This window comes from Oncorhynchus keta, chromosome 7 (assembly GCF_023373465.1).
Source record: "Oncorhynchus keta strain PuntledgeMale-10-30-2019 chromosome 7, Oket_V2, whole genome shotgun sequence".
Classification (NCBI taxonomy): Eukaryota; Metazoa; Chordata; class Actinopteri; order Salmoniformes; family Salmonidae; genus Oncorhynchus; species Oncorhynchus keta.
Window position 1 is genome coordinate 29226077 of NC_068427.1, and position 133332 is coordinate 29359408.

At 42.2% G+C, this 133332-nt stretch overlaps 2 protein-coding genes across 8 annotated transcripts in view; one reads left to right on the forward strand and one right to left on the reverse strand.

Annotated features, from left to right (window-relative positions):
• Positions 1-24847: 24847 nt before the first annotated feature.
• Positions 24848-121428, forward strand: LOC118386273 (TSC22 domain family protein 1-like). 5 transcript variants are annotated; one of them, XR_004826178.2, is made up of 4 exons: positions 24848-28225; positions 108962-109020; positions 118444-118495; positions 119803-119824. XR_004826178.2 is itself a non-coding variant. In XM_035773889.2 (3 exons), the coding sequence occupies exons 1-3, from the start codon at positions 25584-25586 to the stop codon at positions 120076-120078; spliced, it is 2970 nt and encodes a 989-aa protein (XP_035629782.1). In that variant the 5' UTR covers positions 24860-25583; the 3' UTR covers positions 120079-121428. The 5 variants fall into 5 exon arrangements, 3 of the variants coding, with proteins under 3 accessions (XP_035629782.1, XP_035629784.1, XP_035629785.1); XR_004826177.2 differs by having other exon boundaries at positions 108966-109020; positions 119803-119818; XM_035773889.2 differs by lacking the exon at positions 108962-109020 and having other exon boundaries at positions 24860-28225; positions 119803-121428.
• A 6583-nt stretch (positions 121429-128011) lies between these two features.
• serp2 (stress-associated endoplasmic reticulum protein family member 2) overlaps positions 128012-133332 on the reverse strand; it is a 9489-nt gene continuing 4168 nt past the window's right edge. For all 3 annotated transcript variants that reach the window (XM_035774227.2, XM_035774228.2, XM_035774229.2), the window contains exons 2-3: positions 128685-128757; positions 128012-128481 (exon numbers count right to left, since the gene is read on the reverse strand). In XM_035774227.2, coding sequence (XP_035630120.1) covers positions 128361-128481; positions 128685-128757 — 194 coding nt within the window. In that variant the 3' untranslated portion in view covers positions 128012-128360. The remainder of the gene's footprint in view (positions 128482-128684; positions 128758-133332) is intronic.

A 133332-nucleotide genomic window follows, 5' to 3' on the forward strand; every position in this document is an offset into this window, starting at 1 on the left:
TCTCTACTGTGGTAGCTCGGGACATTACATCTCCGCTTGTCCACAGCGCCCGTTAAACTGCCCGGCTCGCTAGTTTTGGGAGGAATTTTAGCGAGCCAGTTTCAACCTCTCAAGGATCCTGTCAGACCCTGTTTTCCTGCGACCCTTATGAATAAGGATCAGAGCTTAGAGATGAACGCTTTTATCGATTCAGGTGCCGATGGCAGCTTTATTGATGCCGACTTGGTGGAACAGCTGGGGCTTTCCAAGGAGCAATTGCCGGAAGCCATTGAAGCAACCACTCTGAACGGCAGTAGTCTGGCACGGATCACTATGAGGACTGAACCAGTTAAGATGTTGTCGGGGAATCATTCAGAGTTTATCTCCTTCTTCATTCTGTCCTCGCCCCATGTTCCTCTGGTTCTTGGTTACCCCTGGCTGAAGGAACACAATCCCTCGTTTGATTGGGTGACGGGTAAGGTAACTAGTTGGAGCATTGATTGTCATGCTAACTGCCTTAGGACTGCCTGTTCTCCTGCCGTTTCCAGTCAGGTCAGTGACTCTGCTCCTCCTGATTTGTCCCTGGTTCCAGAAACATATCACGAGTTGGGTGAAGTATTCATTAAACAGAAGGCTCTGTCCCTTCCTCCCCACCGACCTTATGACTGTGCAATTAATCTGTTTCCTGGAGCTGCCTTTCCCAAGGGACGGTTATACAGTATCTCTCGACCTGAACGTGAGGCCTGGGAGACCTACATCAAGGAGTCTCTAGTTGCAGGTCTCATTCGGCCCTCGTCATCACCTCTGGGAGCAGGATTTTTTTTGTGAGCAAAAAGGATGGCTCTCTTCGACCGTGTATTGATTATCGGGGTTTGAATGATATTACGGTCAAGAACAAGTATCCCCTGCCCTTGATGAGCTCGGCTTTCAATTCTTTACAGGGTGCTACGGTTTTTACGAAGCTTGATTTACGTAATGCTTATCATTTGGTTCGGATCAAAGAGGGGGACGAGTGGTTGACTGGGTTCAATACTCCGATGGGACATTTCGAGTACCAGGTGATGCCGTTTGGACTGACCAACGCTCCTGCTGTGTTCCAAAGTATGGTGAATGACGTTCTGAGAGATATGATTGGTATTTTTGTGTTTGTTTACCTGGATGATATCCTCATCTTCTCGAAGGAGCTTTCGAGCCACGTTCAGCATGTCATGCAGGTCCTGCAGTGGTTATTCGTGAAGGCTGAGAAGTGTGATTTTCACGCCCACACGACGTCCTTCCTCGGGTACATCATCTCCAGGGGAGAGATCAAGATGGACCAAGAGAAGGTTCAGGCGGTTCGGGATTGGGTCCAGCCCGGTACGAGATTGCAGCTCCAGAGATTCCTGGGGTTTGCAAATTTTTATCAGAGGTTTATCCGTGATTACAGCCGGGTGGCCGCCCCTTTAACTGTACTGACGTCTTGCACCAGAAAGTTCTGTTGGTCTCCTGAGGCAGACCGAGCATTTCTAGATTTGAAGAGCCGATTTACCAACGCCCCGATTCTCTCTCAACCTGACACTTCCCGTCAGTTCGTTGTGGAGGTGGATGCGTCTGATGTGGGGGTGGGCGCCATCCTGTCCCAGCGTAGCTCCACTGACGGTAAACTCCATCCCTGCGCCTTCTACTCTTGTTGTCTTTCTCCAGCTGAAAGAAACTACGATGTGGGTAACCGGGAGCTTCTCGCTGTGAAGCTTGCCTTGGAGGAGTGGCGTCACTGGTTGGAGGGAGCGGAGCAACCGTTTGTGGTCTGGACTGACCACAAGAATCTGGCTTACGTGCAATCGGCTAAACGTCTCAACTCCGGTGGGCTTTGTTTTTTGGACGCTTCAATTTTTCCCTGACGTTCCGACCTGGGTCGAAGAATGGGAAGGCGGACGCCCTGTCCCGGATGTTCTCCAAGACGGAGGAGAGTGGGGCCAAGACTGAGACGATTCTTCCCCAGAACGTTGTCGTGGGAGCCGTTACATGAAGGATTGAGGAGGAGGTGATGGCGGCTCTTCGGACACAGCCCGGGCCCGGTAACGGTCCACCCGGTCGGTTGTTCATGCCTGAGTCGGTTCGTTCTGCTGTCCTTCAGTGGTCCCACGCCAGCAAGATAGCTTGTCACCCTGGTGTTGCTCGGACTATGGCGATACTGCGCAGACGATGTGCAGACGGGTTCGATTTTGAAAGAACGTGACAGAAGGCCTGATTCATGCAGTCGCCTCTGAACAGTTGATGTTGAGATGTGTCTGTTACTTGAACTCTCTGAAGCATTTATTTGGTCTGCAATTTCTTAGGCTGGTAACTCTAATGAACTTATCCCCTGCAGCAGAGGTAACTCTGGGTCTTCCTTTCTAGTGGCGGTTCTCATGAGAGCCAGTTTCATCATAGCGCTTGATGGTTTCTGCGACTGCACTTGATGAAACTTATAAATTTCTCGAACTTTTCCAAATTGACTGTCATTCATGTCTTAAAGTAATGATGGACTGTCGTTTCTCTTTGCTTATTTGAACTGTTCTTGCCATAATATGGACTTGGTCTTTTACCAAATAGGGCTATCTTCTGTATACCACCCATACCTTGTCACAACACAACTGATTTGGCTCAAGCGCATTAACACTTGTTAATTGAAATGCATTCCAGGTGACTACCTCATGAGGCTGGTTGAGAGAATGCCAAGAGTGTGCAAAGCTGTCATCAAGGAAATAGGTGGCTACTAAGAATCTCAAATATAAAATACATGTTTAATTGTTTAACACTTTATTTTGGTCACTACATGATTCCATATGTGTTATTTTATAGTTTTGATGTCTTTAATGTTATTCTACAATGTAAAAAAAAAAAAAAAAAAAAAAAACCTTGAATGAGTAGGTGTGTCCAAACTTTTGACTGGTACTGTAGTTTCACTCCTGACCAATTTCCTTTCAGGAGGGTTAAGAGAGAGAGAGAGAGAGCAGGAGGATTGACAGCGAAAAAGAGAGAGAGCATGGGGGTTGGCAGAGAATTAGAGGGAGAAGGAGAGAGCAGGAGGGATGAGGGAGAGAAATTAATGGCTTTCTAACAGTACAGTACAGCTGAGCCTATTCACTGCTTCTGTAGCGAAGCGTGTTGCTAAGCAACCACTTAATCAATACCTTCTGCCTGCCAGATTTGGGCACTAGGCACATTTCTTTTTTACCACTTACACATGATATTACATGAACCAACTACTACTGATATTCCGTGCATGGCATCTGTAGGAATGACATCATTAACAGACACAATTAGTGCTCTGTGTGTGTGTGCGATGATATATATGCGCCTGTGGATGTTCCTATTCTTTCTGAGAATCATTCAACAGATCATTAAAATACATGTACAGTATGTGGGTGCGTGTAGTTGTACATGTGGGTGCATGTGCTGACACTATGTACGCACATGAGAAGGCGTTAAGTGTTACAGTAGGCTGTTTTAAAGTTGGGATGAAATGTTTAAATACAATTAAAAAATTGTGATAAAATAAAATCTGTGTGTTAGAGTAATCGTAATAACAAGGCAAAATCAGGAGAGTTTAAAATAGGCTTTTAAAAAAAACATTTCAGCTACAGACAAGTAAAATGAAATAAGCCAAATGAGTCTTGGTTATAAACCTCTCCACTTCTCCATGACATGTCAAAGAGACTGCTTGAGCAGGACACCCAAATCTAATCTGATTCATCTCAAGGAGTTTCATTTCTTGATTATTTATGAAGCAACATATTGCGTTAACTCAAATGAACCATACCACCATGTTGTTTTACCAGTATTAGAGCAGGGCAGTTGACTGTTACCTGCAGAGCTTTCAGTGAACACAGCCAGAGTCTTTCCCCCTACACTGTGCATGGTCATTGGATGGTCCCGTGGGGCTCGTACCGACGCTGCCTTCTCCCCAAATGCAGACAGGCTGGTCAGGTCCTCATTCAGTGTGAATGACACCTGGGGGCACACCACAGACCCATGAATCAGCTAACATCCCAGCATAGGTGCAGGCTTTTGTTCCAACCAAGCAGTAACACGTCTGATTCAACTAATAATATTCTATGAATATATAAACATGGCATCCAATATTTCAATTCATATCCAATAATACAGCTACTGTTTTCTAGAATACTTCCAAAAGTTGGAGGTATTAGAGGATGAGGAACAGTGTATGGGTTTACAGTGACACCATGTGGCGACAAGTACCAGACTTACATCTGATTTTCCTTGATTCCTGTAGGACAAAATACAAAAAGGAAACTACAAGATACACTACACACATTGTCTCACTAGACAACTGACTCCTGAAAAAAACATGTTACAGAATTTAGGACAATGATAACTGACTAAACACCATGGTGAAGGAAGTTCTGATGAACTCCACCAGAAAAGTCCTTCACCATGGAGTTGAGATTAGTCAGCTAAAACATTAAGTCCTATTTACATGCAACATCACCAACTACCCAAATGAGCATGATGTCCACTGCAGAATTCAACATTTCTCTTTTTGGCATTGTTGGAGCCCTCTGAAAATACATAATCTTTTCTGTAAAGAACAAATGTGGAGTTGTAGCCAAAAGCCAGTTCTTACTTTCCAACCTGTCCTTTTCCTGACGCGTTGGCGCACTGCTGGGCTCGGTACTGGAAACCTGATCAGATAAAACAAAAGTGAAAAAGAGACCGGGGCAGAGGTGGTAATGTAGTTTAGCTTGCTAAATGCTAGGCTGGGTCTTCAAGAAAACTGACAAGTGTGACCAATATGTTTATGGATATGACTTATCGTTCAAATACATTTTAGGCAACAAACCTTTACTAGCCATACGCCAATGTTTTTCTTAGCTCCGGTTAAATCAACCTCGGTTTTTTCCGTCATAGCAGCAAATCCTTTGATTTATGTTCTTCACGTGCAGTTGATAACAGTTGGGATCACGTGCAGTTGATAACAGTTGGGACACAAACAGTTGACGAGCTTAAGTTAAGGGAAAAAAACACAGAAATTTGATCAATGACTCTACTGCAGCGACATTAAGTTACCACCCATCGGTGGTCGACAGTAAAAACAATATATATATATATATTTTATAATTATACTTCAAATTGTTCAAACATATACGACACTTGAATAATACATTGAACATAACCAAGCACACACGTGTGTGTGTGTGTGTGTGTGTGTATATATATATATATACACACACACACACACACACACACACACATACATACATATATATATATATATATATATATATATATATATATATATATATATATATATATATATATATGTCAGAGGTCTTATACTGTACATTCAATTATACATATCATATCAGCTTGTATAGAACAAAGGCAGCACTGCGTTTCGGGACTTGTTTGTTTTTAACAAATCTTAATGATTGCACAAAAATATCAGGCTAACTTTAAAAAATCAATAATAAGGGGGTAGTCTTCAAAAATCTACATTTGTGTACAAATAAGTTGTCTAAAACAATTATATTATTGACCAGGAAATTGAAATCGTTATCATCTTGGAATAAACCAAATTTTATGTCATTGTATGTGAACTTGTCAATTTTAATATTCTTTGAAGTTAATTAGTAATTTAGCTCCACCCAGAATGTGGTAATATGATTGCAATAAAATATGTTAAGTAGTTTCAATGTCATTCCCACAAAATGTACAGTCATTAAGCTTTACATTTTAAATGATTCACTTTGGCCTTGGTTGGTAAAGTAAAGATACATATTTTGTTCTTATTTTCTTCATTACAGATACAAAAAAAAATTGACAGATATAAAAATAAATGATAACTGTTTTTGGAAATAACTTGTCTACCATGTTTATTGTTACACTTCTTATCCCACAAACAACAGCCATCTATGTACAAAGAGAGTAGGCAAGGAGACACATCTGAACATAACATCACCTTTCACCAGCAGTACAAGACTAGAAGAAATAACATTCATGACTGTACAGTATTGCTTAGGGCAACAAGGAAAGTCATGTTTTATCATAAAATCATTGTAGCGGAGGATATTACCACTTTCATCTGAAAGAGCTGTAACAGACCAAATATTTTTGTAAATCCATTCTTCAAAGTAATTGGTCTTGTTATGGTACAGAATACACCTGTTATTCCACATTGGTGTGTTATGTGAAGTAAAGTTGTGTTTTATATGCCAATTTCTAATATAATAACACATTGGTGAAATGCAAAAAGTTTCACAGGTAATGTGTTAATATTGAAGATACATCTAAGCAAGAAATCTATTCCTCCAATATTTTTTAAAAAGAACGTGGGGACACTGAACCACAGGCCATCCATATCACAGAGAAAAGACTGTAACCACATTAGTTTAACATACCATTCATACATTCAAAATCAATAACATTCAAGCTCCAATCCTTGTATGGTCTTAAAACATCACCCTTTCCTATATGCAATGAAATTAATGGATGGTCATGTATGGCCATAAGCTCAAATGTATAAAAATTGTGAAATTGGGCAGCTTTGTCGAATTACACGATTAATGTTGAATCATGGAGAGGTATAAAAACAAAGAGAGTCACACACTCCACATGTATAACCTCCCAGTAATGTATTGTGTAAATAAACACCAATGTTTCAGCATCACTGTGCCGCCTTCGGGGTGATGTCATGCTTGAACCAGGTTATGTAGAAAAACAGTGCAAGTATTACAACCAATGACAATAGTGAGGGGTGTGTCTTAATTGCTAGGTTGATCAGAATTAATTGAGCAACACTGTTAAAAGACAATAGCTCACAGCATATTGAATATATTATGCCATTGCTCTCATTGAGGTAATATGGACATATAGGTAGAGTTATTAAAGTGACAATGCATAGATGATGACAACAACAGAGAGTAGCAGCGGTGTAAAAGGGGGGGGGCAATGCAAATAGTCTGCGTAGCCATTTGATTAGATGTTCAGGAGTCTTATGGCCTGGGGGTAGAAGCTGTTTAGAAGCCTCTTGGACCTAGACTTGGTGCTCCGGTACCGCTTGCCGTACGGTAGCAGAAAGAACAGTCTATGACTAGGGTGGCTGGAGTCTTTGATAATTTAGGGCCTTCCTTTGACACCGCCTGGTATAGAGGTCCTGGATAACAGGAAGCTTGGCCCCAGTGACGTACTGGGCCGTCTGCACTACCCTCTGTAGTGCCTTGCGGTCGGAGGCCAAGCAGTTGCCATACCAGAAAGTGATGCTACCTGTCAGGATGCTCTCGATGGTGCAACTGTAGAACCTTTTGAGGATCTAAGGACCCATGCCAAATCTTTTCAGTCTCCTGAGGGGGAATACGTTTTGTCATGCCCGAATGTCTTGGTGTGCTTGGACCATGATAGTTTGTTGGTGATGTGGATACCAAGGATCTGAAGCTCAGCCTCTCAATACTCTTTATATTATATTGAAGGAATATGGCTTTTAATTTTTTTTTTTTATCATCGCAGTTATTGGGGGAGTAGGATGAGGAATATAAATGTACAGTTGAAGTCGGAAGTTTACATACACTTAGGTTGGAATCATTAAAACTAGTTTTTCAACCTCTCCACAAATGTCTTGTTCACAAACTATAGTTTTGGCAAGTCATTTAAGACATCTACTGTGTGCATGACACAAGTAATTTTTCCAACAATTGTTTACAAACAGATTATTTCACTTGTAACTCACTGTATCACAATTCCAGTGGGTCAGAAGTTTACATACATTAAATTGACTGTGCCTTTAAACAGCTTGGAAAATTCCAGAAAATGATGTCATGACTTTAGAAGCTTCTGACAGGCTAATTGACATCATTTGAGTCAATTGGAGGTGTACGTGGATGTATTTCAAGGCCTACCTTCAAACTCAGTGCCTCATTGCTTGACATCATGGGGAAATCAAAAGAAATCAGTCAAGACCTCAGAAAAAAATTGGAGACCTCCAAAAGTGTGGTCTTGGGAGCAATTTCCAAACGCCTGAAGGTGCCATGTTCATCTGTACAAACAATAGTACGCAAGTATAAACACCATGGGACCATGCAGCCGTCACACCGCTCAGGAAGGAGACATGTTCTGTCTCCTAGTGATGAAGGTACTTTGGTGCGAAAAGTGAAAATCAATCCCAGAACAACAGCAAAGGACCTTGTGAAGATGCTGGAGGAAACAGGTACAATGGTATCTATATCCACAGTAAAACGAGTCCTATATCGACATAACCTGAAAGGCCGCTCAGCAAGGAAGAAACCACTGCTCCAATACCGCCATAAAAAAGCCAGACTACGGTTGGCAACTGCACATGGGGACAAAGATCGTATGTTTTGGGCCAAAATTCACCCAACTTATTGTGGGAAGCTTGTGGAAGGCTACCCAAAACGTTAAACAATGTAAAGGCAATTCTGCCAAATACTAATTGAGTGTATGTAAAATTCTGACCCACTGGGAATGTGATGAAAGAAATAAAAGCGGAAATTAATCATTCTCTCTACTATTATTCTGACATTTATTCTTAAAATAAAGTGTTGATCCTAACTGACCTAAGACAGGAAATTTGTACTTGGACTAAATGTCAGGATTTGTTAAAAACTGAGTTTAAATGTATTTTTCCAAGGTCTATGTAAACTTCCGACTTCAACTGTATAAATATATATTATTTCTGTAGCAATCAACTTTGGTTCTGACCTTTTATATTAACATACTATACATTTATAATGTTCCTTTCCTCAAGTCTGCTAAAGTAAGTGTTTTCTTTTCTCTTTTCCACTTTGCCTTTGATCTGTTGGCCTTCTTTATGTTATCATCATCCAATTTGGATTTTAAATATGTATCTTATTTTTGTCATCAACAGACAAATCTGACTTGTTACAAAGTATATTGATTTTGTTAACCAAATCAAACTGTCTTTTACACTGAAAAACCTTTTTACTAAAAGAAAATTCACATATCTTAAATTTGAGATATTCCCAACTACTTCTGTACGCACATACAGTTGGGCAAAAAAGTATTTAGTCAGCCACCAATTGTGCAAGTTCTCCCACTTAAAAAAATGAGAGTGGCCTGTAATTTTCATCATAGGTACACTTCAACTATGACAGACAAAATGAGGAATAAAAATCCAGAAAATCACATTGTAGGATTTTTTATGAATTTATTTATAAATTATGGTGGAAAATAAGTTTTTGGTCACCTTCAAACAAGCAAGATTTCTGGCTCTCACAGACCTGTAACTTCTTCTTTAAGAGGCTCCTCTGTCCTCCACTCGTTACCTGTATTAATGGCACCTGTTTGAACTTGTTATCAGTATAAAAGACACCTGTCCACAACCTCAAACAGTCACACTCCAAACTCCACTATGGCCAAGACCAAAGAGCTGTCAAAGGACACCAGAAACAAAATTGTAGACCTGCACCAGGCTGGGAAGACTGAATCTTCCCAGTAGGGAATAGGTAAGCAGCTTGGTTTGAAGAAATCAACTGTGGGAGCAATTATTAGGAAATGGAAGACATACAAGACCACTGATAACCTCACTCGATCTGGGGCTTCACGCAAAATCTCACACCGTGGGGTCAAAATGATCACAAGAACGGTGAGCAAAAATCCCAGAACCACACGGGGGGACCTAGTGAATGACCTGCAGAGAGCTGGGACCAAAGTAACAAAGCCTACCATCAGTAACACACTACGCCGCCAGGGACTCAAATCCTGCAGTGCCAGACGTGTCCCCCTGCTTAAGCCAGTACATGTCCAGGCCCGTCTGAAGTTTGCTAGAGAGCATTTGGATGATCCAAAAGAAGATTTGGAGAATGTCATATGGTCAGATGAAACCAAAATATAACTTTTTGGTAAAAACTCAACTCGTTGTTTTTGGAGGACAAAGAATGCTGAGTTGCATCCAAAGAACACCATACCTACTGTGAAGCATGGGGGTGGAAACATCATGCTTTGGGGCTGTTTTTCTGCAAAGGGACCAGGACGACTAATCCGTGTAAAGGAAAGAATGAATGGGGCCATGTATCGTGAGATTTTGAGTGAAAACCTCCTTCCATCAGCAAGGGCATTGAAGATGAAACGTGGCTGGGTCTTTCAGCATGACAATTATCCCAAACACACCGCCCGGGCAACGAAGGAGTGGCTTCGTAAGAAGCATTTCAAGGTTCTGGAGTGGCCTAGCCAGTCTCCAGATCTCAACCCCATAGAAAATCTTTGGAGGGAGTTGAAAGTCCGTGTTGCCCAGCAACAGCCCCAAAACATCACTGCTCTAGGAGATATGCATGGAGGAATGGGCCAAAATACCAGCAACAGTGTGTGAAAACCTTATATAGACTTACAGAAAACGTTTGACCTCTGTCATTGCCAGCAAAGGGTATATAACAAAGTATTGAGATAAACTTTTGTTATTGACCAAATACTTATTTTTTCCACCATCATTTGCAAATAAATTCATTTAAAATCCTACAATGTGATTTTCTGGATTTTTTCTTCTTCATTTTGTCTGTCATAGTTGAAGTGTACCTATGATGAAAATTACAGGCCTCTCTCATATTTTTAAGTGGGAGAACTTGCACAATTGGTGGCTGACTAAATACTTTTTTGCCCCACTGTAACTCTCATCCTTAAGAAAATCAGCGTTAAATGTCCAGATTTATGGATTGTAGGTTTTAAATCTAGAGATATGACACAATGACCAGTGAGAATAGAAGCTGAAACAGAAGTGTTACAGACATAGGTGGCTAAATTATTTGAAATAAGTCAATAATCAATTCTTGATTTTCTGGGACCATTGGGTTTGAACCATGAACATTGCTTAATAGCTGGTTTCTGAACTATGCATAAGAGTCACAAAAGTTGGAGATAAGACTATTTTAATGCACATAATATCTGGGGGGGATATCTATTAGTTGACTCATCTGGGGCCATGTTGAAATCACCCCCAACAATTATATTCTCTGTAGGAGAATAACCCTTTTAATTCTGAGATAAGATCTTTCAGCTTGTTAAGTGGGATTACGTTTTGGTTGTTTTTATTATAGCCATACACATTATAGTAAAAAAAAGTCCCTTCAACATTCAGTAAAACAGCTAACCAGTGACCATTTTCCATCAACTTTATTTGTCAACATGTCACGCCAGGGTAAGCCAACACGAAACACAGACCTTATATATGAAGTACAGTAGTTCTAAAATCCCAGACGTAAAAATAAATGGTGAAAAAACTATTGGAAGTATTACCGGTTTTTACCGCTAGGTTTTATGGGTATTATGATGCTTCCACTGTGCCAAACTATTGTGCAATTGTGATAAGCTTTCATGTTGAATTTGGTCCATTTTATTTTTTTAAATATATTTTAAAGAGCACACTAGCTCTTAGCGTATTGATAAAGTTGTAACTATATATGGACCAGGTATTTGGTTACAGTAAATGCAGAGTTTAATTCTAGATGGGATGAGATCGGTTCACTCAATTATTTATTGATATGACTAATTTATCACTAAATAGAGCTTTTCCACATGACTAGATCAAGGGAACAACTTCATCCACAATTGGGGTAATTAGGCAGATACAGCATGTAGGCCTAGTCTACATGTAGGCTATTTATGTGGATAACCTGAACATTTTAAATTCTCAAATATAAAAAATGTTTGAGGTCAGACCACCAGGTCAAAACACTGTCCCCTGTTGCTTGTGTTTTTGACTAGACACATATCCTGTTTTCCTCAGCGATCTCATCACATTGTGACCCAGCAGCACCATGTCCTGGTCCACACAGACCTCTGACTCCTACACGACGGTTCTCAGAGCCTATCAGCCTGACTACCGTTCATCACCTTCACATTTACCTCAGAACCCTTCACCACATCAGGGCACTTCACCCACAGACTTCCTTCAGCCTGGCAAGACTTATCTTCCTTATGGGAAAGTGTCGAAAGGCTATTAACAAGGACAGAGTTAGAGGCCAGCAGATCATGCGGTTACTGTACAGTAGTATCCAATAGGCACTCACTCAAGCTCGAGCACACACACATTAGTGTAAGAACGCACACACGCATGCACAATCTCAATACACATGCTTTCAAGACCAGTCGGGTCGATGCATCGGCAAGTGATTAGCAGTATGGAGAATCCCTGGTGTACTCTAAGTTCCTTCCTATTTAGTAGATTCCCCACACACTTTTCTCAGGGCTCAGATTTCACTCTGACTGTGTCACAGTGGCTTTTCCTTAAACCTGAGAGAAGTGTTGACAGGCCTCTTGCATAACGTCAGAAACAGCTGAAAGATCCTCTATCCCATTTTTCATCATGAACAATGAACACTGCCATGGCTATGACATAGGGCTTTGATTCTCCTGTCAAGGTCAACATTATTTTGAGGTTTACATTTATGTAATTGTTTATTTCACTTGCTTTGGCAATGTAAACACGTTTCCCATGCCAATAAAGCCCCCAAATTGAATTGATGGATAGAAGGAAAAAGAACAGATCATTTACCACTATTGTTGCTTTGATCATAAACTCTCTCTGTCCGATCACTCACTGCCCAGCACCCAGTAGAAGGATGGAGCATTCATAAATATTATTAGATTCAGTTAGCTAGGCAGCGTAGCAATACATCCCAGTCTCATAAATCTACAGAGAAGGGGCCACATTGAATCATGCTATGGCCACTTAACTTACTGTTAAAAGGAGAGCAGTGTTGTTTAACACAACTAAATATTTGTTTAGTACGCTGTTTGGTACTGTTAACTGTAATAGTCTTGTTATTTTAAAAACTATCAGTCAGATATAGTTTATTTTTCGTTGCTCCAATTCATTGACTGACATACAGTGGGCTGTGCGTGACAAGTCAGTGATATGTGAAATGTATAAGTGCTGCTCTGTTAGCTGTAAGAGATGTGTGCTTATGAAGTGGCACCATAGAGGAGCTTTAAAAGGTTGTTTCATGTGTGTTCAACGTACCTCTGTTCATGGATCATCTAACAAAGATGTAATATCTCCCTGTCTCTGTCACTCAGATAAGTTCCTTCCTTCCTCTGGGCTAGAGAGACAGGACCAATGGGCAAGAGTAGAGCAGTTGTCAAACCCTGATCGGTTTCACATGTCTTGTGCTTGTCTCCACCCCCCACCAGGTGTCTCCCATTTTCCCCATTATCCCCTGTGTATTTATACCTGCGTTTTCTGTTTGTCTGTTGCCAGTTTGTCTTGTATTGTCTGGTCGTCCCAGCGTGTTTCCTGGTTTTCATTGCTTTCTAGCATTTCCAGTTCTGACTTTTCTCCCTGCCCAGACCCTGCCTGCCATTCTGTATCTGCCTGATTCTAACATGGTTTATGAACTTCTGCCTGACCTGAGCCTGTCTGCAAACTGAACCAGGTTTTCCTGTAGGATTTTGCCTGAGCTTATCTCTATTCCGTTTAGCTTTATCCTAAAAAAACTCACTAATCCTTGCTGATGACAAGCATATCCATAAAATGATGCAGCCACCACAATCCTTGAAAATATGAAGTTGAACTCAATGATGTGTTGTATTGGATTTTCCCAAAATATATAGTGCATTCGGAAAGTATTCAGAGCCCTTGACTTTTTCCACATTTTGTTATGTTGCAGCCTTATTCTAAAGTGGATTAAATAAAGAAATATCCTCATCAAGCTACACACAATACCCCATAATGACAAAGTGAAAACACGTTTTTAGAACTGTTTGCACATTTATTAAAACAAAAACAGAAATACCTTATTTACGGGGAAAGTATTCAGAGCCCTTGACTTTTAACACATTTTGAAACATTACAACCTTATTCTAAAATCCAAATCAAATCACATTTTATGTGTCACATGCGACGAATACAACAGGTGTAGTATACCTTACAGTGAAATGCTTACTTACAAGCCCTTAACCAAGTTAAGAAAAAAATTCAAATAAGTGTTAAGTAGAAGTGTTAAATAGAAAATAAAAGTTACAAATAATTCATAACAAGCAAGGCTATATACAGGGGGTACCGGTACAGAGTCAATGTGTGGGGGCACCGGTTAGTTGAGGTAATTGAGATAAAAATGTAAATTTAGTTATTAAAGTGACTAAGCATAGATTATAAACAGAGTAGCAACAGCGTAAATGAGGGGTCTCGGTAGCCAGGTGATTAGCTGTTCAGGAGTCTTATGGCTTAGGGGTAGAAGCTGTTAAGAAGCCATTTGGACCTAGATTTGGCGCTCCAGTACCGCTTGCCATGCGGAATCAAAGAGAACAGTCTATGACTAGGGTGGCTGGAGACTTTTTTTTTTAGGGCCTTCCTCTGACACCGCCTGATATAGAGGTCCTGGAAGGCAGGAAGCTTGGTTCCTGTGATGTACTGGGCCGTACGCACTACCCACTACAGCTGCATCGATGAGAATGGTGGCGTGCTCGGTCCTCCTTTTCCTGTAGTCCACAATCATCTCTTTTGTCTTGATCACGTTGAGGGAGGGGTTGTTGTTCTGGCACCACAAGGTCAGGTCTCTGACCTCCTCCCTGTAGGCTGTTTCGTCGTTGTCCTACCACTGTTGTGTCATCGGCAAGTGAACAGGGAGTACAGGAGGGGACTGAGCACGCACCCTTGAGGGACCCCTGTGTTGAGGATCAGCGTGGCGGATGTATTACCTACCCTTACCACCTGGGGGCGGCCAGTCAGGAAGTCCAGGATCCAGTTGCAGTTGCATCCTATGTTTAGTCCCAGGGTCCTTAGCTTAGTGATGAGCTTTGAGGGCACTATGGTGTTGAACGCTGAGCTGTAGTCCAGGTGGGAAAGGGCAGTGTTGAGTGCAATAGAGATTGCATCATCTGTGGATCTGTTGGGGCGGTATGCAAATTGGAGTGGGTCTAGGGTTTTTTGGATAATGGTGTTGATGTGAGCCACGACCAGCATTTCAAAGCACTTCGTGACTACAGATGTGCGTGCTATGGGTCGATAGTAATTTAGGCAGGTTACTTTAGTGTTCTTGGGCACAGGGAATATGGTGGTCTGTTTGAAACATGTTGGTATTACAGTCTCAGTCAGGGACAGGTTGAAAATGTCAGTGAAGACACTTGCCAGTTGGTCAGCGCATGCTCGGAGTACACATCCTGGTAATCCGTCTGGCCCTGCGGCCTTGTGATTTTTTTTTTTGTGTGTGTGAATTATACCTCTTTTTCTCCCCAATTTCATGGTATCCAATTGTTTTAGTAACTACTATCTTGTCTCATCGCTACAACTCCCGTACGGGCTCGGGAGAGACGAAGGTTGAAAGTCATGAGTCCTCCGATACACAACCCAACCAAGCCGCACTGCTTCTTAACACAGTGCGCATCCAACCCGGAAGCCAGCCACACCAATGTGTCGGAGGAAACACTGTACACCTGGCAACCTTGGTTAGCGCGCACTGCGCCCGGCCTGCCATAGGAGTCGCTGGTGCGCAATGAGACAAGGATATCCCTACCGGCCAAACTCTCCCTAACCCGGACGACGCTAGGCCAATTGTGCGTTGCCCCACGGACCTCCCGGTCGCGGCTGGTTAAGACAGAGCCTGGGCGCGAACCCAGAGTCTCTGGTGGCACAGCAGTACATGTCCTTGACCCATTGCGCTCTAGTGACTCCTTTTGTGGGCCGGGTGCATGCATGCTGACACGGTTGCCAATTGTATGGTGTTTCCTCCGACACATTGGCTGGCTTTGCAGCGATGGGACAAGACTGTAACTACCAATTAGATATCATGAAAAATTGGGGAGAAAAAGTACAAAAGTTTAATATGACCCGACTTTGGATACGGGAGACTCTCACGAATACGATTGTATTCTCCATTTTGCTCCACGACCACACCCACAACTCTCATTGGACTTGTCTGAAGGTAACCTGGTACCGGTTTAGAAATAATGAATGGAAGTATAGAGGTAGTTTTTGTGCCAACAGAAAAAAGGGGTTAAATACAGTGACTTCAGAAAGTATTCACACCCCTTGACTTTTTTCACATTTTGTTGTGTTACACCCTGAATTTCAAATGGATTGAATTGAGATTTTTGTCACTGGCCTACACACAAACACCCCATAATGTCAAAGTGGAATTGTGTTTTTCAAAATGTTTACAAATTAATAAAAAATGAAAAGCTGAAATGTCTTGAGTCAATACGTATTCAACCCCTTTGTTATGGAAAGCTGAAATAAGTTCAGGAGTAAAACTTTGCTTAACAAGTCACATAAAATAGTATGTTATGGGTATCCTTGTAATCGTTAAGGACTGGGGAGTTTTTCAGGATAAAAAAGAAATGGAATTGCTAAGCATGGCTGAGCTAAGCACAGGTGAAATCCTAGAGGGAAACCTGATTCAGTCTTCTTTCCACCAGACACTGGGCGATGAATTCACCTTTCAGCAGGACAATAACCTTAAACACAAGGTCAAATCTACACTGAAGTTGCTTATCAAGAAGACAGTGAATGTTCCTGAGTGGCCGAGTTACAATTTTTACTTAAATCTATGTCAAGATCTGAAAATGGTTGTCTAGCAATGATCTGCAACCAATTTGATAGAGCTTAAAAAGAACAATGGGAAAATATTGTACAATCCAGGTGTGGGAAGCTCTTAGAGACTCATAGCAGTAATCGCTGCCAAAGGTGCTTACAAAGTATTGACTCAGGGGTGTGAATACTTATGTGAATTAGATATTTCTTTCCTTCTCAATACATTTGCAAAATATTCTATAAACATGTTTTCACATTGCCATTATGGGGTATTGTGTGTAGATGGGTGAGAAAAATAATTAGTTCATTCATTTTCAATTCCTTATCATTTTCTTTGGGACTGTCTGTTTTTAATTTATGAATGTGTTTCTATGGGCTATAGTAGTAAATAAATATACATTATACCTACATTGGTCCTAAAATTCCAAATCAAATAGCTTAATGATCCATGGTATGACCATCTTTAAACAATTCCATATGTTAGCTTAGTAGAAACCCCCCTCCACACTACGATGTTGGAATAATACTGTGCAATGATTTGATATTGAGATAAAAACCGATGCATTGGGCTTTTAAAGCACTATGTATTACTCATGATTTGGGTCTGGTAACACCAGGTGTAAAAGTTGGTGATACCAGTGGAAAATGTTAGTCTGGAGCCTTGTAATAGTGATTAACACTCATGGAAGGTGTTGATTCAGGGGAACATATATGACAGGCACCCTCTCTGAGTTGGGCATCTCCGGCGCGGCCCACGCTTGGATTGCGTCCTACCTGACAGGTCGCTCCTACCAGGTGGCGTGGCGAGAATCTGTCTCCTCACCACACACTCTCACCACTGGTGTCCCCCAGGGCTCTGTTCTAGGCCCTCTCCTATTCTCGCTATACACCAAGTCACTTGGCTCTGTCATAACCTCACATGGTCTCTCCTATAATTGCTATGCAGACGACACACAATTAATCTTCTCCTTTCCCCCTTCTGATGACCAGGTGGTGAATCGCATCTCTGCATGTCTGGCAGACATATCAGTGTGGATGACGGATCACCACCTCAAGCTGAACCTCGGCAAGACGGAGCTGCTCTTCCTCCCGGGAAGGACTGCCCGTTCCATGATCTCGCCATCACGGTTGACAACTCCATTGTGTCCTCCTCCCAGAGCGCTAAGAACCTTGGCGTGATCCTGGACAACACCCTGTCGTTCTCAACTAACATCAAGGCGGTGGCCCGTTCCTGTAGGTTCATGCTCTACAACACATATGTCAGAGTCAAGGCCCGCGGGCCACATCCGGCCCGCGAGAAGGTTTTTACGGCCCCTGGGATGATCTTGATTTATTATTAGAACCGGCCCGCAGACCGCAGCAAGCCGGCAGCCCGCAGATCTTTTACACGCACCAATACTACATTTCCCACAATGCAACGGTGACGCACCGAGCAGTAGGCTGCTTCATTTCAATATTTATTGGCACAGCAGTTGTCAGCATCACAGTAAAATTAACTTTCAGATACCCATCAAAAATGGCAAAACGGAAGGTGGACACTGAGAACCGGGGTTTCAAACAAGGTGGGAGTCGGAGTATTTGTTCACGGAGGTAGCTGGAAAACCTGTGTGTCTTCTGTGTGGAGAAAGTGTGGCGGTACTGAAAGAGTATAATCTGAGACGACATTATGAAACGAAACACGCGGACAAAAACAAGAATATGGACATGGAACAAAGGCTACAAAAGGCAGAGGAATTAAAACGAGGCCTCAAATCTCGACAGGCTCTGTTCAAAAAAGCCAAATCACAAGGCCAGGCTGCTGTCAAGGCCAGTTTTATTTTGGCAGAAGAGATCGCTAAATCAGCCCGGCCATTTACGGAGGGGATTTCATCAAAAACTGCATGATTAAAGTTTGTGACGAAGTTTGCCCAGAAAAAGGCAACTCTTTTTAAATGTGAGTCTGAGCAGAAACACCATTGCCGAGAGAGTAGACCAGTTGTCCATCAATCTAAAAGAGCAGCTTGTGAAAAAGGGAAAAGATTTCATTGCATATTCCTTGGCTGTGGATGAGAGCACCGACATTTCTGACATTGCCCAGTTGTCAATTTTCATCCGCGGAGTGGACTCCAGCCTAAGCGTGACAGAGGAGTTTTTGGCTTTACGTCCTATGCATGGCACAACTACGGGGCATGATTTGTATGAAGAGGTGTCAAGATGTGTAAATGAGATGGAGCTGCCTTGGGAAAAACTCGTGGGTTTGACAACCGACGGAGCACCTGCGATGTGTGGACACAGGAGCGGACTGGTGGCGAAGATACGGGAAAAGATGCAAGAGGAAAACGCGACAGGTGAGCTGACAGCTTATCATTGTATCATACACCAGGAAGCGTTGTGCGGTAAAGCCTTGAAAATGGAGCATGTAATGAGCATCATCACGCGCACAGTTAACTTTATCAGAGCCAAAGGTTTGAATCACCGCCAGTTCAAGGCATTTCTGACGGAGTTAGAAACGGAGCATGGTGATTTGCCTTATCACACAGAGGTGCGATGGCTAAGCCAGGGAAAGGTGCTTCAAAGATGTTTCGAGCTTCGTGAGGAGATTTGTCTGTTCTTGGACAGCAAAGGGAAAGACACAACACAACTCCGAGACGAAATGTTTCTGTGTGAAATGGCTTTTCTGTGTGACATTACGAGTCATCTGAATGCAATGAACTTGCAGCTGCAGGGTCGGGATCGTGTCATCTCTGATATGTACAGTACAGTGAAGGCATTTAAAACCAAACTGACTCTGTGGGAGACGCAGATGCGGAAAGAAAATTTGAGCCACTTTCCCAGCTGCCAGACCATGAAAGAGAAGCTCTCTACCAGTGCGTTCCCGAGCGCACAGTTGGCTGATAAAATAGGTATGCTTGCCGCTGACTTTCGACGCCGATTTGCTGACTTTGAAGCACAAAAAGCAGGTTGGAACTGCTCGGTAACCCATTTGCTGTTGACGTGGAAAGCTCACCACCAAACCTCCAAATGGAGTTGATTGACCTCCAATGCAATGATGCACTGAGGGCAAAATATGCGGCAGTGGGTGCTGCGGAGTTCGCCCGTTTCCTCCCCGACACAATGCCCCAGCTGCGCATCCAGGCTGCTCAAACGTTGTCTATGTTTGGCAGCACATACCTGTGTGAACAACTGTTTTCTTTGATGAACTTGAACAAAACATCACACAGAAGTCGACTTACTGCTGAACACCTCCACTCAATTCTGAGGATTTCCTCAGCTCAGAGCCTTACCCCGAACATTGATGAACTTGTGGAAAAGATGGGACACCACCAAGTATCACCCTCAACCTCAAACAAGTGAACATTACTGTGCAATCACATATTTAGAGTTTTTACTCAGTTCAAGTTTAAAAGTTAAAGTTTAATATTTGTTTTCACTGCATGTTACTTCTCCTTAAACAAAGTGTTGTTTTTGATTAATAGATTTTTGCACTTTATTTTATTGTATTTCAATCCAATTATATTTTAAAAATATTTCAGTTGAGTGGATGATAGAAAATTGCTATTATTGTTTTTTTCTTTGAAGTAAATTTAGCCCACTTTTGCTAAAATAGAAAATATAGGCTACTGATGGTGCCTTGAATACCGGTTTCTTTCATTTAATGTTCATGTTATGGGGATTTTTATATAAAGGAAATTTGTCTTTTGTGTCTGTTGAAAATTAAAGATTACTGACAGAGCCATAAGAAAATATTGCTTTATTTATCTGATCATATTGGAATATATTTGTTAGGTTTTCAGTAGGTTCAATTAGGTTCACTAGACTATATGCGTCATTTAAAAATTTTTCAATGAACATTCGAACAGTCCGGCCCTCGGCTTGTAGCTAAATTTTTTATTTGGCCCTCCGTCCATTTGACTTTGACACCCCTGCTCTACAACATCCGCAGAGTACGACCCTGCCTCACACAGGAAGCGGCGCAGGTCCTAATCCAGGCACTTGTCATCTCCCGTCTGGATTACTGCAACTCGCTGTTGGCTGGGCTCCCTGCCTGTGCCATTAAACCCCTACAACTCATCCAGAACGCCGCAGCCCGTCTGGTGTTCAACCTTCCCAAGTTCTCTCACGTCACCCCGCTCCTCCGCTCTCTCCACTGGCTTCCAGTTGAAGCTCGCATCCGCTTCAAAACCATGGTGCTTGCCTAAGGAGCTGTGAGGGGAACGGCACCTCAGTACCTCCAGGCTCTGATCAGGCCCTACACCCAAACAAGGGCACTGCGTTCATCCACCTCTGGCCTGCTCGCCTCCCTACCACTGAGGAAGTACAGTTCCCGCTCAGCCCAGTCAAAACTGTTCGCTGCTCTGGCCCCCAATGGTGGAACAAACTCCTCACGACGCCAGGACAGCGGAGTCAATCACCACCTTCCGGAGACACCTGAAACCCCACCTCTTTAAGGAATACCTAGGATAGGATAAAGTAATCCTTCTCACCCCCCTTAAAAGATTTAGATGCACTATTGTAAAGTGGCTGTTCCACTGGATGTCATAAGGTGAATGCACCAATTTGTAAGTCGCTCTGGATAAGAGCGTCTGCTAAATGACTTAAATGTAAATGTAAATGTAAGCACGAATTTGCAATATAGCCAAAGTTATTAGCTTGACGTTGATAGAGTCTTTTAATTTTACCTTTATTTAATTAGGCAAGTCAGTTAAGAACAAATCCTTATTTTCAATGACGGCCTAGGAACAGTGGGTTAACTGCCTGTTCAGGGGCAGAATGACAGATTTGTACCTTGTCAGCTCGGGAGTTTGAACTTGCAACCTTCCGGTTACTAGTCCAACTCTGTAACCACTAGGCTTAAGCAGACAGGCAGAGAACAAGAAGAGGTATATAGTGATAGCAGAGAATATGCTGAGACAGACAGCACAACAGGGAGGCAGACAAACTGTCTAGAGCAGAGGATCAGTTATAGTGGTGAGCTGTATCTCCAGTGGTGTTTTTACATATTGTATTCGTTTTAAACATGAGCTAGATAAAAAAGTGGAGGTCCCTCTCACCAGTCACTTATAAAGAAATGGTTGAGAAACACCTTGCAGTAATTTTAAGTGGCAGAACTACTGCCTGTGTCTAAAGGCGTATAGGGTCAGGGTGTATTTGTGTTTGGCTGGTGGCCCACCGGGGGTATGGTGGTGATATGAGTTGACGGTGCACACAGTGATATGGGATGGTGTAGATAAAATGCAGATTTTTTTGTCCCAGTCCGCCCCTGTGCTATTCAACTAAAGAAAAGATACCAAATATTTTAGTATATTCTGTAGCACTCTATATACTACACCAGCCAGGGCTATAGCCTACGTGAGAAGAAAAAGTAACGAATGAATATGCAGGGCCATAGGGTATTTAAAGTACTGAGTACAACAGACATATTTTCTGGTAGGCAGACTGTCCAACAAATAAGCCATTGGTTCCCATTCTCTCTCTCTCTCTCACACACACACACACACACACACACACACACACACACACACACACACACACACACACACACACACACACACACACACACACACACACACACACACACACACACACACACACACACATAAACGGGAGGTTGAGTGGACACAAGGTCCAGACAGAGGGACTGGGACCGGCACTCTAGACCGTATCACTGGGCATTGCCCGCTCTTCTCCCAACCCTAAGCCCCTGTTGTTTCAGAAATTCCTCTTCTGTTCACCATTATGCTGAACTGAACTACATCCACAACAGCCTCCCTAATATCAAGAGCTGTGAAATGCAGTATAGCCTATTGGTTTGCCTTTGAACACATTGAGGTGTTATTTATTGTGTCCAGCAACGTGTTGATTGACTGACTGTCCTGTGAAGGTTAAAAACCTGGGTTACAGAGGTGCCCAATTTACAGTAGACCTACTGTTGTGTTGCATGTTGAGTAATACATCAGAGAGAGATCATACATGTATAGTACAGGAACACCTTTGTCATTCCTATCAGAGAAATTAGTGTTTACAAAATGAAAGTCGTGCCAGGTGTATACATTGATCATTATTGTTAGGGCAGGACAATAGTGCTCAGTGTGTTTTGTTGTGAAGTGCCAGTGTGATTTAAAGCTGCTGACTGCACCAGACGCTTACATTGCACTCGCCTCTCACTGGCTCTCTCTCTCCCTCCGTCATTTGTATGGATGGACACAGTCTGTCTGCACGGTTTGGTCATAGCCTGCTGTTGTCTGCCTGCCTGCCTGCCAGTCACCCACAATGGGCACATGATCTCTCTCTTTGTCTCTGTCTCACTATCTCCCCCATATCGCATTTCTCTGATTCTCTCATTATTTCATTCACTCACTTAAATCTTCCTCTCTCTTCTCCCCCCTCCAAACACATACAGTATCTCTCTCTCGACAACTCTCTCATATACTCCATAAAGCATCTCACAGTGTAACAATCCGAAAGGCCTTCTGGTGTTTTAATTAACTAGTTGGTGGCTGTGACTGAGTCAAGGAGTTAGGGATAGGAGGAGGAAAGAGAATAGGAGGAGGAGAGGAGAGGGAATAGGAGGAGAGGAGAATGTCTTGACGAAACAATAGTCAGAGGGGTTGGCCAAACAAAGCACATCCAGATGGGATCAGACTATCTGCTGTTATTCACGAAGACATTCACAACAACAGGTGGGTCTGTTCTGATAAATCAGAAAGCACAGGAACGCAGGGAGGTTGAGGCACACACACACACACGCACAAATACACACACAACCAGAACACACTTCCTGGAAATGGGAGGGTTTGTTGACCTGGAGTACCAACACAATACACACAATACCTCAGCCTGGTCTCATAGACTAGACGTAACATAGTAAATCCGAGATGGTCAAATTAGAATATGTTATGTTTGGTTTTGTTATATAAGCTCCCACTGGGCTCCCGAGTGGCGTAGCAGTCTAAGGCACTGCATCTCAGTGCAAGAGGCATCACTACAGTCCCTGGTTCGAATCCAAGCTGTATCACATCCGGCCGTGGTTGGGAGTCCCATTCGGCGGCGCACAATTGGCCCAGCATTGGCCAGGGAAGGCTGTCATTGTAAATAAGAATTCATTCTTAACTGACTTGCCTAGTTAAATAAAGGTTACATTTAAAAAAAAAATATATATATATATATATAAGAAAACAAGAGATGGTTACAAGTGTGAGTCTCATCACGGACAAATTTAGCATTTTAGCTAATTAGCAACTTTTCTATTACTTATTACTTTTTTGCGACGTTGCAACTACATGTTAGCGAACCTTAACCCTTTTAGCTAACCCTTCCCCTAACCTTAACCCTTTAACCCAGGGGTGGGGAATTCCAGTCCTTGAGGGCCTGATTGGTGTCACAGTTTTGCCCCAGCCCCAGCTAACACACCGGACTCCAATAATCACCTAATCATCTTCAGTTTAGAATGCAATTTGATTAATCAGCTGTGTTTGCTAGGGATGGAGAAAAAGTGTGACACCAATCAGGCCCCCGAGGACTGGAGTTGCCCACCTCTGCTTTAACCTATCTCCTAAACTTAACTCTAACCTTAAACCTCACCCCTAGCCTAGCTAACGTTAGCAATCTAGCTAGAATTCGTAACATATGATACGTTTTCAAAATTTGTAACATAGTACTTTTGCAAATTTGTAATATATTATACGTAATGTGTGATGGACATCCACAAATTAATACATACAATACAAAACGTAACAGATCATACTAAATAGTATTTCACGGATTTAGGTACAGAATAATACGAAATGCTCTGAGACCAGGTTGCAGCCCTGCATGTAGAATAATCCTCAATGCAGTGAACACATGTGTCTGGTAGCTCCATTTTGTCTGCAGAATAGTCCAGTACCTCTCTGCATGCCTTTTGTTTCACAGTAAAAACACAACTGATCTTGTTGTTTGTTGTTCAGACCAAAACATTTCCTTTTGGTCAGACATTAAAGGGAAAACAGAAGTCTGTGGCCCTACGATAACTGCATAACTATACATGGCTGATGGAACACATATATACTTTGAGTGAGTGCTCACCTCATGTTGACTCTTGTCTACTGTTCATGAAAATAATGTGATTGGCATGATGACACGGATAATAACACATTTCCCTATCCATCTCTTAAGCCTATTTGAAACTATGTTAACCACATAAAATGTATGCAGTAAAGTTGCCCAAGGATAATGGGAATATTCTGCAAGAGTCATTTAGTTCCATCGTCTGTGTCCATCGGTATTTTCCGGAACATGATCTCCTCTAGGTCTTCTGAAGCTAGTTTTTGCGAGTTGCCTGTCTGTCTCCCCCCTGTTCGCCCCCCACCCTCTTATCCCCAGACTGCTTTATGTCTGGCTAGTCTGGGCGTCATTGAGCATGCGCGGTCGCCATGTTAGCAAGTTCTCTCCTCCCCCTCCGGTCTCGTCACACTCCGACAGCTCGAGTCACAGTGCAAGAAGGCGGACTGGCTGTAGATGGCTCTTGGAACAGGGAGTGATACAGCAAACATTGGACTATAACAAAGACTTGTCTGAATGGATTAAACTGTTTTGCGAGACATTTAAGTGGATATATTCTCCTAAGGATAACCTTGTATCGGTGAAGGATTGCTTGTTTATTTATTTTTTGCTTCTGAGAAATTAAATAATGCGACTCTCCACAGTGTGTGGATAGTGATGGAGCGAGCTAACGTTACACTTCTATCTCAGCTCTCGCTTTGGATGTGTACTGCATACTCTCTTTGTGTTGTTATAGCTATTTATTTTAGATAGCTACCTATTGAGATAAGATATTAAACGACGAAATGCTGGCTTGTGTGTGAGAATATACGCGTATGTGACTGGATAACAAGCCCATCAGCTGACGTTAGCCAACTAGCTTGTTAGCATTTCTGCCAATCGACTGTCAAACGCGAGCATTCTCCGTCACGAGAGGGGACTTTTATATACCCATAAAAGCTAAATAATCGAACCTTGTATTTAATACGGATTTATTTATTGTCAGATGATATTATATTGTTAAATATCAGTCTTTTGACCTAATCTTTGTCAAAACGGCGGCCCCAAAACATTGTAACTTTAGACGAGACTATCAGAGTCTAGCCTCTACCCCCTGGAATCTTTCAAAATGCACCATCCTGATTCTGCAGGAGACTCTGGCAGCGTCAGAAAGATGGCGCACCCGGCGAATTTTCCTAGAAGGGTTAGTAACATTAACACTGGCGCCGGGAGTGGCCCCATGTCAACACCAGCTAGTTCGGCTGTTAGTAACAGCCACGTCCCCGCTGAAGACTACCAATCCCCCCTCCTGATGCAGTCTCAACCCCTTGTTGGATCATCCTCCCCCGGGCCTCCGCACCCTCCCCACAGCCTGAACCTGCACTCCCAGCCACAGTCCCAGGCTCTGTCCTCTGGGTCACAGGTGAAGAAGAAAAGTGGCTTCCAGATCACTAGCGTGACCCCAGCCCAGATCTCTGTGAGCACCAACAACAGCATAGCAGAAGACACCGAGAGCTATGATGATCTGGATGAGTCTCATACGGAGGATCTTTCCTCTTCAGAGATCCTGGATGTCTCCCTCTCTAAGGCCAACGACATGGCTGGAGGTGAGAGGAGTTCCTCGGAGGAGACACTGAATAACTTCCATGAGGCGGTCACACCCGGGGCAGTCTCCCCCAACCAGCCCCCCCACTCCTTAATCCAGGGACCCCAGCACGGCGGGATGGTTAACGGGAATGTGCACCACCACCATCATCATCACCACTACCACCATCAGCAGGGGCAACATAATCATCCTCACCAGGCCCTGGCTCAGCCTCCTTCCTCAGCCCCCCACTCAACCCCCATGTCTGGAGGAGTTGGTGGTGGCTCAAAGATGCCTTCTGCCATGGGGGTCCTTCTGGAAAATGTTTCAGTGGGTTCTGCCAGTGTTGCTGCTCAGCCTGTAGCAGTTGTCCCTCTCCCTAGAATGCATGGCTCTACTGCTGGTGCTACCATTAGCATAGCTAATCCCCTGACCAGCAATATTAGTATTGTGGATATGTACATCTCTTCCAATGTGCCTGTGATGGGGGGTGTTAGCACCAGCGCTAGCAGCAGTGGTGGTGGCTTCCCCCCCAGTGTGATGAGTAGCAGTGGTGGGGTTGGAGGTTTGATGGGGAGTGGCTTTGGCAACACCAACCCCAATATCAATTTGATACAAAATCAAAGCTCTGGAACTGTGAACTCGAGCATCACTATGAATTCTGCTGCTGCCACTGCCTCTGTGGTGTTGGGGCCCTCCAGTGGCACCCAGGGTGGAGGAGCTGCCATGCCCCAGCCAGGAAAGAGCTCTGGCATGGCTTCGGCCTCAGTTCCCTCCTCCCAGCCAGCCCCAACCCTAGCTCCTGCCACCACCAGCTCCCGTTTCAGAGTGGTCAAGCTTGACTCCAGCTCGGAGCCTTTTAAAAAGGGCAGATGGACATGTACTGAGTACTATGACAAGGAGACCCCAGGTTCAGCCCCTGCCCCCTCTTACTCTGAAGTTTCTCTTCCTAGTGGATGGGGTGTGGAGAGCATGCGACCGTGCGGGCCTGAGATTGTGACAGGGGGGTCGGAGAGAGAGGGCATCAGTGGGAGTTCAGTCAACAGCATAGTCAGCACACTGAGTCACTACACAGACAACGTTGGCAGTGGAGAGGCCGGAGGCACCCCATTACTCCAGTCTCAGTCTCACTACCAGGACTACTCCAACCCCCCTAAGGCCTTCCAGACCTCCCACCCCAGCCTCCCCATGGGGGTGTCCCAGCCTCACCTGCTGACCACTGTGGCTCCCTCAGTCCCCGCCAGTGCTCATCAGCCTGCCACAATCAACATGGCTGGCCTCAAGACCACCCTAGGCCACCCTACCACTCCCATGCCCCAACAGCCGCTCACCTACGCCCAGGCAGCCTCTATCCCAGCCTCAGCGCAGGGACTAGTGGGGGTGCATCAGCAGCAGATGAGCTATGCTCTTCCCCAGCAGCCTTCTGTCCCTTCCCATGCAGCCCCAGTGCACAGGCTGAGCCAGGTTGGAGGTATGCATCCAGACTACCCTCATCCCCAGGCAGGCCTACCCCAACCTGTTCTCCCACAGGCCCTGCCTGGACCCGGGCAGATGGGAGTCCCGCAGCAGCAGGTGGTTGGCTCCATGCTCCAACCCCAGGGTCTTCTCCAACAGCAGCCCCAGCAGACCTCTCTCCAGGCCTCTGCGGCAGGAACGGGGCTAATGCCTCAGATGGGCCCAGGAGTGCCCGGGTTTGGGCAGCAGCCACAAGGACACTCTCTCCCCCTGGACCACCAACATCAACAACAGCAGCAATCACTCCCGGGCCAAGCCCAAGGACTTGCCACCCAGCTTCCTGTCCCCCCTAACCAGGGCTGCCGAGCCTCCATTGTGCCTCATTCTAACCCCCAGAACGACCCCCAGCCCCAGAACAGCAGTGGACTGGCCCAATCTCAACTCCAGTCCCAGCCACCCAGGGTCAGCATGCCCCAGGCTGTGGCTGCCCAGGCCAGCACCCTGTATGCCAGCCTGCCCTCCTTCACCACCACCCAGCTGGAGGATGCCCAGCGCCTGCTCTTCCAGCACCAGTCTGCCTTGCTGGCACAGGCCCTGCCCAAGCTGGCTGGGGAGGGTGGCTCTGAGATAGGCACAGGGCTGGGGACTGAAAGTAACCCTGCCGCCACCGCGGTCAGTGCCTTAACCGCTTCTGCCGGACTCTTCAAAGCTGTGGACGGAGACGATGATGGGTGAGTCCCAAATCTAAGCCATTATAGGTTTTTGATCAATTGATTGCTTGATTTGATTTTGGGGTATAGAACAATATTTCTTAAACATATCCACTAATCCACTACAGTAGTAGGCCTGCTGATACAGACAATATAACTAAAGAGATGGTCCCATGTTTTCTCATTTATCCGCAGCAAACAGTTTGTTCCCTAATGTTGTTTCTGATGTGCTGAATGGCATTCAGACCATGAAATGTTTAGTCAGTGTTGGCCTTAAAACACAGTGTTCTGAACATGACGTTGCATTGTAGCAGTGAATGCACTTTTTAGGGAGGAATCGGGGGAACCATGGTACTACAAATTATGTATATATACACTAGATGACTGATCGGGGGCGCTGTGTTGAAGCCACGTGCCTCCATTTTGGCACTCCCCTGCCGTTTGTAAAAAAAACATATAAAAAAAAGACAAATGCGCAATTGTCTACTTTAGTTTTTGCCACATGTATTCTATTTCAGACACCTTAATACATTCTTTAAAATGATATAATGTGAGCCAAACATCAAATAAAACACACAGAAATATACAATATAATTTTCCTTAAAGGTTTTTTTTTGTTACTGTCCCCAATACAACAACAAATACTTAAATACATGTAATTTTGTCCTTTAAATGTTGAACTGAAATACTGTAGAATTCCATTCATTCCTACTGGGGAGTGTCAATATGGCTGACCGGTGGTTTCAAAGCCTCTCAATGGCATTGACAATCCAGGGTTAAAATACAGTACTTTCGGAAAGTATTCAGACCCCTTGACTTTTCCCATTTTTTTTTTTTACGTTACAGCCTTATTCTAAAATTGATTAAATTAATCAAATGAAAATGATATTACATTTACATAAGTATTCAGAGCCTTTACTTAATACTTTGAAGCACCTTTGGAAGCGATTACAGCCTCGACTTCTTGGTAATGATGCTACAAGCTTGGCACACCTGTATTTGGGGAGTTTCTCCCATTCCTCTCTGCAGATCTTCCTAAGCTCTGTCAGGTTGGATGGGGAGTGTTGCTGCACAGCTATTTTCAGGTCTCTGGCTGGGCCATTCAAGGACATTGAGACTTGTCCCGAAGCCCCTCCTGTGTTGTCTTGGCTGTGTGCTTAGGGTTGTTGTCCTGTTGAAGGTTAACCTTCACCCAGTCTGAGATCCTGAGTGCTCTGGAGAAGGTTTTCATCAAGGATCTCTGTACTTTGCGCCGCTCATCTTTCCCTCGATCCGGACGAGTCTCCCAGTCCCTGCCACTGAAAAACATCCCCACAGCCTGATGCTGCCACCACCACAATGCTTCACCATAGGGATGGTGCCAGATTTTCTCCAGGTGTGATGTTTGGCATTGTCTTGGTTTCATCAGTCCAGAGAATCTTGTCCATTGGGTGCCTTTTGGCAAACTCCAAGCGGGCTGTCATATGCCTTTTTACTGAGAAATGGCTTCTGTCTGGCCGGTCTACCATAATGGCCTGAATGGTGGAGTGCTGCAGAGATGGTTGGCGGCCAGCTCTAGGAAAAGTCTTGGTGGTTCCAAACTTCTTCCATTTAAGAACGATGGATGCTACTGTGTTCTTGGGGACCTTCAATGCTGCAGACACTTTTTTTGGTACCCTTCCCCAGATCCGTGCCTGGACACAATCCTGTCTTGGAGCTCTGAGGACAATTCCTTTCGACTCCATGCCTTGGTTTTTGCTCTGACATGCACTGTCAACTGGGGGACCTTATATAAACTGCTGTGTGCCTTTCCAAATAATGTCCAATCAATTTAATTTACCAAAGGTGGACTCCAAGTTGTAGAAACATCTCAAGGAAGATCAATGGAAACGGGATGCACCTGAGCTCAATTTTGATTCTCAGCAAAGGGTCTGAATACTTATGTAAAGTTATTTGTTTTTTTATCTTTAATAAATGTGCCAACTTTTCTTAACCTGTTTTCGCTTTCTCATTATGGGGTATTGTGTGTAGTTTGAGGGAAAAAAATGTTTTTAATACATTTCAGAATAAGGCTGTAACATAACAAAGTGGAATAAGTCAAGGGGTCTGAATACTTTCTGAATGCACTTTACATCATTGGGTACTTCCTAATGGAATGGCGCAACCTGCTGATTGTCTGGTTGCTGGGACTTGTGCTGTGGTGGTTGAGCTAGTTTGGATTGGGGGAATCCAGGTCGCCACGGCAGCACCATGTGTGGGTGAATGGGATGCCAGACTGCTGGTGAGATGGTAGACAAAACAGTGTGTGTGCGCACCCACTGTCTGAGAGAGCTGTATGCTAATCTGCCCCTCCTCCACCTTAGACACTAGACAGTGCAGTGCTCAGCTGGAGGTGACATTTTGACTACTTCAGACTGCAGTGACTGCATTTAGTGTGTGATATATATATTTACGCACACACACACACACACACACACTCAGTGCCCCAGTTGTCAGCTTTTGACAGATGTCGCACAGATCCATCCTTGTCTGCTGCACAGACCACTTTCTGCTACCACAATATTGTTTTCACCCTTTCCAATCAGTGCAGATGAGAGGAAACAAGGAGAGGCTGGATTGCCATACACACTCAGCACTTTGATGTCTTACTGCAGGGAAAAGGTGGTTTAGGGTTCATGAACATTTAATTGTAAATTATTTTTTTAAATTGGACCTTTATTTAACTAGGCAAGTCAGTTAAAACCTCTTGGACCTACCTATCCCGGATCCTGGAGAATTGTCATCAACTACACTAATTAGCATAGCGCAACGGTCAAAAAATATTACTAGAAAATATTCATATTCATGAAGCCACCAGTGAAATATAGTGAAACACAGCTTAGCCATTTGTTAATCACCCTGTCATCTCAGATTTTGAAATTATGCTTTACAGCCAAAGCAAGAAGAGCGTTTTGTGTAAGTTTATCGATAGCCTAGCATAGCATGTCCAGCTAGCAGCAGGAAGCTTGGTCACGAAAATCAGAAAAGCAATCAAATTAATAATTTACCTTTGAGCTTCGGATGTTTTCACTCACGAGACTCCCAGTTAGACAGCAAATGTTCCTTTTGTTCCATAAAGATTATTTTTATACCCAAAATACCTCAGTTTTTTGGTCACATTATGTTGAGAAATCCACCGGAAATAGCGGTCACGACAACGCCGAAAATGTTTCCAAATTGTATCCATAATATCGACAGAAACATGACAAATGTTTTTTATAATCAGTCCTCAAGGTGTTTTTCAAATATCTATTCGATAATATATCAACCGGGACAATTGGCTTTTCATTAGGAGCAAGAGGAAAAATGACTACCTGTCTTTTACGCAAAAATCACACTGAGAGCCCTCAGCTGGCCACTTACGCAATGTAGTCGTTTACGCTCATTCTTCAACATAAAGGTGTGAAACTACGTCAAAATGCTGTAGACACCTTAGGGAATACGTAGAAAAGGGAATCTGGTTGATATCCCTTTCAATGGCCAATAGGGGTGCATAGGAACACAATGGTTTCAAAACATGAGTCACTTCCTGATTGGATTTTTCTTAGGCTTTCGCCTGCAATATCAGTTCTGTTATACTCACAGACAATATTTTTACAGTTTTGGAAACTTTAGTGATTTCTATCCTAAGCTGTCAATTATATGCATATTCTAGCATCTGGTCCTGAGAAATAAGCCGTTTACTTTTGGAACATTATTTTTACAAAAATAAAAATAGTGCCCCCTAGCTTCAAGAGGTTTTAAGAACAAATTCTTATTTTCAATGACTGCCTAGGAACAGTGGGTTAACTGCCTGTTCAGGGGCAGAACGACAGATGTGTACCTTGTCAGCTCTGGGGTTTGTACTTGCAAGCTTCCGGTTACTTGTCCAACGCTCTAACCACTAGGCTACCCTGCCGCCCCAAAATGATCTGATACAAGCCATTTACTGATCTGATAGAGGTAGGATAATGCAGGTGGATGCAATACTGGGCGGAAACTTGCTACTTATGTTGTGTTAAATAATGTAATGTTAACTTGTTGATTTGAATGTAAAGCTTTACACACTAGCAGACAATCTTTCGTGCTTTATCTAGAAGACCATTGAATTGAATTTAACTGACCATTGGTCAGTGGCAGCGCTATGAGTGAGGGAAAGTAAATGGAATTTCACTCTTTAATACGTTTAGAAGTCCGTGTTTGAGATTAGTGCAGAATAATTTTTTTATGTGCTTTGCAGCTGAAATTTAACAGCTTTTAGGTTACCAACTTTCTTAAACTTTTTTTACTTTGTCTAGAGCCGGAGTTTAGGTGAAGGTTCTGGAATATGGTACCGCTGATCAGTTTAGAGCACACCAACTTTGTAGAGAAGTGTAGTGAACCAGGGTTTTGGACCAACAACAACTTTGTCTTAATCGTTTTGAGTATTCTACAGCCAGCTAGACGTGGTCATATGGAGGTCTTTGCTACTGTTAGAAACCCCTGGGCTGCTGCTCACCTTCCCAGCCGTAGCTATATTGGACCTGAGGGATGGCTACTCCTGTCACATGATGGTGTACTCTGAGGAATGTGTAATCTAGGAGGATAATGTGGATTATAGTCTTTAATAAACGCAGCATTTGAGCTCGCAGCCGAAATCCCTTTTCACAAATGAGCAGATTGTCTTGGTGAATTAGCCTCGTAACCAGCTGTTTACCTTCTTTAAATAATTAATAACTTTACATTAACTTGTATTGAGTTTAGCCTTAGTCACCTCAGGATAATCAAGGAGTTTTTGACAATAAATACAATTACATTTTCTGCAAATGGGGGTAGTATGGTCATTGATGTTGGTTAGATGTATAGGCCTAGTTTTTTTTCAGTACTTGACAGCTTGCTGTAACAGATGTCAGTAGGATGATGTTTGATAATGATGACTGGCTGTGTCAGTGACACGCCTAAACAGCCCAGGCAGCTCCACTGTCAGAGTTAATCAGCACAACCAACCAGCGCAGGCAGCGGGAAGGAATGAATGCTCACTCAGTGTAGGGTTGGGCCATGTCAAACTTTGTCCTATTGTGATTTAAGTACCCATAAAACATTCATATATGAAGGTATCGCCCTATATTGGCCAATATTTGTTTGGTTAAAAACGAAACAGAAAAAGACGTCTTAAAAGGACCGCTAGCACAAGCTCGCATGCTAAGGGCGGGACTAGAGAAATCATGACAAAATATATTTTGGAGCCAAATCTTTTTTATTTGCCTTCCTTCTTTTGGAGCTGTGGCACGAAAGAGGTGTGTGTCTGTGTGTGCCGACCTGCAAGTGACAGTCAAGAAGCCTAGCTGGCTGTGTGATGGGTTGTAAATCATCAAGGTCCCGGCTGCAGGCAAACAACTCTGATTTCCCCAGAACTGGATCATTTTTCATTGATTTGCATTTTTGCCTAATCTTCCTCTCTTATCAGGCCTTATTACCTAATTCTATATGTGGTAGGTAGGTTGTAGCCTATATTACTAATAGTAGGCTATGGAAATAGGCTGTGTAGAGTAGGCCTTTAATCAAATACTTTTTTTTGTCACATGCTTCGTAAAAAACGGGTGTAGACTAACAGTGAAATGCTTACTTAAGAGTTGAAAGTAAAGATTTTAAAAATAATAATTGAAATAGTGACACAAGGAATAAATACATAGTGAATAATGAATAGCAGAGTCGATATGCAGGAGTACGAGAATTGAGGTACCTATGCCTTCAGAAAGTATTCACACGCCTTTTTGCAAATGTATAAACATTGTTTTTGTCAAAATGGCATTGATGAGGATATAAAAAAAAAATCAATAACGTAATACCCCATAATGACTAATGTTTTTTAAATACATTTGCAAAAATGTATAAAAAAAGCAAAGACAGGTTCATTATGGGGTATTGTGTGTAGATTGCCGAGGCAATAATTTTCTTAAATCCATTTTAGAACAAGGCTGTAACGTAAAATGTGGAAAACGTCAAGGCTTCTGACCGCTTTACTTTTTCCACATTTTGTTTTTCTCAGAAATATATCCACAATACCCCATAATGACAACATGTTTTTAGATAATAAAAAAAACAACAAATAAGTATTCAGACCCTTTGCTATGAGACTCGAAATGTAACTCTGGTGCGTCCTGTTTCCATTGATCCTGTTTCCATTGATCATCTTTGAGATGTTTCTACAACTTAATTGGAGTCCACCTGTGGTAAGTTCAATTGATTGGACATTATTTGGAAAGGCACACACCTGTCTATATAAGGTTACACAGTTGAGGTTGACCGATTTATGATTTTTCAACACCGATACCGATTATTGGAGGACCAAAAAAGCCAATACTGATTTAAATCGTTCGATTTAAAAATAAATACAAAAAAATAATATATATATATTAATAATAATAAAAATATATATATATATATTTTTACATTTGTAATAATGACAATTACAACAATACTGAATTAACACTTATATTAACTTAATACATCAATAAAATCAATTTAGCCTCAAATAATGAAACAATTTGGTTTAAAAATGCAAAAACAAAGTGTTGGGGAAAAAAGTAAAAGTGTGCCATGTAAGAAAGCTAACGTTTAAGTTCCTTTTTCAAAACATGAGAACATATGAAAGCTGGTGGTTCCTTTTAACATGAGTCTTCAATATTCCCAGGTAAGAAGTTTTAGGTTGTAGTTATTCTAGGAATTATAGGACTATTTTCCTCTATACCATTTGTATTTAATTAACCTTTGACTATTGGATGTTCTTAAATGCACTTTAGTATTGCCAGTGTAACAGTATAGCTTCCGTCCCTATCCTCGCTCCTCCCTGGGCTCGAACCAGGAACACATCGACAACAGCCACCCTCAAAGCAGCGTTACCCATGCAGAGCAGAGGGAACAACCACTCCAAGTCTCGGAGCGAGTGACGTTTGAAACACCATTAGCTAGCCATTTCACTTCGGTTACACTAGCCTCATCACAGGGGTTTGATAGGCTTGAAGTCATAAACAGCGCAATGCTTGACGCACAACGAAGAGCTGCTGGCAAAACGCAAAGAAAGTGCTGGTTGAATGAATGTTTACGTGCCTGCTTCTGCCTACCACCGCTCAGTCAGATACTTAGATACTTGTATGCTTGTATGCTCAGTCAGATTATATGCAACGCAAGACACACTAGATAATATCTAGTAATATCATCAACCATGTGTAGTTAACTAGTGATTATGATTGATTGTTTTTATAAGATAAGTTTAATGCTAGCTAGCAACTTACCTTGGCTTTCTGCATTCGCGTAATAGGCAGTCTCCTTGTGGAGTGCAACGAGAGGGGGGCAGGTCATTATAGCGTTGGACTAGTTAACTGTAAGGTTGCAAGATTGGCTCCCCCGAGCTGACAAGGTGAAAATCTGTCGTTCTACCCCTGAACGAGACAGTTAACCCACTGTTCTTAGGCCGTCATTGAAAATAAGAATGTGTTTTTAACTGACTTGCCAAGTTAAATAAAGGTGTTAAAAAAACACGTAAAAAATGGCCAAATCGGTGCCCAAAAATACAGATTTCCGATTGTTATGAAAACTTGAAATCGGCCCTAACTAATCGGCCATTCCGATTAATCGGTCCACCTTTATTACACAGTTGGCAGTGCAGCATTGAAGATCCCTAAGAACAGTGGCCTTGATCATTCTTAAATGGAAGAAGTTTAGAACCACCAAGACTCTTCCTAGAGTTGGCCGCCCGGCCGAACTGTGCTATCTGGGGAGAAGGGCCTTGGTCAGGAAGGTGACCAAGAACCCGATGATCATTCTGACAGAGGTCCTCAGTAGAGATGGGAGACCCTTCCAGAAGGACAACCATCTCTGCAGCACTCCACAAATCAGGCATTTATGGTACGACAGCCCGTTTTGGAGTTTGTCAAAAGACACCTAAAGACTCTGACCATGAGGAACAAGATTCTCTGGTCTGATGAAACCGAGATTGAACTCTTTGGCCCGAATGCCAAGCGTCATGTCTGGAGGCAACCTGGCACCATCCCTACGGTGAAGCATGGTGGTGGCAGCATCATGCTGTGGGGATGTTTTTCAGCGGCAGGGACTGGGAGGCTAGTCCGGATCGAGGTAAAGATGACCGGAGCAAAGTACAGAGAAATCCTTGATGAATACCTGCTCCAGAGTGGACCTCAGACTGGGGTGAAGGTTCACCTTCCAACAGGACAATGACCCTAAGCACACAGCCAAGACAATGCAGGAGTGGCTTCGGAACAAGTATCTGAATGTTCTTGAGTGGCGCAGCCAGAGCCCGAAATTAAACCCGATCTAACATGTCAAATGTGCTTCATCAAAGTACTGAGCAAAGGGTCTGAATACCTATGTGAATGTGATATTTAACTTTTTTGTGACTTTTGTTAATACATTTGCAAAAATGTGTAAACGTGTTTTTGCTTCGTCATTATGGGGTATTGTGTGTAAATTGATGAGGGGGAAATAAAAAATAAAAGTAATTTCAGAGTAAGGCTGTAATGTTATAAAATGTGGAATAAGTCAAGGTCTGAACTTTCCGAATACACCATAGATAATAGAAAATAGAAGCAGCGTATGTGGTGAATGTGTGTGTGGCGTCAGTATGCATGTGTGCGCATGTTATGTGTTTCAATGCAGGTATTCCAGATAGCCATTTGATGAGCTATTTAGCGGTCTTGTTTAGCAGTCTAATGGCTTGGGGGTTAGAAGCTGTTCAGGGTTCTGTTGATTCCAGACTTGGTACATTAGTACCACTTGCCGTGCAGTAGCAGAGAGAAGTGTATGGCATGGGTGGCTGGAGTCTAGGGCTGGGCAATATATTCAATTAATTTGCACGGCACACCTTCCCACTCACACACAGACACCAAGCCCCTTACTCTGTCCACGATGAAAGATCACTACTTCCTTTCTGACCACATGCAGTTTAAACTCTCTATTTACATTTGAGGTTTGTTCCAACATAATGTATCATATGGACACTGAAACAGAGATACTATTTTACTGTAATAGAGAAGTTAACATTTCTAATGATACTCTTTTTATGTAGAGCAGACCATACCAAAACGAGAGTGAATGAACATGATTGTGGAAAATGTACGCTCAGTCTTTGTTGCTCGTGGTATTGCGGTACCACGTACCACTAGCAGCATTTTTGCAACAGACTTATGTGCTAGCTGTTTAGTCTGTTTTTTATAAATGTGCAATGAGCAATAAAATACAAATTTATATCAGGAATTGGCAATCTGTTGTAATTCTGAGAAATAAGCATCTTCTTATCCAGGTAGGCCACTTGGTTTCAACAATCTAAACAAAGTGAACATGTTATGTGGTTCGAACAGTTGGAGACCGACAGGAGGATGTAAGCCTATTCATAACAGTTCAACTGTTCTACTTTGTTAGCAAGCGAATATATCAAAGTTGGCTTGGCTTTATATATACAGATTGGCTAGCCCATCACTAGCATGTTAACTTGTGCTTGAGAGATTGTTTGAGACCTGTGTTCATTTTCTATGCCTGCTACAAGACGTTGGTCACCATTAGTGGATGTGCATGGCTCTGGTTAAATTTGTAACAGAAATTGTCCTTTTCATAGACTTAAGATCAGTGATTATTGCAAAAAAGCAGGTTAAGCTATTTTGATAAAATCATTAAATGATTAGTGCGTCTTATAGTTGAAGGGTTATATTTAGCCTAGTTATAAAAGCCCTGAATTCATTACATTATTCCTGACTGTTTGAAATGCAGTGTAACCTTTTAATTGTGCAACAAAGCTTATTTGGAGTGAACGTTGAAAAATCTAGATCCAGAAAGTATTCATGACCCTTGTCTTATTCCACATTTTGTTGATACAGCCTGAATTTAAAATGGATACAATTATTTTGCTCAGCCATCTAAACACAATACCACATAAGGACAAAGTGAAAACATATATTTTTTTTAAATGTTTGAAAATGAAATAAAGAAATCTAATTTACATAAGTATTCACACCCCTGAATTAATACATGTTAGAATCACCTTTGGCAGCGACTACAGCTGTGACTACAGCTGTGACTCTTTCTGGCTAATTGTCTTAAGAGCTTTCCACACCTGGATTGTACAATATTTGCCCATTTATTATTTTCAAGCTCTATCTCTCAGGAAGATTCACTGTCTTCTTGGCAAGCAACTACAGTTTAGATTTGGCCTTGTGTTTTAGGTTATTGTCCTGCTGAAAGGTGAATTCATCTCCCAGTGTCTGGTTGAAGGCAGACTGAACCAGGTTAACCACTAGGATTTTGCTTGTACTTAGCTCCATTCTGTTACTTTTTTTATCCTGAAACTCCCCTGTCGTTAACGATTGCAAGCATACCCATGTCATAATGCAGCCACCACTATGCTTGACAATGTGGAGAGAGGTACTGACCCCAAACGTAACACTTTGCATTCAGGACAAAAACGTAATTGATTTTACCACATTTTGGCAGTATTACTTTAGTGCCTGTTTTGGAATATATGTATTCTGTACAGGCCTCCTTTTCACTCTGTCAATTAGGTTAATATTGTGGAGTAACTACAATGTTGTTGATCTGTCCTCAGTTTTTTATCACAGCCATTAAACTCTAACTGTTTTAAAGTCACGATTGGCCTCATGGTGAAATCAATGTGCGGTTTCCTTCCTCTCCGGCAAATAAGTTAGGAAGAACGTGTCTTTGTAGTAACTGGGTATATTGATACACCATATAAAGTGTAATTAATCACGTCACTATGCTCAAAGGGATCTATTTTAATCCATTTTAAATTCGGGCTGTAACACAACAAAATGTGGAACATTTCAGGGGTGTGAATACTTTCGGAAGGCACTGTATATATATTGTGAATTACTTGTAAATTGGAGAAAAAAAATTGATATGATTTTCAGGCCATATCTACTGGAGTCTTTGACAATCTCTGACATCGCCTGGTATAGAGGTCCTGGATGGCAGGGAGCTCGGCCCCAGTGATCTACTGGGCCATACTCACCACCCTCTGTAGCGCCTTGCGGGCGTGTGCCTTGCAGTTGCCGTGGTGATTCAGCAAGTCAAGATGCTCCCAATAATGCAGCTGTAGAAGTGTGGATGATCTGAGGGTCCATACCAAATCTTTCCAGCCTCCTGTGGGGGAGAGGCGCTGTTGTGCCCTCTTCACAACTTTGTAGGTGTGTTTGGACTAGAGGTTGGCCGATTTAATTAGGTGTGATTTTCAATGACGGCCTAGGAACAGTGGGTTAACTGCCTCGATCAGCGGCAGAATGACAGATTTTCACCCTGTCAGCTCGGGGGATCCAATCTTGCAACCATACAGTTAACTAGTCCAACGCAATAACGACCTGCCTTTCTCTCGTTGCACACCACAAGGAGACTGCATGTTACGCGAATGCAGTAAGCCAAGGTAAGTTGCTAGCTAGCATTAAACTTATCTTATAAAGAAACAATCAATCATAATCACTAGTTAACTACACATGGTTGTTGATATTACTAGATATTATCTAGCATGTCCTGCATTTGCATATAATCTGACTGAGCATTCAAGTATCTAAGTATCTGTGTGAGCAGTGGTAGGCAGAAGCAGGCGAGTAAACATTCATTCAAAAAGCACTTTCTTTGCGTTTTACCAGCAGCTCTTCGTTGTGCGTCAAGCATTGCTATGTTTATGACTTCAAACCTATCAACTCCCGAGATGAGGCTGTTGTAACCGAAGTGAAATGGCTAGCTAGTTAGCGCGCGCTAATATTGTTTCAAACGTCACTCGCTCTGAGCCTTCTAGTAGTTGTTTCCCTTGCTCTGCATGGGTAACGCTGCTTCGAGGGTGGCTGTTGTCGTTGTGTTGCTGGTTCGAGCCCAGGGAGGAGCGAGGAGAGGAACGGAAGCTATACTGTTACACTGGCAATACTAAAGTGCCTATAAGAACATCCAATAGTCAAAGGTTAATGAAATACAAATGGTATAGAGGGAAATAGTCCTATAATTCCTATAATAACTACAACCTAAAACTTCTTACCTGGGAATATTGAAGACTCATGTTAAAAGGAACCACCAGCTTTCATGTTCTCATGTTCTGAGCAAGGAACTTAAATGTTAGCTTTCTTACATAGCACATATTGCACTTTTACTTTCTTCTCCAACACTATGGTTTTGCATTATTTAAACCAAATTGAACATGTTTCATTATTTACTTGAGGCTAAATTGATTTTATTGATGTATTATATTAAGTTAAAATAAGTGTTCATTCAGTATTGTTGTAATTGTCATTATTACAAATAAATAAATAAAATCGTCTGATTTAATCGGTATCAGCTTTTTTGGTCCTCCAATTATCGGTGTCGACATTGAAAAATCATAATCGGTCGACCTCTAGTTTGGACCTTAGTGATGTGGACGCTTGATGCTCTCCGGCTCCACTACAGCCCGATCGATGTGGATGGATGTGTGCTCGTCGCCCCTCCGTTTCCTATAGTCCACGATCAGCTCCTTTGTCTAGCTGACATTGAGGGAAAGGTTGTTGTCCTGGCACAACTCTGCTAGGTCTCTGACCACTTTTTTTTATAGGCTGCCTCGTCGTCGGTGAACAGTCCTACCACCGTCGCGTCGTCAGCAAACTTGATGATGACGTTGGAGTCCTGTGTTGTCATGCTGAACAGGGAGTACAGGAAGGGACTAAGCAAGTGATGAACTTGGAGGGGACTATGGTGTTGAATGCTGAGCAGCGTTCTTGCATAGGTATTCCTTTTTTCCAGGTGGGTGAACGCATGTGGAATGAATGAGTCGTCTGTGGCTCTATTGGGGCGGTATGGGAATTGGAGTGGGTTCAGGGTGTCCAGGATGATGGTGTTGTGAGCCATGACCAGCCTTTCAAAGAATTTCATGGCAAAACATGTGATTGCTATGGGGTGATAGTCATTAGGCAGGTTACCTTGATGTTCTTGGTCACAGGGACTATGGTGGTCTGCTTTGAACAAGTTGGTATTACAGACCGGGTCAAGGATAGTTTGTCAGTGAAGACACTTGCAAGCTTGTCAGCACATGCTTCAAGTACTCATCCTGGTATTCCGTATAGCCCGCGGCCTTGCAAATGTTAAGATTTTTTTTCTTCCCCTCTCTCAATGTCTGATCTGGGCCATATAGCCAAAACCTATTACTTTTTTTATTTTTATAGTGGACACTCCAGAGTCTATTTTAAATGCCTAGTTTTGTCATTTTTATTATAGTCTAAGCTTTGCTTCATAAGCTTTGCTCAGCTTTTACTTGTCCATATATTTTTCCATCTTGATATTTTTTTGCTTAATTTTACATCTTGTTGCATGTGATATTTGTCATTCAAAATAAACCTGTGATAGAGAATTGCCTATAGACTCTGACTTACACAATTGTTCCCATTTGAAAGCTGCAACATTAAGACACTAAACACTATTAGAATAGCCTATTTGGGAAATAGCTTTACCTTGTCCTAATGCTTTTGATAAGCTATTTTAATTAGTATGGCTTTTGGCCATTTGGTTTGCAACGACAAGTAAGAGGGATGCATGCATCATTTCTTGTATGGTAGACTATGCTTTGCTCAACTAAGGTTTGTTCAAACTACTCATTTGATTTTTCTATCTTTCTGGTGTTTGTTCTACTTCTCTCATTATTATGGGGAAGGGGATACCTAGTCAGTTGTACAACTGAATTCCTTCTACTTGAATGTGTCTTCCGCATTTAACCCAACCCCTCTGAATCAGAGATGTGTGGTTGGCTGCCTTAATCGACACCCATGTCTTCAGTGCCCTGGGAACAGTGCCTTGCTCAGGGGCAGAACAACAGATTTTTACCTTGTCAGCTCCGGGATTCGTTCCAGAAAACCTTTGGTTACTGGCCCAACGCTCTAACCACTAGGCTAGCTGCCTATTATGTGTTTAGGTTATTCAAAAGAGACTTAACTTTCTGAGAGCGCTTAGCTCGCCGTTAGATTAATGTATTGTTTGATCATGAAGTATCACGGCTGGAGAAAGTCGGGATGCATAAGAACTGAAGTCCTATTCATATCCAGTGGAGATAAAATACAAAATTTGACTTTAAAAATAAGTAGACACTTGAGCGTCCACAAAACAAACACAAAAAGGGTTCCAACTATATGGCCCAGGACATTTGACATTGAGAGAAAAAACGGAACACATTTTCTGACTGGAAATTTTGCGCTGCTTTGGTAAATCTTAGTACATTGTTCTGTTGCATTCTGCTCTTTACTGCTTGGTGCCAGTCAAGTTGAAATAGGCTGTTCATCGTCTGTCACATCACAATGTCGTCACCATCGATGATTGCTGTCAATCATTTTTGATATCTGAAACTACCATAATATTGTTTAACCCTAGCTCAGTGGTAACCTCATTTACATTTGCTGCACACTCAACCAGGGTGTCAGTGTTAGGAGAGAGAGAGAAAATGACTGCCTACTAGGACTGTTCTGCCTCTATTGTATTAGATGACTGTTCTGAATGACTGTTCTGCCTCGTTTGTACTAGGCTAATTGACAACATGCCTTCCACCGTTTTCCCTCTCGTCCTCGTAATGTTCATAGTGACCTGATTTTTACCATTGTCAAATGCAAGGCATATGGAGTCATATTGCTGATGTTTTTTTCTGTTTAGTTGGATCCCATTCATAACGCAAGGTTTCATCGCGTTATCCTTTTGGTTGCAAACCCTGCAAGTACCCACAGCACTTGTCCTTAGCCAATAATAGACACATTGGATTGTTCTTATGCCGGCAGATTTCTAAATTTCACTGATATGCATCACTTTATTAGGACCAGGAGTTTTTTCACAACATTCACAGTCCTAATTCTGTTGTTTGACATAATGATGATAACCTCTCACAGTGAATTGCGGTGTTGTTAGGTTGGGCTATTTTGTAGTTTCTTCTAGTTTCCCATGACTGATACAAGTGGCAGTCCTTGTTATGTACATGGCACTCCTCTTCCATGTCGACCAGGGCTGCCCAACCCTCTTCCTGGAGATCTTCTGTCCTGTGGGTTTTCAGTTCAACCCTCATTTAACACACCTGATTCTACTAATTAGCTGCTCAACAAGATCTTAACTAGCTGAATCAGGTGTGTTAAATTAGGGTTGGACTGAACCTACAGGACAGTAGATCTCCAGGAAGAAGTTTGGGCAGTCATGATGTAGGCTAATGGTGCTGTGAAAACCAATTAAGGCATAAGAAGAAAAGGTCACCTGAAGAAGAACTCTGTGATGCAAGTTTTTCTCCATGTAGACTATAAATGACTGTCGTAGAGCAGCCAGCAACACTGTGTCATAGGCCAGGACTCCTCTTTGTTCTAATGAGCAGAGCCAGGCCATTCGGTCTTTGTCCGGTCCAACAGATTAATGATTGCTAGACAGCCAGGCAGGACAGGGCAGGCAGCTTGTAATGTTTGTTTTAATGGCCTGCTCTAACCTCACTGTAGCTCATATATAGTCCACTGTCAGTGTCTTGTCTTCATGGGGGGGAGGGATCATCTCCTCTCGTGCTCTCTCTCTCTTCCGGGAGACAGCAGGAAACATGCCATCCTCTGAGCCACTATGTAGATTTGTGAGTGTTGCATGATGTGTGTGACTCTTAATACTACAATAAGAGGTGGTTAATGGAAGATGTTGTAGACTGAAAGTGGTATGTAAACTCAGCAAAAAAAGAAACGTCCTCACTGTCAACTGCGTTTATTTTCAGCAAACTTAACGTGTAAATATTTGTATGAACAACTGAGACATAAACTGAACAGGTCCCACAGACATGTGACAAACAAATGTTAATAATGTGTCCCTGAACAGGGGGGTCAAAATCAAAAGTAACAGTCAGTATCTGGTGTGGCCACCAGCTGCATTAAGTACTGCAGTGCATCTCCTCCTCATAGACTGCATCAGATTTGCTAGTTCTTGCTGTGAGATGTTACCCCACTCTTCCACCAAGGCACCTGCAAGTTCCCGGAAATTTCTGGGGGGAATGGCCCTAGCCCTCATCCAACAGGTCCCAGACGTACTCAATGGAATTGAGATCCAGGCTCTTCGCTGGCCATGGCAGAACACTGACATTCCTGTCTTGCAAGAAATCACGCACAGAATGGGCAGTAATGGCTGGTGGCATTGTCATGCTGGAGGGTCATGTAATTACACTTAATCATGGAATTACACTTAAAAATCTTAATGTATTCGTTTTCTTCCAGACCCCCTCCCAAAATAAATAAATGTAAGCGTTGACTTGAAATCAGAAAATTTCACTATGAACAATTGTAATTTTAAGAGTAAAAAACAAAATCTAAAACCATATATAATTTCCCAAAACATGTTCAGTAAAAATGTATGTTTTTTTTGGGCGATATTGCCAAAATATATGGATTTTTTTTAATTTGATGGTATTTTATGTTTTTGATTAATAAAAGTTCTACATTTGTTTTATGAATAGTGCGTGACCCTAGGGTGGCAACACATATATTCTAAATGATTTCAATGGGTCTTTCTCCATTCCGATTGTTTTATACTGTTCAATTCAACTTCAACCTTAAATAATTTCCTGCATTTCCAACAATTTCTGCATTTCCTGCACTCATTTGAGATAATTTCCACACTGCCACAATATGGGCAAAAACACTAGGTCTTATTTTTAACCAAATTTGCAATTGCGATTTAGATCAAACACTTGGGTGAACTTTTGGAGTCATAGAAATAGAATGTTTATCTTAATTCTATAGTTAGAATATACATAATAGTGGGCACTTTTAATACAGTGTTTGACATGAGAACAAATAAAAATGCCATGGATGAGTTATTGTGACAGGGTAGGAACCAAAGTTCAGTGTTTCCTAGGACCCTATAGTCTTTGGCTACATTACATTTTTATTCATGCTATACCTATTCGTCTTTGATTTAGAAGATACCGTTTCACAAACAACCTGCTGATTTTAGGCCTCCACCAGTACTGCTGTCAGGCTGTATTGGCTAGCTACGTTTGCTCTGACTCAGTACTTTTATTAGCTAGCCAGCTAACTAGCGATTAGCATTAGTGGCTAACACGATTTGGCTTAACTTGCTAAGAAAATACCATCTAGCTGTTTGCAGATGTAAGAAACACAAACTAATATTGTAATTATAGAACGCTTATCGCGTTATATTAAGATCAAAGTAGAAACCGATGCTTCTGTACTGTTTCCCGGTCTATAGCAGAGTGAACAGTCTATGGCTTGGGTGGCTGGAGTCTTTAGAAATGTTCTGACATTGCCTGGTATATTGGTCCTGGATGCCAGGGAGCTCAGTCCCAGTGATGTACTGGGCTGTCCGCACCCCTCTGTAATGCTTTGCGGTCAGGGGCAGTGAATTTGCCATACGAAGCGGTGATGCAGCCAGTCAAGATGCTCTCGATGGTGCAGCTGTAGAAGCTTTTGAGGATTCGAGGGCCCATGCCAAATCTTTTCACCCTACTGGGGAGGAAGAGGTGATGCCGTGCCTTCTTCGTGACTGGACCATGCTAAGTTCTTAGCGATGTGGACACTAAGTAACTTGAAGCTCTCTACCTTCTCCACAACATCCCAGTTGATGTAGATGGTTGCGTGCTCTAACCTCTTTCTCCTATAGTCCACGATCAGCTCCTTGGTCTTAATGACGTTGAGGGAGAGGTTGTTGTCCTGGCACCACACTGCTAAGTCTCTGACCTCCTCCCTGTAGGCTTATTCATCGTTGTCAGCACACAGTCCTGGGTGAACAGGGAGTATAGCAGGTGACTAAGCACACACCCCTGAGGGGACCCTGTATTAAGGGTCAGCATGGCAGAGTTGTTGTTACCTACTCTTACCACCTGTGTCCGACCTGCCAGGAAGTACAGGATCCAGTGTCAGATAAAGGGGTTCAGTCCCAGGGTCCCTAGCTTTGTGACGAATTTGGAGGGGACTATGGTGTTGAATAGGGAGATGCTTATCTGTGTTGTCTCTGTTGTGAATGTGATGTGGCAGTAGGGCAGGGAGCCATAGGAGTGAGTCTGTGTGAGGCTGTCATTGTGTGGAGATCATCTAGATTAGCTCCCAAATTAACACCAGGGACAGAGAGAAAGTGGCTCGGGTCAGCCCAGTTTGGACCAATTTAGACCAGTACTGAGAACTTGGAACAGACTGGAGTGAAGTGGGGAGCATGTCATCAGATGGTCACTAACTGAAATATGAAAAGCACTCAGACATCCAATGATTCTTTATGCAGGTCCTTGAGAATGTTTAAGTTATGACTTGGAGAAAACATGTTGGAGCATGTCACCGGTCACTGTCTGGCCATGCTACTATTAGCCTACTAGTTGGTGGGTGTTGCCATGAAGCTTTGCGTCTTCACCTAGCTCTGAATCACTTCCACTCTGTCATTCAACAGATAAGAATAGATGATCTGATCGATAACGCACCAGTAATTGTCTGACTGAGGCCACAGCCTCATCTGTTTGCCTTTTAGAATGCTGATCCATCAAAAGAAAATGTATTTGTCATGTTCTTTGTAAACAAGTGTAGACTAACAGTGATGGAGGAAAAAAATAATAACACAAGGAATAAATTCAGAGTAAGAAAAACATGTATACAAGAGGTAGCAGTAATGAGTTGCTGTACGGGGTAATTGAGGTAGATATACAGTTAGTCAGAGGTTTACATACACTTAGGTTGGAGTTATTAAAACTAGTTTTTTTCAATCACTCCACAAATTTCTTGTTAACAAACGAGACATTTTGGACATATTCTTTGTGCATGACACAAGTAATGTTTCCAACAATTGTTTAAAGACAGATTATTTTACTTATAATTCACTGTATCCCAATTCCAGTGGGTCAGAAGTTTATATTCACTAAATTGACTGTGCCTTTAAACAGCTTGGAAAATTCCAGAAAATTATGTCATGGCTTTAGAAGCTTCTGATAGGCTAATTGACATAATTTGAGTCAATTGGAGGTGTACCTGTGGATGTATTTCAAGGCCTACCTTCAAACTCTGTGTCTCTTTGCTTGACATAACGGGGAAAATCAAAAGAAATCAGCCAAGACCACAAATCTGGTTCATCCTTGGGAGCAATTTCCAAATGCCTCAAGGTACCACGTTCATCTGTACAAACAATAGTACACAAGTATAAACACCATGGGACCACGCAGCCGTCATACCGCTCAGAAAGGAGACATGTTCTGTCTCCAAGAGATGAACATACTTTGGTGCGAAAAGTGCAAATCAATCCCAGAACAGCAAAAGACCTTGTGAAGATGCTGGAGGAAACGGGTACAAAAGTATATCCACAGTAGAACGAGACCTATATCGACAACCTAAAAGGCCACTCAACAAGGAAGCAGCCACTGCTCCAATACCGCCATAAAAAGCCAGTCTACGGTTGACAACTGCACATGGGGACAAAGATCATACTTTTTTTTAGAAATGTACTCTGGTTTGATGAAACAAAATACAAATGTTTAGCCATAATGACCATCTTTGTTTGGAGGGAAAAGGGGGAGGCTTGCAAGCTGAAGAACATCATCCCAGCCGTGAATGACTTGGTGGCAGCAGCATGTTGTGGGGTGCTTTGCTGCAGGAGGGACTGGTGCTCTTCACAAAATAGATGGCATCATGAGGGAAGAAAATTGATGTTGATATATTGAAGCAACATCTCAAGACATCAGTCAAATAGGTCTTCCAAAGAGACAATGACCCAAAGCATACCTCCAAATTTGTGGCAAAATGGCTTAAGGACAACAAAGTAAAGGTATTTGAGTGGCCATCACAAAGCCCTGACCTCAATCCTATTGAAGGTTTTGGGTAGAACTGAAAAAGCGTTTGCGAGCAAGGAGGCCTACAAACCTGACTGTTACACCAGCTCTGTCAGGAGGAGTGGGCCAAAATTCATCCAACTTATTGTGGGAATCTTGTGGAAGACTCCCTGAAACGTTTGACCCAAGTTAAACAATTTAAAGGCAATGCTACCAATATACTTGCATACTATTGTTAGTACAGATGAACGTGGTACCTTCAGGAATTTGGTAATTGCTCCCAAGGATGAACCAGTACTGTGGAGGTCAACAAAAAAAATGTCTGAGGTCTTGGCTGATTTCTTTTGATTTTCCCATGATGTCAAGCAAAAAGGCACTGAGTTTGAAGGTAGGCCTTGAAATACATCCACAGGTACCCCTACAATTGACTCAAATGCTGTAAATTAGCCTATCAGACTCTTCTAAAGTCATGACTATTTTTTTTTTTTAATGTTCCAAGCTGTTTAAAGGCAGTCAACTTAGTGAATGTAAACTTCTGGCCTACTGGATTTGGGATACAGTTGATTATAAGTGAAATAATCTGTCTGAAAACAATTGTTTGAAAAATGACTTGTTTGCACAAATTCGATGTCCTGAACGGCTTGCCAAAACTAGAGTTTTGTTAACAAGATATTTCTGGAGTGGTTGAAACACTTAGGTTGGAGTCAATTTAAACTAGTTTATGTAAACTTCCGACTTCAACTGTACGTACGGTCACTGTGGGTCGAGGCACAGATGACTGATTTGCGAGCAAGGAGGCCTACAAACCTGACTGTTACACCAGCTCTGTCTGAAGCTATTAAAGTACCTCAGAAGTAGTACACTATAGAGAATAGGGTGCCATTTGAAACGCAGATTATAACAGATGAATCCCTGTACATATTCCAGTCTGCTTGCGAAACAGTCCTGTAGCTTAACATCTGCTTCATCGGACCACTTCCGTATTGATCGCGTCACTGGTTCTTATTGTTAGATTTTTTTTGCTTGTAAGCAGGAATCAGGTGGATAGCTGTATGGCCAATTTGCAAAATGGAGGGCTAGGGAGAGCTTTGTATGCATTTCTGTGTGTGTATTAAAGGTGATCTAGAGTATTGTTCGACTCTTTGCACAGGTGACATGCTGGTAAAAGCGAGGTACGACAAGTTTCAGTTTCCCTGTCTTACGGATACAGGTATCCTGTGGGGTATTTGTATTTCTCCTCTGTCCTAGTAACAGCTGGCAATCATCAGTCACATCAATCTGAAGACACCTTCTCCTGTTTCTCTTACCCAATCACATCCCCTTTCCTTTGGTTTAAAAACCCAGGCAGTTGTTTTCCCCAGAGTCTCTCGCTCTCTCGCTCTTTGGATTTGCTGAAGACCACATTCTTTCATACCCCACAGTTTAGTTTGTGCGGATACGTGGTGCTGTGGTGTATTATTGTTGGTTTGTTGGTGGGAAAAGGAGATAACCAGCCAAGTCACACTTGGGCATACATTACCCGTAGGAAAACTTTGTCTAAATACCCTAGTTAGAACTGGGTGGACCACCCCCTGTATTTTATTGGTTAGTTAGCTAGCTGTTCTTTACCCAGTAAGACTAGCTTAGGGTTTTTTGGATATTTATTATTTCTTTCCTTGGGTCCAGCTCAGCCCCTTTTTCCCACACCCCATTACTGTTTGTTTGACAATAAACCTAAAGTGTTTGACGGTAGATTTGTATTTTTTCTGTGGATTTCTTTTAGCTCTCACAGTTTCTTTTCATTATTGTGATTTGCATGAGATATGTTACGGGTCTCGTTTCCCTCCCCCCAGACTGCTGGGAAAAGGGGGTTCGTAACACCCTGCATTAAAATCACCGGCCACCAGGAGCAGTGGCTCTGGATGTGCTTTTTCTTGTTTGCTTACGGCCGTATACAACTCGCTGAGTGCAGTCTAAGTACCAGCCTCTGTTTGGTGGTAAATAGACGGCTTTGAAAAATGTATCTCTCTGTAAATGTTATGGTCTGCAGTTTATCGTGACGTATTCTAATTCAGGCGAGCAAAACTGTGAGACCTTTAATTTTAGAGATTGCGCACCAGCTTTTGTTAACGAAATACACACCTTACCCGAAGCTGCCGTTCAGTCCTGACGAGACATAGAAAACCAGCTAGATGTGTATTATCCATTTCCATGTTCAGCCACGACTCTGAGGAACATTGGATATTACAGTTCCTTCAGGTCCCGTTAATAGGATAGTCTTGAACGGAGCTCGTCAAGTTTGTTCTCTAGTGATTGTATGTTCGCCAGTAGTACAGACGGAGGCAATATTTTTACTCAAAGTAGTCTCGTCAGTGAGCCCGCTTGTTTGCCTCTCTCGCTCCATCTCTTTCGAGTCCTTTCAGGTCCTAGGGATTAGGGCCTGGTCCAGGATGAGCAGTACATCCACAACTCCCGAATCGTTGAAGTAGAAACCAAATCGAGGTTAGCCATCGCCGATGTCCAGAAGCTGTTTTTGGTCATAGAAAATTATAGTGGAAATATTATGTACAAAAAAGTTGTTCAGCGTAAAAAACACAAAATAGCAGAATTGGTTAGGAAGCCCGTAGCTAACCATCTCTGCAGCGGCATCTTTTTTTTTTTTCAGTCAGTGGGAATGTCTTTTACATTTACACTTAAGTCATTTATTCACATTTGTTTCACTCAGAGGGGGTTGAAGTCATCTCCCAATGATGCAAATGTGACTGTGTGTGTGTCTGAATGTGTGTCCATGTTGATGTCATCTCCGCTACAGAGAAACTCTCCCGTGGGATCTGTGATCTCTCTGGGTCTGAAAAGAGCTTCCTGTCCATGCTCTCCCAGGAGCCTTTGCTTTTCAATGATGTCATTGGGATTAGGTCTATCTCTTCCTGGTGTCTTTTGTTCCCGCTCCTCTGAGGTGTGTGTTCATGCGCTCCATTAGCTTTCAGAAATCAACATTTTCAAAATGCAGACCATCAGAAAAACATTTCACTTGCATTTCATATTGAAAGTCAAGTGTTTTTTGTTGCTTTAATAGAGTGATAAGACGTATGCAACTAGTTTTTCTAATACATAAGATGACAACAGAAGTGCATTGCTATTTGGCGTTCTTTGCAAAAACAGTGCATGGCAATCATATTTCATAGAAAGAATGTAGCCAGCTCCATGTCCTAATGTTTCCTTGAAGTTAATCTAGCATTTTATCTTGCTACCGGAGAAAACTAGCCTACACAGTCTGAGCGCTGTCTCGTGATCCAATGATGAGAGAAAATATATTTCATCTGAGTGGAAATGTGCAACTGAAGCACAAAATTTGGAGACTGAAGCAGAGTAGAATTTACAATAAGAAGCATTTTAGATCTGCGTTTATCAAACGCAGCAAGATCTTTTTTTCCTGCGATTTATCTTTCCCTTTCAGCTTGGAAACACAGAATCCTGAGTTAGGCTAACACAACCCATGGTCTGTGTCTGGCTGTGTGTCTTTGTTCCTGGAGCGCTCTAAGACAAACGACTGCTTTATCAGGACTGAAACATGATCTGGGACCCAAAATGGCATCAGCAGTCTCTTGCTGTCACCTGTCCTGACTGTCTTGTCCCAGCTGTGTGTGGACTATTGGATTTTATAAACTGATTTATGTGTTTACCGCTTGTGTTTAGATCCCTGGCTTTATGCTAATTATTTCCTCTGCTTTATTGGATGCTAAAAAACTTGTCATGGTCTGCAAACATTGATTATAGGCCTCCTACTAGACTACCATAGCAGCATGCACATTGTGCTTGGTAATACAGGGTGGAGTGGAGAGAGACTCTATAATGCTATATATATGGTCCTAGTTGGGAAATAGTTTTGGATTATTTATCTTCATGCAGCGTACGTGTTACTCTCTGTGTAAGTATACTACCAGTTTCCGTTTGAGTTTATTTTGTATTTTTACAGGGACAGTGCACATGAATCAACGTTTCAGTAAAAGTGCCGGTTTTAGCCAGCCGGCTAATTTTCAACCGCAGTCCCTGGGCAGGTTATTAAAAGCAATTACAATATAGAACAAGCAAAACATAGCAACATAGGACAAGCAAGACATGGCATACAGACAGAGCAACATAGGACAAGCAAGACGTAGCATACAGACAGAGCAACATAGAACAAAAAGCAGCAAGACACAATTCATAAAAGCAATAGTGTTTCCACACCTCACAAGCTACAGACAACAGACAACATGGAAAGCAGCAATACACAGCTAGGGACCATGTTCACAAATCTGATTGACCTTTAGCCATGTCTTCAAGCATTTTGTGAAAGTGTGATATGTGGTGCAGTTATGTGTGTCTGATGGCAGTGTATTCCAGACATGGGAAGCTCTCACAGAGAATGCAGATTTACTAAAGGTGCTTTTCCTTAGGGGAACTATACAGTCACCTCTCATGGCAGACCTTGTGGATCTACTGCCATATGCCTGGGTTTTCTGTTTAACAAAAATATTGAGTGGAGGGGGAGCCAGGCCATTAAGGATCTTGAATACAAGACATGCGTCGGTGTATTGCACAAGATTTTCCCAACTCAAGAGCTCATGCTTTCTAAGGATGTGACAATGATGATGGCTATTGGGCTTCCTATCAAGCACTTTGAGAGCCTGTTTGTTGACAGACTGAATAGGTTTTAATGTTGTACAGCAAGCTTGGGCCCAACTAGTCAAGCAGTATGTTAAGTGGGGGAGTATCATAGAGTTGAAGTACCAGTTTTGCTACCTCTGTAGTCAAACAATTTCGTATAAATCGGAAATTACCTAGGTTGAATTGAGTTATTTGAATTACCTTTTTCACATGCTTTTTAAAAGAGAGGTTGGAATCAAGTATGATGCCAAGGTACTTAAAATCGGATACCACCTGGAGATTCTCCCCTGACACATAGAGATCTGGCTCAGTAGCATCTGTTGCCCTCTTTGTGAAGAACATGCAAACAGTTTTTTCACATTGAGATGCAAACACGAGTCACTGAGCCACTTTGTAACGTGGACCATTACAGTAGTGAGTTCTTGTGCAGCTTGTTGTTTGCTCTTTGCATGCACATATATCACTGTATCATCTGCATACATTTGAACTTCAGACCCAGTACAGACAGAAGGCAGATCATTAATGTACAGGCTGAACAGGAGGGGCCCCAGTATTGATCCTTGGGGCACGCCCACATCATAGCTACGAGTGGGCGACAGCTCATTGCTCACTCTGACACACTGAGTTCTGCCTTCAAGGTATGATTTCATCCATCTCAAGGCATCAGGGGAAAAGTTGAACTTGGACAATTTTGTGATGAGAATCTCATGGTTAACAGTATCAAAAGCCTTCCTTAGGTCCAGAAACACAGCCCCAACAGCACCCCCTTTGTCCATCTTGGACTTCACAGTTTGCCAGTAATAGCCGGCTTTTGGCCTATTAAAAAAATTGAATAGCCAACAAATTAAATTGCCGCCGGCCAATTGTCCGGGAGAAGAAAAAAATCCCATTGCAAAATAATGCTTTTTTTGCCTATTAATTGATGGAAACACCAGTCGATGTAAATACATTTGATTGGTCATGCTTATCAGTCTATAGGTTAATTAGCATAATTTAGTGGAGTTAAATTGGTGTGTGTGTAGGCAACAGTGTATCTTACTTCACACCCGTACAGCAAACAGAGCCTTTGAATGGAAAATGTGTCAGACAGTGGGAGAGCTGCTGCAGCATCTCAAATGACAGCAGAAGGCAGTCTTCATCAATGCGTCACACACCACTGTGCAATGAGCTGGTGGCAGTAGGCTATGCATTTTGAAAAAGTAGACTTACTTGCTTGAATCCTGCATGTTTTCATACATTATGTGGCATGTCTAACCTTGCTTCAAAGTAGCCTATTATTAGATATCCTCTCTTTCTACCCCCTCACCACACAGGTTATTCAATCATTGCATCCAAACTGCTTGCGTTTGTCAATGAGCATCTGCGTAGCCAGGCTCTAAAATGGTACTTGGTTATATTTTTGACGCTGCAAGTCCCGCCTCTCCCATCTCCTCATTGATTTTTAGGAGCATATACCCATGTGGCTGATTCTGAAAGTTGAACTGAGGTTCACACACCAGTCCAGTTGTTGGTGGTAATGCACCTTGAAGTTGGTTGCCCACCGCCATATAAAGTCCAAAGAAGAAGATTTGAAGGAGGAGAGATTACTAGAAACTAACTAGGTTTACTAGAAACTAACTAAGTTTACCATTTTATCTGTGGATTAATTGTCGGAGTAGAGGACCATGTGCATTTCAGGTAAAATAATGACCCAATGTTTATAGCAACAGCAAGCTAGATAAATTGCCATGAATGTTTCATGCGTTTTGACCTGTCCCCAAATTAATATAGTTGGTTCAGAGTTCGTTTTGATATTTCAATCTGCGTGTCCTGATTGCATCTGGTGTGGGTGGACAAAACAACATGTGTGCGATGGCGCATGCGGACAGGCGCATGCCCGGTCTACACAGCATGTCAGCTCGTCTGGGCATGGACTCTACAGGGTGAAAGTGTTCCACAAGGATTCTGGCCCATGTTGACGCCAATGCTTCCCACAGATGTATCAAGTTAGTGGGATGTCTTTTGGTTGGTGGACCATTCTTATTATTATAAGAGTGCGCAAAGCTGTCAAGGTAAAGGGTGGCTGCTTTGAAGAAATATTTTAATTTGTTTAACACTTGTTTGGATAGTACATGTATCCATCCATATTTGTTATTTCATAGTTTTGATGTCTTCACTATTATTCTACAATGTAGAAAATAGTAAAAATAAAGAAAATCCGTTGAATGAGTAGGTGTGTCCAAACCTTTGACTGGTACTGTATTTGTTTACATCCCTGTTAGTGAGCATTTCTCCTTTGCCAAGATAATTCATCCACCTGACACATGTGGCATATCAAGAAGCCGATTAAACAGCACAATAATTACATAGGTGCACCTTGTGCTGGGGACAATAAAAGGCCACTCTAAAATGTGTAGTTTTGTCACACAACACAATGCCACAGATGTCAAGTTTTGAGGGAGCGTGCAATTGACATGCTAACTGCAGGAATGTCCACCAGAGCTGTTGCCAGAGAATTTAATGTTAATTTCTCTACCATAAGCTGGTTTTCATTTTTAAGGTATCTGTGACCAACATGCATATCTGTATTCAATGTAATAAAAAAATCCATAGATTAGGGCCTAATAAATGTATTTCAATTGACATATTTCCTTATCTACTTTGACTTTCAACGATTTTACTATGTGTTTCGTCGTGTCAGAGTAAATTCATAATTATTTCATTTATTACTTCCGGCGCCGACAGAGATGGCCGCCTCGCTTCGCGTTCCTAGGAAACTATGCAGTTTTTTGTTTTTTTACGTGTTATTTCTTACATTAGTACCCCAGGTCATCTTAGGTTTCATTACATACAGTCGAGAAGAACTACTAAATATAAGATCAGCGTCAACTCACCATCAGTACGACCAAGAATATGTTTTCCGCGACGCGGATCCTGTGTTCTGCCTTACAAACAGGTCAACGGAATTGATTCCATGCAGCGACCCCAAAAAACGACTTTGTAAAAGAGGGAAACGTAACGGTCTTCTGGTCAGACTCAGGACACGGGCACATCGCGCACCACTCCCTAGCATTCTTCTTGCCAATGTCCAGTCTCTTGACAACAAGGTTGATGAAATCCGAGCAAGGGTAGCATTCCAGAGGGTCATCAGAGACTGTAACGTCCTCTGCTTCACGGAAACATGGCTCACTGGGAAGACGCTATCCGGGGCGGTGCAGCCAACGGGTTTCTCCACGCATCGCGCCGACAGAAACAAACATCTTTCTGGTAAGAAGAGTGGCGGCGGCGTATGCCTCATGACTAACGAGACATGGTGTGATGAAAGAAACATACAGGAACTCAAACCCTTCTGTTCACCTGATTTAGAATTCCTCACAATCAAATGTAGACCGCATTATCTACCAAGAGAATTCTCTTTGATTATAATCACAGCCGTATATATCCCCCCCCCCCAAGCAGACACATCGATGGCTCTGAACAAACTTTATTTAACTCTTTGCAAACTGGAAACCATTTATCCGGAGGCTGCATTCATTGTAGCTGGGGATTTTAACAAAGCTAATCTGAAAACAAGACTCCCTAAAATTTATCAGCATATCGATTGCGCAACCAGGGGTGGTAAAACCTTGGATCATTGTTACTCTAACTTCCGCAACGCATATAAGGCCCTGCCCCGCCCCCCTTTCGGAAAAGCTGACCACGACTCCATTTTGTTGATCCCTGCCTACAGACAGAAACTAAAACAAGAGGCTCCCACGCTGAGGTCTGTCCAACGCTGGTCCGACCAAGCTGACTCCACACTCCAAGACTGCTTCCATCACGTGGACTGGGACATGTTTCGTATTGCGTCAGATAAAAATATTGACGAATACACTGATTCGGTGTGCGAGTTCATTAGAACGTGCGTTGAAGATGTCGTTCCCATAGCAACGATAATAACATTCCCTAACCAGAAACCGTGGATTGATGGCAGCATTCGCGTGAAACTGAAAGCGCGAACCACTGCTTTTAATCAGGGCAAGGTGTCTGGTAACATGACCGAATATAAACAATGCAGCTATTCCCTCCGCAAGGCTATTAAACAAGCTAAGCGTCAGTACAGAGACAAAGTGGAATCTCAATTCAATGGCTCAGACACAAGAGGCATGTGGCAGGGTCTACAGTCAATCACGGACTACAAGAAGAAACCCAGCCCAGTCACGGACCAGGATGTCTTGCTCCCACGCAGACTAAATAGCTTTTTTGCCGGCTTTGAGGACAATACAATGCCACTGACACGGCCTGCAACGAAAACATGTGGTCTCTCCTTCACTGCAGCCGTGGTGAGTAAGACATTTAAACGTGTTAACCCTCGCAAGGCTGCAGGCCCAGACGGCATCCCCAGCCGCGCCCTCAGAGCATGCGCAGACCAGCTGGCCGGTGTGTTTACGGACATATTCAATCAATCCCTATACCAGTCTGCTGTTCCCACATGCTTCAAGAGGGCCACCATTGTTCCTGTTCCCAAGAAAGCTAAGGTAACTGAGCTAAACGACTACCGCCCCGTAGCACTCACTTCCGTCATCATGAAGTGCTTTGAGAGACTAGTCAAGGACCATATCACCTCCACCCTACCTGACACCCTAGACCCACTCCAATTTGCTTACCGCCCAAATAGGTCCACAGACGACGCAATCTCAACCACACTGCACACTGCCCTAACCCACCTGGACAAGAGGAATACCTATGTGAGAATGCTGTTCCATCGACTACAGCTCGGCATTCAACACCATAGTACCCTCCAAGCTCGTCATCAAGCTCGAGACCCCGGGTCTCGACCCCGCCCTGTGCAACTGGGTACTGGACTTCCTGACGGGCCGCCCCCAGGTGGTGAGGGTAGGCAACAACATCTCCCCGCTGATCCTCAACACGGGGGCCCCACAAGGGTGCGTTCTGAGCCCTCTCCTGTACTCCCTGTTCACCCACGACTGCGTGGCCACGCACGCTCCAACTCAATCATCAAGTTTGCGTACGACACAACAGTGGTAGGCTTGATTACCAACAACGACGAGACGGCCTACAGGGAGGAGGTGAGGGCCCTCAGAGTGTGGTGTCAGGAAAATAACCTCACACTCAACGTCAACAAAACTAAGGAGATGATTGTGGACTTCAGGAAACAGCAGAAGGAACACCCCCCTATCCACATCGATGGAAAAGTAGTGGAGAGGGTAGCAAGTTTTAAGTTCCTCGGCATACACATCACAGACAAACTGAATTGGTCCACTCACACTGACAGCGTCATGAAGAAGGCGCAGCAGCGCCTCTTCAACCTCAGGAGGCTGAAGAAATTCGGCTTGTCACCAAAAGCACTCACAAACTTCTACAGATGCACAATCGAGAGCATCCTGGCGGGCTGTATCACCGCCTGGTACGGCAACTGCTCCGCCCTCAACCGTAAGGCTCTCCAGAGGGTAGTGAGGTCTGCACAACGCATCACCGGGGGCAAACTACCTGCCCTCCAGGACACCTACACCACCCGATGTTACAGGAAGGCCATACAGATCATCAAGGACATCAACCACCCGAGCCACTGCCTGTTCACCCCGCTATCATCCAGAAGGCGAGGTCAGTACAGGTGCATCAAAGCTGGGACCGAGAGACTGAAAAACAGCTTCTATCTCAAGGCCATCAGACTGTTAAACAGCCACCACTAACATTGAGTGGCTGCTGCCAACACACTGTCATTGACACTGACCCAACTCCAGCCACTTTAATAATGGGAATTGATGGGAAATTATGTAAATATATCACTAGCCACTTTAAACAATGCTACCTTATATAATGTTACTTACCCTACATTATTCATCTCATATGCATACGTATATACTGTACTCTATATCATCGACTGCATCCTTATGTAATACATGTATCACTAGCCACTTTAACTATGCCACTTTGTTTACTTTGTCTACATACTCATCTCATATGTATATACTGTACTCGATACCTTCTACTGTATGCTGCCCTGTACCATCACTCATTCATATATCGTTATGTACATATTCTTTATCCCCTTACACTGTGTTTAAGACAGTAGTTTTGGAATTGTTAGTTAGATTACTTGTTGGTTATCACAGCATTGTCGGAACTAGAAGCACAAGCATTTCGCTACATTCGCATTAACATCTGATAACCATGTGTATGTGACAAATAAAATTTGATTTGATTTACTGGAATTAATTTGGCCAAGTGCATCTGCGCTCTCTGTCCAGTGCTCTCTCTGCTTAGCAGCCGTCTCTGCTCAGTTTGGCAGTTGCGGGAGTGGGAGATGTGCTTCGCGAAGATCACGCCGCAACACATACCATGCAGCGCTGTCATTCAGCAGCAGATGATGCGCTGTCAGCCACTGACATATCATTCCCACTCACCATCACTCACCGCTGTCATCAAATGGACTCATGCTAGCCACATGTTCTGACTGAGCTCAATTGTCATGAACCGCAAATACAGCGATGAGTTTCTCTCTTTCATACAAACTTATTACGAGGAGCGTCCACAATGTGTTTTGTGCGGGGAAGTGCTTAGTAGTGCTTCGACAGTGGAAAAGTAAGTCAGCTAGCAAGGCTTTGTCATTTTAACAGGTGATGATAAGCAGAAATAAGGGAGTATTAACTCTCATAGTAGTTGATGTGAGTTCTTTCAAACAATCCCCTGGCCTTGTACACAGCTAATAGCTAACATTAGCCAAAGCAAGCTAGCTACTGTGCAACCCTTAGTAACAGTACAGATGAAAAATTATCAAGCCTACTGTAGATGTTTCTGTAGAAATTATTATTGTTAAGCTAGTCTAGGTTGGAACTGTTGCTGTTAAAATATTGTTAAAATAAAAAGTAACTTTGATTCTTAACTGGAATAAACTGATTGAAGCGAGATGCTTTTTGAGGCAAACCCACTCGCACAGTTCTGGGTTTGCTCATCTACAGCAGGAAGCGGTCTCCTGACTGAGAAAGCAGTAGATGTTCTGATCCAGTTTGGCACCACATACCTATGCGAGTCAGTGTTGCACTGTCAAAAACAGAACTCAGAATAGATATGCTTGTTGAACTTAAACCAGCCACACACCTCTCATTAGGACTGTGTCATGTGTGTCTGGTCTACATCTGTGTGATGTGATCTTTCAGTTTATTCCAGTTCAGAATAGAAAATGTGTTGTATTTTAACAGCAACAGTTCCAACCTAGACTTTCTTTCAACAATCATTTTTACAGTAAGCTGTACAGTATGCCTGATCATTTTTCACCTGTACTGTTACTTCGGTTTGCACTGTCAAAAAGCCTGTGTGTGGTGCTGTTATTCATCTGTGTGATGTGATCTTTCAGTTTATTCCAGTTCAGAACAAAAATGATGTATTGTATTTTAACAGCAACAGTTCCAACCTAGACAGATGTGTTAGTGTTTTTACATGAACATGAATAGATATTTATATGGATATTTAATTTCATTGTTATTTGTTTTTGTCTATATTGCATACATTTTAGGCAGAAGTGCAATATGAAGGAAAAGGGAAACCACACACTGTTCTTGATAGTATCACTGATCTTTAATAAGTTTACGTATCTGCCTCACAGCCTTCGTCAGAGCTTTTGTGAGTAAACATTTTTTTTTGCACCCTTATGTAGACCTAGCCCCACCCACATCCGTTCCATGCATTGAAAGAGGTTGGAGGCGAAGGAAAAGCTACCAAATATAACAATATGCATTTCAGAAATATTCAAATAGTGTGTAAATAAGATGTATTAAACACGTTTGTAAAACCACAATGAGGACATATCAAGTTTTCATTAATCATTGGGTACATTGTACGAAAAACAAGAGTAATCTTAAATAGGGACATAATTTATGTTCAAATTCACAACATAACATACATAGACATTTCACCATTAAGACCTTTAGGAAATCATCTCCTGAGGGCGAAAATCCACAAATAGTCTCTTTTACTCAGAGTATTATTGATATCACCTCCCCTGTCTGATATTTTAACTTTCTCTACGCCACAAAATCTATAGGTAGACATTTCATGCTCTAGGTCATTAAAATGTACTGCGACTGGATAATCCCTGTCGTTTCTCCTGATTTGAACTTTTATGTTCACTGATTCTCTGTTGTGGAACCCATCAATGTTCCATTCGTTTGGAGGTAGTTTTCATCATCAAACCTGAAAAAGTGATGTCAAAACATATTCAGCTCTAGAATAGTTTGTTGGTGGATATTCATAAGTATCTCTGTCTTCCAAATAGTAAGCTGCCAGCCACCCCACATGGGGAATGCTGGTGTATAGACTCTCGACATCTAATGTGACCAAAATACAGTCTTCTGTTAAACCCGTTATTGGTGAGATCTTGTCTATGGAGTCTTTCACATATGATGGCAATGCTTGCACATGAGTTTTAATAAAATAGTCTACAAAGATCAAGGGCTCTAGCATTGAGCCTATTCCTGCAACCACTGGTCTGCCTGGAAAATTGCCTTGTGTTTTAGGTTTGTATAATTTCGGTAAAATGTACAGGCATGAACATATGGCAGATTTGCAGCAAAGATATTCATGTTCAGGTTTTGAGAAGGTTGTTTTAATAGGGCTCTAGATTACAGCAGATTTCCCTTTGGAACACCTGTGTGGGATCAACACTCAGTTTTCTATAGAAACGTTCATTGCTGAGTTGTCTCTGAATTTCTTTATTTTCATAGTCTAAAACAAATACCGCACGCACCCCCCTTATCTGCAGGTTTAATAACCAAAGCTGAATCTTTTAACGAATTAAGTACCTGTTCTTCTGTTCTAGTGAGATTCTTCTGAATGTGGTTTGTTTTTCTCGTATTGTCTTGCGAAATAATTTCAACCATACGAAAGTAAATCTGCTTATCTGTACATATCTGTATGTAGGTAGAAAAGAGAGGCCCTTAGATAAGACTGAGACTTGTGCCTCAGTAAGGTATTTTTTTGGAGAGGTTAATTACCGTGTCCTGCTGTAGCTCCGTGTCCACGGCCTGTATTCCTGGTCCCCTCTTCGACTGGTTACCTCTCCTACATCGTTTCTTTCCTTTCGTGGAGCCTTGTGTTGCTTCCGGGCTAAAAAGATTTGTGTGCAACGGTAGCTGGAGTCGCTGTCTTTAGGGAATTTGCTTTTAGTGGATGCCTCTGTGTCCAAGTTTCCTTGTCCTCCTGCTTCTTCGTCCCCCGATCAGTGGTGAGTCATTAAGTCGGCCTCTCTGTGCTCCTGTCTTTGGGCCTTCCCATGCGTACACCTGGTTGAGCTGGTTGTCCTCTGTCTCGCTGTCATTTCTTGATCTTTGTTTGTAGAAAGTATCTGTATTTCCCAATGGACTGATTGATCTTGTCGTCTATGGCTGTGAAAGTTTTACCAAGAATCTCCATTATAACCTCATGTTCGCTAATCTTAACTCAACGATTAATAGCATTAAATCTATAGAACATTTGAGGATTTCACCCCATTTCTGAACAAAAGTTTTGTATTTTTTCCCTATTGTAGGTTCTTTCTGTATTCTCAGTCCTCTTGGAATGTGCTTGTTGCGCCAATACTCGCCAAGAGTGGTGCCATGCAGGAACAAACAAGTTAATTTTTTTCAGGGTCTCTGGAGTTGGATTTGAAGTTGAACAGTCGAGTGCGGAACTGGGTAGTCCATGTTGGAGGTAGGGAAAATAATCTTGTTGGCGTCTTGTGTGAATGAAAGGGTACTCGCACAATGCGTGTTAAGTGAGTTGATCTCTCGTAGTGGATCCATTGTATACTTGGTACTACTTTTTCTTTTTACGTTTACTTACAAGATTTCAGAGTGAAAAACAGTAATTCAAACGGCACTTGCACATCTGAGCAATCTTCTTTGCAGGTGCATGGTAACATACGCTAACCCCATTATGTACAAATGTGCGTAACCGCGACATTCAAACGAGGTTGCAAAGAAAACAACTAATGGGACTAGCAATTGTGTTGACATCAAAATCTGGGGTGTGAACTACGTTTCTATTCAAGCGTTGATTGACATGGTAATGGCTCCATATAGTATTTGAGAAAAGTTTAAAAAACGGACCCCTCTGACGCTGTACGTTACATCGTGACCTGTCATGGCGTAACGTACAGCACGCATAAAGCAACTAATTCTGTCTTACAGCCTCTCTCCACCAGGTGTAACACTTCTCTCACCGTTTAAAAACAAGAAAGCGACAGGGTAAGCGGGTTACCGAGTAATTCTTTGTGTCGTCACTGCAAGTGATCATGACTCAAAAGACAATGTTTACTTCTGAAGATCACTTTATCACTGCCCTAAAAACCAGACTCAAATTTGACACACACCTTCAAATAGGTATGTAATGACACATTATATAAACTCTTTATAGTGTATTATTTACATTTTAGAGGCGATAAGGTGATAAGTTGGACAGATCGAGTGATAAAAGCCGCTGCCCCACACGACATCTCTCCTTCTCACTATCATGCAATAAGTTTCGCTTCCCCACCCGCCATGTAAAAAATAAAAAAAGACCCGACGGAGCTCATTGCCTTGAATCATGCAGAGATGGGCATCATGAAGGCCTTGTCATTGATTTTGTTGGAAAGGGGAGAAATTGTGTTTTACAATGGTATTAATATTACAGTTGATCTGGAAGTATTACGTTTTTTAGTAAGGTAAATTGCATGGACCAGCGCGATGTAAAAAGGTGAAGGAAAAACAAATCAGTGCTAAGGCCGATACGTATGCTTATTAAAGATCAGTGATACTATTAAGAGCAGTGTGCGGTTTCCTTTCGCCTTCATCTTGTTCAACTGTTACCATGCACCTGCAAAAATGATTGCTCAGATGTGCGAGTGCCTTTTCAATTTAGGCGTAAGTGCAATGAAATGTACTGGTATTTATGTATAGTTGCTTATTTTCCTAAGCTTGGGTCCCAGGAAAACACTGAATTTCTAATTTGGATCCCAGGCTGAATTAGTTTAAGAACCCCTGCACTAACTTGCTGGCTACGTGGCTCGATGTCAAGCTTCTTGATTACAGCAGAGAAATTAAATCAGAGAGATCCTATTAAATTAGTATTCTAATTCTTACTTCTATGCATTCGCCACCTTCTACACATCACCACCTGGATCGAAATCCCTGTTGCCTAAATAGTTTTGTGCGTCTCCACAAAAAATAGTAATGGTGCCTCTTGTCTGCACATTCGGTAAAACCGTATACCCCGGTATGGTACAGAAACGGTATGAAAATGTGCATACCTCCCAAACCTACTAAGTTCTCTCGGCCAGGAAACGCCATTGGTGTGTCTGAGCCCTAAGTCCTGTTCTAATACTCCACTGTCTGTGCTGCTGCAGGGCTCTGTTAATAGATTCAGACTTCGCCAGCCTCTCTCTTTGGAAAGCGCTTCAATGTAAACAACATTTATTATGCTGAAGCCTCTCTCTCTCTTGTCGTCTCTCTCCCTCTTCTCCGATACAACACAGCCCAGAGAACACAGCAGAGCAGCAATGTGTGTGACTGTGTTGCATAGTATTAGTGGACAATTAATACCACTATTTGATCCAGGTGCAGATGTGCCTTTGCTTTCTGATGTTTTCTCTCTCTTTTGATGATTTCTATTTTTATTCTAGCCATTAAGGGGATCAATTGGTGTGCGTGTGTGTAGGCCTTGTTAATGCTAATGGCTTATAATGGACAATAATGGCCTGTGTTTGTAGTTGACCTTTCATCTCAGAGGCCTTAGAGCTTTAGATAGCATAACACCCTCCTTCACCAATGGATAGGAGTAGGAGGAACCACCTTTATATCAAGTCGATGTGGGACACCATTTAGAGTCAAGCTTTTCAACAGGCACCACTCCTCCTTTTAGGCCTAGCCTTTTACCTTCTTGACGGGGTTTGATCACATTGTATTGGAGCTCTTCTAATTTGAGCAGCGTTTCATTTAAACTTCAGTTATTGTGAATAAAGCTCATGTGTGAGTAATTCGCTCTGTCCCCTCTCTCGTGTCTGTCTCACTCTGTCTCGGTCTCTCCTTCTGTTGCGCTCTGGTTCTGTCTCGTTCTATCGTGCTCTCGTTCTGTCTGGTTGTTGAGCTCTCACTCTGTCGTGGTTGCGCTCTGTCATCGTGTCTGTGGTGGTCCACTCTGTCTTGTGGTTGCGCACTCCTTCTGTCTCAGAGACCAAATTAACCTCCTAAATGAGCTGCTCTGTCTCGCTCTCTCTGTTTCGCACTCTCTGCGCTCTCTGTCTCTTGCTCTCTGTCTCCCATGCCCTCTGTCTTGCTGTCTGTCGCTCTTTCTCTCCTTATATTAGTATTGAGAGGTGTTGATGGACTCTACCAGTCTGTCAGCTTTCCGAACATGCTGTAATGTGCTGAATCATGCCTGAAATTCCTGTGACCAATACGCTGTCAAGTCAGGACCAGGAATGTACGCACACAGGCACACACACCTGCGATTAATGACTTTGCACATCACACACTGTCTCGATCTGCCTGAACCCCCCCTCTCTGTGGATGTGTTGCAGCCTTAAATGAGTGCTCATGTGGCTCTGCTGCTCTAGTGAGCAGGCACAATTACATTTCTCCTCCTTGTGTCACTGGCTGGACAGGCCCTGTCTAACCAAGCCAGGGAGCCCTCCTTAACGGCCTGCCCGGCCCAGCCCGCCCCAGCCATGTGAAATTAGGTCACTGGGCGACAATGGCTTGGTCTGGCACAAAATGATTTTATCCCCCTCTTTCTTTCTTCCTCTCCCACTCTTGTCTCTCATTGCCTAAAATAGGCCAAGAAAGTTCTTCTGAATTTGCAAACTCTCATTTTCCCTCCTAAATGAGCTGCCTCAAATCGGTAGTATATAGTCACACATTCTTGAAGACCTGTTTGGGTTTTTAGCTGCCATTTAGATATTAGCTACCACGTCATCAAGCAACAGATTTCAGCAAAGCACGCAACAGAACAGTGTACTGTCTACACTCGGTTTGTTGTTTTTATGAAATAGTTTTAATTTAATGGTTTTGAATCATAGCTGAAGTTTGTATTGCTACTGGTTCTGCGACGTGAACCGCCTTTACAGCTGGGAACGCAGGTTTGTGTCCGGGATTCCTGTTAAGTAGCAGTTAGTGTTAGCCATCATGAAAATGGAGCAGGCTAACAGCTCTCTGTCCTGTTTTTATCCACGGCTGGGCATAAATGCTTCAGGTGTGAGATGATTTCCACACAATCACAAGATGCAGATAAGGTGGAAGTGGAAAATGGACAGGGATGTGTCTGCCCTAAATGCACCACCATCAAACATCTTAGGGAGAGGTCATCCGGCTGTTAGCTCGGCTGAGAGAAAAGGAAACCCTGCTTTCTTAAGTACACCGACCTTGCTGTAACCCAGGCAAACCCAATCTGTTAAATTCCTCCTATAGCAAAGATTTTGAGTCTGTCCCAATCAAACGCTCAGATGTTAAGCCATGGGAGACTGGACACTCGCAAACCTTTGTTTTAGGCGATCTGAGTCAGGACTACAAACATTTTTTAACGACCCTCGCTAGCACAAGGAATCATTTTTTCCTGGCCCCCTCTCGTGCTACCGGAGAGGTTTGGAACGCCTTAGCTGACTCTTTGCCTTAAACGAGTACCTAAAGAAACTTTGGAATGACAGGAACGTCTCTCTTTGTGTCAACTTTGATTTGCTGTGGGAGCAACCAGCACTTTTTTAAGACTGGATTCATCCTAACCACATGGATTGCAGGATTATCATCCTCTATTTTTACTAGTGCTCTCTGCTTTAAGGGCTTTTCATTTGGCGACTTTGGATCTTTTGAGCATCTTGCTTTACTGTTTAAATATCAGCCACCATTGCTGACCATAACCTTGTATAGGCCACCAAAGCACTACCCACTTTCTTTATTGATTTCTGAGAACTATGATGAAATCATTGTTGGGCGATTTTTATTTTTTTATTTTAAATATTCATGTTGTCAAAGAGACTTGACTGCAAGGCCATTGGATTTATGCATCTTTTGAGCTCTGGACTTTATCCAACATGTTACTGGGCCCACCCATAACCGCAGCCATAATCTGGATGTGGTTATTACCAAGGGGCTTTCTACTGACATATCCTCTATTGTTGATGTTGCTTTATCTGATCACCACTGTGTTTTTTACTGGCTTGTAGCCCATAGCACAGGGTATTACTGAACACATTATTAAGAAACGCTATCTTACCACTGAAGGTACTACAGATTTTGAGTGTATGAACAATACTCCATGACCTATTCTGCCTTCCTCTTGTGATAATTTAGTTAACTTTAATAGGAATTAAAGGCAACTGTTGATACCATAGTTCCAGTAAAGTTGAAAAAGGACACATCCAAACGGAGACCCCTTGGATAAGTGAGGAAACTAATCAATTAAAGAGAAATTATAGAAAAGCAGAGTGGAAGTGGAGAAAGTCAGAACCAGGTACATTATGATATTCTGAGAAAGCAACTTGGCACATACAGTACCAGTCGAAAGTTTGGACACACCGACTTCTACATTGTAGAATAATAGTGAAGACGTCAAACAATGAAATAACACACATGGAATCATGTACTAACCAAACAAGGGTTAAATACATTCGATTTTAGATTCTTCAAAGTAGCCACCCTTTGCCTTGATGAACGCTTCGCACACTCTTGGCATTCTCTCAACCAGCTTCACCTGGAATGCTTTTCCAACATTCTTGAAGGAGTTCCCACATATGCTGAGCACTTGTTGACTGCTTTTCCTTCACTCTGCGGTCCAACTCATCCCAAACCATCTCAATTTGGTTGAGGTCACTCAATCACTGGCCTTCTTGGTCAAATAGCCCTTACACAGCCTGGAGGTGTGTTGGGTCATTGTCCTGTTGTAAAACAAATGATAGTCACGCTAAGCGCAAACCAGATAAGGCGTATCTCTGCAGAATGCTGTGGAATCTAAATAAATCAGACAGTCTCACCAGCAAATCACCATCACACCTCCTCCATGCTTCCCGGCTGGAACCACACATGCAGAGATCAACCGTTCACCTACTCGCCATTTTACAAAAACACGGCGGTTGGAACCAAAAATCTAAAATTTGGACTCAGGCCAAAGGACAAATTTCCATTGGTCTAATGTCCATTGCTCTCGTTTCTTGGCCAAATCAAGTCTCTTCTGCTTATTGGTGTCCTTTTAGTAGTGGTTTCTTTGCAGCAATTTGACCATGGCCTGATTCACGCAATCTCCACTGAACAGTTGATGTGTCGGTTACTTGAACTCAATAAATGAACGCATTTATTTGGGCTGAGATTTCTGAGGCTGGTAACTCAAATGAACTTATCCTCTGCAGCAGAGGTAACTCTGGGTCTTCCTTTCATGTGGCGGTCCTCATGAGAGCCAGTTTCATCATAGAGCTTGATGGTTTTTGCAACTGCACTTGAAGAAACTTTCAAAGTTCTTGAAATGTTTTGTATTGACTGACCTTCATGTCTTAAAGTAGTGGACTGTCGTTTCTCTTTGCTTATTTGAGCTGTTATTGCCATAATATGGACTTGGTCTTTTACCAAATAGGGCTATCTTCTGTATAACCCCCTTACCTTGTTCACAACTCAACTGATTGGCTCAAATGAAAATGACTTCCAGGTGACTACCCCATGAAGCTGGTTGAGAGAATGTCAAGCTGTCAAGGCAATGGGTGTCTACTTTGAAGAATATGAAATATATTTTCTAACACTTTTTTTGATTACTCCATGATTGCATATGTGATATTTCATAGTTTTGATGTCTTCACTATTATTATACAATGTAAAAAATAAAGAAAAATCCTGGAATGAGTAGGTATGTCCATACTTATGAATGGTACTGTATAACAAGGCAATTAGAAATGCCAGACGGGCTCATTTTTCACTCATACTCTAAATAATTAGTGCTCTTCTCGACCATTGATGTCCTGATAAGTCCTTCCCCCGCAAACCTATGTGAACTTTCCTCCACATCTAAATGTAATGATTTTGCGGCATATTTCAGAGATAAGATGACAAACATTTGGCTGGGTATCAGTCAACCAAGACCTGCCCAAGCCTACCACGCAAAGGCACTATGTATTTACAGTGCCTTGCGAAAGTATTCGGCCCCCTTGAACTTTGCGACCTTTTGCCACATTTCAGGCTTCAAACATAAAGATATAAAACTGCATTATTTTGTGAAGAATCAACAAGTGGGACACAATCATGAAGTGGAATGACATTTATTGGATATTTCAAACTTTTTTAACAAATCAAAAACTGAAAAATTGGGCGTGCAAAATTATTCAGCCCCCTTAAGTTAATACTTTGTAGCGCCACCTTTTGCTGCGATTACAGCTGTAAGTCGCTTGGGGTATGTCTCTATCAGTTTTGCACATCGAGAGCCTGACATTTTTTCCCCATTCTTCCTTGAAAAACAGCTCGAGCTCAGTGAGGTTGGATGGAGAGCATTTGTGAACAGCAGTTTTCAGTTCTTTCCACAGATTCTCGATTGGATTCAGGTCTGGACTTTGACTTGGCCATTCTAACACCTGGATATGTTTATTTTTGAACCATTCCATTGTAGATTTTGCTTTATGTTTTGGATCATTGTCTTGTTGGAAGACAAATCTCCGTCCCAGTCTCAGGTCTTTTGCAGACTCCATCAGGTTTTCTTCCAGAATGGTCCTGTATATGGCTCCATCCATCTTCCCATCCATTTTAACCATCTTCCCTGTCCCTGCTGAAGAAAAGCAGGCCCAAACCATGATGCTGCCACCACCATGTTTGACAGTGGGGATGGTGTGTTGAGGGTGATGAGCTGTGTTGCTTTTACGCCAAACATAACATTTTGCATTGTTTCCAAAAAGTTCAATTTTGGTTTCATCTGACCAGAGCACCTTCTTCCACATGTTTGGTGTGTCTCCCAGGTGGCTTGTGGCAAACTTTAAACGACACATTTTATGGATATCTTTAAGAAATGGCTTTCTTCTTGCCACTCTTCCATAAAGGCCAGATTTGTGCAATATACGACTGATTGTTGTCCTATGGACAGAGTCTCCCACCTCAGCTGTAGATCTCTGCAGTTCATCCAGAGTGATCATGGGCCTCTTGGCTGCATCTCTGATCAGTCTTCTCCTTGTATGAGCTGAACGTTTAGAGGGACGGCCAGGTCTTGGTAGATTTGCAGTGGTCTGATACTCCTTCCATTTCAATATTATCGCTTGCACGGTGCTCCTTGGGATGTTTAAAGCTTGGGAAATCTTTTTTGTATCCAAATCCGGCTTTAAACTTCTTCACAAGAGTATCTCGGACCTGCCTGGTGTGTTCCTTGTTCTTCATGATGCTCTCTGCGCTTTTAACGGACCTCTGAGACTATCACAGTGCAGGTGCATTTATACGGAGACTTGATTACACACAGGTGGATTGTACTTATCATTAGTCATTTAGGTCAACATTGGATCATTCAGAGATCCTCACTGAACTTCTGGAGAGAGTTTGCTGCACTGAAAGTAAAGGGGCTGAATAATTTTGCACGCCCAATTTTTCAGTTTTTGATTTGTTAAAAAAGTTGTAAATATCCAATAAATGTCATTCCACTTCATGATTGTGTCCCACTTGTTATTGATTCTTCACAAAAAAAATAGTTTTATATCTTTATGTTTGAAGCCTGAAATGTGGCAAAAGGTCGCAAAGTTCAAGGGGGCCGAATACTTTCGCAAGGCACTGTATTTTCCCTGGTTGACACAGAAATGCCCAGCAAGGTGATATCACAAATGAAGCATTCTACCTGCCTTTTTTGATTCTATCCCCTTCACCCACTTTAACAGTTTTTAATTGCATATCTGAAGAAGTGCAACTACCGTTAATCACTCCCTTTTCACAGGCACGTTCCCCACTGCACTAAAAACGTCTCAGGTGTGTAACGTCGTTCTTCGTTTGTCGAAAGAGAGTCGGACCGAAATGCAGCGTGGTGGTTACTCATGTCTTTAATGAAGAAAGCGATACATGAAATAACTATTACAAATACAAAACAACAAACGGAACGTGAAACCTATTACAGCCTATCTGGTGAACACTACACAGAGACAGGAACAATCACCCACGAAATACACAGCGAAACCCCGGCTACCTAAATACGGTTCCCAATCAGAGACAACGAGAATCACCTGACTCTGATTGAGAACCGCCTCAGGCAGCCAAGCCTATACAACACCCCTACTCAACCGCAATCCCAATAATACAAAACCCCAATACGACATACAACAACATAAACCCATGTCACACCCTGGCCTGACCAAATAATAACGAAAACACAAAATACAATGACCAAGGCGTGACACGGTGAAACCCCTTCCTGAAGAAAAGTAATCTAGATTATTCAGATCTTAAACACAGAGGCCTAACAGCTCTCTGTCCTTGTGCTCTTGGATTTAAGTGCTGCATTCAACACTGTTGATCATGTCCTTCTGGACAGACTGGCGAGGTGGGTTGGGCCTTCTGGTCCAGTTCTAAATTGGTTTTGGACCTATAATTTTCCTGTCACCCTTGGTGAACATTACTCAGAGAAAATAAAAATCACGTGGTGTTCCACAAGGTTTGATTTTGGGTCCAGTATGTTTCAGTTTATATGTTACCCTTTGCCTCCGTTATCAGAAAGCACAGCATTGATTTTCACTGCTACGCAGACGATACACAACTTTGCATATCTGTGTCACCAGAGGATTTTAGCACCATGTATACATTTTTAGACTGTATTAGTGATTTAAATACTTGGATGGCTCACAACTTCCTCTAAATCAAAACCAGACGAGGTACTTACTGTTGGAGCCAAAGCACAGAGAGAGAGAATCTGGCCATACATTTTAATTCACGGGTAATAAAGACACAACACCAGGTAAAAAACCTAGTCGTTATTTTAGATTCTGAACTCCATTTCGAATCCCACATTAGGAATATATTTTTACCACCTGAGAAACCTTGCCATGGTGCAGCCGTTTCTCTGGTCTTTTAACTATCCCAAAGCCTAGGACAAGGAGGCATGGCGAGGCATCCTTTAGTTACTGTGCCCCCAGCCTCTGGAATAGGCTGCTAGAGAACCTGAAGGGGGCCAAAACTGGACATATTTAAAATCTCTTAAAACACGTATTTTTAGCATGTCAGCATTATCATACAGCGCAACCTACATTAGCCTTTAGCTTACCCCTCTGCAGCATGCTCATCCCTTGTTCTTGCTTTCAGCACTGAGTAGCCCTTGTTCTAGCCCTTAGCTTAGCATTCAGTCATTGTTTTAGTATCAGTGCTGTGCATTGCCAGGTCCTCACCCTTCACCACACCACTGACTACCCCCTCTCTCTCCCTGGCTGGCCAGCACTTCTCCATACCCCTTTGTCTGTGTCTCCAATGACACCCTATTTGACATATAGTGCACTACTTTTGACCAGAGCCATTTAGGGCAAAACATTTTGTGCACTATATGAGGGACAGCTAGTCATTATGAGTTTTCAGCCTGTCTGAATGAGGTAAGATGGCAGTGGGACAGACCGTCTGTCTGACTGACTGGCTGGCCTAAAGCCCCGAGCACAGCCATTCTCCAGCCAAGAGTGACTGCATCACCCTCAACAAGCCTCTATACACACACAGGCAGCAGCACCACCTCTCAATGTCCCAATCACGCTTCATGCAGAATGGAAAATCTCCTGGATTATGTTTATGCATAGTGTATAGACGGGTGGGTTGTTTAGCAACAAAACCGATGCGTGCACAACAGTGGAGAAAAACAGGCGCGGTTGGCTTAGAATGAAAGGACTGTTGACAACATGTCAACTATTTCCTCTATAAATCATCTGTATTGAAAGCATAAATACATTTGCATAATGATCACTTGTTGTCTCAAATACATTGTTACAGAGAGGGGGAGTGAAGAGAGGTGTTTCAGGGATTTGTTGGCTGCTTGTTCTCATAAGAAGGCAGGGAAACTTGTGTGTTCTGCCATGGCATGTTCAAAGTTTAAAAGTGCGGCAGCTTCTATTCTTTTACAGTTTATCTTCAATCGCCTGGGGATCGCCTGGGGCTTCAGTCAGCCATCTGACCCCCATCTAAACTCCAACCCTTCAGAAGCCTGTTCAGTGAGTCAGCAGGTTTACCCAGCCTCTGATGATGATGATGATGATGATGATGACAGGGCTGTTCTGTCTATGCCGGCATAGGTCTCTCTGACAGGTGCCATTTACTGTCGCGTTGCCCCGGGTACATCTTACCGTACCTGCTTATCTGGGCTCTCTGCCGAGTTTGTTTCTCCCATACTTCCTCACATCCTGTAATTCCCTTTTTATTTGTTCTTTCACTCTGGTGCTTTCCACCACTGCAACCGCAACAGCTTTGTTATTATCTAAATTAAGAGGGTGGTGACCGCTTCTGAATAACAGAAGGCATGACAGTCATTCTGATCTTTGCACTGCAAGGGGGGTGTGCGCGCGCTCTAGGTCATAAATTGAGATGGGAACTTTTCAATCAATTGTCATCGTTTCTGGTTCCATAGCAGGTGTTGTCTGGCTGTACCCAGGTCCCGGAGCTCTTCATATTTATAATGTATAAAACCACATGTTAGTTCTGTTAATTTACTATCAGTTTATTGTTATGATGGCTAGTTTTCATGGTACCCAGTCGCTTGTACCACATCGTACACATACATACGCAGACACACTGACATTCAGAGCTCCAGTGCCGGTATCATGCAGTATTGATGGGGGGGGTGAAGATATCAACAGAAATAAAATATACATCACCTCAACTCAGGGCTGCTCTTTCACAACTGTTTAGTGTTGCATCAGATACACATGACTACGAACAGGGTGTATGTAGGCTATGTCCTGCAATAACCACAATACAGGTTTTCTTAAAGCTACTGTTTAGTCTTAACCACACACTGACGTCATTGGCAGTGAGTCGTGCTGACCTCAGTCAGAGCTCGTTAAAGTCCTAATATTACACAGATCCATTGTCAAAAATCATATGTCCCAACCTGGTTCATTCTTAGTGGTGTGAGTGAAAATGGGTTTTGTTTGTACATGTCTTTTCAGCTGACAGAACACACCCACAGGCATAGAGCACACTGAAGGTGCTGGGTTCTTTTCTAAAGCTGCATGGATTGGACACACACCCACCTAGCTACACCCACACAGCCCTGTGGTAATAGAGAGGTGTATGTAGTAGAGGAGCAGGATTCCCCCTCATGTCTTGGATTCCACCTCATGTCTTGGATTCCACCTCATGTCTTGGATGGATGTGTTGTGTTCAGAACAAGGAGACGTTTTAACATTAGACTTTTTAGGGCCGGGACGGTACCAGCAATCGCGGAACATTAACGTCATCCATTTATTTATTTTCCAAGCTGTATCACACACTATTTTACATAAAGCAGGTTTTTAAAGAGCAAAAGATTTGCTTTGTGTTTTCATTTTTGCCATGGAAACAATATTGTGACACTGGTATTGTCACAGCCTTATTACTTTTATTTTTGTTTTGGGAACCAGCTAGTTCAGGTTACATTACATCATCCTGTACTTACTCATACTCACATGAATAGTCAGGGAAATTATAGTTCTTCAAAACATTCATGCATCACCTACACTGAGTACACAAAACATTAAGAACACCTGCTCTTTCCATGACATTGACTGACCAGGTGAATCCAGGTCAAAGCTATGATCCCTTATTGATGTAATTTGTTAAATCCACTTCAATCAGTATAGATGAAGGGGATGAGACAGGTTAAAGAAGGATTTTTAATCTTTGAGACCTTTAAACATGGATTGTGTGTGCCGTTCAGAGGGTGAATGGGCAAGACAAAATATATAGTTTCCCGTGTTTATCAAGAATGGTCCACCACCCAAAGGACATCCAGCCAACTTGACACAACTGTGGGAAGCAGTGGAGTCAACATGGGTCAGAATCCCTGTGGAATGCTTTTTACACCTTGTGAAGTCCATGCCCTGACGAATTGAGGCTGTTCTGAGGGCAAAACGGGGGGTGCAACTCAATATTAGGAAGGTGTTCCTAATGTTTTGTACACTAAGTGTAAATGCACAACAACTCTAATGAACTATTTAGTGAGTTTTATAAAGGCACTGTGATGCATTACCTTGCCGACTCTTGCGAGGTCTCTGTTACTATAACTCTTTTCACTCATTACATATGCTACTGCTTATCTATCTTGCTGCGTAGTCACTTTACCCCTACCTATATGTACACTACCGTTCAAAAGTCACTTAGAAATGTCAGTTTTTTTAATGAAAAGCATGTTTTTTTGTCCATTAAAATAACATAAATTTGATCAGAAATAATGTTGTAAATGACTATTTATTGTAGCTGGAAACTGCAGAATTTTAATGGAATATCTACATAGGCGTACAGAGGCCCATTATCAGCAACCATCCGTCCTGTGTTCTAATGGCACGTTGTTAGCTAATCCAACTTTATCATTTTAAAAGGCTAATTGATCGTTAGAAAACACTTTTTTGCAATTGTTAGCACAACTGAGAACTTGTTCTCATTAAAGAAGAAATACAATTGTCCTTCTTTAGACTAGTTGAGTATCTGGAGCATCAACATTTGTGGGTTCAATTACAGGCTCAAAATTCCCAGAAACAAAACTTTCTTCTGAAATTCATCCAGTCTATTATTGTTCTGAGAAATGAAGGCTATTCCATGTGAGAAATTGCCAAGAAACTGAAGATCTCATACAATGCTGTGTACTACTCCCTACCAGAACAGCACAAACTGTCTCTAACCAGAATAGAAAGAGGAGTGGGAGGCCCCGGTGCACAACTGAGCAAGAGGACAGGTACATTGTTTCTCAAACTAGACACTAGACACCTCACATTGGCAGCTTCATTAAATAGTACCCGCAAAACACCAGTCTCAACGTCAACAGTGAAGCAGCGACTCCAGGATGCTGGCCTTCTAGGCAGAGTTGCAAAGAAAAAGCCATATATCAGACTGGCCAATAAAAATAAAAGATCAAGATGGGTGAAATAACACAGACACTGGACAGAGGAACTCTGCCTTGAAGGCCAGCGTCCCGGAGTCGCCTCTTCACTGGTGTTTTGCGGGTACTATTTAATGAAGCTGCCATTTGAGGCCTCTGCACTCGGTGCTGAAACCCCTTGTATATTACCAAGTTCTCGTTACTCATTGTGTATTTCTTCCACATTTTATTATTTTTTAATTTTTACACTGAACTAAAATATAAACGCAACATGTAAAGTGTTGGTCCATTGTTTGATGAGCTGAAATAAGATCCCAGAAATTGTGCACAAATTTGTTTACATCCCTGTTAGTGAGCCTTTCTTCTTTGCCAATATAATCCATCCAACTGACATGTGGCATATCAAGAAGCTGATTAAACAGCACGATCATTACACAGGTGCACCTTGTGCTTGGGACAAAGGCCACTCTAAAATGTGCAGTTTTGTCACAACACAATGCCACAGATGTCTCAAGTTTTGAGGGAGCGTGCAATTGGCATGTTGACTGTTGCCAGAGAATTTAATGTTCATTTCTCTACCATAAGCCGTCTCCATCGTCGATTTTTGTCAGTACGTCCAACCCCCTTCACAACCGCAGACCACATGTATGGCGTTGTGTGAGCCAGCGGTTTGTTGATGTCAACGTTGTGAACAGAATGCCCCATGGTGCCGGTGGGATTATGCTATGGGCAGGCAAAATCTATGGATAACAAACAATTGCATTTTATCGATGGCAGTTTGAATGCGCAGAGATACCGTGATAAGATTCTGAGGCCCATTTTTTTAAAGGTATCTGTGACCAACAGATGCATATCTGTATTCCCAGTCACATGAAATCTATAGATTACAACCTAATGAATTTATTTCAATTGACTGATTTCCCAATATGAACTGTACAGTGGCTTGCGAAAGTATTCACCCCCCGTGGCATTTTTCCTATATTTTGTTGCCTTACAACCTGGAATTAGAATATATTTTTTGGGGGGTTGTATCATTTGATTTACACAACATGCCTAACACTTTGAAGATGAAAAATATTTTTTCTTGTAATACAAAAAAATAAGACTTGAGCGTGCATAACCACCTTTTGCAGCAATTACAGCTGCAAGTCTCTTGGGTTATGTCTCTAAGCTTGGCACATCTAGCCACTGTGATTTTTGCCCATTCTTCAAGGCAAAACTGCTCCAGCTCCTTCAAGTTGGATGCGTTCCGCTGGTGTACAGCAGTCTTTAAGTCATACCATTCTCGATTCTCAATTGGATTGAGGTCTGGGCTTTGACTAGGCCATTCCAAGACATTTAATTGTTTACCTTTAAACCACTCGATTGTTTCTTTAGCAGTATGCTTAGGGTCATTGTCCTGCTGGAAGGTGAACCTCTGTCCCAGTCTCAAATCTCTTGAAGACTGAAACTGGTTTCCCCTCAAGAATGTCCCTGTATTTAGCGCCACCCATCATTCCTTTAATTCTGACCAGTTTCCCAGTCCCTGCCGATGAAAAAACATCCCCACAGCGTGATGGTGTGATGAGGTGTTGTCTTTGCACCAGACATAGCGTTTTCCTTGATGGCCAAAAAGCTCAATTTTAGTCTCATGTAACCAGAGTACCTTCTTCCATATGTTTGAGGAGTCTCCCACATTACTTTTGGCGAACACCAAACATGTTTGCTTATTTTTTTCAATAATCAATGGCTTTTTTCTGGTCATTCTTCCATAAACCCCAGCTCTGTGGAGTTTACGGTTTAAAGTGATCCTATCGACAGATACTCCAATCTCCGCTGTGGAGCTTTGCAGCTCCTTCAGGGTTAGCTTTGGTCTCTTTGTTGCCTCTCTGATTAATGCCCTCCTTGCCTGGTCTGTGAGTTTTGGTGGGCTGCCCTCTCTTGGCAGGTTTGTTGTGGTGCCATATTCTTTCCATTTTTTAATAATGCATTTAATGGTGCTCTGTGGGATGTTCAAAGTTTTTTTTTTTTTTTTTTTTTTTTTTACGCAACCCTGGTCTGTACTTCTCCACAATTTTGTCTCTGACCTGTTTGGAGGGCTCCTTGGTCTTCATGGTGCCGCTTGCTTGGTGGCACCCCTTGCTTAGTAGTGTTGCAGACTGGGGCCTTTCAGAACAAGTGTATATATATATATATACTGAGATCATGTGATACGTAGATTGCACGCAGGTGGACTTTATTTAACTAATTATGTGACTTCTGAAGGTAATTGGTTGCACCACATCTTATTTAGGGGCTTCATAGGGAAGGGGGTGAATACATATGCACGCACCACTTTTCTTTTTTTAAATTCTTTGTAACAAGTTATTTTTTTCATTTCCCTTCACCAATTTGGACTATTTTTCTGTATGTCCATTACATGAAATCTAAATGAAAATCAATTTAAATTACAGGTTGTAATGCAACAAAATAGGAAAAATGCCAAGGGGGGTGAATACTTTTGCAAGGCACTGTAACTATGCAAAGTCTTTGAAATTGTTGCATGTTGTGTTCATATTTTTGTTCAATGTATATATATTTCTCTGCACTGTTGGGAAGGACCTATGTAAGTGAACATTTCACTTTTAGTCTACACCTGTTTAAAAAGCATGTGACATTGATTTGATAAAGGTTGGGTAAAATGTATCATGGTTCACAAAATGTATTTTTGGAGAGAGGAGCATTTTTGCTAATGTGTAGAGTGGACTGGGTCTGTAGGGTCAGTAGAGCTTTTAGGTACAAGGTCAGTATTATCTGCAGACTCGACAGGACTCAGGAGAGACTCGGAAGGTAATGGATCTATGACAAGGCAGGACTGAGGAGAGGCCAAGGTAATGGGTCTCATTTCAGCCATGAGTTACTTCTCTACTGAAACGTGTTTGGTGGTCTCTGGCGACATCTAGTGGTTATGTAGCTGTCAGGATTCGTTTTTTTCCCTAAGCAAGCAAAATACATTGTTGGCTTAAGTTAGTGGTTCTCAAACCTTTCTGCATTGTGACTCATCTAATGTTCCTAGTCAAAGCTTGAAGCCATAAATGTCTCACCACCTGAATGAATCAATGACTGTTGTTCAAGCGCTATTACTGTTTGTATAAGTGATTGTAATTGTTACCCTGGTAATATTTTTACGTGAATTGGTAATGTTATCTTACATAACTGTACCTATATGATTATTTTTGTTTTCCATTGTCTTCTAAAACCTCGGTTTTTATCACTGGCAGAAATCTTGAGCTTGAGAGATCAAGTTGATGTTGGCAGAACAACCATCGTGTGTGTCATTGTCATCTTGGGGAGAACGACTGCCCCCTCTCATTGAAGCCACGGGTGTACAAGGCCAACCGCGGTACTGCAGGCATTGTTAGCGGAAAACGGAATCCCGCAGTATAGTGAATGGAAAAATGGCACTCTTCATGTACATTTTTTATTTTTAAGACAATTATGGTATCAATAATTGCTTCCAATATACAAGATGTATGTCTTTGAACCAATTTTATTTTAAAATCGTACACAGAAGAAGTTAAAAGGGTAATTTATTGCTAATGGCAGTCTGCAGTACCCTGGTCGACCTTCAGCTTGAGTTACTCAATGAGGGGAGGGGGGGGGCACTGAGCTAGCCTGCAACGTCACTTCCTGGAGTAGCTCAAACTGCGCATGTTATGTTTCCATGATACAACGTAGCCAACTTAATTTAGCTTCAATACGCTATTGAGTCTTCACAGGAATAAATTGTGGCATTGTCCATTCATATAGATGGGTTGGTTGTTTAGCAACAAAAACGACGCGTTCGCAACTATTGGGCAAAACAGATGAGGTTGGCTCAGATTGTTGACAATATGTAAACTGTTTTATTGAAAACATAAATATGCACAATGAGCACTTGGCTCAAATACAATAGTTGTTGGTTAGCTAGCTAGCAAATCTGAGCCATATTGGCATAATGTGACATCATTCAAAACACCTGAAAACAAGATAAAACTAGTTGAAACAAGCCACCTACGATTCCCCATATGACAACTTCTTGTCATTCTGTATAGCCAGATAGCTAGCAACAATCGCTCAACACACAGAATTCTACCCCTTTGAAGCGTGCACATCGCTTTCATTGACGCTATCCAATCCATTGCCGATTTTAGCATGTAAATCTTGGTGGGGCAAACATAAAAAAAATAATGTGGGATGCGTGCCAGCAAAGCCACTACACAACACTATACAATACATTAATTGCTCTAGAATGGTGCCAAACGGTGCCCACAAACTGTTAGGGCCTTCATAAAGCTGTCCCAACAGCAGTTCCAACATCTTACCATTGCTGCACCTGACAATCAGCGGAGCGTTGTCTGGCAGCGAAGTAGTTCATTCAACTTAATTTACTTCCTTAAAACAAAAACATTTAGCTGATAAGGCTGACTTGCTTTAACAAATGTGCTTTCTACTGACAATTGAGATGTACAAACTATGACATAAGGGGACAACAAGCGGAAAAGAGGCAATCTGTTTCGATTAAGACATTAATGAGCTAGCTAGGACCATCATGGACAATACAACTATTTATTCAGCACTTTTGAAACGTACAGCGACAATTCAGAACATGGGCTGTTCTTAGTGTTCTCCCTGTATACCAAGTCAGAACCGTAGGATAAATAAAGGGGGCATATAAGCAGACAATGAAAGCTCTTACAATATTCAATGATTGCATTTCTCTAAAACAGGTTAAAGGCTACATGTAGTGGTGCAACGGATCACAAAACTCATGGACCGGATCATGGTTTTGAGTCACAGATCAGATGTTTTGGATCAGAAAAAAAGGGAGACAACTTTGCTTTACATTTATTACTTAAAGAACACTTACAGCAAGGAACTTTTTGATGTTTGAATAAAACTTAAAATAAAGTATTCAATACTCAATTGTTAAATTAAAGTGCAATATGAGGAATGATACCTTCTTCCTTTGAACAATAGTGAATGAAAAAATAGCATGTTTTCACATAAAGTAAAAAAAAGAAAGCAAAGCAGACCTGAGCTTTATAACTTCAAATTATTTTTCAAAAAGATGAAGATGTCTACATTGTCTGGGGAGAGGGTAGACTTCTTTGCAGTCACTATGTCCCCTGCTGTGGAGAATACCCTCTCGCTAGGAACTGAAGTGCCAGGCACAGCCAAGTAGCATCTTGCCGTCATGGCAGGCAATGTGAGGGTATTTACACTCCATTGCTTTTCCACCATGTTAGTGGATCACCATCCACTGGAATGCCGCTTGCTGCCTTGTAGGATGCCACCTCCTCTTTGATGGTGTTGGCAAACATGTTGCCTGTGTCTTTGCTCGCAAAGGTCTCCCCAAAAAGATCCTTCATGACACAATTATTTTGTGGAGGAGATGCCTCTGAGTTTGCTCCTGTCGGCTCTGTGGCTTGACCCTGCAGAAAAATGACTTGATCTATTAAACTAATTATTTATTTTCATATTTCATAGAACTATAATTATGGAAATAACATTTAATACAATTTCACATAAAATAATAGCAATAGCATAGACTAAGATTAGACAACAGTATATTTATTATTGAAGTAATTCACTCTTGTTTTTGTTTTTTACTTATTCAGTGGCCACAATCTCAGTGGTGAGGTCAGTGTATGTCCTCCGCCATAGGGCAGGGTCTAGGTGAGACAGGGACTTGAACCTTGGATCCAGTGCAGTAGATATATGAAGGTAGTCCTATACATTAGGGTGGCATCTGGGGTTCAGAGCTCTCTAATGGCAGCCTTGACATGTCTTGTGATGGTGCTGTCTTCCTCACTTGGGGCCATGAATTGTAGAATCCTTGTTTACAGAGGTAGGATCATGGACAAAGACGGTGCAGTTTCAGTGCTCTATAGGGTTGTAACCGGTTTGAGCACCTGGAGGACCTCTCCTGCCACTTTCACGTCATCATCAGACAAGGTGATGATATCTTTATTTTAATTTCAGGATCTTGTCTGTCAGTACTGTTACACCTCGTGCTCACTTGAATAGGAAGGTGGCATGGCGATCCCTCGTGGGCAAATTGTCATCAATCTCAGGCGTTCTCTGTAGTTATTGTGCTTTCCAGACACCCGGGAATTCTGGCGGGGGGGTGCGCGCAAGGTTGAATCATGATGACGTCAGTGATCTTCAAGTCGTAACTCTAGAAAGAGGCCAGAGTTTCCATTTCCGAGTTGGAGGACCGTTCAAAATGTATGTTCCCAGTCGGAACTCGTTTTTTACCCCAGAGTTCTCATTCATCTTGAACTCACTGAAGTCAGATTTCCCAGTTCTGAGTGAAGTTGTTTTGAGCACGACACAATTCATGTTCAATGTTGAATGTTTATCATTTTAAACTTGGAAAAGAGACCCTTAATCCCAGATTTAGGACCACAGCCACTCCACTGAATAGCAGGCTGGTGATTGCTTTGCAATGCTTGCAGTTAGCCACTGATTCCTTCCAAACAACTCATTGTTGAATTTGTGATTTCCAACTTATTGTGTAATGTTAATGGCCGATGATCACCAAAATCTATATTTCTCTTCATTATTTCTCTTCATATAACAAGTATTAAAAAGGATTTGCCACTAGATGTCAGTGTGAACTTAATTCACTCCAATCAACTCCAATCAAAGCTACTGTAGGTATGTGATTTGACTTAATTGTATCTGTGGCCAATGACCTTGAGCTTTCTTGGGTGGGCACTTCTAATGTAACTATGGCAGCACCCAAGGGGCTTGAATTTTTGAGCTCTACCCTAAGTCTTGGCGGTGAAAGTGTCTCCATGAGTGACAGAACACTGAGCCAATCACGGCGCAACAAGAGAACATTACCAACACCTACGCTCTGTATTTTCCGCTGGCTGCCCCAACACCACAGAAAGCACGGAGCTAGGCTGAACACCTGCATTTTGTAGCTGCCTTATTCAAGAAAGCAAAAAAAGAGACCATGGTTGGTATGGGCTTTATTAACTTTATTAATGATGAAACTTGTTTTTACATTGTTTGCAAACTGATATGTGACGCGTATTAATGCCAAAATAACATTAATACGTTAATAACATTTTACTTATTTTTTAGCTAAAAATATGGTGCTCAAATGACTGGTCGCCACTCCACGCCACTGCTAGGCCACTCCAGGTCCTTGAAATGCTTCTTACGAAGCCAGTCCTTCGTTGCCCGGGCGGTGTGTTTGGGATCATTGTCATGCTGAAAGACCCAGCCACATTTCATCTTCAATGCCCTTGTTGGTAGGAGGTTTTCACTCAAAGTCTCACAATACATGGCCCCATTCATTCCTTCCTTTACACGGATCAGTCGTCCTGGTCCCTTTGCATAAAAACAGCCCCAAAGCATGATGTTTCCACCCCCATGCTTCACAGTAGGTATGGTGTTCTTTGGATGCAACTCAGAATTCTTTGTCCTCCAAACACGACGTTGAGTTTTTCCCAAAAATTTATATTTTGGTTTCATCTGACCATATGACATTCTCACAATCTTCTTCTGGATCATCCAAATGCTCTCTAGCAAACTTCAGGTGGGCCTGGACATGTACTGGCTTAAGCAGGGGGACACGTCTGGCACTGCAGGATTTGAGTCCCTGGCGGCGTAGTGTGTTACTGATGGTAGGCTTTGTTACTTTGGTCCCAGCTCTCTGCAGGTCATTCACTAGGTCCCCCCGTGTGGTTCTGGGATTTTTGCTCACCGTTCTTGTGATCATTTTGACCCCACTGAGTGAGATCTTGCGTGGAGCCCCAGATCGAGGGAGATTATCAGAGGTCGTGTATGTCTTCCATTTCCTAATAATTGCTCCCACAGTTGATTTCTTCAAACCAAGCTGCTTACCTATTGCAGATTCAGTCTTCCCAGCCTGGTGCAGGTCTACAATTTTGTTTCTGGTGTCCTTTGACAGCTCTTTGGTCTTGGCCATAGTGGAGTTTGGAGTGTGACTGTTTGAGGTTGTGGACAGGTGTCTTTTATACTGATAACAAGTTCAAACAGGTGCCATTAATACAGGTAACGAGTGGAGGACAGAGGAGCCTCTTAAAGATGAAGTTACAGGTCTGTGAGAGCCAGAAATCTTGCTTGTTTATAGGTGACCAAATACTTATTTTCCACCATAATTTGCAAATACATTCATTAAAAATCCTACAATGTGATTTTCTGGAGAAAAAAAATTCTAATTTTGTATGTCATAGTTGAAGCGTACCTATTATGAAAATTACAGGCTTCTTCTTTTTAAGTGGGAGAACTTGCACAATTGGTGGCTGACTAAATACTTTTTTGCCCCACTGTATATACTGTATATACATACAGTCACTGCTGTCATCGGAAAACTCTAATCTGTGCAGTTACCTCTAACGTCCACCAGATGTCTGTGTCATTCCTTTAATCAGCCTCCTTCCTCTGCTGTTCTCTGGAGAATTTCCCTGATGGGTTGAGTTTGCCTGCTGGTTTTGGGGAGGGAGAGAGAAAACCGTATACTTATTCTGTGTAAATATTCCCCACTGGGTCTGTTGGTGGTTTATAAAAAATAAATAATTATGTATGCCATTTAGCAGACTCTTAAGCGTCTTTGTCATGTGTGCATAGATGTATTTATTTAAGTATGGTTAGAGATTTGCTGTACTGGTGTGAAGTGGGAGGAGACCAGTGGACAGTTACCTAATGATGTTACTTTGAGTAACAATGACAATACCACACCCCGGTCTCTGAATGTATGGGACACACAGCCTTACCTAGTCATGGCCTAGAGGTATAGGCCGGTTTATGGCTATGGTGTAGTGTCAATTTAGATTAGGCTGGGTGAGGATAGGCCCTATGGCTCTGGGTTGAATGTGTCAGCAGGCTTGGTGACTAGAGAAACCGAGAGAGTGAGCAAGAAGGTGTGCGTGTGTGGGGTGACTTGTGGCACGGGTATCTATACTACTATGGGCATTTATTATGATGATATTTTCTATTGTGTAACCGTATAATGTAGCCTACACACAGGCTCTACCCATAATTGTTTTGCTCTACCCTCCCTTTTGGCCTATTCACTGTGCCTGCCCTAACCTTCACCTTGCCTAAACTCACTATTTACCTGTGTATTACTTACACACAGACAAAATTTGATTTGAGACACACACACACACACACACACACACACACACACACACACACACACACACACACACACACACACACACACACACACACACACACACACACACACACAGAGAGCCTACATTCATTGTAAACCTACAGTGCATTCGGAAGGTATTCAGACCCCTTGTCTTTTTCCACATTTTGTAACGTTAGTTTTACTCTAAAATTGATTTGTTTTTTTCCCCTCATCAATCTACACAATACCCCATAATGACAAAGCAAAAATAGGTTTTTAACACAGATGGAAACCTATCAAAGATGATCAATGGAAACAGGATGCACCGGAGCTAAATTTTAAGTCTCATAGCTAGAGTTGCACATTTTGGGGAATATTCTGAAGTGGAAACTTTCTGTGGGAATTAACGGGAATATATGGGAATTAATGGAGATATATGCAAATTAATATTAATACCATTTAAATGTAGATGTTTTTTGCATTGGATATACAGTGCCTTGCGAAAGTATTCGGCCCCCTTGAACTTTGCGACCTTTTGCCACATTTCAGGCTTCAAACATAAAGATATAAAACTGTATTTTTTTTGTGAAGAATCAACAAGTGGGACACAATCATGAAGTGAACAACATTTATTGGATATTAACTTTTTTAACAAATCAAAAACTGAAAAATTGGGCGTGCAAAATTATTCAGCCCCTTTACTTTCAGTGCAGCAAACTCTCTCCAGAAGTTCAGTGAGGATCTCTGAATGATCCAATCTTGACCTAAATGACTAATGATAAGTACAATCCACCTGTGTGTAATCAAGTCTCCGTATAAATGCACCTGCACTGTGATAGTCTCAGAGGTCCGTTAAAAGCGCAGAGAGCATCATGAAGAACAAGGAACACACCAGGCAGGTCCGAGATACTCTTGTGAAGAAGTTTAAAGCCGGATTTGGATACAAAAAGATTTCCCAAGCTTTAAACATCCCAAGGAGCACCGTGCAAGCGATAATATTGAAATGGAAGGAGTATCAGACCACTGCAAATCTACCAAGACCTGGCCGTCCCTCTAAACTTTCAGCTCATACAAGGAGAAGACTGATCAGAGATGCAGCCAAGAGGCCCATGATCACTCTGGATGAACTGCAGAGATCTACAGCTGAGGTGGGAGACTCTGTCCATAGAACAACAATCAGTCGTATATTGCACAAATCTGGCCTTTATGGAAGAGTGGCAAGAAGAAAGCCATTTCTTAAAGATATCCATAAAATGTGTCGTTTAAAGTTTGCCACAAGCCACCTGGGAGATACACCAAACATGTGGAAGAAGGTGCTCTGGTCAGATGAAACCAAAATTGAACTTTTTGGAAACAATGCAAAATGTTATGTTTGGCGTAAAAGCAACACAGCTCATCACCCTCAACACACCATCCCCACTGTCAAACATGGTGGTGGCAGCACCATGGTTTGGGCCTGCTTTTCTTCAGCAGGGACAGGGAAGATGGTTAAAATGGATGGGAAGATGGATGGAGCCATATACAGGACCATTCTGGAAGAAAACCTGATGGAGTCTGCAAAAGACCTGAGACTGGGACGGAGATTTGTCTTCCAACAAGACAATGATCCAAAACATAAAGCAAAATCTACAATGGAATGGTTCAAAAATAAACATATCCAGGTGTTAGAATGGCCAAGTCAAAGTCCAGACCTGAATCCAATCGAGAATCTGTGGAAAGAACTGAAAACTGCTGTTCACAAATGCTCTCCATCCAACCTCACTGAGCTCGAGCTGTTTTTCAAGGAAGAATGGGGAAAAAAATGTCAGGCTCTCGATGTGCAAAACTGATAGAGACATACCCCAAGCGACTTACAGCTGTAATCGCAGCAAAAGGTGGCGCTACAAAGTATTAACTTAAGGGGGCTGAATAATTTTGCACGCCCAATTTTTCAGTTTTTGTTTTGTTAAAAAAGTTTGAAATATCCAATAAATGTCGTTCCACTTCATGATTGTGTGCCACTTGTTGTTGATTCTTCACAAAAAATACAGTTTTATATCTTTGTTTGACCGAATGGCCGAATACTTTCGCAAGGCACTGTATGTACCATTTCATATGGAGACAAACATAAGCAAAAACGTATCATAAGTAGACATATTTGCAAATGATTAAATCCTTACAATAGAAATAAACAATTTAGTTACGTATTGAACTTAATTTAAATCAGTTGACTATTCACATGGGATGATTTCACTAAATAACAAAATAAAGGGAATATTGAATGATCCCCAATGGTCTATCCAAAAGTTTTTAACATCTGTAAATGTATGTTCCATGTCTTCTGGACCTCCTCAATGTCCACCTCTTGAACATCAGACTCTGAGGCCTCATCTTCACTGTCACTTTCCAACCTTGTTGAGGATGGCTTGTTGTCATGCTCCAAAAGCCAAAAATTTGCCCGTATGGCCACCATTTCTTCAACCCTTGTATTGGTCAGCCTGTTCCATGATTTGGTGTGTGTGTTCCCAAACAAGGACCAGTTGCGCTCTGAGGCGACGGATGTTATTGGGATTTGGAGGATGATGGAGGCAACAGGGGAAAGACCCTCGGATTCACAAAGTTCCTTCCACCAGTTGGCTGATGATATATGTTGGCATGACTACCATTTTGCATCTCCATCCCAAAGCCCTTGCTTGGAAGTGTACTTTGCCAGACTGCCAAGAACCTTGCCCTCATCCAGGCCAAGGTGGTGAGACATGGTAGTGATGACACCATAGACCTTGTTGATCTCTGCACCAAACAGGATGCTCTTGCCAGCAGACTTGGGGTAAAACATGTACAGGCTTCAGGCAAAAGTCTTAGCGCTTTTTGATGTATTTCAGAACTGCAGTTTCCTCTGCTTTGAGCAACAGTGAAGTGGACAGGGCAGTACGGATTTCTTCCCTTACATCTGCAAGCAGAGTAGTCTGAACATCAGACAGGATGGCATTGTCTCCCTCAATCCGTGCAATGGCTACTGTGATAGGTTTCAGGTGTTTTAGGCTGCTCACCACTCTCTACAAAATACATCATCCTGATGGACCCTCATTTCTTGGAGAGACTCCTTCCCCTCCAGGAGACTGTCAAACATGATGACGCCACTCCAACGGGTGTTGCTGGCCAGCTTCAATGTGGTGCTCTTAATCTTCTCACTTTGCTTGGTGAGGTAGATTGCTGCTGTAACTTGATGACCATTCACATACCTAACCATTTCCTTGTCTCTTTTGTAGTGTGTACCAATTGTTTTCTGTGCCATGGTGTCCTTGAGAATCAGATTCACTACATGAGCAGCACAGCCAATGGGTGTGATGTGAGGGTAGGACTCCTCTACTTTAGACCAAGCAGCCTTCATGTTCGCAGCATTGTCTGTCACCAGTGCAAATACCTTCTGTGGTCCAAGGTCATTGACAGCCTTCAGCTCATCTGCAATTTGGAAACCGGTGTCTGTTGTCCCTTGTGTCTGTGCTCTTGTAGAATACTGGTTGAGGGGTGGAGATGATGTAGTTATCATTCCTGAGATGATTACAATAGTCTGCTTTCTCTGATTTGCTTGACCTTCACTTGATCTCTGTTGAACTCTGCATCTGGCAAATTAATAGATAAAGCATATCTGGTCGGAGGGGTGTATGCTGGGCGAAGAACATTCAGAAATCTCTTCCAATACACATTGCTTGTGAGCATCAGAGGTGAACCAGTTACATACACAGCTCGAGCAAGACATTCATCAGCATTTCTCTGACTACGTTGCTCTATTGAGTCAAAAGAAAAGTCTGATTCCAGGAGGACCATGAGCTGTTGCTATCGATAAGGTGTCCAATTCATCATTTTCATCTAGAATAGAGGTAGAGGGAATTTTGTCAGGTTGGTTGTTGTGAGCACTGAGGGACCTATGCTCTTGGCCAGATGATTCGGCATCTTTGTTGCATTCTTCACATATTTGGCACAGTATTTGCAAATGTACACCGCTTTTCCTTCTACATTAGCTGCAGTGAAATGTCTCCACACATCAGATAGTGGCCGTGGCATTTTCCTGTAAAGATGAGGAAAAATGGTTCATTTGTTTAAAAAAATCCATGTACAGATAAATTAGTTAAACAGTTAGATTAAACAACTCCTTTGTAAGATGTTTTAAAATTAAACATGTATGGAAACAGGTGAATTAACACTCCTCAGTTAGCAGGCTGATGCAAGTGAAAACCCACATGGTAGCAAAAACGAACTAGCAGAAATTGTTAACAAGTTAGAAATGATTTAAACACACTTTGCTGTAGGCTACTATTTACTAGTTAACAAAGAATCATGTATGTCATATAAAATATATTCACCCCACCCAGTATTGTAATCAAAACTTACCAGAAAGCATGTAGTCCTTGGCTCAGACAGTATAGTAGTGTAGGTTCAATAGCATCTCAATTGTGTGCAAGATCTTGAGAATCAGTTGTACATGTGACGGAAGAATGCACTGTGCATTCAGAGGGTTGCAATTCCATTGAATTTGAGATAGTTTCACCAAAATATGCCACAACCTAGAATTGATGTGTATCCCTCAAAAAAGGTTCACTATTATAAGTAAACTTTTTTTGATGAATGTAAGCAATATTCCTGGGCTTAACTTCCCATCAAAAAATTCTGGAAAAATTATAGAAATTTACTGGAAAGTTTGACCCTTTGCAAAAGGGTCTGAATACTTATGTAAATAAGGTATTTCTGTTTTTAATTTTTAATGTTGCAAACATTGCTAAAAACCTGTAGATTGAGGGAAAAATGTAATTGAATCCATTTTAGAACAAGGCTGTATCATGTATCATGTGGAAAAAGGGAAGGAGTCTGAATATTTTCTGAATGCACTGTATACCAAATGCTGTTCAGAAGTGACTTGTGGCAGTCACACCCTTGTTGAACTGTGAATCATGTGTGGATGTATGCATGTACTATACTGTATGTTAATCTGTTGTTTTGTCTCCCTTCCCCCCCCATGTTCTCTCCTGACCTGCCCTTTTGCTGCCCACCTGTAGGTGAGTTCCCTTATGCCATTACATTAAACAGTGAAATATGTAGTTAGTAGGATCATTTCACAAATGAGTGCCTTTTGTGTTCCTTTGATATTATAAATAGAAATTATGCACAAATACTCCATTCCAAAAGCCTGTTATATTAAATAGTGCCCTTTAATATAGACCACATAGAAAGTTCAATATTCAATATATGAACAAAGGCTTGCTAAAGTGCAAAAATTGCAGCATTTTCACATGTACCTCCATCAACCCTGTCACTTCTAAAAGATATTTTAATACACTTAATCCCAAAATGTCTCCAAGTTTGACCGTCATTGTAAAGCCTTAGTTATTTTGTTGCTTTGACAGTCATTTCTGAAGATTATTAATGATTTAATATGATTTATTGATTAATTTATGCCTGTCCCTTATTTTAAGGTCAACCCTGTTATGTGAACTGAACTCTTGTTTTAATATGGTGAAACTATACATTTTTAAAAAGGAAATTGAAAAGAAACATAGAACATATTATAGTCTAATCATGGAGTAAAAGCAGGTGAGCTGGTTCTATGCTTTTCGGCAATTTTGTGGCGGAAAACTGAGCGGGTCGAGCATTACAAGTCAAATCTGATGCCCGTAGATACAGGCTAGAAATGTTTAAACAATTTCATTTTTTGACCATAGCTGTGTTTGTATAATCATGCTAACTGCACAAACCTTACTATTTGTCACCTAAATTGAGTATGTAGTATGCTTATTGGTCATAGTATGGATATAGTAAGTATGCCAAAAGTTCCCGGATGTCGTACTACATATACAAGCAGTGGACACTATATTTCCGGCCCATAATGCAATTCTTCAGGCAATGAGCGTAGCTTCGCAATATTTTGGGATTTGAAGAAAATTGAGGTAAATATGCAGCCAATGAGAACGGATAGAAATTCATTGCCTTGACTAATTATGACAAATGTTAAGCAATGAAATAAACTAATGACTTTTGAAATAAGTTACATTATGTTGACTGACAATTTGTTAGCTACGCTAGCCATACAAACTGCATAGCATGACATTACAGCAGTTGCTTGGTATGTTAGCTAGTTACCCATCGTTAGTTGCCTACCAATACATCGAACTTGCCAGTTTATTACCTATATGCTATCTAACTAGCTACCCAACATTTGAGTTGAATATTTATGTAATTCTTACCTTAGCTAAGTGGTATATTTGTGCTTTCTCAATGGACATTGTTAATGAAGTCGTAAGATGTCTAGCTAGTAATTTGTTATGGTAACAAGCTAGCAAGAAGTTGCATAGCAACAGCATCAACTTCCAGCGCTAGTACACTCAACTGAAAGGATATTGTTTGTTTACATTATACTAAAATGAACTAATAGTATGTAGTGTATATACTCAAAGTATGTAGAATACAGTATGGGTATTCGAACACAGCTCATGACAATGTTAAAATAGGTGAAATCAAACATATTTTTTTACACTTCTCAAAAGACACCAAATTGGTGAAATGACCCAGTAATGTTAAGACTTCACTCTGACCACTTGACTGTAGTTTGGCCGGGTTGACCAGTGATGGCATTAGATGGTAGGCACTAAATGGCCACAAGCACCATCCATCCCTGTGCTGTTACTTACTGCTGCGGGCATCTGATTAAAGCATCCTAACTGGCCTGCAGTGTTGTGATGCTGTAATAGGGCCTGTCCTTTAGAACAGTCAGTCACAGCTGACCGGTTCAAACCTGTTCTGCTCTGCATCTGCCCCCGCACCACAGCTATATCTCTCGCTCCATCCTTCTAGCTTTCTCTTTCTCTGTTCCTCTCTCTTGTTGTTCCTCTGACCTCTGGGCTCTCAATGTAATATATATAAACACTCTCTCAAATGCACACAGCATCTCCATTGGCCTCAACAGTAGTATCCAGGCTAGAGGTTGTATCTGTATCTGTGTGTTACTGCCCAGGACACAGGTCAGTGTCTGCACTAACTAGCACAGGAAGACATTTCTGAAGATTTCTGTGAAAGTAGCATATCCGGAGATGGACTCACTCTCCTCTGTGTTAGTGGTCCAAAAATAGTGCATTCGGAAAGTATTCAGACCCCTTGACTTTTGCCACATTTTATTACGTAACTGCCGTATTCTAAAATTGATTAAATGAAAATGTCCTCATCAATCTACACAAAATACTGCATAATGACAAGGCAAAAACCGGTGTTTAGAAATTTTAGCAAATGTATTAAAAAAACATCAACTTATTTACAGAAGTATTCAGACCCTTTGCTATGAGACTCAAAATTGAGCTCAGGTGCATCCTGTTTCCATTGATCATCCTTGATGTTTCTACAACTTGGTTGGATTCCACCTATGGTAAATTTAATTGATTGGACATGATTTGGAAAGGCACACACTTGTCTATATAAGGTCCCACAGTTGACAGTGCATGTCAGCAATAACCAAGCAATGAGGTCGAAGGAATTGTCCGTAGAGCTCAGACAGGATTGTCGGCACAGATCTGGGGAAGGGTACCAAAAATGTTTTTGCCGCATTGAAGGTCCCCAAGAACACAGTGGCCTCCATCATTCTTAAGTGGAAGGAGTTTGAAACCACCAAGACTCTTCCTAGAGCAGGCCGCTCCTAAGCAATCAGGAGAGAAGGGCGTTTCTTGGTGGAGATGGGAGAAACTTCCAGAAGGACAACCTTCTCTGCAGCACTCCACCAATCAGACAGAAGCCACTCCTCAGTAAAAGGCACATGACAGCCTGCTTGGAGTTTCCCAAAAGACACCTAAAGAACTGACCATGAGAAACAAGATTCTCTGGTCTGATGAAACCAAGATTAAGCTCTTTGGCCTGAGTGCCAAGCGTCACGTCTGGAGGAAACCTGGCACCGTCCCTACGGTGAAGCATGGTGGTGGCAGCATCATGCTGTGGGGAATGTTTTTCAGGGACTGGGAGACTAGTCAGGATCGAGGGAAGGATGAACGGCACAAAGTACAGAGATCCTTGATGAAAACATCCTCCAGAGTGCTCAGGACCTCCAGATGGGGCCAAAGGTTCACCTTCCAACAGGAAGGACTAGTCTCTGAATATCCTTGAGTGTCCCAGCCAGAGCCCAGACTTGAACCCCATTGAACATCTCTGGAGAGACCTGAAAATGGCTGTACAGCTGTGCTCCCCATCTAACCTGACAGAGCTTGAGCGGATCTGCAGAGAAGAATGGGAGAAACTCCTCATATACAGGTGCGCCAAGCTTGTAATGTCATACCCAAGAAGACTCTAGGGTGTAATTGCTGCCAAAGGTGCTTCAACAAAGTACTGAGTAAAGGGTCTGAATACTTATGTAAATGTGGTATTTCAGTTTTTTATTTTGATTAATTGGTTAAACATTTTTAAACCTGTTTTTGATTTGTCCTTATGGTGTATTGTGTGTAGATTGATGGGGGGGATCATCCATTTTAGAATAAGGACGTTACGTAACAATGTGGGAAAAGTCAAGAGGTCTGAATACTTTCCGAATGCACTGTACACACTCACGGCATGTATATCCCAGTCCATGTATGGATCTGCAGCCACTGAGCTATGTGTTTTCTGTAGGATTAAGAGGTGCTTATGTTAGCCCTCTGTCGTCACTGCCTTTGGCCTGATGCAGTCTCTCTAGTTATTCCACTCATTTCTTCCTCTCTCTCTGAACATCTTATAAGATACAACAACACACACGGGAAGGTGAGGGGTCAGGGCCTGTAGTCCGCAAGGGTTTAGCTGTATATCCACGCAGAATGAACTTCCATGATCAACTTCTCTGAAGCGGCAGATAAGCAAAGCTCAGGTGTTGGTCAACTGATGTCTTTAACTCAAGACCAGAAACTGAGAGAAAGGATAATGGTTAAAGGTCTGTACAACACACCTTTTATAACTAGCATTAATCATCCAATTTCCTGAAAGGGCTATTCAAGTGTTTTAGTTGGTGTTGAAGTGAAAGTGTACCAGTTGTCACACTAACAACTACTCTATAGGTTTACACGTACTGATACACACGGGGAATACCGGAGGATTTGAGGGAGCAGTAATGGCTCTAATTTGGAAATGATGCCATTTCTCTTATATTCTGGGATGACAGACACCTATGGAGACGGGGGTATTGGAGCTCGTAATCAGTAAGATTGTTCAGGGAGCTAAGCGCTATTATTATATAACATGGACCACTGCTTATTTTATTACGGTACACTATTTGCTACTAGCATTAGGCACTTAGTTAAACCACTTCATGTCAAGTCCCTGTCCTATAATGTGCAGATAGTTACTCATCATTAGGCTATACTGTAGCATGTCAGAGAAGCAGTGAAGAAAAAGCCATATTCAAATCCTCTCAGAAGAGAGGCTTGTGTGCGCATGCTCTGCGTGCTGTGGCTTTTTATCTGCACATTATAGGATGTGTGTTTGTGGTTCTGGGCAGTAGCTTGTGTTCTCTCTGTGTTTATATGAGTATAGTCTGATAGAGTCATAAGGGTGTATAGCACTGAGCCCCAGCAGTTCATGTCTCTGTGAGAGGGCATGGATGGGTAGGGCTGGCTGATAAGTTGGCAGTGGACAGAAGCTAAGTCCTCTCTACCCTCTGCTCTCAGCTCTCTGCTATGTCATGGAGCTGTAGGTTGGAAAGCTCTTTGTCTGTGTCTTTTTCTCTCTCTCTCTCTCCCTCCCTCCCTCCCCCTCCCTCCCTCCCTCCCTCTCTCTCTTCTTCCAAAGTGGATTGTAGCTGTTCCCCACTACTGTTCCAGTCAGAAGATGGACAGAGCAGTCATCAGCTGACCAGACAGATGGACAGAGCAGTCATCAGCTGACCAGACAGATGGACAGAGCAGTCATCAGCTGACCAGACAGATGGACAGAGCAGTCATCAGTTGACCAGACAGATGGACAGAGCAGTCATCAGCTGACCAGACAGATGGACAGAGCAGTCATCAGCTGACCAGACAGATGGACAGAGCAGTCATCAGCTGACCAGACAGATGGACAGAGCAGTCATCAGTTGACCAGACAGATGGACAGAGCAGTCATCAGCTGACCAGACAGATGGACAGAGCAGTCATCAGCTGACCAGACAGATGGACAGAGCAGTCATCAGCTGACCAGACAGATGGACAGAGCAGTCATCAGCTGACCAGACAGATGGACAGCTGAAGAGCGGGAAGGATGGGTGGGAAGCAGGGGGAGGTTGTTGAGTGGTTGTGGGAAAAAAACATACACTACCGTTCAAAAGTTTGGGGTCACTTAGAAATGTTCTTGTTTTTGAAAGAAAAGCACTTTTTTTGTCCATTTTAAAATGACATCAAATTGATCAGAAGTACAGTGTAGTCTTTGTTAATGTTGTAAATGACTATTGTAGCTGGAAACGGCAGATTTAAAATAAAAAATGTTAAATGGAATATTGACATAGGCGTACAGAGGCCCATTATCAGCAATCAATCAATCAAATGTATTTATAAAGCCCTTCTTACATCAGCTGATGTCACAAAGTGCTGTGCAGAAACCCAGCCTAAAACCCCAAACGGCAAGCAATGCAGGCGTAGAAGCACGGTGGCTAGGAAAAACTCCCTAGAAAGGCCAGAACCTGGGAAGAAACCTAGAGGAACAAGGCTATGAGGGGTGGCCTGTCCTCTTCTGGCTGTGCCAGGTGGAGATTATAACAGAACATGGCCAAGAGGTTCATAGATGACCAGCAGGGTCAAATAATAATCAGTGGTTGTCTAGGGTGCAACAGGTCAGCACCTGTGAGAGGGAGAGAGAATATATATATTACTGCAGCATATATACTGGAGGCTGAGACGGGAGGGGTCGGGAGACACCGTGGCCCCAGCCGACGATACGCCCGGACAGGGCCAAACAGGCAGGATATAACCCCACCCACAGCAACCATCACTCCTGTGTTCCAATAGCACGTTGTGTTAGCTAATCCAAGTTGATAATTTTAAAAGGCTAATTAATCCTTAGAAAACCCTTTTGCAATTATGTTAGCACAGCTGAAAACTGTTGTGCTGATTTTAAAGAAGCAATAAAATCGTCCTTCTTTAGACTAGTTGAGTATCTGGAGCGTCAGCATTTGTAGGTTCGATTACATGCTCAAAATGGCCAGAAACAAAGACCTTTCTTCTGAAACATGACAGTTTATTCTTGTTCTGAGAAATGAGAACATCGAAGAGGTGACTCCGGGATGCTGGCCTTCTAGGCAGAGTTGCAAAGAAAAAGCCATATCTCAGACTGGCCAATAAAAATAAAAGATTCATAATAACACAGACACTGGACAGAGGAAATCTTAATAAAACAGACCAGCATCCCGGAGTTGCCTCTTCACTTTTGACGTTGAGACTGTTGTTTTACGGGTACTATTTAATGAAGCTGCCAGTTGAGGACTTGTGAGGTGTCTGTTTCTCAAGCGTGACACTCTAATGTACTTGTAGCTTGGTCGCAAATGGGTCTTCCAACTGGACAATGACCCCAAGCATACTTCAAAAGTTGTAGCAAAATGGCTTAAGGACAACAAAGTCAAGGTATTGGAGTGGCCATCACAAAGCCCTGGACTCAATCCTATAGAAAATGTGTGGGCAGAACTAAAGAAGTGTGTACGAGCAAGAGGGCATACAAACCTGACTCAGTTACACCAGCTCTGTCAGGAGGAATGGGCCAAAATTCACCCAACTTATTGTGGGAAGCTTGTGGAAGGCTCCCCAAAATGTTTGGCCCAAGTAAAAAAAATAAAAAAAATAATGGCAAGCCTACCAAATACTAATTGAGTGTATGTAAACTTCTGACCCACTTGGGAATATGACGAAATAAATAAAAGCTTAAATAAATCATTCTCTCTACTACATTTCACATTCTTAAAATAAAGTGGTGATCCTTACTGACCTAAGACTGGGAATGTTTACTCGGATTACATTTCAGGAATTGTGAAAAACTGAGTTTAAATGTATTAGGCTTGTATGTAAATGTATGTAAACTTCCGACTTCAACTGTAGATATTCCATTTTAAAAAATCTGCCGTTTCCAGCTACACAATAGTCATTTACAACATTAACAATGTATACACTGTATTTCTGATCAATTTGATGTTATTTTAATGGACTAAAAATTTGCTTTTATTTCAAAAACATTGACATTTCTAAGTGACCCCAAACTTTTGAACGGTAGTGTAAATCTGGTAGTTTAGTAAGTGTTGGGACAATAATGATTAAAATGGGGACATTCTAGTTGAAGGGGTTACAGATCAACACTAGAACCTTCTGTAAGGACTGGCCTCACTTCTCTGAAATATCAGACTTTGGACTTTACAGTCAGTGTACTTCACTATTCTGTCTTCTCTCTTGTGTATGTGAGTGTGGGGGGGGGGGGGGGGGCTGTGTGTTTTAGTGCAGTATTTATGCTCTGAAGCTGCTCTCTGTTACCAAGAGGCATTACTCTTGTTCAGTAGAACATGAGCTGCACAGCAGTACACAGCACATCACACAAACATGAACACACATGCATGAACACACCCATCTCATTTAACAGAGAAACATTCCTTATGCAGGAACACTATGTCCCCAATTTATAGGACATTTGACGTGTGTCTCTATTGCATTTCAGTGGATGTGGGTAAAGAAGTTGGCTGGTTTACACTACATAAACTGTACACGTCTGCCCTCCGATTAACCCTCTATTGGCAGTGTGTGTGAGAGAGTCTGTGTGTGGTGCATTGGTCTGTGTGAATCCTATCAGTTGATTACTGACAGTATATTGATGAGGACCTGTCCTATGTTACATCACTTACAAATACTGTTCTTTTTTGATGACATTTCAGCGTTTATATTCCAGGACATAAAAACTATTGATAGTGTACAGTATGTACTAGATGGTGGATTAGGATCTGTTATCTGGTAGTGTGAAGTCCTGGTCTGTTTGGAAACAATCAAACCACCCATCTGTCCCATCTGTGTTTGGGTATGTGGGGACAGTAAGAGTCCTAAAGATAAGTGTGTGCGTCTCCTGAGGTTAATAGTGTGAAAGGGCCAACCAATCCTATTTGATTAAGACTTTCACTCCGGGGGTCCATATAACGCACTATTACATGACTATGTGACTGACCCAAACGGCACCGTTGAGTGTACAGTATCATACATCCAGCTCAGCCCTCCCAGTTCACTCAACTGCTGGAGTGGAAGTAATGTTCTGGCTTGACTAGCCGTCTGGAGCTAGAACATCATGTTCCAAGCCAATGTACAGATCCCCCTCTCTTCCTTCTTTCGTTTTCCTCTATCCTCATTGCCCCCTCTTTCTCTCCCATCGCCCCAATTTGGACAGCTCTGCTATTGTCTCTGGGGATAAGCCCCAGTTCACACCGCAGTGACCGCACACACACACACACACTGGAGTGGTCCAGCCGTGTTGGTGGTTGCGTGTGGAGGGGAACATCAGTTGGTTCTAGGCTCCAGTAAAGGCTTCTAACATCACACCCCCCCCATGTGTCACTTCTCATCAACAGCCCAGTGACTCCACACAAAGACTGATGAGGGAGACTACTGTTACAGCCGCAGGCACGACTGACTCTGGCTCTCTTTCCCCCTCTTTCTCTCTCTCCCCCTCTCATTCCCTCTCCCTTTCTGTCCTCTCTCACTCTGTGTCTCTCTGCTTTCTCTGTATTCTCTCTGTCCTTTCTCTCTGTCCCCCTCTCATTCCCTCTCCCTTTCTGTCCCTCTCTCTCTCTCTCTCTCTCTCTCTCTCTCTCTCTCTCTCTCTCCTCTCTCCCCCTCTTTCTCTCTGGCCCCCTCTTTCTCTCTGTCCCCCTCTTTCTCTCTGTCCCCCTCTTTCTCTCTGGCCCCCTCATTCCCTCTCTCTCTATTCTCTCACTCTCTGTCCCCTCACTCTCTCTCTGCTTTCTCTGTATTCTGTCTTTTGCCCCTCTTTTCATGGTTCATGTAAGAATCTCTAGTCTTTCTACAGCTTTATCTTTGAGCGTATTCAAAATGTCTTTGGGCGGTGCATCGTGCCCCAGAATGTGTGGGAGTGTTTTGTGTGTGTTAGACCTGCTAATGCCTGGTTTCACTCCACATTAGTCATACCTGTAGCCTTTGTTTTTCTCGCACACATCTATGTAATGGCTGCTGTGTGGATCAGCACACGCTTTGTCAGACACCTCTCCTTGGGCTGAGAATTGCTAGGGACCTCACGATACAATATTGTCACGATGCTTATAGTTGAAGTTATAAGTTTACATACACTTAGGTTGGAGTCATTAACTCGTTTTTCAACCACTCCACAGATTATTTCACTTATAATTCACTGTATCACAATTCCAATGGGTCAGACGTTTACATACACTAAGTTTAAAGGCAGCTTGGAAAATTTCAGAAAATTATGTCATGGCTTTAGAAGTTTCTGATAGGCTAATTGACATAATTTGAGTCATTTGGAGGTGTACCTGTGGATGTATTTCAAGGCCTACCTTCAAACTCAGTGCCTCTTTGCTTGACATCATGGGAAAATCAAAAGAAATGAGTCAAGACCTCCACAAGTCTGGTTCATCCTTGGGAGCAATTTCCAAACGCCTGAAGGTACCACGTTCATCTGTACAAACAATAGTACGCAAGTATAAACACCATGGGACCATGCAGCCGTCACACCGCTCAGGAAGGAGACTTGTTCTGTCTCCTAGAGATGAACGTACTTTAGTGTGTGAAAAGTGCAAATCAATCCCAGAACAACATCAAAGGACCTTGTGAAGGAAACCGGTACAAAAGTATCTATATCCACAGTAAAACAAGTCCTATATCGACATAACCTGAAAGGCCACTCAGCAAGAAAGAAGCAACTGCTCCAAAACTGCCATAAAAACAAGACTACGGTTTGCAACTGCACATGGGGACAAAGATCATACTTTTTGGAGAAATGTCCTCTGGTCTGATGAAACAAAAATAGAACTGTTTGGCCATAATGACCATCGTTATGTGTGGAGGAAAAAGGAGGAGTCTTCCAAATGGACAATGAGCCAAAGCATACTTGGGGCAAAATGGCTTAAGGACAACAAAGTCAAGGTATTGGAGTGGCCATCACAAAGCCCCGACCTCAATCCCATAGAAAATTTGTGGGCAGAACTGAAAAAGGGTGTGCGAGCAAGGAGGCCTACAAACCTGACTCAGTTACACCAGCTCTGTCAGGAGGAATGGGACAAAATCCACCTAACTTATTTTGGGAAGCTTGTGGAAGTCTACCCAAAACTTTTGACCCAAGTTAAGCCATTTCAAGGCAATGCTACCAAATACTAATTGAGTGTATGTAAACTTCTGACCCACTGGGAATGTGATGAAATAAATAAAAGCTGAAATAAATAATTTCCTCCACTATTATTCTGACATTTCACATTATTCAAATAAAGTGGTGATCCTAACTGACCTAAGACAGGGAATTTTCACTCGGATTAAATGTCAGGAATTGTGAAAAACTGAGTTTAAATGTATTTGGCTAAGGTGTATGTAAACTTCTGACTTCAGCTGTAGGTGCCAATACAATATTTATTGCGTTTCTCTCGATTCCGTATGTATTGCAACTCGATATTGCGATTTGATGTTTCAAACATATTGTTCACTCGATGTCTGTTGCAGAGAGACGAGAGCATGAGAGAACGAGTTTTGATTAGTGAAGCAAATAAAAGTGCTGCAAACATGTTGGCTCAATATTTAAAAAGATGAAGTACATGATATAGGATGAAAAATACTGCCGTTTTTGTGCATGTACAGCCGAATAGCTTACGCTACCTAATCATCCCCATCTTACAATCAGCTCATTCATCGCCTCTCCCCTGTAACTATTCCCCTGGTCGTTGCTGTAATTGAGAATGTGTTCAGTCAACTTACCTGGTACAATAAGGGTTAAATCAATTTGAAAAAACCTACAGTAGCAAGTTCATTATTTGTATCTTTTTTTTTTAATAATCGATACTTGGAGTAAGATATCGATATATCATCCCAGAATAATATGACGATATGAAACTATCGATTTCTCCCCCCCATCACGACTATCCATTTATCCCTATCAGACCATACACCCACATAGCAGAGCACCTTTTGAGAACTCAGCTTAGTAAACCTGTACGTATCTTAGTAATGTTTGGGGATATTTGTTGAATGGTGGGCTGTAAAAGGCCATCTGAACCTTTTCATGAACTATTGGTTCCACCTGACCACATGTTACATATGGGAATTGCTATAAACTAGGAATGTAACATTTTACCAATTTGCATTGGTCCCCGGTTCAAATATTTAAGAGGTCTGTGGGAGCCCAATCCAAATTAAGCATGCATCGGTCAGAAAACACATTATTATATTAGGAATCGACCGTTTTTACTCATTCAGATTTTATTTAGGTTGTTCAGGTTCACAGTAAGAAAGTAGTTATGCTGTAAACAGTTTGTGTATTTGGTCATGTTTAAATGTACAGGGTAATTTCGTAAAGGACAGCTAAACTTTACAAACGTTCTAACCATTTGCTTTCGAGACCAGGGTAAAATCCAAAGGTGCATTTTATTTATTGACTAAATGCCATGCTAATTCCTAAATATAAATATTGACTTACTGTAATACTAGCTCAAACATTTTCAATCTGCAAAAATGACAAGTTATTCAGTGGGTGATGGCGAGACAGTAGTGGAAGGCCTGATTACCAACAATGATGAGACGGGGAGGTGAGAGCCCTGGCAGAAGGGTGCCAGGAAAATAACCTCTCCCTCAACATCAACAAAATGAAGAGGCTGATTGTGGACTACAGGTGATAGCAGAGAGAGCACACCCCATCCACATTGACGGGGCCGCAGTGGAGAGCGTCCGAGCTTCAGATGCCTCTGTGTGCACATCACTGACAACCTGAAATGGTGCCTTCATGCAACAGCGCCTCTTCAACCTCAGGAGGCTAAAGAAGTTCCGCTTGACCCCTAGGACCTTCATACATTTTTCCACCATTCAGAGCATCCTGTCAGGCTGTATCACCGCCTGATGCAACAATTGCACCGTCCGCAACTACCGCCCAACACATCGCACGGGAACAGGATCCATGTACTTCATACACATCTCTCTCTCTCCGCCTCTCTGAGATGGTGTAACGTGCTGAGGCGGTGTTTCTGCCCCAGTTGGACATCTGAACAATAGAAAGCCCACTCTGATTCAGGCCTCAGTGTATTTGAACAGGTAAATCCCTCTGCTTTGTCCTTGTCTGTGTTATTCCCCTAACCCAGGCTGCTGGCTGACTAAGTTTGCAGACGCGTGTGTGTGTTGTACTCTTTCTGTGTGTGCAGGCGTTAAGCCCCCCATTAGCCCACCCTGTTGATGAGAAGTGACAAGATAAGACCCGGCTCAAATACAGGGGCCGGACTCTGCCCTCCTGTCACCCTGCCTTTGGGGGTGGGCAGGGGTCTCCTAAACACAGAGGGGGTCCAACACCACCCTGGAGGAAGGGAGAGGGCAAGTGAGGAGAGGTGAATGTTTGCAGGACGGTGGTGTAGTGTGAGAATGGTAACCACCTCTCTTGTCTGTTGGAGGGTAGTAGACTCAGGGCTCACCAGGGAGGGGAGGAGAGAGGGAAAGGGGAGGATAGGAGGAGGAGAAGAAGTGCTCATCAGGGAAGAAGCTAATCTGTTTTGATGGTTTATGTAACACTAGGTCACATGACTGCACGCAGTACTGTGATGTCACAGGTGCCCTACTCTTGTTTTTGCTCAATCAGTCGCTAGTTGGCATGCATTGGAGAAGCACACAGAGGCTAAAGACATACATACACAGCCTTGGCTTGTCCCCACATCTCCACCAATGCTCTCCAGACTGGTGGAACTCAGAAGGAATATACAGTGATTTTAAGAGAGAGAAAGGGACCGAGGGACTAGAAAATAGGAATATATCTGATTCTATTGGAGGAGAGTTGACGGACAGCCCGATGAGAGAGCTGGTGGTCCGGGTGCAAAGCCGGGACGAGATGGCCATGAAGCTGTTATTCAGGGAACTGGAGCAACACCTCAAGAGGTAAACGAAAGACTCATACTGGAGCTAAACAATGCCTTACTGGAGCTAGTCTACTGTTGACAATACTTACCTACCAGTCTCTTTGTCTACCGTGTCTGCTAACAGCAGGGTTAGTCTCTTAATACTGTAACTGAAGAGGTATAGACTCTGTCTGTCTGCTCTAACTGTACAGGAGTCTGGAAACAAGCCAATGGAAGGAAGACACTAAGCTGCATTGTCTCTCTTGCTCTTGGCTTTGTCAGTCTAACCATTGGTTTAACGATTGGTATTACTGTTTTCATTTGAAACATGGATGATAATGAAATTTAATACAGTTGTGGAATTGGAATGTGCGCATGGCAGTATTTAAAAATTGACTGTATGATAATGTTATGGAAAAACTATGAATGGTACATAGTAAAGATATTATGTAGGGTAAGGGTTAATTGTTTCTTTTTTTTTATAAAACAAAATTAACTTAAGCAGGGCAGATATCTTATGCTTTTGTGTGTTGATAGTTGTGTGCCTGTTCAGTTGTTTTCATAGTTGCATGGTTTAGGGGACTGACGTTGTCACTATTTGTCAGTTGACAGTTTGATGGTTGCTAAGTTGGTGCCTGCTGGTTGCATGGCATTTGTCAGTATGTAGTTGTTGCATGCATGATGTAGGTGAGTGTATTGGATTGGGGCCAGATCAGATCCTTACTGTGTCTTCAGTAGGTCTTCTACCTAACCATGTACGATAGAGCAATATGGCACACAGTACATAGTCAAAATGAAGGTGAGCTCATCTTAGATATGTGTTTAACATCTACCATGCCACCATCACATTGAATGGACAAGAGAAGCAATATTGTCAGAATTGGTGTGCGAGTACATTAACTAATTTAGTAAGTTTGCCTTGTCTGAGACATTAACTGCTTATCATTTTTTTATTATGTATATTTTTTGGAGTTAAGGATAGGGTTTATTTTATATACAGTTTAAGTCTGAAGTTTACATACACCTTAGCCAAATACATTTAAACTCAGTTTTTCACAATTCCTGACATTTAATCCTAGTAGAAATTCTCTGTTGTAGGTCAGTTAGGATCACCACTTTATTTTAAGTATGTGAAATGTCAGAATAATAGTGGAGAGAATGATTTATTTCAGCTTTTATTTATTTCATCACATTCCCAGTGGGTCAGAAGTTTACATACACTCAATTAGTATTTGGTAGCATTGCCTTTAAATTGTTTAACTTGGGTCAAATGTTTTGGGTAGCCTTCCACAAGCTTCCCACAATAAGTTGGGTGAATTTTGGCCCATTCACCCTGGCAGAGCTGGAGTAACTGAGTCAGGTTTGTAGGCTTCCTTGCTTGCACATGCTTTTTCAGTTCTGCCCACAAATGTTCTATGGTGATTGAGATCAGGGCTTTGTGATGGCCACTCCAATACCTTGACTTTGTTGTCCTTAAGCCATTTTGCCACCACTTTGGAAGTATGCTTGGGCTCATTGTCCATTTGGAAGACCCATTTGCGACGAAGCTTTAACTTCCTGACTGATGTCTTGAGACATTGCTTAAATATATCCACATTATTTTCTTTCCTCATGGTGCCATCTATTTTGTGAAGTGAACCAGTCCCTCCTGTAGCAAAGCCCTGCCACCACTGTGCTTCACAGTTGGGATGGTGTTCTTCGGCTTGCAAGCCTCCCACTTTTTCCTCCAAACATAACGATGGTCATTATGGCCAAACAGTTCTATCAGACCAGAGGACATTTCTCCAGAAAGTACAATCTTTGTCCCCATGTGCAGTTGCAAACCGTAGTCTCGCTTTTTTATGGCGGTTTTGGAGCAGTGACTTCTTCCTTGCTGAGCGGCCTTTCAGGCTATGTTGATATAGGACTCATTTTACTGTGGATATAGATACTTTTGTACCTGTTTCTTCCAGCAACTTCGCAAGGTCATTTGCTGCTGTTCTGGGATTGATTTACACTTTTTGCACCAAAGTACATTCATCTCTAGGAGACAGAACGCTTCTCCTTCCTGAGCGGTATGACTGCTGTGTGGTCCGATGGTGTTTATACTTGCGTACTATTGTTTGTACAGATGAACGTGGTCCCTTCAGGCGTTTGGAAATCGCTCCCAGGGATGAACCAGACTTGTGGAGGTCTACAATATTTTTTTCTGAGGTCTTGGCTGAATTCTTTTGATTTTCCCATAATGTCAAGCAAAGAGGCACTGAGTTTGAAGGTAGGCCTTGAAATACATCCACAGGTACACCTCCAATTGACTGTAATGATGTAAATTAGCCTATCAGAAGCTTCTAAAGCCATGACAATTTCTGGAATTTTACAAGTTGTTTAAAGGCACAGTCAACTTAGTGTATGTAAACTTCTGACCCACTGGAATTGTGATACAGTGAAATTATCTGTTTGTAAAAAATTGTTGGAAAAATTACTTGTCATGCACAAAGTAGATGTCCTAACGGACTTTCCAAAACTATAGTTTAACAAGAAATGTGTGGAGTGGTTGAAAAACAAGTTTTAAGGACTCCAACCTAAGTGTATGTAAACTTCCGACTTCAACTCTATTTTTTACCTTTATTTAAGGATCTGGTATGGGAAGTCAGTTAAGAACAAATTCTTATTTACAGTGGCGACCTACCAGGGAACAGTGAGTTAATTGCCTTGTTCAGGGGCAGAACGACAGATTTTTACCTTGTCTGCTCAGGGATTTGATCCAGCAACCTTTCCGGCCCAACACTCTAACCACTAGGCTGCCTGCTGCCCCAGGTAGAAAAAAAGCACTTCTGTGATTGGAAAATGCTGTTGACCAGGTAGTCACCGCCGATCTCCGTTATATGTTGCTTGTCATTGGCTAGGGACCTACAGGTCAGTGACACTGAGAGGGAACAGAACATTGGTTAATCACAGCTTCCTGGAAGCCTGTCCTAGTATGGCCCTAGTGCTTTATGAATGGAGCCCAGTATAGCTCAGGGCTAAGTAGCTTTGGTCGCTGTTTGTGTGTGGACTGAGGTCAGGCTGAGCACTTCCAGGTATATATTTGAGTCTGTGTAATAGGTTAAAGCCACCTCCAGTCAAAGAGGACAGGAAGAGAGAACAGCGCACTGAGCCTCTTACTGAGCTGTAGGGCCTCAGTGGGAACAGTGCTGCTGTAATTAGGATCACTGTTGGATGGACTCAGTACAGTACTGAGGACCTCAGGCTAACCACAAGCCAAGTTCTGCAGAACTAGATAAGGTTTTGTGAATTGTGTGTAAAGATGGACGCCTTTCCTATGACTGAAGAGGGCACGACAAAATCTATTCCCCCTCAGGAGACTGAAAAGATTTGGCATGGGTCTTCTGATCCTCAAAAGGTTTTCGTTGCACCAGCGAGAGCATCCTGACGGGTTGCATCACTGTCTGGTATGGCAACTGCTCGGCCTACGACCGCAAGGCACTACAGAGGGTAGTGCGAACGGCCCTGTACCATACCGTGGCCAAGCTTCCTGCCATCCAGGACCTCTATACCAGGCAGTGTCAGAGGAAGGCCCTAAAAATTGTCAGACTCCAGCCACCCTAGTCATAGACTGTTCTCTCTGCTAACGCACGGCAAGCGATACCGGAGCGCCAAGTCTAGGGCCAAGAGGCTTCTAAACAGCTTCTACCCCCAAGCCATAAGACCCCTGAACATCTAGCCAAATGGCTACCCAGACTATTTGCATTGCCCCCCCCCACGCTGCTGCTCCTCTGTTATTACCTATACATAGTCACTTTAATAGCAACAAAAAGTAACATCCTCTCACTGTCAACTGTGTTTATTTTCAGCAAACTTAATGTGTAAATATTTCTATAAACATAATATTCAACACCTGAGACATAAACTGAACAAGTTCCACAGAAATGTGACTAACAGGAATTGAATAATGTGTCCCTGAACAAAGTGGGGGTCAAAATCAAAAGTAACAGTCAGTATCTGGTTAAGCTGCATTAAGTACTGCAGTGCATCTCCTCCTCATGGACTGCACCAGATTTGCCAGTTCTTGCTGTGAGATGTTACCCCACTCTTACACCAAGGCACCTGCAAGTTTCTGGACATTTCTAGGGGGAATGGCCCTAGCCCTCACCCTCCGATCCAACAGGTCCCCGATGTGCTCAATGGGATTGGTCTTGGCTCTTTGCTGGCCATGGCAGAACACTGACATTCCTGTCTTGCAGGAAATCACGCACAGAACGAGCAGTAAATTATCTGAAGGAACCTTTCAGGTTTTCGTGCAAGAAAAAGAACAAACAACAATACTATCAGAGAAAGCTTTGAGGCATTGTCATGCTGGAGGGTCATGTCAGGATGATCCTGCAGGAAGGGTACCACATGAAGGAAGAGGATGTCTTCCCTGTAATGCACAGCGTTGAGATTGCCTGCAATGACAACAAGCTCAGTCCGATGATGCTTTGACACACTGCCCCAGACAATGACGGACCCTCCACCTCCAAATCGATCCCGCTCCAGAGTACGGTGTAACGCTCATTCCTTCGATGATAATCCGACCATCACCCCTAGTGTGACAAAACCGTGACTCATCAGTGAACAGCACTTTTTGCCAGTCCTGTCTGGTCCAGCGACTGTGGGTTTGTGCCCATAGGTGACGTTGTTACCGGTGATGTCTTGTGAGGACCTGCCTTACAACAGGCCTACAAGCCTTCAGTCTAGCCTCTCTCAACCTATTGCGGACAGTCTGAGCACTGATGGAGGGATTGTGCGTTCCTGGTGTAACTCAGGCAGTTGTTGTTGCCATCCTGTACCTGTCCCCCAGGTATAATGTTTGGATGTACCGATCCTGTGCAGGTGTTGTTACATGTGGTCTGCCACTGCGAGGACGATTAGCTGTCTGTGCTGTCTCCCTGTAGCGCTGTCTTAGGCGTATCACAGTACTGACATTTCAATTTATTGCCCTGGCCACATCTGCAGTACTCATGCCTCCTTGCAGCATTCCTAAGGCACGTTCACGCAGATGAGCAGGGACCCTGGGCATCTGTCTTTTGGTGTTTTTCAGAGTCAGTTGAAAGGCTTCTTTAGTGTCCTAAGTTTTCATAACTGTGACCTTAATTGCCTACCGTCTGTAAGCTGTTAGTGTCTTAACGACCGTTCCACAGGTGCATGTTCATGAATTGTTTATGGTTCATTGAACAAGCATGGAAAACCGTGTTTAAACCCTTTACAATGAAGATCTGTGAAGTTATTTTGGTTTTTACAAATGATCTTTGAAAGACAGGGTCCTGAAAAAGGGACGTCTCTTTTATTGCTGAGTTTATTACCTCAATTACCTCGACACTGGTGCCCCCACACATCAACCCTGTACTATTACCCACTGTATATAGCCCCGCTATTGTTATATTACTGCTCCTCTTTAAATATTTGTTTTTAGGTATTTTCTTAAAACTGCGTTGTTGGTTTAAGGGCTTGTAAAGTAAGCATTTCACTGTAATTCGGCACATGTGACATAAAATGTGATGTGATAGATCTGTGAATAACTGGATGAAATGGTGGCCTTACTATGTAGTAGCCTATTTTGTACATTTAATATTGGATCTTAGTGCAGTCAAAAACTTGATTGTCCTGTGTTCTTTATATATGTTTCCACACTGGCGTTGAAATAATACTGTTAAAATGATAATGTACTATGGTGGGATGGAGTTTTGGCCAGGGTTAATTAGTTAATAATAGACCAAATAACAAAGAGCGTTCCAAAGCTAGTTTTCACTATTCTCCTCCAGACCACTCCCAGAAAGTACTAGTAACATTATTGCTTAAAAGTTGCTCTTTGCTAAGAAGCTATTTTTGTTTTCAATTAGTATGGTAAAAAAAGAAAATCACAGTAAGGTACTTAATTATTACCTTGAAATGATTTGATATTGAGATCAAAATTGCTGTATTTGACCTTTTAATATCCTGTGATGATATTACACCACCTCCTGTGACAAAACCGTATGGTTTCATAGGAAAGACAACGGCTCAGGTGTGTTTACACTTGAGCCGTTGTCTTTCCTATGAAACCATACTACCCTACATTCTATTCTCTGTGTGCAAGGCTCTGGCTCTAGTGTGCCTGTAACTCTGTGTCTCTGGTATTAATCGCTACACCCTGCTGAAAGGATTGACCATTCTTCAACAGCAGCCTCCTCCCTCTTTCCCTCCCTGAACCCCACTTTTCCTCTCTCCCTCCTTTCCTCCTAGGTAGGGTGTGAAAAAGAGGGCACGCATAAATCACCCCAGCTCAGCCTATACACAGTGAGGTCAGATTTCTTGTGTGTGGAATGTAAAATGTGGGTTGGGTTGAGGTGTGAATGGAATCTGTTTGAGAAGTGTTATGGCTGCATGTAGGGGTAATGTGTGTTTTTGAGGCACAGTTGAAGTCGGAAGTTTACATACACCTTAGACAAAAACATGTAAACTCAGTTTTCACAATTCCTGACATTTAATCCTAGTAAAAATTCCCTGTCTTAGGTCAGTTAGGATCACCACTTTATTTTAAGAATGTGAAATGTCAGAATAATAGTGATTTATTTCAGCTTTTATTTCTTTCATCACATTCCCAGTGGGTCAGAAGTTGACATACACTCAATTAGTATTTGGTAGCATTGCCTTTAAATTGTTTAGCTTGTGTCAAACGTTTCGGTTAGCCTTCCGCAAGCTTCCCACAGTAAGTTAGGTGAATTTTGGCCCATTCCTCCTGACAGAGCTGGTGTAACTGAGTCAGTGTGCTCGCACACACTTTTTCAGTTCTGCCCACAAATGTTCTATAGGATTGAGGTCAGGGCTTTGTTATGGCCACTTCAATACCTTGACTTTGTTGTCCTTAAGCCAATTTTCCACAGCTTTGGAAGTATGCTTGGGGTCATTGTCCATTTGGAAGACCCATTTGCGACCAGGCTTTAACTTCCTGACTGATGTCTTGAGATGTTGCTTCAATATATCCACATAATTTTCCTCCCTCATGAAGCCATCTATTTTGTGAAGTGCACCAGTCCCTAGATACTTTTGTACCTGATTCCTCCAGCAACTTCACATGGTTTGCTGTTGTTCTGGGATTGAGTTGCACTTTTTGCACCAAAGTACGTTCATCTCTAGGAGACAGAACACGTCTACTTCCTGAGAGGTGTGACGGCTGCGTGGTCCCATGGTGTTTATACTTGAGTACTATTGTTTGTACAGATGAACGTGGTACCTTCAGGCGTTTGGAAATAGCTCCCAATGATGAACCAGACTTGTGGAGGTCTACAAAAGAAATTCTGAGGTCTTTGCTGATGTCTTTTGATTTTCCCATGATGTCAAGCAAAGAGACACTGAGTTTGAAGGTAGGCCTTGAAATACATCCACAGGTACACCTCCATTTGACTGAAATTATGTAAATTAGCCTATCAGAAGCTTCTAAAGCCATGACATAATTTTCTGGAATTTTCCAAGCTGTTTAAAGGCACAGTTAACTTAGTGTATGTAAACTTCTGACCCACTGGAATTGTGATACAGTGAATTATAAGTGAAATAATCTGTAAACAATTGTTGGAAAAATGACTTAATTATTCTTCCCCCCGAGTAGTGTTAAGATGGCAACACTCAAGCCTTGAAGTCCTTGTCTGCTGCACATATGTAGGCCAGCCATAATGCTCATCCACATCATTGTCGTGTTATAGTTTGGTTTGCATTCAAATGAATATAGAAACTAGGATTTCTACACTACCGTTGTATGGTTCACTCAATCATTTTTTCAGTCAAAACTTTTAGCCAAAGAACAGAAGCTTTTTCTTTGACTAACTCCAGGCTATTTTACTGACAGTTACTGTAGATGGATTACCACAAATGTCATATTTAAAGACAACCTTTAGGCCTTTACTGTAACTTCTGTAATGAGCAAGGCATGTCCATGTGTATTCTGTACATCCTAGTACTGAAGTTATATAACAAGAAAAAGTATATTTATTTGACTTGCACTCAGTGGCCAGTTTGAGGTACACCCATCTAAATCAAATCAAATCCAATCAAAGTTTTATTTGTCACATACACATGGTTAGCAGATGTTAATGCGAGTGTAGTGAAATGCTTGTGCTTCTAGTTCCGACAATGCAGTAATAACCAACAAGTAATCTAACTAACAATTCCAAAACTACTGTCTTATACACACAAGTGTAGGGGGATAAAGAATATGTACATAAAGATATATGAATGAGTGATGGTACAGAGCGGCATAGGCAAGATACAGTAGATGGTATCGAGTACAGTATATACATATGAGATGAGTATGTAAACAAAGTGGCATAGTTGAAGTGGTTAGTTATACATCTATTACATAAAGATGCAGTAGATGATATAGAGTACAGTATATACGTATACATATGAGATGAATAATGTAGGGTATGTAAACATTATATTAGGTAGCATTGTTTAAAGTAGCTAGTGATATATTTTACATTTCCCATCAATTCCCATTTTTAAAGTGGCTGGAGTTGAGTCAGTGTCAGTGTGTTGGCAGCAGCCACTCAATGTTAGTGGTGGCTGTTTAACAGTCTGATGGCCTTGAGATAGAAGCTGTTTTTCAGTCTCTCGGTCCCAGCTTTGATGCACCTGTACTGACCTCGCCTTCTGGATGATATCGGGGTGAACAGGCAGTGGCTCGGGTGGTTGTTGTCCTTGATGATCTTTATGGCCTTCCTGTAACATCGGGTGGTGTAGGTGTCCTGGAGGGCAGGTAGTTTGTCCCCGGTGATGCGTTGTGCAGACCTCACTACCCTCTGGAGAGCCTTACGGTTGTGGGCGGAGCAGTTGCCGTACCAGGCAGTGATACAGCCCGCCAGGATGCTCTCGATTGTGCATCTGTAGAAGTTTGTGAGTGCTTTTGATGACAAGCCAAATTTCTTCAGCCACCTGAGGTTGAAGAGGCGCTGCTGCGCCTTCTTCACGATGCTGTCTGTGTGGGTGGACCAATTCAGTTTGTCTGATGTGTATGCCGAGGAACTTAAAACTTACTACCCTCTCCACTACTGTTCCATCGATGTGGATAGGGAGGTGTTCCCTCTGCTGTTTCCTGAAGTACACAATCATCTCCTTAGTTTTGTTGACGTTGAGTGTGAGGTTATTTTCCTGACACCACACTCCGAGGGCCCTCACCTCCTCCCTGTAGGCCGTCTCGTCGTTGTTGGTAATCAAGCCTACCACTGTTGTGTCGTCCGCAAACTTGATGATTGAGTTGGAGGCGTGCGTGGCCACGCAGTCGTGGGTGAACAGGGAGTACAGGAGAGGTCTCAGAACGCACCCTTGTGGGGCCCCAGTGTTGAGGATCAGTGGGGTGGAGATGTTATTGCCTACCCTCACCACCTGGGGGCGGCCCGTCAGGAAGTCCAGTACCCAGTTGCACAGGGCGGGGTCGAGACCCAGCTTGATGACGAGCTTGGAGGGTACTATGGTGTTAAATGCCGAGCTGTAGTCGATGAACAGCATTCTCACATAGGTATTCCTCTTGTCCAGATGGGTTAGGGCAGTGTGGTTGAGATTGCATCGTCTGTGGACCTATTTGGGCGGTAAGCAAATTGGAGTGGGTCTAGGGTGTCAGGTAGGGTGGAGGTGATATGGTCCTTGACTAGTCTCTCAAAGCACTTCATGATGACGGAAGTGAGTGCTACGGGGCGGTAGTCGTTTAGCTCAGTTACCTTAGCTTTTTGGGAACAGGAACAATGGTGGCCCTCTTGAAGCATGTGGGAACAGCAGACGGATAGGGATTGATTGAATATGTCCGTAAACACACCAGCCAGCTGGTCTGCGCATGCTCTGAGGGCGCGACTGGGGATGCCGTCTGGGCCTGCAGCCTTGCGAGGGTTAACACGTTTAAATGTTTTACTCACCTCTGCCGCAGTGAAGGAGAGGCCGCATGTTTTGGTTGCGGGCCGTGTCAGTGGCACTGTATTGTCCTCAATGTGAGCAAAAACGTTATTTAGTCTGCATGGGAGCAAGACATCCTGGTCCATGACGGGGCTGGTTTTCTTTTTGTAATCCGTGATTGACTGTAGACCCTGCCACATACCTCTTGTGTCTGAGCCGTTGAATTGAGATTCTACTTTGTCTCTATACTGATGCTTAGCTTGTTTGATATCCTTGCGGAGGGAATAGCTACACTGTTTGTATTCGGTCATATTTCCGGTCACCTTGCCCTGATTAAAAGCAGTGGTTCGCGCTTTCAGTTTCACACGAATGCTGCCATCAATCCACGGTTTCTGGTTTGGGAATGTTTTAATCGTTGCTATGGGAACACATCTTCAACGCACGTTCTAATGAACTCGCACACCGAATCAGCGTATTCGTCAATGTTGTTATCTGACGCAATACGAAACATATCCCAGGACCACAGGACCAGCGTTGGACAGACCTCAGCGTGGGAGCTTCTTGTTTTAGTTTCTGTCTGTAGGCAGGGATCAACAAAATGGAGTCGTGGTCAGCTTTTCCGAAAGGAGAGCGAGGCAGGGCCTTATATGCGTTGCGGAAGTTAGAATAGCAATGATCCAAGGTTTTGCCAGCCCTGGTTGCGCAATCGATATGCTGATACAATTGCTAGTACCAGGTCGAACCCACCTTTTCCTCCAACACAGCCTGAATTCTTCGGGGCATGGAAATGTTGCTCAATTGGTATGCGCCTAACGTGCGCCAGGAAAACATTCCCCATGCCACTGCCACCAGCCTGTACCATTGACACCTGGCCGGATGGGGCCATTGAATCATACTGCTTACGTCAAATCCCGACGCAACAAGAACCGGGATTCATCGGACCAGGCAATGTTTTTCCACTCAATTGTCCAGTGTTGATGATCACGTGCCCACTGGAGCAGCTTCTTCTTGTTTTTAGCTGATAGGAGTTGAACCCAGTGTGGTTGTCTGCCGCAATAGCCCATCCATGACAAAGACTGACGAGTTGTGTTTCCTGAGATATCGTTTGTAATATTTGTGTTGTGGAGTAATGACCATGCAGGAGACGGGAAGTCTGCTTTCTTTCCATCTTTGATTTCATTTGTAGCCAGCCAATGCTCAAAACGCTCCAAATAGGAATCAAAATGCTCTTTTGTAGCCTCAAACTCTGGTACTCGACCAATGGTTGCCATTTTCACAGTTAATTGTTCAGTTTCCTTATTCCTTGTATTCCTTAATTTTCATCTAATTATTCACTTCAGAAGTTTCTGCAATTACTTCATTCACTGCAGTCATTTGTAATAATGTACAGACCGTGTTATACGTTCATTCTTCCTTTTTTTTTTCTTGCCAATATTTCTCCACTGAGAAATAATCGCCTAATTTCAATGGGTTCAATGAGACAGTTTTTGTTTATTTAACCACCAGAGGGCAGTGTCGCTATTCTGGACTCCGATAGTCTTGCTACTTGGCAGCTCCTGAATACTGTACTAGCAGTGCTAGCAGTGGTTAGCCTTCTATACTGGCGAAAGAAAATTAAAAATAACTGACGAATTACATAATTATTTTGAGTTCCATTACTCATGCAACATTCTTCCCTTCAAGCAATGTCCGTTTATGTAGTTTAATCACCTCGTCGCCACTAATATTTGTGTTGTGGAGAAATGACCAGGCAGGAGACGGGAGTACAGTTAGTTTTCGTCAAAAACCCCTCGTGCTCTACAGTTCGCGGCACCCCAGTGCGCATGTGCATTTCCTATTAGGTGTAGTAACGTAACACTGCCGTAATGCATTACTGCTTAGTAACACCACAGTAACTAATATAAACAGATGTAGATCCCAGATACTACACCGTTCTGCACACTACTGTTGTACTGTGCCGTTATTTGCCTGTTTGTGGCTTGCACGATTCTTGCCATTCTCCTTCGACCTCTCATCAACTTGCTGTTTTTGCCCACAGGACTGCCGCTGACGGGATGTTTTTTGTTTGTCAATCCGAGACACTGTTGTGCGTGAAAATCCCAGGAGACCGGTTGTTTCTGAGAGATGCTGGATTCGGCCCGCCTGGCACCAACAATCATAAAAAGCTCAAAGTTGCTTAAGTCACTCGTTTTGCCCATTCTAACGTTCAATCGAACAATAACTGAATTGCATCAATGCCTGTCGGCCTTCTTTATATAGCAAGCCACATCCACGTGACTCACTGTAGGTAGGAGAGAACCATTTTTGTGAACGGGGTGGTGTACCTAATAAACTGGCCACTGAGTGTATATTTCTATCTGTAGTTTGCTGTCGTTAAGAATCCACTGTATCAGCAGCACTGAACAGATATTATCCTATGATGGCTGATGTGTGATGAGTTTTCTCTGGCGTAAAATGAAGTAATAAGGCACAAGCGGCAATGCTGTATCATCAATACAATCACAGGTAAATGATGTTATTCAGCCCAACGTGATAGCCTTATTGCTTTTATAGAACTGTTACCCAACATATTCAATTACAATGAATTGCATATTTTCATCAATGTTAATTTGATAAGTAAATTAGCTAATAACGTTTAATTCCTTCATCAGAAGATATAGTACAGACATAAATCTGGTCCTTAGTTCTTCTTGGTCATGTTGCGTCAGATGCGACCCAGTCGGTAATTATTTTTGCGTAGTTGGTGTGCAAAAAGACTGGTCGTCCGTTCTAAACAAAATGGTATGCAGGCTGGATATCGTTCTTGTCACTTGCTCGCTAGCCAGCCAAATTCCGCTAAACTCGGTCACGTCAAAAATTGAACCTGGGATGTCGGTATACACTAGCTGCATTTCCGGTTCCGTTTTTTTTCTTTTGGCATTTATTTGGATATGTCCCGTGATAATGACGATGTGTAATTTCCATTGGCTCAGAAAAAGTTGTCTGGCACCATTCACTCTATGTATGGTACTACAGAGATCTAAATTCAAAAGTGAAACATTGTTTCCCGAGGTCGGACAGGCAGATAGCGTGTCTTATATTAACCCCGCTATACTAAACTAAATGCTAGGCTGGAAGCAAGGGGAAATAATGTGGAAGTTGAGATAAATACAAGAGATGATTCAGACAGCAACATTAACATGATATTCTTATGGAGGCACAGTGATATATATATATATATATATGCCATTTAGCAGACGCTTTTATCCAAAGCGACTTACAGTCATGTGTGCATAATTTTCAGATGGAACTGTTAGCAGGGATAGGTGTGTCTGATGGCCATGGCTTGAAATGCTGCTTGTCCAATCAGGATCCAAACAACCAGTTGTAGTATGGCTACCACCAGTTGCTTGCTACACTGGGGTGTTTTTTTGCCCCATACAATAAAAAGTGCTTGGAGCATCTGAACAAGTGCTATTTAAAACCAACCCCTTAACTTCAGACTGAAAATATCTAAAGACTAGCTATAGCTTGGCGTCAGGGAGAAGCCACAGGCACTAGCCTATAACATAGTTTCTGAGTCTGTAAATACGAGGAAGTGAGCAAAGAAACAGAAATTTGATTTAAAACTGAAACATGTTCTATCGGCTCCATTTGTAGAATTGCATGAAATGTTTTAATTTAAAAATTTTCTCTCAACTGTATGGCAAAATGTGTAGAATTGCAAGTAATGTGCTTTAAAACTGAAAACATGAATCTCTGCTCCATAGAGAAATGTTCTGTAAAATTCAGCCACCCCCCTGCCACACCTGCCACCTAAGCCCCTTTTTGTACCATAAAAACCCTGTGGTGAATTGTACATGGCTAATTTATCGAATGATGTGATTGACGATTAGGTGACCGCTTTGGATCAACTTTGCTAGTTCTGGAATACAGAAAATAAGTGTACAGACTCGGGCTGCTCAATGAGATGTTTGGAAAACACTGGTTCAGTTTCTAAGTTTTTCTAGCATGGTCTTTTCCAGAACATTTATAAAATGATCCACTATCCATCTTGCCAGTCAAGTCACTTATCCACTTCTTAGTGTTTTTCTCACAGTCAATAGATCTTTTGTGAGGCTACATTGTTTTTGTTTGGAGACTGACGCACGACATGTCTTCTCCTAATTTCTGAAGCACTAAAAAATGTAGCACATGCGTCTCTGGCTTGTCTCAGTAATTTGAGGCATGATGGATGGAGGGCTTCCTTCACGTGAATTGGGTTAGTGTCTGACTCATCTATAGTCTCTGGCAATCCTGTGTCCCAGGCACACATACACAACTTGTTGTTATTGGGTATTTTCTTAATTGTTGGAGTAAACCCTGTCTGTCACTGGAGTGTTATCCTTTTCATACATTTTAACTCTGCATTGTTGGGAAAGGGCTCATGAGTAACCATTTTACAGTAAAGTCTACACCTGTTGTATTCAGCGTTATGTGACAATTTGATTTGATCCTTGTCTTGTGTGGGACTCTTGTTCTCATAGTAACCGCCAGGGGGTGGTATGTTAACATTGAAGTGTTTTGTTTTTGCACCTGCAAGGGTCTTGAAAGGTTATTTTCTACTATATGTGAATGCATTCTGTAGATTTTGTTTATCGGTTTAGTCATTTTGGTTGTTGTAAATGCACAAAATACATCCGTTAATGTTCACCTTTCTCGTGTTGTGGCTGCCAGTCATTCATGGTATTCAGCCAATTGTTGGTAGCATAATTCTCGACAAGTAAACAACCCTTTGTGTCTTGGAGGGACTGTTGTGTTCCTCCTCATCTCATCCGGTTTTTCCCAGTTTCGGCGGGTGAGGGCGCATCTCTGAATAATTTATGATAATGTCTCGGCTGAGCCTCAGGTAGGGGCGTTCCTACATAGATTATGCTAATATCAGTATCTCTCCACCAATGGGGAGCATCGGAGCCCTGTTTTTCTTAGATAAATTATGCAAATGTCCCAGGCTGCAGATTTTCTGCTGCGATGAACTGACCTTGGATATTCTTTGTGGTGCAGCGGAAGATGCACAGGCTCCCCGGGATAGGATGGTTTTCTGACGGTACACAAAGTGCCTAATACCGCCTCTCCGAACCACGGAAGTAGAGAATGCGATACACGATAATCGTCGAGTTTTCCGTTGGTTAAAGCTTAGTTTATCTGTGATATAGCATGAATACTCCGTGCTATACAACAGTGGCGATGGATCTCGGTGTTTGCCAGTTAAGGAATTTTTCTATTTCGTTTTTATCTTCGTTGCTGAGCGCGGATAGTTCGCCTGTCAGGCTCGACAATAGGTGAATATACATACCTATGACTTGCTGCAAGGAGGATGCTTAGTGTGGGCAGTTTATATAGTCTGTATGCTGAAAGAAACCTTCGTTTATACACGGAGTCAATCTATTATAGAGGACTGTATCATTGAAATACAAGTATAGCCTAATGATACTGCCATTTTTTTATTGGGTTCAGTAAGAGAAAATGTGACTGTCGTCATGATGCATTACTGGGTTGGCTTCGCTTACTGTTGGCTCGGGAGATGCTGTTCCTTAAATGTGTACACCACCCATGGTTAATTTTTACATGGATGACAATGAAATAACATATTCTTATTATTTGGGAGGAATATTGTCTATGGTCATTTCAGTACACCCAGAACATTTTGCTCCAGAATGGTCTTTAGCGGAAGTGGTCACCTGTATAAGGATATTTATACTGTATTCCACTGTGTATTGAAATAGCTGGTATTAGATCTGCAACATCGACAGTATGCCTACCTTTTAAGCATTAATTCTTACCGATGCAGTGTGTGTGTTAAGACATTTTTCTTCTCATTCTTTCAGTTCGTCAGGAGCCAGTGTGGTGGCCATAGACAACAAAATCGAACAGGCTATGGTAAGTTGATATATTATATTAACTCACCTTTCTTGTCTGCTATACTACATAAATCACATGCATATATAACGTATGTCGAAGAACACATGCGGAGAAAGATCAGTTCAGAAGAAAACGTTGCACCAGTCAGTTTAATGAATGGATTACATAACCACGTAACCGAGCAGAACTGGGAAGTCACGCAAAATACAGACGTATTGCTGGTTATCTTTGCAAAATGCCTACTACTGCAGTTGAAACATGTCGCTCTTGATTTCCTCGTTTCTTTGTAACCACTTTTTTTGGCGCTGTTACATAGATGATGGCTCGTGAATACCTTGATGCTCTGGCAACTATGTAGCAGCATATGGTGTTATGTGCCTTGACGTCAGTCTAATACGTCGTTTGCCAAAGTGTATCTATGGGGGCATTAACGTTAGCCAGGTATCATCATTGAAAGTCGTATCAATATGACGTGCACTTCTACCATCCAGTTTACCGTGGTAGCACAATCGCTTTATTTAAATGTGTGTAATCTGTAGTAAGGATTCAGTTTCGATTTCTACCTGAAGCTACCATTTATTTGAATATTTGAATTCGTTGACACAGGGAGATGAGCGTGCGTGCAGACTTTTATTTTCAGTTCCTCATGGTTCTAGTATTTTATTGTCCCTAGATCCCCGCCTGCTGAGGACGCTCTCTCTCTCACGCCATCCCGTGCTTGGCTTGCCGTTGTTGCTAGGCAAACAAAGTCTGACGCCTGGGTATAAATATCGCGTGCTCCGATTGGCTAAAGCCTATATGTGGGCCGGCCATTTTGTGTGTTTGGTGACGTTGCGTCCTGGTTTCAGAGGAAGGGGAGGGTTAGACCCTAGGACTATTTGTTTTATAATCTACATAATCTTTCTTTTGATTTTCACCACATGTTCAACAGATTGTGTTAACATCAGACTCACTTCTTATATTAAAACAGACCACAGAAGCTAGCTACAATAATACACAATATATGTTGTATTACATAGTAATTCTCATAGAAAGGCCAGCAGTAATGCTATGCTTACATTTTATCATCATATCAAGAGTATGATATATGTTTAAGGTCATTTGAAAAACACAACACAAACTTATTATATATATATATTTTGTAATTATGGTCACATTATGCATTTCATTAATGGGTAGCTTCAGGAATCAAATCAAACCCACAACCCTGGTGTTATAAAGTGCCATTCCCTATCAACTGAGCCATACAGCCTTTGTATTTTTTTTGTATGTGTAATTATTGCCATGTTAAACTCAGTGTTTTCTGTTCCGCTCTGTGCCTTTAGGACCTGGTGAAGAGCCACCTGATGTACGCAGTGAGGGAGGAAGTGGAGGTTCTGAAGGAGCAGATCAAGGAGCTGATTGAGAGGAACTCGCAGCTTGAGCAGGAGAACAGCCTTCTAAAGACCCTGGCCAGCCCAGAGCAGATGGCTCAATTCCAGGCTCAGACCCAGGCGGGCTCCCCTCCCACCTCCACACAGCCATCGACCCAGACCCAGGCACCAGCCTTACCCCCAACCCAACTGCAGCCAACCTCACACAACTCTGGACCCTCCGCATAGCATCACCGCCTACCCCGGGAGAGGGGTGGATGAAGCAACCAACCAGGGTCTGACTGGCTGTCCTCAGACATATTCTGTTCTAACACTGCAGAACAACCAGGCCTCCACTGCAGGAGGCTACGCTGTTAAGACAAGAATTTGCACATATTTAACTCTGGGAGCGGCGGCGGGTGGTGTCGTCGTTTCAAGGCGCTTTAAAACACACTCAAAGACAATCTGCCAATGAGAGGAGAAAAGGAGGCTGTTATAGGAGAATGAACATTGCCCAAAAATACATGGAAGAAAAAATTAACAAAACAAAAAAGTTAACATGACTCAAAGAATCACTGTGCCTGTATCAATGGATTTCAGGTGATGTCGACTTCAGTGGTGACAATGGAGGGAGGGAGATAGTGATGGGAGTCACCATGCTTCGCTGAATCCTAGTAATGTAAATAAATGCAGCTGTTCTCTTTTTTTCTGCGCGATACAGAGAGGGACAGGCGGAGAATAGAGCATCTCTCATTGTGACAATTTCAATAATCTGTGAGGATCTATCATTGTGTAATAGTCCCCATCTGGCATGGGGCGAGAGGAGGTCTAGAGGGAGAACACGACACTTCCATAGACGTCATCATTTTAACTGTGAGGTTGAAGGGAGTTGTAGCCTACATTTGCTTATTAGAGGAAAGATGGTGATCATGATGGTCTTTCCCTGTATTTAAGTTTGAGCCCTTCAGCCTTGCACTCTGTTATCTTGGTGGATTCTCTATTCATGAAATTAAGCTGAGGGGTTAAGATGTTAGGCTAAGCTGCATTTTCAAAGATGAGTTGATGGCCTTTCCACATGATGTATATCTCTGTATATTTAGTGTAAGTACTGTGTGATATAAGGAGAGAAGACCAGATGCTATGTAGGTGAAGTACAAATGAAGAGGGAGCTAGTAATGGGCTTGGCCTGAAGATTTGTGAAGTCTCTTTTATAATGCTGTAATTCAGGAGTATGGCGAGCTGTGGTGGTTATTTAACAGACAGATGACTGTATCCACTATTCATATCCTGGGTTACAACATTAACGGTTACTGTAAACCATTGTTCACTTGAAATTATTTGAAGTATTGCACCCCTCGTGAATTTTTCATTTGTTTTCATTTTTTGACTGAAGTACTTCCTGATCAACTCTTTAACTTAACAAACACCGTACTCTGAATATCATAAAGAAAAACAAATCGATTTTTTGCATTCTATGTATAAGTTGTACACTCATGTTCTGTGCATGTTTCCTCAAACCAGATGAGGTATTGTAAACATACATAAAATAATTACAGTTGCACTTCACAACTTTCAATAAAAATGTTAAAGGAATCAGAATCCACTTGTTCATGTCTCTTCTTGCGATTCATGCTTCTATAGTTAAATAGATAAGCTTAATTTACAGATGTAGTTTAAATCATTTTGAATCCGTAGGATATTTTTTGTCAGAGTCTGTCTCGTGAGATTTGCGAGAGGATAGAAATATTTTTGTCACGAAATGAAAGGTGGCATAACAGTTTTTTGTGAGTTGATTTTATTCCTGCCCACAGCTTGCAGCACCCAAGTAATCAATTAGGAGCGCAGCCGATGGTAATGCCCATCGTCAATTTGGTTGGACATTCGATATCCCTATGGGTCTAGGTTAGGAACCAGCAGTAAATGACAATTTACAATATTTTAAAAGCTCAATATCTCCAAATTTCAATGACCTTAAAAACATCAAACCAACTATAAATTGTAGAAATTCTTATCCAAATATTGAAAGTGTTTAATGAAACAACTAAAAGATGTGCAACATGAAAATATTGTCCCATTTTACATTCTAATGTATTGACGACCCCTAACTATCCCTAGAGAGGGGCTACCTAAAGTCCAGGGTTGGATATTTTTGCTGGTTATGGATAACAGTTACTGTGTTTTTGTAAAGCCTTACATGTAAAGGTTTACAAAAAAACAGGAACTGTAATCTGTTACCAGCAAAAATATTGTAATCAGATTCCAGATACTTTTGAAAACCTAGATGAGTACTGGGAGGATTACTTTTAAATTCAGAAAGGATGTTTGCGAGCCTGACCACAAGTCAGAGACAACTATGATGACACCAAATGTGTTTGATCATTTGCGGGAAAATAGAAAGAATAGGCTTTTGTAGGCTACAGTCCAAGCTATGTCTTCCAATCGTGTGACTGCTGTCAGCAGTGCTGTAGTCTACTGCAATACGGATATACAGTGGAGCAAAAAAAGTATTTAGTCAGCCACCAATTGTGCAAGTTCTCCCACTTAAAAGGATGAGAGGCCTGTAATTTTCATGATAGGTACACTTCAACTATGACAGACAAAATTAGAAAAAAAATCAAATCCAGAAAATCACATTGTAGGATTTTTTAATGAATTTATTTGCTAATTATGGTGGAAAATAAGTATTTGGTCACCTGTAACTTCTTCTTTAAGAGGCTTCTCTGTCCTCCACTCGTTACCTGTATTAATGGCACCTGCTTGAACTTGTTATCAGCATAACAGACACCTGTCCACAATCTCAAACAGTCACACTCCAAACTCCACTATGGCCAAGACCAAAGAGCTGTCAAAGGACACCAGAAACAAAATTGTAGACCTGCACCAGGCTGGGAAGACTGAACCTGCAGCTTAGTTAAAAGAAATCAACTGTGGGAGCAATTATTAGGAAATGGAAGACATACAAGACCACTGATAATCTCCCTCGATCTGGGGCCCCACGCAAGATCTCACCCCGTGGGGTCATAAGGATCACAAGAACCGTGCGCAAAAATCCCAGAACCACACAGGGGGACCTAGTGAATGACCTGCAGAGAGCTGGGACCAAAGTAACAAAGCCTACCATCAGTAACACACTACGCCGCCAGGGACTCAAATCCTGCAGTGCCAGACGTGTCCCCCTGCTTAAGCCAGTACATGTCCAGGCCCATCTGAAGTTTTCCAGAGAGCATTTGGATGATCCAGAAGAAGATTGTGAGAATGTCATATGGTCAGATGAAACCAAAATATAACTTTTGGGTAAAAACTCAACTCATTGGGTTTGGAGGACAAAGAATGCTGAGTTGCATCCAAAGAACACCATACCTGCATCCAAAGAACACCATACTGTGAAGCATGGGGGTGGAAACATCATGCTTTGGGGCTGTTTTTCTGCAAAGGGACCAGGACGACTGGTCCGTGTAAAGGAATGAATGAATGGGGCCATGTATCGTAAGATTTTGAGTGAAAACCTCCTTCCATCAGCAAGGGCATTGAAGATGAAACGTGGCTGGGTCTTTCAGCATGACAATGATCCCAAACACACCGCCTGGGCAACGAAGGAGTGGCTTCGTAAGAAGCATTTCAAGGTCCTGGAGTGGCCTAGCCAGTCTCCAGATCTCAACCCCATAGAAAATCTTTGGAGGGAGTTGAAAGTCTGTGTTGCGCAGCAACAGCCCCAAAATATCACTGCTCTAGAGGAGATCTGCATGGAGGAATGGGACAAAATACCAGCAACAGTGTGTGAAAACCTTGTGAAGACTTACAGAAAACGTTTGACCTCTGTCATTGCCAAGAAAGGGTATATAACAAAGTATTTAGATAAACTTGTGTTATTGACCAAATACTTATTTTCCACCATAATTTGCAAATAAATTCATAAAAAATCCTACAATGTGATTTTCTGGATTTTTTTCTCTCATTTTGTCTGTTGTAGTGTACCTATGATGAAAATTACAGGCCTCATCTTTTTAAGTGGGTGAACTTGCACAATTGGTGGCTGACTAAATACTTTTTTGCCCCACTGTATATATAACCATTGATTCTTAAAGAATATAACTTATAAATGCCTCGTGCTTAGATGAACTGTCCCACTCCACGAGAACCCAAAATATAACCTTGTTTTTCTCCAATGTTTCTCCAACATTGTAAATGCATAGTATAACATGGTTAAAACAATAATTGTGATATCATGGATGGTCAGTCCTTGCATCCATAGCTCTGTCTATTAATCTGAGAGTGGTTACATTTCTCCAGGACCATCCCTCAGATGCGGGACGCCCATTTTGTTATTGTTCCATCTCGATTTGCCCTTTAAATAGCTGCATATTATCAAGATATCAAAGTGTCACCAACAAAAAGGTAAACAATAGGCCTGTAGCAAATGCAGCATATGGCATACATTTTTCACATGTAAAATCATTATTTCACATATACAATTTCAGTAGTGTTCAGCTCATGCCATTCCATGAGCGCAGCATTTATTTTTCAACTCGAAGCAATGAGCCCAATCAGTCCTCTATGACAACAAAATCATAAACAGAGTAGGACTGGCAAATAAGTCCTTCGTTTTGGGGTTATGCTCAGGTAAAATAATTTGGCCTATCTTATGGTTCCATATTCCAAATCCTATTCTTGAAGATCTTTGGTTTTTATTGTAAAGATATAATTTAATCGTATTATTATATGTAGTAGAAGCGATGGGTAAGAAGAAGTCTACATAACCAACCCATAAATAAAATGTAACATCCATATATGGCCAGCTATGTAAACTTTAACATTGATTTATCCTGCAATAGATGTTGTTCACTTGGTAACATACATATTTGTCGTCTTCTACTGCTTCTTATGTGGAAAGTAATCTAAAAGCAACTCGATGTAATCAGATTGTTACTGAGTTTGGGTAATCCAAATGTTACGTTACTGATTACAATTTTGGGCAGGTAACTAGTAACTCTAATGGATTACATTTAGAAAGTAACCTACCCAACCCTGCTAAAGTCAAACCAACTTTTTCACGGTCGCACACCAGCCTGGTTGAAGCTAATTGCTGAAATGATTTGGTTAACTATTCCCAGCTGCGAACACACACAAGACACCCACATCAAACCACACCCCGAAACCAACTCATGTTTGAATTCAGTCATGAACCAAATCTAAAACGAGGCCAACTCAGGAAGTCACCCTTTAACCATCATGGAGGGGAAATGTAAAACTGGCCTTAGATCAGTGTCTGGACTCGAGCAACATCATCTTACTGTACACTGAAGAATATATGAAACAGACTGCTGCACTGCCTGTATACTGCAAGCTATTGGTTGAGCTCTTCCTTGCTTCCTGCTTTTCACCAGGGTCGGCCTTTCGCTAGCCGCTGCATAGATTACATGGTCCACAAATCACCCCAACTCCCGAACAACTGGGAATGAAAAGCGCCTTGCTCAGGCTGATGATTCATGTGAACAAACAGTGATTGTATAACTCCACACCTCACTGAACAGCATTCCATTCAAATGAAGATCTGCCACTTGCCTTGAAGTAGGATGGTTTGGGGAGACCAATTGTGTAAACTACTTAAGTAAAAATATTTCAAAATACTACTTAAGTAGTATTTGGGGGTATCTACTATTTTAAATTTTACTTCACTACATTCCTAAAGAAAATAATATACTTTTTACTCCATACATTTTCCCTGACATCCAAAAGTACTAGTTACATTTTTAATGCTAATCGGGACAGGAAAATGGTCAAATTCACACAATTATCAAGAGGACATCCCTGGTCACCCTTACTGCCTCTGATCTGGCGGACTCACTATACACAAACGCTTCCTTTGTAAATTATGTCTGAGTGTAGGCGTGTGCCCCTGGCTATCCATAATTTAAAAAATAGATAGTTGTGCCGTCTGGCTTGCTTGATATAAGGAATTTTAATTTATGTATACTTTTACTTTTGATACTTAAGTATATTTTAGCAATGACATAAACTTAAGTATCAAAAGTTGTTTTGAAACCAAATACTTCAAAACTTTTATTCAACTGATATTTTACTGGGTGACTCACTTTTACTTTAGTTATTTTTTATTAAGGTATCTATACTTTCACTCAAGTATGAAAATTGGGTACTTTTTCCACCCCAGAAGCTTTGAAACTGTCATATGCAGATAACATTATGCTGGCTGGGTAGCATACAGCTTTTTAGCAAATGGTTGAAAAAGGCCCCATTCACAAAAGATAGTGTCAAATCCAGTGCTCTTCAGATCCGCTTCCATGCATTCGTGTTTGAGAAGCTGAGTAATAAGACATACCCGTTTCATACAGATACTGTATGTTAGTTGGAGAAAGGGCATGACATTAGAATCCTGGTAATTAGTCATGGTACTTTAGCACCTGGAATTTAGACACCTGCATTCCATGATGATAAGTTAGTGCATTTGGAAAGTATTCAGACACCTTGACTTTTTCCACATTTTGTTACGTTACAGCCTTATTCTAAAATAGTTTCAAATGTTGTTTTTCCCCCTCATCAATCTACACATGATACCCCATAATGACAAAGCAAAAATGGGTTTTTAGAAATTTTAGCAAATGTATTAATACAAAACTGAAATATCACATTTACATGAAGTATTTAGAACCTCTACTCAGTACTTTGTTGAAGGACCTTTGGCAGCAATTATAGCCTAGATGCTTCTTGCGTATGATGCTAGAAGCTTGGCACACCTATATTTGGGGAGATTCTCCCATTCTTCTCTGCAGATCCTCTCAAGCTCTGTCAGGTTGGATGGGGAGAGCCGCTGCACTGCTATTTTCAGGTCTCTCCAGAGATGTTCAAGTCCGGGCTCTAGCTGGGCCACTAAAGGACATTCAGAGACTTGTTCCAAAGCCTCTCCTGCGTTGTCTTAGCTGTGTGCTTAGGATCGTTGTCCTGAACGAAGGTGAACCTTCATCCCAGTCTGAGGTCTTGAGCACTCTGGAGCAGGTTTTCATCAAGGATCTCTTTGCACTTTGCTCCGTTAATCTTTCCCTCAATCCTGACTAGTCTCCCAGTCCCTGACACTGAAAAACATCCCCAAAGCATTATGCTGCCACCACCATGCTTCACCGAAGGGATGGTGCGAGGTTTCCTCCAGACGTGACACTTGGCATTATGGCCAAAGAGTTCAATCTTAGTTTTATCAGACCAGAGAATCTGGTTTCTCATGGTCTGAGTCATTTAGGTCCCTTTTGGCAAACTCCAAGCGGGTTGTCATGTGCCTTTTACTGAGGAGTAGCTTCCGTCTGGCCACACTACCATAAAGGCCTGATTGGTGGAGTGCTGCAGAGATGGTTGACCTTCTGGAAGGTTCTCTCATTTTGACAGAGGAACTCTGGAGGTCTGTCAGGGTGACCATCAGGTTCTTGGTCATCTCCCTGCCCAAGGCCCTTCTCCCCCGATTGCTAAGTTTGGCCAGGTGGTCAGCTCTAGGAAGAGTCTTGGTAGTTCCAAACTTCTTTCATTTAGAGACCACTGTGTTCTTGGGGACCTTCAATGCTACAGACATTTTTCGCCACCCTTCCCCAGATCTGTGCCTCGACACAATCCTGTCTCAGAGCTCTATGGACAATTCCTTCGATCTCATGGCTTGGTTTTTGCTCTGACATGCACTGTCAACTGTGAGACCTTATATAGACAAGTGTGTGCCTTTCCAAATCATATTCAATCAATTGAATTTACCACAGGTTGACTCCAATCACGTTATAGAAACATCTCATGGATGATAAATGGAAACAGGATGCATTTGCGCTCAATTTCGAGTCTCATAGCAAAGGGTCTGAATACTTTTGTAAATAAGGTATTTCTGTTTTTTATTTGTAATTAATTTAGCAAAAATATATTAAAACCAATTTTCGCTTTGTCATTATGGGGTATTGTGTGTCGATTGCTGAGGATAAAAAATAAAATATATTTTTTAGAATAAGACTAACGTAACAACGTGGAAAAAGTCGAGGGGTCTGAATACGTTCCGATTGCACTGTATATAACACGTACTGTACACACACCAGGAAACAAATAGCTAGGAATCCCCAAATGAACCACACTGTAAACAGGCTTCATTTGCAGACAACATGCACTGGGATAGGAGCAGCCAAAGTGGAACTGAAACCAGACATTTCCCAAACAAAGTCACATTTATTTATAAAAAGGTTCTCACGCAACACAGATAAATATAGAAACACAGCAGTATGGCACATCGTCAGCAGCCAGTCACATCTTGGACTGCACACACTCTCTCACACACACATACACTCACACATATGAGCAGGTATAAGACACACTGTACAAGGTTCATCCAGACAGTTGTTGTGGTTCAAACTGTCAGTAGAAAAGCTTTCATCTTCCTGCCCTGGAACTCTGTAAATGTGATCGAGGATGGCAGGGGGGAAGGGGGGTGGTCCATTCCTCTCCCAGGCCTGCCCTGATGGACAAAGAGCTGTCCTGAGTCGGGCCTCCTGGAGGTGTTAGGAACGTAGGGTGGCAAGCAGCCCCAGGTCTGGTGAAGGGGTGTGAGGGGGAAAGGGGAGTCTGGTGGGGCACTGGATCACATTCCCATCCTGATGCTCTGGATGATCTGAAAAATGGCTGAGAGAGAAAGTGGCTGCTGTTACACAGAACAACATCCAGTCAGGTGAAGTCACTGAGCAGGAACTGAAGAGAAACTGAAATCTGGTTAGTTCCCTACGTGAGTAATATCAAGGCTAATGTGAAACAGAAAGTTGAACTCCTGATTAAATGAATGAGTTTCCACAGTTCTCTCACACATCTCCACAGAATCTGGGCATTACCTGATCCACAGACGACGAAGACGAACAGAGCCAGGAGCCACGGCCCCACGGGGTACTTCTCCTCCTGAGGTCGCTGAGAGGAGTGGGGAGAGAAAACAACAATGTTCAACCACTGAGACATATAGGTCAAATGTCATTAAAACTTCACTATGTGATATGGGCTGTCTTTAGTGCTGATATGGGTTGGCCATCTAAACCTCTGTGGAACTCCTGCGCGGGATGAACCTGCTACTTAAGCTTCTCCTCCTGTGTTGCGTTAGGGTGGAGTGGGTGTGTGTCATTGTCCATGATCATGTGTGTTTTTGCTTGCAGCCTTTTTATAAACATGTCCCGCATTGATTCCAGACTGCAGCAAATTGTAGCACTGGCTTTCTTGATGATTTTGTCAAGGTTGTTTAAGTCCACCTTGGCTACATTTCCTTTCCAGCACACAATGGAATAGCGCACTACACTCGCCACAACACTGCTGTAGAAAATCTGACCTTAACTCCTTGTCACTTATTGACCATCAGTTATTCACATTACTTTAATAAAATATTTATTTTGTCTATATTACATGTTTTATTTGATGACTTTATTTCATTCCAAGTCATCATCTCATCTCTATAGAGTGGCTGCCTATGATGTCTGACAAAATCTCTATTTTAGTAGTTCTTCAAAGTAAATAAGGAACACTTTCATGACTGCTGAATACCAACTACCAATCACTTAGATCATGCATTTTCAGGTAGACGCCTCGCAAAGCAACAGCTCTCAATCCCACTTTCCTCTCTCTCCGTGTCTTCCCCACATTAACCGAATGTAGCAGGCATAAAAGAAACACATGGGACGCGTTCGATAGCTTCAAAACGGTGGTGTATCATGGGTAAATTGTGACAGACTGACTAATCTACAAATAATATTGAGTAGTTATTTAGGATGCAAGATGATTTGTAGATCAATCAGTCTCAATTCGCCTTTAAAGTCGGCTGCAATGATGAACTCGCCCGCAGACTGGCCAGTAGGCGTGCAATGGATTACGGTCATTGTAGTTAATTACCACATTTTCTATGTAGAATATTGGCCTGTTGGAAACTACAATTCCCAGTTGGGCATGATCTGATATATCTCTAGAGAAACTGTGTAATGTGCACATTGCTCTCATATAAAAAAAATGGAATTCAAATAATTGAACCTATGTCAGTCAATTAGTTGTTTAAAACCCCAAAATGTTGGTTAATGTTGGCCACACACACCGAACACAAGGTCGGACATAAGGTTAAAGTTAGTATGACGATCAAGGTCAAACTTTTTTTAACGGCGGTCAAATCATGGCAGAATATGGCCCTGCAGGAAACAGAAGTTGGTGGAGGAAGACCAACCAGGTTGAACAAACATCCAAGGGAGGAAGGTTTTTACGATGTTATTATCTCTAGACTTACATCAAGAGTAAGTGCTGAATAGGGCAGGTTTCTGATCAGGTTTTAAACCCTGCCTTCATCACTGTGTAGGTGATTTTTACACAGTCACACCAGAATAGGCCTGAGTGGATCTAATAATAATCTGAGTTATGCAGAGTTAGCATGGCTGTCTAGACCTGTAGCACATGACTCGCCAACATAAGCTATTACAAGGTCTGGTCTGGGTGATGTCATACAGTTGGACAGCACTCATGTGCTTACTGATGGTGGTGTGTATTATTGTGGATAACACAATTAGAGGTTGACCGATTAATTAGGGCCAATTTCAAGTTTTCATAACAATCGGAAATCTGTATTTTTGGACGCCGAATTCTTTATTTTACAACTTTATTTAACGAGGCAAGTTAGTTAAGAACACATTCTTATTTTCAATGACGGCCTAGGAACGGTGAGTTAACTGCCTTGTTCAGGGGCAGAACGACAGATTTTTACCTTGTCAGCTCAGAGATTCAATCTTGCAACCTTACGGTTAACTAGTCACACGCTCTAACCACCTGCCTCACGAGGAGCCTGCCTGTTACGCGAATGCAGTAAGAAGCCAAGGTAAGTTGCTAGCTAGCATTAAACTTATCTTATAAAAAACAATCAATCAATCATAATCACTAGTTATAACTACACATGGATGATATTACTAGTTTATCTAGCGTGTCCTGCTTTGCATATAATCGATGCGGTGCGCATTCGCGAAAAAGGACTGTCATTGCTCCAACGTGTACCTAACCATAAGCATCAATGCCTTTCTTAAAATCAATACACAGAAATCTATATTTTTAAACCTGTATATTTAGCTAAAAGAAAGGTTAGCAGGCAATATTAACCAGGTGAAATTGTGTCACTTCTCTTGCGTTCATTGCAGGGTATATGCAACAGTTTGGGCCGCCCGGCTCATTGCGAACTAATTTGTCCAAATTTTACGTAATTATGACATAACATTGAAGGTTGTGCAATGTAACAAGAATATTTAGACTTATGGATACCACCCGTTAGATAAATTACAGAACGGTATAATAAACGTCTTGTTTTCGAAATGACAGTTTCCGGATTCAACCATATTAATGACCAAAGGCTCGTATTTCTGTGTGTTATTATGTTATAATTAAGTCTATGATTTGATAGAGTAGTCTGACTGAACGATGGTAGGCACCAGCAGTCTCGTAAGCATTCATTCAAACAGCACTTTCGTGCGTTTTGCCAGCAGCTCTTCGCAATGCTTCAAGCATTGCGCTGTTTTTGACTTCAAGCCTATCAACTCCCGAGATTAGGCTGGTGTAACCGATGTGAAATGGCTAGCTAGTTAGTGGGGTGCGCGCTAATAGCGTTTCAAACATCACTCGCTCTGAGACTTGGAGTAGTTGTTCCCCTTGCTCTGCATAGGTAACGCTGCTTCGAGGGTGGCTGTTGTCGATGTGTTCCTGGTTCGAGCCCAGGTAGCGGTGAGGAGAGGGATGGAAGCTATACTGTTACACTGGCAATACTAAAGTGCCTATAAGAACACCCAATAGTCAAAGGTATGTGAAATACAAATCGTATAGAGAGAAATAGTCCTATAATTCCTATAATAACTACAACCTAAAACTTCTTACCTGGGAATATTGAAGACTCATGTTAAAAGGAACCGCCAGCTTTCATATGTTCTCATGTTCTGAGCGAGGAACTTAAACGTTAGCTTTCTTACATAGCACATATTGCACTTTTACTTTCTTCTCCAACACTTTGTTTTTGTATTATTTAAACCAAATTGAACATGTTTCATTATTTATTTGAGGCTAGATTGAGTTTATTGATGTATTATATTAAGTTAAAATAAGTGTTCATTCAGTATTGTTGTTATTACAAATACATCCAGAAAAAAATTGGCTGATTAATCGGTATCGGCTTTTTTGGTCCTCCAATAATCGGCATCTGGGCGGCAGGGTAGCCTAGTGGTTAGAGTGTTGGACTAGTAACCGGAAGGTTGCAAGTTCAAACCCCCGAGCTGACAAGGTACAAATCTATCGTTCTGCCCCTGAACAGGCAGTTAACCCACTGTTCCTATGCTGTCATTGAAAATAAGAATGTGTTCTTAACTGACTTGCCTGGTTAAAAAAAGGTCAAATAAAAATAATCGGTCGACCTCTAAACACAATAGCTATCTAGAATATACAGTGTAAACCCCAAGTATTCCTTCATTCTAATACATACAATGACAACAACCTGTATCCCCCAGTGAGTTAGCTATTCCATACAGTGTCACCTTACACAATGCAGTCATGTTGACGGCAGGTAAAGATTTCTGGTATAGTTTCATAATTAAATGTTGACAGAAGAAAAGCAGGCATCTCAAGGAGCGGCAGGGTAGCCTAGTGGTTAGAGCATGTGACTAGTAACCGGAAGGTTGCGAGTTCAAACCCCTGAGCTGACAAGGTACAAATCTGTCGTTCTGCCCCTGAACAGGCAGTTAACCCACTGTTCCTAGGCCATCATTGAAAATAAGAATTTGTTATTAACTGACTTGCCTGGTTAAATAAAGGTAAAATAAAAAAATAAAAAAGGAGCACCAATAGAACAAATCAGCCAGCCTTAAAAGGAATGTTAGAGGGTGTATAGATTGGGAACCAAATACTGTAACTTTATATTCGCAGTTATGACAATTAGGGATGCACGATATATAGGACGATATTCAATAACAATGCCAACATTGGCCCAATGTCTAGTTTAATGCCGATCTGCAAAACTGATATCAAAGCTGACGTGCATACCTATATAACGTAAGTAGATGACGTGCATACCTATATAACGTAGGTAGATGACGTACCATACCTATATAACTTAGGTAGATGACGTACCATACCTATGTAACGTAGGTAGATGACGTGCATACCTATAAAACGTAGGTAGATGACGTGCATACCTATATAACGTAGGTGGATGACGTGCATACCTATATAACGTAGGTAGATGATGTGCATACCTATATAACGTAGGTAGATGACGTGCATACCTATATAACGTAGGTAGATGACGTGCATACCTATATAACGTAGGAAGATGACGTACATACCTATATAACGTAGGTAGATGACGTGCATACCTATATAACGTAGGTAGATGACGTGCATACCTATATAACGTAGGTAGATGACGTGCATACCTATATAACGTAGGTAGATGACGTGCATACCTATATAACGTAGGTAGATGACGTGCAT

Coding starts and splice junctions, on each gene's coding strand:
- LOC118386273 (XM_035773889.2), top strand. CDS start 25,584: ATGCACCATCCTGATTCTGCAGGAGACTCTGGCAGCGTCAGAAAGATG. Junction 28,226..118,443: donor GTGGACGGAGACGATGATGG/GTGAGTCCCAAA, acceptor TCATTCTTTCAG/TTCGTCAGGAGCCAGTGTGG. Junction 118,496..119,802: donor ACAAAATCGAACAGGCTATG/GTAAGTTGATAT, acceptor CTGTGCCTTTAG/GACCTGGTGAAGAGCCACCT.